Below are 119,274 nucleotides of genomic sequence, written 5' to 3'. Positions count from 1 at the left end.
GGCAGGAAGAGAGGGAAAGAAACATCAATGTGTGGTTGCCTCTCTCTTATCCCCCAGTGGGGACTGGGCCGCAACCCAGGTGTGTGCCCTGACTGGGGCTTGAACCAGCGACCCTTTGGTTCACAGGCCAGCACTCAATCCACTACCACACCAGCCAGGGCAGAAACAGTTATTTTAATTTAAAGATAAATTTAGAACATCAGAACACTTTAAAATATTTCAGAAACTAATTACTTTCCAGTTTTCCGGGGAAGAGAGCTGTTGTTGTTACTGTCTATTTGCTTTTCCTGTGGATAAAGAATCTTTTAATTTCAGCAAGAAATGTTTCCCATTTTTTCATCCAGTAATTTCTTGGGTGCCCACTATGTGCATCTTCTAAATGAGCAAGACCAAGTTCCTGTCCTCATAGAAACTGAGTAATTATGTTAGTTTTAAGGTCGATAAATGTTAGGAAGAAGAATAAAACCAGCCAAGGTATGGAATGGAGATGGAAGGGAAGGGGCGCTATTTTAGATGGAGCGAACAGGGAAAGCCTCTCTGAGGAAATGACATTAGCAGTTTTCTTCAAAAGAAACAAAAACAAACACACACTTCTTTGCTACTTCTGGGGAGCCAGTTTACCAGAATCTATTTCATAGTGTTATTATCCAGTGTTTCACGTATTCTAGAACTTGGTTCTTTATTATTCCATTTTATCAACTTCCCCTCCTTGGGGCAGCTTTAAGCTCTAACCCTGTTTGAGACAACCACCTTCTCCTCCATCCTCGGCTCTTCATTCTCGTTTTTGCCAGCTAATCTCTGAACTATCTTTGTTTCTCTTTATTCTCCTATACTGAGCATGGTTAGTTTTTTTTTGTTTCCCTGACTTAATTTACAGCTGAAACATATGCCAACTGTCTCAGGCTGTATTAATACAGGTACTTTATCCAGCTCAAAATAGGTCCATACTTAGTGGTGTTCAGGTTGTCATTTTAAAGGTGAGATAAACTAGAAGTGTTCGGTCTTTGGAGGCTGATGAGCTCACCAAACTCAAAAGAGACTGAAGGATGAACAGTAGTAGCAGTTTATCTGTTTATAATGAGAATAATAATTGCCATGAGGATTAGCCTTCCAAGTCTTATGCTCATTCATTCGTCAACAAATACTTATTGAACATCTAATCATGTGCCAGGCACTGTTCCAGACATTGGGGTCACGGGACAGAAATTTCTGCCCTCAAGGAGTTTGTATTGTAGTACTGGAGACAGGTAATAAACGAAGTGAGTAGGTTAGTGGGACAGTATGTTAGGAGGTCATAATGTGCTGCAGGCGGTGTGGTGGGACAAGGCCTCGCTGAGAAGGTGAAGCAGTAACTCGGTAACAGCAGGAAGAGCATCCATGGGGAGGAACGGCAGGTTCAGTGGCACTGTGGCACCCAGAGTGTCTGGGCAGCAGCAGAGGTCAGAAGTGGTGGAACAGTGAGGAAAACAGGAAGAGGAGAGAATAGGAAGGAGATGAGGACAGAGAAGGTGTCAGGGGCAGATTCACATAAGGCTTATAGATACTGAAAGGACTTTGGCTTTCATCCTGAATATGGTGCAAAGCCATTGGTGGGGGTTTGGCGGAGGAAAAATTCCATCTGCCATATTTTAACAGAATCACTCAGGTTCCCTGTTGATATTGGACTACAGCTGGAGGTGGGATGGGGCGGGGAAACCGAAAGAGGGAGAGTAGTTCAGAGGCTATGGCGATAATCCTGGGTGGCTGGGAGCAGGGTGGTGGCAGTGGAGGTGGTATGTCAGTGGTTTCTATTTTACAGGAGGAGAGATATTTCTAAAGTACCTTTCAGCATTTAAGGATGATGATAATGTCGTCTTTCCCATTGTTACTGCACCATTGGTGCTACCTGGGAGAGTATAACTGGAGTAACGCAGTTCACCAGGTTTATTCGACTTTTTTCTTTAGCTGGCAAAGGAGTATATTTGGGAAATGATTGGCTGGAGTCTGGGCTAGAATGTGTAGTCCTGTAAGGTCTTATACTAGTATAAAGCTTTTACGTGAAGGTAGAGAAGAACCTTATCTGCAGCTTTGCTTTCTGCCATTTCAGTTTCCCTCAAACTGTGTGTGAAAATATTAGTGGAAAATTCCAGAAATAAACAATTCACAGGTTTTCGATTGCACGCCATTCTGAACACCTTCCTTCGTCTCATCACGTAGGCACTGACCATCTTACTCGTCATACAGAAGGGTGGGTGCAGCCCAGCATGGTGTTTTGAGAGGCCACATTCACACAATTTTTATTACAGCATGTTGTGATAAGTGTCCTGCTTTATTGTTACCTATTGTTAACCTCTTACTGGTGTAATTTAGAAATTAAACGTTAACATAGTATGTATGGACAGGGAAAAAATCGTAGCGTATATAGGATTCAGTATTATCTGTAGATTCAGGCAGCCGCAGGATAAGGCCTCCTGTAATTAAATGATCATTAAGTGACCATGTCCTTAGCTTTAGGCTCCAGCGTAGTAACTGGTTAGTTAATTATTATTGAGATTTGTGTGAGATGGAGCATTGGCTAAAGGATAGGAAGATACAGTTCTTGTCTTACAGGTTTTAATTTAAAAATGTGTTAGAATGTACAGGAAAATAGGATGGATTTCTTTCATATGTGTGGACCCAATCTGGCATGTGACCTCTGAAATCTCCAGAAGTCCAGAATAAGCTTTTGTATGTTTTACATGGTGTAGGTTTACAAATATAATTACATTTTATGAACCACCACTATACATTTTATGAGCCATCACAAATGTGTATATATATATTTATACTTATTTCACTAAAAGAAATAAATATAGTAAGGTAGACAAATTAGCCTTCTTAATGCTCATTAGAATAAAGACATACTCACTTATGTTAGCATCCAAATATTAAGTATTTCCAAGGCTAGTCTAGGACATTGTAGACCTTTTTGCGTCTGTATTTTCTACCCTATTTGAAAATTAATGCTGATACCATTTATATTTTATAGGATCTAAGCCTTTCCCACGTTACGGTTTTAAACCCTCCCCGCCGAATGGATGTGGCTCTCCACTGTTTGGTGTTCATGTAAATATTATTTTTTATTTGATAAGTTCTACAGTTGTTAGGTTATGTAATACTGTTGATAATGCAAAACTATCAATGTGTTCTTAGGCTCATAAATAATTTTACTTGTTGTAATAGTGATAAGGTTTATTATATTCTTTTATAGCTAAAAAAACAAGTCCTAACAAAACTAAATGTAGTAAAAGTCGTGTTTTATTTTTTAATCTTGTAGATGTTAATACCATTTAAGTGATATTTCCTTGTGCCACAAATATGATTTATTATATGAGAAATACTACTTAGGATGAAAAGTATAGATAAGGCACAATATTTCCTATATTAAAACTAGTCTAAGCGGTGTGTTTGTGGTAGGGGAAGCTGGATCTGAGCCAAACGTTATGGGGAAAATGTGTGAGAGTGATTCTTAGACACAAGGGTTTTACATATAAAGTAATTTAAATTAGTCAAAGATATGAATTATAGATTCAAGGGAACAGTATCTTTAGGGACTAGAGGAACACTTATAAAGATTAAACCTCAAAACAACAAACAAAATTTGAGTTGTAGGAGATTAAACATTTTTAGTGATGTTTCATATGAAGTACGTTCTGTTGGGGGGATGAGGTACAAAATACTTTGGAATATCCAAAAATCCTCCTCACCCAGCTCCTGGAGAGCTCCTTAAATGCTCTCAGACTTACCTTTCTGTTTTTAAAAGTAAGTTTTGTGCTTTGGGCAATTGGAAGTTGTGTTCGTTACCGGCGGGTAGCTGTAAAGATTCTACCATTGCCCACGAGGGAGTTCTAAGGCGTGGCCGAGAGGCAGACCACAGAGTTACATGGGTGCGTGTGGTGGCGGTCATGGAGGGAAATGTAAGATGGAAAACATTCGCGGGCAGGAATGGATTTTAGAGACTATACAGCAGTCATTGTCATTGATTTCTCATTGATATTTCAGTGCAGAACTTCAGCAGTGGAGTTTTGAGTCTCATCAACAGTAATCCATCCAAATGCCTCTTTCAGCTTAATATTGGCATCCCTTCCCTGACAAAGTGCTGCAACCACCACGACAGGTGCTATGAGACCTGTGGCAAAAGCAAGAACGACTGCGACGAGGACTTCCAGTACTGCCTGTCCAAGATCTGCCGGGAGGTGCAGAAGACGCTCGGATTAGCCCAGCACGTTCAGGGTGAGGGTGATCCGGCGGCGTGGGGATGAGCGCAGGTCATCAAGGTTTATGGAGTGCTCTGTGTTTCGGTGCAGGGCTTGCCAACAGAAGTCTTTCACTGTCTTACACTATCTGTTGGAACACAGCCGCTTCGATTTTCTGAGATGAGGACTCGATGATTTTGTAACCTGAAATGATTTATAGCCATGGAAGCTAAGAGTGTTAGGAAACCGTGAGAGAAGGTTTTGTGAGGCAGAGAGAATTCATGCAAGTTCTTGGAAACCCTGCTCCAGTGAGTTAAGAGTAGAGCACATTGGATTTAGAGTAGGAAGTTCTAGAAGATTTGAGTCTTAACTCTTTCTCTCCATACGTATGTGTCAGGAGGGTCCCCCAGCGCACCCCCAGGTTCAGTGGTTGGCTAGGAGGGTTCGGGACTTAGCCTGTAGTCATATTCACAGTAATGATTATCACAGTGAAGGCATGCAAGGCAAAAGGGAAAAGGCACTTTGCTGTCCCATTTGTAAGTGAGGATGATGGCCCCCATCTCGGAGTCGTTGGGGACAATGAGATATTTGTGGGCTTACACATCACTGCCCAGTTGCTATCAGTTACAAGATTTCTTTACTGTCAAGCCAAAAAATGTACCACATACTGAAAACAGAAGAGGAAAGGCAATTAGAAGGGGCACAAAAGGAAACTAACATTTTAAAGTACTTTGCATAAGAGACTATACTTTAGATATATTTTTATTGAGGTTTACAAAAGTCCAAGAAGTAGGTGCTGTTATACCCATTTTTCTAGGAAGAAAACTGAGGTTCGGAAAGAAATAACTTGCTCGAACTGACATACTTCTGACTCTGAAACGTGTGTTCTGTCTACTACAGTATTCCCCAAACAGGCGCATAGGTCTGACTCTGAAACCCTACCAATAACTGTCAGAGAAGGAATCTCTTCTCTAGGTGGAACTTGAACACACCTCCTTTGAGTCCCCCCCATGCTTTCGGCTCAGGTAAACTTGCACAGCTGAAGCGCAGGGGCAGGTGTTTCCTGTTTTCTTATCTGAGGTCATACCAACGCAGCTCAATGGTGACACCAAATTCCTTTCAATCTTTCATTTAATGATAACAGCCTTCACACTTCTGTGATCGGTTGTGTTCCTTAATGGCACAGTCTTTGGGGGAACTTTGATAATGTGATGATTTTATAATGAAAACTTTCTTAACATGAATATTTGAAACTGGATGTATTTGGACAACTGGAAGCCCCTCTGTGCAGTCTCTCTACAAGTATAGTGTATTAAGATAATCTCACCTGGGTGTTCCAAAGTAAATCCATTTTCTTTTTTATAGTCTTAAAAAAAAATTGTTAAATCCTACCAGTTGAAAACCACTTTGATTCTTACCTCCCATCCCAAGCTAAATTTGGATATTGGTCAAAGAAACACACTTGGTGCATTTGCTTCGAGCATCTTAAATGATGTGTGGTCAGTTCTTAGAAGCCATTGGCCAGATTAAATGTTTTGATGTTTCTCCGTTTTTGACCTTTATTTTTTCTGCACCTAAAAATCTTCCCTTGAAATGCAAATGTAAGTGTTATTAGGCACCTCTAACAATGATATTTTTCAGATGAGAGGAAAATTAACAGTGATGAGCTGGTTGATCAGTGCTATTGAGAGAGACTCATTTGTCTAATACAGAAAATTGGGTCAAACAGTTGCATGCAAAGAAACAGTAGACACATGGTCACGAGGCTGAAACGAAGTCTTTGTACACGTGGATATATGTTTCTGGTTTGCGAAGACTTTGTCCACATACACCTAAGTGCCCACGGAGGAGGTGCTTGACGCTGTACTGGAACATGTGACGTGTGAAGAGAGCGCGGTGCTTTGACATTTCCCCACAGTAATGGCACTTTGCTTACTTTGCAGCGTGTGAAGCAGCAGTGGAGCTCTTGTTTGACAGTGTTATACATTTAGGCTGTAAACCGTACCTGGACAGCCAACGAGCCGCCTGTTGGTGTCGCCACGAAGAAAAAACTGATCTTTGAAGAAGATGCTGACAGGCGGTGACAGCTGATGAGGATGAAAGAACATAACCTTTGGCAAAGAACTAGTGGTTTTTACAGCATAAAGCTGCCTTATTCTTATTGTAAGACCTTATTTTGACATTAAAACCTCAAACTAAAAACAAAGAAAACCCCCTAAAACAGCCCTGTCTGGTGTGGCTCAGTGGATTAAGTCCCAGCCTGTGAACCAAAGGGTTGCAGGTTTGACTCCCAGTCAGGGCACATGCCTGGGCTGTGGGCCAGGTCCCTGGTGGGGGACACGTGACAGGCAACTCTCACATTGATGTTTCTCTCCTTCTCTCTCCCTCCCTTCTCTTCTCTCTAAAAATAAATAAGTAAAATCTTTAAAAACGCACACACACACACACACACACACACAAAACTTCAAACTAAAGAAAAAGGCGGGGAGGTTTTGTTCCTGGGTACGTTGCTGCCTTACTGTGCCAGGTTGTCTGGGCCAGTGTCGGGAAGAGGTGCGTGTTACCATATTTGCAGAACAAAAAAAATGAAGTCAAATGTGAAATTCATTATAATGTATGTTCAGCATTACCTTATTTGGACATATGGGGAGACCATCACTCAGAAGTATTATTTGTGTACTAAAAAATTTGAAATACACATTTATGCCTGAAGGACCTGACTTTATTTTTTCTCTATTTTAATTAATACAAAATATGCTGTTTTTCTGTAGCCCATTGAACACATAAGGAAGTCACACTTCTATTAATGCGAGGACTAATTACAAGGACAGGGTCTCCATGTCTGCTTCTCCTATAAAATTGGACCATTCGCTGGTGACCTCTTAGGGAGCAAAACCAAGACATGTAGGTATTACGTAACATAGCTAGGAAGTGATGTGAATAAAATTCAGAAGCACAGCCTCCCATTTTATGAGCCACTCCTCTGACAAATGTCATATTTTATAATCTTTGCCTAAATTGGAGAAAAGACGGATTTAATGAGACAAGTGAAAAGTTTAATATGCACATCATAGCGTTATATTCTGTTACGCTTTGGTCTTTAGTCCCTAACTTGCTCGTCATGGTATATTCTGGGGTATTTTTATTAAGTGCACTTAACAAGAATTGTTCTTGATATTGTTGGGGGGCTGATTAAGTCTTCTTAATGTGGGGTCAAAAGGGATGGCAAAGCAAGATACAAAGAACTGTCTTTTATAAATCTCTCACTTCCACGAAAAATTAACATGTTTAAGAGCAAATCCCACAACCTCAACTGCCTCTGAAAATGTGAGTGTGGAGAGCTTTTCAGCCCCTTAGAAAGCTCAGTTGTGGTCCTCATCTACTCTTTGCACGCTGCTGGCTGTCAGCTTTCCTGAGCCCAGAATCCCAAGCCATATGTATCTTTTGAGTAACCTGTGATCAACGTTATTAAGGCAAACTACTTGGAAATTCAGAGAAATACACCACCAGGAGAAGTGGTTCTTTTTAAGTCATTACAGGCAGAATTCGGAAGAAAGAAAAATATGTTCTGGAAAAAAGACCACATTCCTAACTAAATACAGCAGGTCCTCAACATCACTGATGAGATGATACAGAAACTTAACTCTTGTTTATATCAGTTAGTCTGTGGTAAAACTGGCTTTGTTTTACGAAGTTGCACTTAAAGTCGCACAACCCATTGACAGTGTAAAGTCATACTTACTGTATACGTCATCGCCGAGAACCCGACATTTACCCAGACTGAGATGGCGGCAGCTCTTCTGCCAAGAGCTGTGTCCTCCAGTGGACAAGGCAAGTGTGTCCCCTCACGGCCAAGTGAGCAGACTGGGAACTTAATGTTTGGAACTCTTAACTGATACTTCTCAGACTTTTTTAAAGGTACAGTTTTATAAGTCATTATCAATATTTAATCTTTATCAATATTTACTATTAAAATACTTGACTGAGGAACTTGAAACATAATAAAGTCATGGACTTTCTTAGCAGCATTGGCTTTCTCAAGAAGACAAACCCAGAATATCTTTTTAAATATTTAATTCACGGTCATATACAAAACTCAGTAGAAGCTGTTTTTATATGTTCAGGTTTTTAAAAACTTACTATCTTGGAATAATTTTAGATTTACCAAAAAAGTTGCAAAAAATAATGTAAAGGCTTCCTCTATATTTCCTACCCCTAATGTTAACATTTTAACATAACCATGAAACAGTTGTTAAGAAGCCGATATTGGTAATTACTATTAATCAAATTCAACTTTACTTGGATTGCACTAACTGTTCCACTAATGTCACTTTTCCTTTTCAGGATCCAATCCAGAACACACTGCATTTAGTCATGTCTGTTCAACCTCTGGTCTATGGTGGTTCCTCAGTCTTCCCTTGTTTTTCATAAACTTGATAGTTTTAAAAATTACCGGTCAGATGTTTTGTAGAATGTCCCTCAATTTGGGTTTGTCTGATGTTTTCCTCATGATTGGACTGTGGTTATGGAGTTTTAGGAGGAAAATCACAGACGTGAAGGGTTCTCATCAAGTCATATGAGTTGAATACTATCAAGTTGATGTGATAACTTTAGATACTTGGTTAAAGTAGTGTCTGTTAGCTATCCCCACTGTAAAGGTACTATTTTCCCTTTCCGTACTTGTGTTCTTTGGAAGCCAGTCATCAAGTCCAGTCTTTGGGAAGTGGAGGGTGGGCAAGATTATGTTCTCCCCCCTGGAAGGGGGCATATCTATGTGTAGTGCTTGAAAATCGTGACAAAGATTTGCGCCCCCCCCCATTTATTTATTTAGTTATTTATATCAATATGGACTCATGTATACTTCTTTTATACTCTGGATAATGTTTATTTTGTTGCTTAAATCATTCTAGCTTGGCTATTGGGAGTCAAGTCAGGTTGGCCCCTGGGTCTCTGATATGCCCATCCTTTGGAGTTTTGAGCACTCCCGTAGTTTCTGGAAAGAAAGTACGAAAGTTGCTCCAGGTTCATGTATATTCCCAGCCCTAACGTCAACATCTTCGGTTCCGTTTACTGGATATTGGTTTCTGATGGAACTTAGAAACCAAGATCTGGACACTGCATGTGCTTGTGGCTACCGAGTATCACTGCTTCTGGACCCTCCCAGCAAAGAGAACTATGCAGTATATACAGGTTCAGAAGTAAGTTTACGGTTCACATGGAAAATAATGTAGTAATTAATAAATAGTAATACAAGAGTAAACTCTTTTTCATGTACTCTCAACTGTAAACCTACTTTTGCCCCTTCCTGTATGTATGTCAACATGTACATACCAAAAATTATCTGTGTACATAAATATACATGTATTTGAGTTTATGTTGATGTTTTCACTTGAATCCTGTACCATGGGGCATATATTTAGATTTTAAAGATGGTATTTTCCCTATCCACAGAGTAAATTCATTTTAAAAAAGCAAAAAATAATTTTTTAAAGATTTTAATTATTTTCAGAAAGAGGGGAAGGGAGGGAGAGAAATACGGGTGTGTGAGAGAAACATCAATCGGTTGCCTCTGGCATCGCCCTAATCGGTGGGTGACCTGGCCCACAACGCAGGCATGTGTCCTGACCAGGAGTCGAACTGGCAACCTTTTGTTTCGTAGGCCAGTGCTCAATCCACTGAGCCACACCAGCCAGGACAAAAACCCAAAAAGTTTTTAAACCAACCCCTAAAACTAGTTTTAGTAGCTCTTTGCAAGAAATATGATATTGATATTTTAAAATAATAAAACTACATTGCTTTCAAATAACGCACGTCTCTCTAAAATCTTTTGACACACTTCTTCCAGGAACAGACATGGCTGTATTCATTTCCTTATGAGGTCAAAAGCAAACTAGGCACATCTTAGGGAGCAGTCTCCTTCACTGAAGCCCTAACTAGACTGGTAACACTAGTTTAAAAGTTTTAGTAACATAACTACTTCTCCCTAATTAAGCACAGAGTTATTTCTTTCAGTATTTATAGAAGTGCAAGATTACAGGGTCATTATTTTATCCTGGTACAAAACAAGAACAACATTTAATAAAATGAAGACAATGGAGTCTTTCTGTAAAAACAATAGACTGACTTCAGTAGACTGACTTCAGTAACTTCGGGGAGTAGAATGAAATCTATCAGGTAAGAGCATTCCACATGTACTATATTGCATTGTTCAGAATTTGCAGAAATTACCTGCTGTGTATTTATTCAAGCTTGTGTAATGGCTGGCTGTACCTGAAGTAGTCCCTTCAATTTGCTGGTTTTTGTCTCTGCTTAACCTTACAAAAACAGCCACCTGCTCAAATCATAAATGAAAGTGCAAGAATGGACTAGTGCTATAAGCATATGAAAAATAATTTTTAATAAAACTAACTAAAACTGGATCAATAGTATCATCTTTGCAGACAAGCCACAGTAAGTTTGTCTGCCTCAGCCTTATTAGGTTTCCCCAAACTTTTTCAAAGCCTCCTTGTGACAACTTTTCAAACATTTGTTGGCTCTCAAGTTTTAAATGTAGGAATCAGAATCAGAAATTTAATATTTCTATAATTTATATAGGAAAAAGTTGAAGGTATAGTGAGGTAGCATTGAAAAAAAGACCAAAATTTGAAGTTTTTAAATTATCTCTGAATTTAATTTTGGCCTATAGATTTCATTCGCAGGATAGGTGACAGTATCAGTACAGTCCCTAAAATTGATTGTTCATCCTATGGGAAGAATCAAACCATCCAGGTAACGTTTGTGAACCCAGAGGAAGGAGATACCTACTAGGAATGGCTCCTGGCATTTAACTGGGCTCAAAAAAAAAAAAAAACAACAAAAAAAAAACAGTCTAGCAGCCTTTCTACACAGGGGTCTTTCAGGCAAACTGCAGTCCAGGGAGAAGCCCGCCCTGAACGGCAGGCCTGCACTGTGCCTGCCATCTGAGCCAGTCCTTATAAAGGAGTTTCTGGAATCCTATTTCACCCAATAGGATTGAGGCTTTCCCCATCCAATTAGAGTTTTGTGGCTATATCCGTCCTCCTTCCCCTTTTAAGCATCTTCACTGACCTGTAAAACTAGCTCCATTGTAACAAATCAGGACAGTGCCTTTTGGGTCAAACTGAGTGAGAGGATTTGGAGTCTCATTTGTATGAAGATGGACAAATCAGGGACCAGAGGCCAGGATGTCTGTCCAATAGCTCCCCTCTGGCTGTGAGAGTGCACTTTCCCTTCCCACCGGGATCTGAAGACTGTTGTCTCCTTGGCTGAGATAAAATGTGGAGGATGTCTTGCCAGCATAGAGTGGAACAGACCAGCACTGCGCAAAGCAGACCTGCACAGGGCAGCACAGGGCGCACCTTGGAGAAGCGGAGGTGCCTAGCCAGAGAGGGGCCTCGCCCCATGGCTGCCTCACAGCCACGCTGTTTTCATAGCTGTGCTGTATGTATCACAGTTGAGCTGTTTTGCACTGAATAAAGTTTCCTTCTTCACTGCACCCCAATTGGGCATTTTGTTGGCATTGAATTGGCACAACAACCGTCGGTTGACACTTTGAATCTCCAGCAGATCTTAATTATTTGAATACTACGATTTTGGAGGGAGGGGGGTTTCTTTTTTTAGAAGGAAGGGATCTTGGTAGGATTCTAATTAGTCTATTTCGGTGGTTCTCAAACATGAGCATGCAGCAGAATCACTGGAGGGTTTGTTAAAATGTGCTGCTGGACCCTCCACACCTAATTTCTCATTCAATAGGTCTGATTCCATAAGTTTCCAGAGTCTCTAATAAGTTCCCAGATGATGTTGATACTATGGGCTCAGAGACCATAGTTTGAGAACTGGTCTAGGTAATCTTCAGTAGCTAAAAACACACTGCAAAGCTTACTGTGAGCTGGGTAGGTTCTAGGAGTTTTGCAGTTACTGGCTCAAGAATTAGGTAAGGCTGCTCTCTGTTTTACAGAGAAGAATCTGAAGCTGGGAATGGTTAAATTGCACTGCTTGTCCAGTGTCTCACAGCTAATAAGCTGGTGGAGCCAGGATTAGAATTCAGGCAGCCTGTTTCCCAGTTCCAGGCACTCACTAATTTTACCGGCAGGATAGCTATTGCTTTAAAAGGCTAACACTACATTTATAATTCTGAAAAAGTACCCCAAAATGCTTTGTATGTATATGTCTTAAGGTAGACAAAATAAAATCTTACTTTAAAATTTACAGGGGTGGGCAAATGTAGGTTTACAGTTGTTCCTATGGAAAATAATACAATAATTAATAAACAATAATACACGAATAAACTCTGTTTTGTGTACTTAAAACTGTAAGCCTACTTTTGCCCACCTCCTTATAACCACTTATGCTACAAAAGCAATATAACAAGGTAACAAGATACCTAGGGTAAGAAAATAAATTCCTTTCATCTGCTCCTTCCAGCTAAGTGGAAGGTCAGCCACTTGGGGTTCCGCTCCTATAGAGGGGGTGTTTTCAGGACTCAAGCAGAGGAGACTCTGAAGATTAGGCAACAGGACGGGAAGCTCTGGTGGTCAGACAACACATTCAAACTGAATAAAGTCCTATGTGTGAATGCTGAAAGCTTGAATCTCCTACAGTGGATAAGTATTTTTTGAACACCTCCTATATGCTAGGGAACTGGGCTTGGTAATAGGGAAAACGAAAGAAGGCAAATTCTGCTTTCAATTATAGTAAGATGGTAATAAAAATAATTTATTGAGCCCTCCACAAGCCAGGCACTGTTCTGAGTACAGTCATTTAACTCAATTGTCACCACAACTGTATGAGGGAGATACTGCTCTTCTATGCCTTAACTGAACAATTAGTAGCTAAGATAATGATTTCTGGAAAAAAAGTTTAAATCCTCACATGAGGACATGTTTATTGATTTTACAGGGAGAGGAAGAGGGGGAGAGAGAGAAACATCAATGTAAGAAACATCGATCAGTTGCCTCCCATATGTGCCTGGACCGGGGATCAAACTTGCAACCTAGGTATGTGCCCTGACCAGGGATGGAACCTGCAACCTTTTTTTGGTGTACAGGACAACACCCCAACCCACTTAACCACCCAGCCTGAGCAATTGCTGGAAATCTTTTATGCTTTCAATGAAATGAACAGTGAATAGCATGGGGTGAGTAAAATCCTTCTCCTTTGATTTCATATTCCATGTACTGAGCAAGCATGATTTTTGAACCACAAGCACATGTGATTATCAAGTTACATTTTTTTTTCTCCCCAATAATGGGGTAACATTTATAGAGGACAGACTGACCCCTTCCTTGTTTCTTAAATATCCCTTATAGCTATTTTAATGTATTAGAAATTGTGCCTTAACACATTTTTTCCCACTGTGAAGTTGGTTACTTTTTAAATGACAAGGCCCAAAAGACTTAACAAAAGATAAGGCCACCTTTTCGTTCAGTCTTAAAGAGTTGTAACTGAAGCAAATTCACACAATAGCCAATCACTCAAGGAGGTGCTCAGTTGAAGGCAACATTGAGTGCTTCATCACACCGATTTGCGCACTGAGCAGCATTTTATGTGTGAGGACAACATGCTTTGACTCGAGACAATCCATAATCTATAGAACCCCAGAGTCCTGGCTCCCAGTTTCTGCATGATTCCTTCCCCAAATTAGCTTTGATAAAGATTATGACAGAGACCTAACCAGACAGTCAATCATAAGGGTTTGTGTGAGGAGCTAGGGCTTACGGGTGAAGTTGTGTACTCTGTTATCTCATAACCCCACAGGAAGAACTCTGTTCATAACAGAGCTCTATGGATGTAACAGCCCCTCTCCTTAACTTTCTCTTCCCTTTCAAAGTTCCTTCTCCGTCTTGGTCCAGTTAAGTGCGTGCCTGTGGCTCACCATGCCTGCATGCAGCAGACTGAAATTCTTTATTTTTCCCAAATAAATTATTTTGGTGATAGGATAGTCAACAGCTTGTTCACTTAAAAATAATAAGCCAAAGTGAGAGGCAACAAGCATTTATTTGAGATCGTAGAATTGTAATCGGGAGCATAGATTCAGGCGGAAGCCCAAATTGTGTTCCAATTTCAGGGCAAAGGCAATGGTGTTTTTATGAGAAAAGGAAGAAAAATAATTATATGAATAGAAGGAAGGACTTTTCTATTGGTGTTACCAAGCTGTATTACTTGTTAGCTACATAGGCAGTCTTCATTTTATTGCACTTTGTGTTACTGTGCTTTGCAGACAGTGTTTCCATCAACATCAGCAAGACACTCCACGAGCAAAAAGATTATGACTCACCATTTCTCTGGTTATGGATTTTAAGGAATGTCCGTAACCATTAGTCTTCATGGTCAGGATACCTGCTTTCCTGTTAGCTTTATAGTTGTTTGTAAGACAGTATTATTTTGCCTAGTTCAAACTTTGCAAAGGTTGTAGGAGCAAGACATGCAAACCGCTCCTCTGGAATGGTTGCTCTGTTCTATTTTAAAATACTTCACTTAAATATGTCAGCTTTTCACTAGCTCTACCTACAAGAGCCAGATGTGAAAATCCTGCAGTGGCCTCTAGTTTACTTTGGCCCACATCCCATATGCACACAACATTTAAAATAAATTACTATAAATCCTATAAAGTAACTTGCACTGGTGAAAGCCCTACACGTTGTCAGCGCATGGTCAGTGCCAATTCAAATGCCAACAAGGTCAGTGTGGTGAAGAAGCAATCTTTAGTGCTGTTCCACAGCACGTGGCCCTGCTGTGGAACAGCTCAATAGTGCAAGAGCACCTCTGCGAAAACAGAAGGGCTGCGAGGAGTCTGAGGTCTGTACCGCCCCACTCCATCACTGCCTTCTGTTTCAGCCCAGGGAACACAGACTCAGGTCTTTGGTGTCATGCCAAGCATCGGGACCAGCTAGGAGATGGTTTATATAGACAGAAGTCCCCGCCTCTAGCCCCTGATTGGTCAAACCTGTGAGCTTCAATTGGATGAGCAAAGCCTCAGTCCTATTGGTTTAAACAGGACTCCTGCTGGCTCCCGCTGCACAGCGTTAGACTGGCAGGTTACTTAGCGGGAGTGTACAACCTGAGGCATAGGGAGGGGGTGGGGAGCGCCATGCAACCCAAGGGGCCTATGAATGTGGCCCAACACAAAATCGTAAATTTACTTAAAACTTTTTTTTTTTGCTTATCAGTTTTCATTAGTGTTTGTGTATTTAATGTGTGACCGAAGACAACTCTTCCAGTGTGGCCCAGAGATGCCAAAATGTTGGACACCCCTGGGGGGACCTCTGCAGAAATGGCTGCTGGGCTCTATTGTTTGGGCCCAGTTAACCTCCAGGAGCTCTTCTTAGTCCTAAGGGTTCACAATCTGAAACACGAAGACACACTTCCTTCACCTTTACGCGAGTCAGGAAGAGCAAATGTTTGGGGTGGGCTTGAGGGAGCCTCAGCTCTTCGCAGGTGATCTTCGCCTGGGGCTTTCTACTTGGGCCGCCCTACGGCCTCTGGGTGGGGGCCGGACTTGCCCGAAAGCCAGTCGGTCTCTAAGGCCCGGCAGCCCAGACTGCGCTCCCCGCCCCGCCCCGCAGCGCTCTAGGCCCTGCGGGCTCCAGAGGGAGGGAAGGAGCCCTAACTGTGCGGAGGCACTGGCCGGGGTGGGGAGGGTGGAGGAAGAGGCGGTGCCGCGGTCTGGCTCTAGGAAGCAGAGCCCTCCCGGGAGTGGACGCTGCGTTCGGGCCGCGATGAGCTTCGTACCGGGGCCCCGAGAGGCTGGCCTGGCAGGTAGGGGTTCTCTGGGGCGCGGGGTTTCCCGGCTTTGCTGGGCAGCCGGAGGAAGTTGCGGGTCCTGCAGGGAAGCGCTCAGGTCCGATCGGGGCAGTGTAGCTTTTTGTTAAGGAAAACAACGCAGGCACCTCGCTGCCGCCTCTTTCCTGGGCGGGCCCCGCCTCTTTTTGTCCTCCGGAGGGGAGCGCTTTCAGGGCGCCGGGCCACGTAAACGGTAACAGGCTGCTCCCGCGGTCCCGGCTTCCCCCGTGCCTGGCCAACAAAAGTTAACTTTTGGAGGTTGGATCCGGTTTTGTTTTCTCAGTTCTAAGGAAAGTTACAGAAGAGGTTGCCTGCAGTAGTAGTGGAAGCCTGCCCGACCGGCCGGCCCCTGTTGTGGCTGGGCTAACCTGGAGACAAAGCCAGGCCTTGACGGGTACTGAGCCGAGAATCGGAACCCTCTCCTGCATCCAGAAAACCTGCAACTGTGGGTCTGAGTTAAAACCACAGCAGCTTGTCTCTACAAAATAATCAACTGCTGAACGTGTACTTTAGAACGTTCTTCAATGTCGCTTATTAATTAAATTACTGATAAGGTTTATTTTTTTTTAAGTTGATGTGCTGCTATTTCATTCAGGGTGCCTTTATTTCAGAGCTTTTTATTCTTTGCTGCACAGAACAAGCCTTGCCCCAAAGGCAAGTTGTAGAAAGTCATAATAAGGTTACTCAGGGAGTGCCCTAGGCAGGCAGTGCAGGGTCCAGTGGCCATTTCCATTTTGGAACCTGTGGTGGAGGGTGGAAAACCAGGGCAGGGATCCCGGATGCCCGACTATTAGGCAGAGCACCTCCTCATCCATTCTTTTGATCACATTCTTTCTTCTACCTTCTCCCTATTGCCCCCCTCTTTTTTTTGTCCACCCCATCCTTTTCCAGTTTGTTCTAGGCTGACAGGGGTTACTCATTATAGGATTATTTGTTCATAGAGGGTGTGGGTAAAATTCCTTAAGTACCGCAGTAAATAAAGGCTATGACAATAGATGATGAAGAAGTTTGGAGAAATGAACGCTCAGTTTAGAAAGGTAGAGATGGTCTCTCTGGTGGGAGAGGGTGTAGTGAGGTGACAGAGTGCAGAGACTGGAATCCACAGGCAGCCTGGCTTTCAATCCCAACTCCGCTGCACTTTCTCAGGCTTCAGGGGGCCGTGGAGCCCAAGGAGAGAAAGCATGGAAAGGCCAGGTCATCAACAGGTGGAAGGCAGTAGGATTATGTGGAAAGATATCAAATAAAGGTGAAGAGAAAGAAGGAGTGACTTGTAAAAATTAAATTAGTTTAAGGAGCAAGAAAGTGTGAAGAGTCCGGTTTAAACAGGTTGCAAATGAATAGGAAGCTATAAATGTAGGTTATCTTCCTTATTAAAATTTATTTTCTCGCCCTGGCTGGTGTGGCTCAGTGGATTGAATGCCAGCCTTTGAACCAAAGGGTCACCAGTTCGATTCCTTATCAGGGCACATGCCTGAGGTTTCTAGCTAGGTCCCTAGTAGGGGGCGCTCAAGAGGCAACCACACATTGATGTTTTTCTCCCTTTCTCCCTCTCTTTCCCTCTTTCTAAAAATAAATAAATTTTTAAATAAAATTTTCTCTATGTCAACAAAGCCATTTACCCTTTTGACCAATTTATTTGTGTTCGTGCAGTATAATGGTACTTGTTAACGTGCAACCTTCCCGAGAGCTTGTCCTTGTGGGACATTCGGCTTAGAGTGACTGATAGAGTCATTATGTATTATATCTCTGAAACCTGGCTAAGGTTTATCAACTCCAGGAAAGTATTGGAACTTAGGTTCTGTCTCCATGGCTTTCTGTTCTGATTCGACAGACTGTTAGACTAGACTGACAGCTGGACCTGGTTATTAATTAGTATTGCAGGATGCAGGGTGTACGTTTATATTAGAGGGAAGGTTAGAGCTGGCCAGGATCAGAACTAAAGTTTTTAGAGTCCATAGTATTAACAATAACAGCAAAACGCTTTTCAAAAATCTCTCACTGAGAATGCCTAATCTGTTAACTTTGAAAAGGAATGTCATTTTAAACAGATTATCCTGAGCTACTGAAAACTAGCTATCACTCCTGAAAAGTAGCTATCATTCCTAAATTGATAGGACTTGATTAAGCAAAGGGCAGTATTTGGTGACAACCCAAATGCACATCTGGAATTATACCTGGCTAGGAGGAACTGTGAAGCTCCTTCCTGGGACCATAAAAAAACTAAAGACCCAATGGAGTGTACGTCTCCACCAATGCTTTCATGCTCAAAGACTTGATTTAGTTTGGTGAGCGGCCATTTGTCATAGCTTCTGACAGGCTCACATCAAGCTGCCTTAGGCTTACTAGCCAGTTTGGTGCAAAAGCTAGAAGACTGAAGCTGCCGGGTCTGCTACTACATCTTCGTGCGCCACGGAAGAGACTCAGTGCTCTCCAAATTGTGCAGGCTTTTGAGGGGTGAAGGAGGTAACTGGCTCACAGACAAGGATTTCTTGTGTTTAGGTTATTCTATTTCTTTTTAATATAATTGCTTTAAAGATAAGATGATGAGGTTATTAAAAGGAGGTAGATCGTGGAATGCTTTTGAAAACGGAAAGAGAAAATCGCTCTGCTGCCTCAGCAGAGCAGTATAAGGAGTAGGAAGTATCCCCCCAGCACAGTGTGTGGGGCAGGAAGTATTCCAGGCAGGAGAGTTGATGGATTAAAGAGGTGTCCTGGATATAACAGTATGTGGTGTAGGAAGTACCTGGTAGATGGGAAGTATATATGTAGAGCAGTATTTGAGTAGGATGTGTTCTTGATAGAGCGGGAAGTGGAGCAAGAAGTATCCCATTTGACCAGTGGGCGCGGTAGGAAGAAGTATCCGTAGCAGAGCAGAGTGGGGAGCAGGATGTCTGTAGTAGAGTATGTGTGGAGTGCAAGCATCCATGAAGGGCAGAGTGTGTAGCGGGAAGTATTACTCATAGAGCAGAGTGGGGAGCAGGATGTCTGTAGTAGAGTATGTGTGGAGTACAAGCATCCATGAAGGGCAGAGTGTGTAGCGGGAAGTATTACTCATAGAGCAGAGTGGGGAGCAGGATGTCTGTAGTAGAGTATGTGTGGAGTGCAAGCATCCATGAAGGGCAGAGTGTGTAGCGGGAAGTATTACTCATAGAGCAGTGTGGGGAGCAGGATGTCTGTAGTAGAGTATGTGTGGAGTGCAAGCATCCATGAAGGGCAGAGTGTGTAGCGGGAAGTATTACTCATAGAGCAGTGTGGGGAGCAGGATGTCTGTAGTAGAGTATGTGTGGAGTGCAAGCATCCATGAAGGGCAGAGTGTGTAGCGGGAAGTATTACTCATAGAGCAGTGTGTGGAGGAGGAAGTGTCCCTGGTAAACACTATAGAACATGGAGTATCCTGGTAAGAGCAGTGAGGACAGGGATGTGTCCAGGTAGACCAATGTGTGAAGTGGGAAGTGTTCCGAGTAGAACAGTTTGTAGTGTAGGGGGGAGTAGGAAGTATATCAGTAGGAAGCATCCCAGTGGAACACTGTATGGAGTAGGAAGTATCTGCCATAGAGCAGATGGTGGATTAGAGAGCGTTCTGGTAGGGCGGTTTGTGGAGTAGGAAGTATGCTCAGTAGAGCAATGTGTGGCAAAGGAAGAATTCTGGGTAGAGCAGTTTGTGGATGGCGTAGGACAGCAGGGCGGTAGACTGTATGAGGTGAGTCATGTGGGAATTGGGAAGGATCCTGGGTATGCTGTGTACAGAGGCAGACAGAGCAGTGGGGAGAGTAGGAAGTATCCTTGGTATGGCACTGTGTGCGAAAGGAAAACATCTCCGAGTAGAGCACGGGCTAGTGGGAAGAATTCGAGCTGAGTAGTATGTGCAGTCGAGAAGTATCCTTGGGTAGAGCACTGACTAGTGTGAACTGTCTCTATAGAAGGGTATGTGCTGTACGGAAATATCTCCAGGTAGAGCATTGTCATAGAGGAAGTCTCCCAAAAGAGTAGTGTGTGGAGTAGAAAGTATTCCAGTAGAGCCAAGTACGGAGTAGGAAATGCCTCCCATAGAGTGGTGTGTGTGGAACAGGAAGTGTCCCAGTAGAGCAGGGCGGAGAGTGGGAAGTGTTTCAGTAGAACAATGTGTGGAGAACAGTGTGTGGAAACCTTGGGAGATAGAGACCATACATTAGAGAGGCTGCTGTCGACTCCCAGTCTGTGGTGTGAGTAAAAATTACCTTGTCAGAAGTGTAGATTGTCCCCTCTCCCAGGACTCTCTTTCTCTAAGTCTGGGTTAGGATCCAGGGATCTCATTTTATCACCCAGGCCAGGAATTGATGCAGAGGTGGAGAAAAACCGATTTAGAGGCTATTGGACGGGAGGACGACTTAGTGGGGTCTTGCTTGGCTCTGAGTGCTGGGTGAATTCCAGGAGGAATGGGCTGAGCGTGACTGGTCAGAGGCACTTGGGTTGGATTCCACACCTTGCCCTCACTCCCAGGGTGGATAATGTCGGTGAGGAAATAAGAGGTGAGAACAGTCAGGTGTCAGGGAGGGAGTATGGAGTGGGAGGAACACGACCCTCTTGGCTAGGAGGTAATGGTAGGAGCCTATATTGTAGGGTCCATCCTTCTTCCTGAAAGACCTCAACTGAGGTGCGTCCTGCTGTACTGTTAGCATTTTTGCTTATTCTTTCTCTCTCCCCTCTGAACTGTTGAATTTATCAAGTGAAAACAAATTATGGGCATATGGAGCCTCATTGTAGAAGATGCTAGACTCACCATGCTGCCCACCAGCCATGTGTGGTTATTTAAATTTCAATTAATTGAAGTGAAATAAAATTAAAAGTCAAGGCCCTGGCTGGTGTAGCTCAGTGGATTAAGCTCAGGCTGCAAAACAAAGGGTTGCCAGTTCGATTCCCAGTCAGAGCACATGCCTGGGTTGCAGGCTGGGTCCCCGGTGGGGCAACCACACATTGATGTTTCTCTCCCTCTCTTTCTCCCTCCCTTCCCCTTTCTCTAAAAAATAAATAAATAAAATCGTTTTAAAAAATTGAGTTTCTCAGTTGCAATAGCCACGTGTCAGGTGCTCAAGAGCCTTATGTGGCCAGTGGCTACCCTATGGGACAGCACAGTTATAGAACAATTCCACCATCACAGAAAGTCCTATTGCACAGCACTGTTCTAGGGAATGGAGAGGGATTCGATGAAAGGCTGTCCAGAGGGTGAGGAAGTCTGATCGAAAGTTGGGAGCACAGGGTCTCCGTCATGGGGCTGTAAGTGCAAAGGTGTCATTCTGGAGAGCCAGAGTCTAAGTCTTTGCCCCGCCCCTGCCCTTCCCCCACCCAGACTTCATCCTCTTCCCATAACCGCACAGTGTGTTTCAGTTCTCCTGAATGACTTAATTTCTTCTGTTTCAGAGAACATTTACAAAAACACTTCCATTTGAGTTCCATAACCAAAAAACAGTTACTCTAGGCTTATTTTACAAAGAATGCATTTGCATATATTCTCCACTTCTCTGTATAATATTCTTTGCTATTTTTGCAGGTAAGAGTTGGAGGTGAGAAGGAATTAAGCCATTACTTTTTAGTTCATTCATCTATTATTAAGCAGTTTCCCTTCCTTTTCCCTTACCCTCCTTTTTATATGCCAGAACAGAGAGTCTTAGGCATCCAGGTGGGAGTCTTTGCTGTGTTTCACGACCATACGTCAAGAAGTAAATTAATTAACACAAATCGACTTTTTTTTAATAGGTGAGGAACAAAGTATAACAGAAACAGATGCCTTCTATAAGAGGTAAAAATATGCTCTTTTCTAATAAAAATCTCTTCCTATGGAGGTCATGATCAGATTATAAAAATCAAAGCAAGAAAGGGACCGGGAACTGGAAGGTGGAACTGAGTATGTCAGGTTCTAGCATTTGGAGAGTTAATTTGAAGATGATACAGATTATTTCCTGCCCTGGCTGTGAGAGGACCCAGAGTGGTGTTCAGAATATTCAAGGGTTGGGTGGCATGGGCCCTAGCGCTAGAGGTGGGCCCCGGGCAGGCCGTTGTCCTTGGTGGCCAGATCTTGGAGACCCAGGGGAGAGATCCCCCTGTAGGTGGGCTGCGGGTGGGTGCGCACAATGGCTGCTGTTTACCAACTGGCAGAGGAATATTTCAGGGCTGTCCTTGCTAGCATGGCGAGAGGCTTCCCTGGTGCACACCGGCGCTGTGGCAGCCTGGCAGAGGAGGAGGAAGCAGCAGGCCTCCCTGGGCTGTGAGGAGCTCATCGTGTAATATGACTTAAACTGATTGTTTTTAAACTTTTCATTAACAGTGAAACGTTTGATCCAGCAGAAAAGTACAAAATGGACCACAAGAGGAGAGGACTTGCGCTAATCTTCAATCATGAGAGGTTCTTCTGGCACTTAACACTGCCGGAGAGGCGGGGCACCAGTGCGGACAGGGACAACCTCATGCGCAGGTAGTAGTTTTATCTGCAGGTCAAGGTGATGAGCTATTTAAGTGATAACTGCTTACGGAAACTTGCCCACGCTGAAGAAATAACAGAGCAAGAGTATTTGAGGTTGAGCCTCAGTTGGGCACAGACCCCACCCCTAAGAACCTGCCTGAGTTTTCTTCTTAACCCTGTTCTATTCAATGTTCACAAGCTCTGTATTGTTACAAATATACAGTTGACTTGAAAACTCAGGGGTGAGGAGCGCCGACCGCCCACACAGTAAAAAATCCACATCTAACTTTTGACTCCTCCAAACCTAAGTGGTCCCTCAGTATCCACAGGGGATCGATTAGGTTCCAGGACTCCTCTGGATACGAAAATGGACAGGTGTTCAAGTCCCTTGTATAAAATGGTGCAGGATGTAGATCAACTCATAGTCAGCCCTCTGCATCTGCGGACTCTCAACCACAAATCGAAAACAGTACAGGTAGCTATTGGAAAAAATCTGCGTATACCTGCATCCTCGAAGTTCAAACCCCTGTTGTCCAAGGGCCACCTGATTTGCACAGCAGACCCAGTATTCTACCTTGAGTCAGTCGCCATTACTAGTCAGTCCTTTCTTACTGTGGATGATCCGGGAAAACCTTCATTGTCACATTTGATTTTTCTTTCCCCCTAAAGAAAAGACAACTTATGTGGTATAAAATGCATATAAATTCCTCAGGTAGGGTATGTGACAGCTTTCAGTAACTCATAAGCTAATACACAATTTAACCTGTCACCAGGTTGTCAGATCTAGGATTTGAAGTGAAATGCTTTAATGATCTTAAAGCAGAAGAACTGTTGCTCAAAATTCATGAGGGTAAGTAGTTTTCCTGTTCATCTTCCTCTGATGGGACTGAGTATCTTAATTATCCTATGTGAAAAGACAGGTCCAAATAATTAACTGTGCTGTAAAAAGTCTTACCAATTAATGTGGTGTGGGTTAGAGGCTTCTGGTTGTGCCTGACTGCTTACATGTTACCCACCAGATTTAGAGACCCTTGCAAAGTATTATGCCTCCGAAGTGTATACTTAGCATACCATGAGTTATAGCCCATTATTCTAGAAATGAATGAAATGCCATCTTCATTTGGCAATTAAAAGTCTAAAATGCAAACACTACATATGTTGGACAGTGATTTTTTAATTGACTCCTTCCACACCCAAGGTTTTTTTACTGACTTCAAAATACTGTTGATTTATATACATTATCTCTTAATTTCTGCATCACTATGCAGGAGGTATTTTAACAATGTACGTTTATCATAATCACTGCGTGCCATGGGTTTTCAAGTCTTTTGCCGATGGACTATTATAATATTTATATAATTTAAACTTTCTTCAGAGCTCTGTTTTTAGGTATACTTGATATATAACATTATATTAGTTTCAGGTGTACAATATAATTGCGAAATGTCTAGTTCCTAATAAGTCTAGTTACCACCCTTCACCATCCATAGTTACCGCATTTTTTTCTCATGATGAAGACTTTTTTCTAAAAAATTTAATCCTGAAAGAGGATTTACTCTCTTAGCAATTTTCAGGTATGCAATACAATATTATTAACTGTCATTCCCATGCTGTACATGACATCCCCGTCATGTTTTATATCCCCGGCTTATTTTGTATCTGGAAGTTTGTACCTTTTGACCCCTTCACCCCTCTTGCCCATTCCCACCCTCCTGTTTCCTCCGGCAACTTCCAATCTGTGCTTCATGTCTGTGAGCTTGGTTTTATGTTTAGTTGGTTGATTGGATTTTTTAGATTTCAAATATAAGTGAAATCATACAGTATTTGTCTTTCTCTGATTTATTTCACTTAGCATAATACCCTGTAGCTCCATATATGTTGTTGCAGTAGCAAGATTTTATTCTTTTTTTATGATTGAATAACATATATATACACCACACTTTCTTTGTCCATCCAGTCATCAATGGCTGCTTACATTGTTTACAAATGTAAGTTGTTATAAGTAATGCTGCATGAACGTAGAGGTGCATATATATCTTTTCAAATTTGTGTTTTCATTCTCTTTGGATAAATACCCAAGTATGGAATTACTAGATCACATGGTAGTTCTATTTTTAACTTTTTGAGGAACCTCCACACCAGCACTCTTTTTTAATGTTTATCATTTTAATTTTAACTGGTTGCTCACCGAGTTTTCTATTTTGCTTGCTCATGAGCTTTGGAGGACATCAGTCTCGCGTCTCAACACTCTTTGGAAGCTCTAACTGCTATGAAAGGCGCTGCATTCATTGCAGGTGCAGCAACACACAGGGAATGTTAAGAAGCAGTTTCTGGGTCTCTCCAGGCTGCTCGGAGCAGCTCTCTGCTGATTCAGAAAACTTTTACTGCCACAATGACTTGGATGTTGAAGGGGCTTCCTCACAATATCTCTTTATGTTTTACATGTCATTTTTTTGTGTGCTTTAGAAAAACTAATGAAATCTGTTCAAATTCTCTTACTTTGAGATTTAACAGTTTTGAGTTAAAAAACATCAGATACAGTATGGTATAAATTATTTGACTAAAATAAGTCATGTTTCATTACAGATATTTTACATTTACTATAAGAATAACCGATTTTCTCCCTCCCTCGATAATATGCGTATAACTTTATCCTACTGTTAGTCAACTGGATTTGAATATGCAGATAATAAGCCTCTTATTTTCATTTCTGTATGAATTTTGGGGGCCTTTATAGCATCAACCTCGAGCCATCTAGATGCCGATTGCTTTTTGTGTGTTTTCCTGAGTCACGGCGAAGGCAACCACATTTACGCCTATGACGCCAAAATTGAAATTCAGACACTGACTGGCTTGTTCAAAGGAGACAAGTGTCAGAGCCTGGTTGGAAAGCCCAAGATATTCATCATTCAGGTAAGACTGATGATGTTATAATCTGAATTATAAAGCCCAGGGTCTGTACATGTGATCATTAACAACTAAATCTAATTTCAAAAGTGACTTTCTCTAGTACTAGAAAGGCCTTTTTAGATTTCTAGCAATTGGAATTATTAGTAGTAATTCTTTCTTAACATAGAGAATAAAGATTCTTGGTTTCTTTATTGCCAGAGTTGACATTTGAAATGACTCAAAATAATTGTACCAGTGCGCTGCTGCATGGCCCAGCATGGTGTCAAGGTGGAGCCACCAGAGAAAGTGCCTGCTGAGTGGAGATGCGGTGCAGGGCAGCCGGCCCAGGCTGGGGAGGGTTCTCTGGGAGCTGGGGAGCGTGTAAGCCAGTGGGAAGGATGCAGCATGGAGAGTGCTAGTCCTAACTTGCTTCATCCTTTCACATCCTCCCTTAAACAAAGATGCTCTTTCCCCCTGCCAAATTGGTATTGTGATAAAAACAGCTTTAGGTCTAAATAACCTCACCTAGTACATCATAAGAATTTTGAACAAAAAAGAAAATTCTTGATCTTCCAGTGTTGGAGCTCTGTATTTTCATGAATGGCATAGAGCACCATGACCATATTCCACTTCTTGCTGTAGAGCATTAAGGGGAGGGATTAGGGAGTCTACAAGAAAAGTATGGATATTTCCGTGGTTTCTTGTTCGGACAACTACACTGGGCTGTCTGTGGGACATGCTGTGGAGGGATAGGTCAGGGACCTAAGAGGGGCAGCCTGGGTTGGAGAAGGAAATTTGAGAGTAATGAGGAGAGGGATGGTAATGGAGCCATGGGAGCGAATGGGTTTTCCCACAGCAAGTGGAGCCTGAACAATGAGTGTAAAACAGAACTAAGGGACACCAGTGAGGAATGAGCAGAGAAAAGATGCAGAGGAGGGTGGCCCAGAGAAGTAGAAAAATGTCATGACATGACATTTTTGTGCATATATATGCACAAAATGATTGTGTCATGACAAAGGGAGGGGCCAACACTGTCAAAGACAGAAGATTGGAAATTACTATGAGCCCCTCTGGAGGATCGCCACAGGGGAGGAAGTTGTTTTGCTAAGTTGTTTCTCTACCTCAGTCTCTTCATCTTTGAGATATGGGGATAAGATAGCACCACCCCATGGAGTGGTTCTGAGGATAAATGAGCTGGCCTACAAATGAAAAACACTAAGAACAGTGCTTAGCACATGGCAAGCCCTCAGGGGCTGTCTGTTATTCTACTGCAGTTGATCTGGTAAATGACAGCATCAGGTTCCAGGTGCTGTACATTATATTTAGGAAGACAGTAGAAAGTAAAGTCTGAAAATAAGGCTGTTAATTTCTTTTTTTTACAAAATATATTTTATTGATTATGCTATTACATTTGTCCCAATTTTCCCCCCTTTGCTCCCCTCTGCCCGGTAACCCCCTTCCCTCTGGCAGTCCTGCCCGCTTTGTTCAGGTCCATGGGTCATGCATTGGGTGACCCGTGCATTTGGCTTCTCCATTTCCTATACTATTCTTAACCTCCCTTGTCTATTTTGTACCTACCATCTATGCTTCTTACTCCCTGTACCTTTCCCCCCATTCTCTCCTTTCCCCATCCCAGCTGATAACCCTGCAAATGATCTCCATATCTATGATTCTGTTCCTGTTCTGATTGTTTGCTTAGTTTGTTTTTTGAGAATCAGTTGTTGATAGTTGTGAGTTTCTTGTCATTTTACTGTTCATAGTTTTTGATCTTTTTCTTAGATAAGTCCTGTTAACATTTCATGTAATAATGGCTTGGTGATTACGAACCGTTAGCTTCTTTAGCTTTACTTTGTCTGGGAAGCATTTTATCTGCCCTTCCATTCTAAACGATAGCTTTGCTGGACTGAGTAATCTAGGTTGTAGGTCATTGTTTTTTACCACTTTGAATACTTCTTGCCAGTCCCTGTAGCCTGCAAAGTTTCTTTTGAGAAATCAGCTGACAGTCTTATGGGAACTCCCTTGTAGATAATTCTGCTTTTCTCTTGCTACTTTTAAGATTCTCTCTTTATCTTTAACCTTTGACATTTTAATTATGATGTGTCTTGTTGTGGTCCTCTTTGGGTCCAACTTGTTTAAGACTGTCTGTGCTTCCTGGGCTTGTATGTCTATTTCCACTGTCAAATTAGGAAAGTTTTCTTCCATTATTTTTTTCTTTTTTTTTAAGGCTTTATTCATTTTTAGAGAGGAAAAGGGAGGGAGAAAGAGAGGGAGGGAAATATCAATGTGTAGTTGCCTCTCACCCACTCCCTACTGGAGACCTGGCCCACAACCCAGGCATCTGTCTTAGACTGGGACTCGAACCCATGGCCCTTTGGTTTGCAGGCTGGCGCTCAATCTACAGAGCCACACAAGCCAGGGTTCTTTATTTTTTTCAAATAAGTTTTTAATTTCTTGCTCAGCCTTTGCTTGTTCTGGCACCCCTATGATTTAGATGTTAGTACATTTGGAGATGGCCCTGAGGCTTCTTATCCTACCCTCGTTTTTTTGAATGTTTGTTTCTTCTTGCTGCTCTGGTTGAATGCTTATTTCTTCCTTATGTTCAAAATCATTGATTTGAATCCCAGCTTCCTCCCCTTCACTGTTGGTTACCTGTAGATTTTTCTTCATTTCATTTAGTGTAACCTTCATTTCTCCCTTTGTGTTGTTGCCGTACTCAGAGAGTTCTCTGAGCATCCTGATCACCAGTGTTTTGAACTCTGCCTCTGATAGGTTGGTTATCTCTATTTTGTTTAGTTCTTTTTCTGGAGTTTTGTTCTGTTCTTTCAGTTAGGCCGTATTTCTTTGTCTCCTCAATTTGGCAGCCTCCCTGTGTTTGTTTCTGTGTTTTAGGTAGAGCTGCTTTGACTGCCTGCATTAGTAGCACGGCCTATTGTAGGAAACAACTGTAAATTGTGTGGGGCAGAGCGTTAGGTAAATGCCAGGGTGGGGCAACCTGCTTCACCACTTTGTGGCTCTGTGTGGGGGGCAGGGCTTGGAGAGGGGACAGTGCTACTGCCTGGCTTCTGGAGGTTTGCCCAGCACTCACCCCATTTCCAGTTACTTCGCCCCCTCCCTATATGCAACTCGTGCCCTTCCAGCTGTTGCCCTGGTGCTGAATCCCAGAGGGGGTGGGTTTCTGTACACTCTAAGGCCATGGGAGCCCTTTAAGCAGAGTCTCCTGAAAAGCAGGCAGTTTTTTCCACCACCCCAACCCCCACTGGTTTTTACAGCCAGATGTTATGGGGATTTATCTTCCCAGCGCTGGAACCCTGGGCTGTGCCGACTGGCCTGGATCTGGGATTCTTTTCTCCCAAGGTACCCTTCCCGATTTTTATTCACATGTGAATTTGGGACCACCCATCTCCAAGTCTCCACCCCCCTATCTGTCTGAGTGAATGTGGCTTCTTTAAGTCCTTGTCGTCAGACTTCCATACAGTTCGATTTTCTGACAGTTCTGGGTATTGATTGTTTTGAGGTTTAGTTGTAACTCTCTCTGTGGTTGCTGAGAGGAGGCAAAGTGGGTCTACCTACACCTCCACTTGATGAGAAGTCTGATCATTTTAAATGGGATTAAAATATCCATATAAAAATAGGATAGTAGTGGCCTTGTGTTTATCTGATAACTTTGAAATCATTCAGGACTTCTATGTTCCTTTTAAAGCTTATAATTCTTTAATCATTTCATAATTGATGGATGTGCTTATAATACTAAGCAGTCTGTGAGGTCACCATGTTAATTTACTATGGCTGCCAGAACAAAGTGTGCAGACTGGGTGGCTTGAACAACAGCAATTTATTTTCTTACAAGTTTTGGAGAAGTCTGAGGTTGTGGTGTTAACAGGGTTGATTTCTCCTGTGGCCTCTCCCGTTGGCTCTAGTAGACTGACTGTCTTATCCTTTTATCTTCTCCTGCTCTTTCCTGGGTGTCTGTCCTAATCTCTTCTTCTAAGGACACCGGTCAGAGTGGATTAGGGGCCACCCTGATGCCCTCGTTTTACCTTAATTATGTCTTTAAACACCCAAATCTCCCAATACAGTCATGTTTGAGGTACTGGGGGTTAGGACTTCATCATACACACTTTGGAAAGGGAGGGACAAAATCGACATTAGCCTTTGTGTGAGTCAGAACTAGCGGCTAAGAATGAGACCTCACGTTCAAGTAGGAGCAAAAGGAAGAAGGTGCGTTGCTGTTTGTCCTCTCAGGTCAGGTGTTGTCATTCTGAGCAGTGTGTGGCAGCAGGTAGGCAAGGAAAACTCGATCTGGGAACATCTCTGACTAAATGGAAACATTTAGGCAAATACTCTAGCTTTTTAAAAGAAAGGGTGACTCTTGGTGCTGTGATATCGTTTACCTGTAAGGAATTTTTAAACCACAGAAGCTTTGTCCTCTATGGTGTACCTTACAAACAACAGAATTTAGTGTAGCCATGAGGATGCTGGTATTTTTAAAACATTGAAAGAAAATGTAAGTAGGAAAAAACTGTCCGCTTTAGTCTGCTCTTAACCTGAGTGCTTTGTTTTTGAAGTGCCTATAACCTGGCTTCCGTTGATGTTAACACAAAGGTGTACTGAATTATACATCCGCTGTAAGCGTTAAGCGTCAGGAAGAAAAGAGTAGGTAAGTAAAGGAGGTGGCTTTTCTCCCCGTCTCGTAGGCTTGTCGGGGGAACCAGCACGACGTGCCAGTCATTCCTTTGGATGTGGTGGATCATCGCACAAACAAACCGGAAGTCAACGTCACCGAGGTGGATGCGGCCTCCGTGTACACCCTGCCTGCTGGAGCAGACTTCCTCATGTGTTACTCTGTTGCAGAAGGTGTGTGGTGTCCGATACAAACCTGGAATTGGCTTTCCTGGCCCAATTCCTGTAGGTGTCACCTGGGCTTGATTTGGAGCAGGTCTTTCTATTAGGACATGGTGATTTGGTCCAGAAGCTCACAGGCCTAGAATAGATTCCTTTGATCACACGGCAGAGAGAGAGACATGAAGATGTGAAAATACCTTATAGAGAAATCACCCCTGAGAACTAAAAGTCTAAAAACGACAAGTCTAGTTGTACTGAATATTAGCCGCCTGCTAGAAATTACTGGTGGTGATGGTGTCATCGTTGTCACACTCACGGGGACCTTTGTTGAAAACTATTTGATGATGATTGTTCTTTGTTTTTTGTTTGCAGTAAGTAATTTTATGTTTTCGTTCTTTCTAATCTCTTCGCAAAATCATTACTTGGCTACTATTATCTTGGAAATGTTTAGGTAATGGAGAAAACTAAGTAAAATTAACCCCATTTTTATTGAACTATATAGAATTAATCCCTTTTCCCACGAGAACAGTCGACAGAGGAAAATGTAAAAACTGTATCATGCATACACTTTAGTCTTCTCCAAGGTTTTATGAGAATTTATACTTCTGTAACAGTGAGTTATACAGGTGTTTCTAGTCACAGTAACTGAAAGCCAGAAAACTTCACTGTCCGTTTTCCTCCTGTCTTTTTTAGGTTATTATTCTCATCGGGAAACTGTGAATGGCTCTTGGTACATTCAAGACTTGTGTGAGATGCTGAGAAAATTCGGCTCCTCCTTAGAGTTCACAGAACTCCTCACACTGGTGAATAGGAAAGTTTCTCAGCGCCGAGTGGACTTTTGCAAAGACCTAAGTGCAATTGGAAAGAAGCAGGTCCCCTGCTTTGCCTCCATGCTAACTAAAAAGCTGCATTTCTTTCCGAAATCATAATAAGGCTATTTTGTTACATGTATTTGTATTCAAAATAGATTTCCCTGTTTTTGAAAACAATATAAGTATCACTAGATTAAAGCTTAATGTATAGCAATTTAAAATGTTTTAAGGTTTAATGAGAGAACTTTTTTAAAAAATAGTTCATATTGGACACGGTGAAAGGGTTTGATAGACATAGAAACAAAATCCTCAGGGAATTTCTATAAAAAAAAATCCATAAGCATTTTAATACTTGATTTTTGTAAGTTGTGAGGTTACGTTAAATATCTGGCTGATTTAACTTGTATTTTGTACAATTTTTAATAAACATTTTTTAAACGCAAGAATTAGTTTTCACTTTATAATTAATATTTTATCAATTTTTTCTAATTCACATCTCTATTCATTTATGTGATTTACAGACTTGTTTTTGTCATACATTCTACATATGAAATGTCATTTTCATATGACTTTAACTCTCACTTAAAATAATCAGCCTTCAAGAACTATTACATGGCATTCGAGGAAGAAACATAAACAGTTAATTCTTCATGGGCTAAACACTGGCAAAATTTCATTCTGCCAGGATCTTCCATGTCAGGTCGCTGCTCAGCGCCCAGCGGTCATCAGGCCCACTCTCAAGACTCTCCTGTTCGTGAAAAAGTAGGTGCTACTTGCAAGGCCACGAAAGGGGCTCCGCTGCCGGTTGGACACTTTACCTTCCTTTAACTCTCCACAGGTCTCGCCGTTGCCATGCCTCTACCTTCAAGAACTAATGATGACGAAAACGCTCCCGTTCAACTTCAGAACACTGGCCTCGCCTTGTAGGCAAAGGTTACACAGTTCTGGTGAACTGAGAGAAATTAGCTGATATAGTTAAAAAGCTCTTAAAAAAAGTTTTTTCTTCCTTGAATATGGTCAGTCAAAGGGTTTATTTGAATGCAGTCCTCTTGTTCAGATGTAGTGACCTTGCTATCTACAAATCTGGGCACCAAAATGCCATCCTATCTGAGACTGTGGAAGCAATGGGGACACGACTGAATCCTGTATAAAGCAGCTGTCTCAGAATAATACAGTCCTTTTGTGATGAAATTAACATGGAATGTGTTTGGATTCCTTTAACTTTGTTTTCAGTCCATTTGGACTAACAGCTTGCAACATGAGTAGAAAGATCATATGCTGTTTCTTTTAAAATAACTGATCTCTAAAGTTTCACCTAAATGACATGTGCCATGTGAAGAAACTACATTTTAAATCTTAAAAAGGTCACAGTGTCCTGCCTGTTATCGCCAAGCTGTTGTCCCCTCAGTCGTCAGAAATCAGTTTGTCACAAAGTACAGTGTGACGCACAGCTCCTTCTCTGAAGACTAAGAATTAAACTTTTTATTTTACTTTGTAAAGTAGGAAGATTCAAATCAAAGGAAGCTATCTTTACTAAGAATTTTCTTTTCACATGACTAATTTTCTGAAGCCCTAAAAACATAGGAGTATTCTTTGATAATTGTCTCGTTCAGGGGTCAGCAAAATTCTTCTGCAGAGCCAGATGGTAAAATATGTTAGGCTTGGCGGGCTACACTGTTTCTATTACCACCAGTCGGCTCTGCTGCTATAGTGCGAAAACAGCCATAGTCAATACATAAATGAGCATAGCTGTGTTTCAATAACATTTTTTTTTACAAAAATAAGCACAGGTTTGCCAGCTCCTGCTCTACTTTAGCCCATCTTCCCAGGTTCTCCTTTATTTTTTAAAATTATATCTTATTGTTTATGCTATTACAGTTGTCCTGATTTTTCTCCCTTAGCCCCCTGCCACCAGGCACCCCCGCTCCCTCAGGCAATTCCTCCACCTTTGGTCATGTCCATGGCTCATGCGTAAAGTTCTTTGGCTGCTCCATTTCCTATGCTGTACTTCACATTCCCATGGCTATTCTGTAACCACCTATTTGTCCTTCATAATACCCTCACCTCTTCACAAGCCCCTCCCATCTGGTAATCATCAAAATGCTCTCCATATCCATGATTCTGTCTCTGTTCTTGTTTGCTAAGTTTGTTTTTTAGATTCAATTTTTGATAGATATGTATTTATTACCATTTTATTGTTCATAGTTTTGATCTTTTTCTTAAATGAGTCCCTTTAACATTTCATATAATAATGGTTTGGTGATGCTGAGCTCCTTTAGTTTTTTTCTTGTCTGGGAAGCTCTTTATCAGCCCTTTGACCCTAGTGACAGCTTTGCTGGGTAGAGCAATCTTGACTGTAGGTCCCTGCTTTTTATGCCTTTGAATATTTCTTGCCATTCCCTTCTAGCCTGCAAGTTTCTTTTGAGAAATCAGCTGACGGTCTTATGGGAACTCCCCTGTAGATAACTAACTGCTTTTCTCTTGCTGCTTTTAAGATTCTCTCTTTATCTTTAACTTTGGCATTTTAATAATGACGTGTCTTGGAGTGGGGCTCTTTGCATCCATCATAATTGGGACTCTGCTTCCTCGACTTGCATGTCTATTTCCTTCACTAAATTGGGGAAGTTTTCCATCATTATTTTTTCGAATAGATTTCTAATTTCTTCTTCTTTCTCTTCTCCTGGTACCCCTGTGGCGCGAATGTCCGACTGCTTAAAGTTCTCCCAGAGGCTACTTATACTATCCTCATTTTTGGGGATTGTCTTCTTCTTGTTCTTCTGATTGCTTGTTTTTTTTTTTTTCTTTTTCCCCTTATGTTCTAAGTCACTGATTTAGTTCTTGGTTTCATCCAATCTACTGTTGTTTCCCTGTAAAATGTCATTTCAATTAGTGTATCCTTTGTTTCTGACTGGGACTGTTTTATGCTTTTGAGGTCCTCACTAAGTTCCTTAAGCATCTTTGTAACCAACGTTTTCAGCTCTGCATCTGATAGATTCCTTACCTCCATTTCATTTAGCTTTTTTTCTGGAGTTATGATTTGTTCTTTCATTCAGGCCATGTTTCTTTGTCTCCTCATTTTGGCAGCCTCCTGTGTTTGTTTCTGTGTATTAGGTAGAGCTGCTTTGACTCCTTGTCTTGCTAGTGTGGCTTAATGTAGTAGGGGTCCTGTAGGGTCCACTTTCCCCTATCACTCAAGCTGGGTATTCAGGGAGTGCCCTTCATGTTGCCTGTGTACATCCTCCTCTCGTAGTTGAGCCTTGCTTGCTGTTGGCAGGTCAATGAGAGTGATTTGTCCAGGCCAGTCAGTTGCAAAGACTGGCTGTGACCACTGACCACCAACCTCCACCCTTTCATATAGGATCAGCTGTGCAGAGGCAGGATGGTGGTGCTCTGATGTGGTCTGTAGCTGTCCACTGGGTGTGCAGGCTATGGAATTGCCCAGGCAGTGCAGGGTAAGTTCAGCCCTCACCTATGTTTTGCCGGAGGTCACCCTGCCTGAGCTATAAAGTAAGCTGAGATGGCTGCCACTGTGCTGGGCTTGGAGATTCCCAGATAAAGACAAGCTGTGCACCTAGGCTGGCTGCTACTAGTGCCAGGCGTGGGCTTACTGAGGCCAGTTGCTGCTTGTTTGAGAGAATTTAGGAAGTTGTGAAGCAGGAGCCCAGATCAGCCCTTCATATGGGAAAACAGCTTGTGCGGGCCTATAATTTGGGCGGGGCAGAGTCTCTGGGGATCTCCAAGACAGGTCGAACACTTTTAGCCAGGTTGATGGAGGTACGGCACTAGCTTGCAGGCTCTGTGGGGGGAGAGTTTAGAAAAGGGACAATGGCCTCTGCTTGCCTTAATGCCGGACACTTCAGTTTCTCCTTGTATACCACTGGTGCCCTTCAAGCTGCCTCCTCGGTGCTGGAGCCCAGAGGGAGTGAGTCTGAGTAGGTGAGTCCCTGTGTGGGTTCTTTAAGAGGAACTGCTTGCAGCAGTTTCTTCCACTGACTCAATCCCCGCTGGTTTTTGCAGCTAGATGTTGTGGGGACTTATCTTCCTGATACTGGGATCCTGGGCTGGGGAGCCTGGTGTGCGGTGGCAACTCCTTGTTCCCAAGATATCCCTCCTGAATCTTTATCCACCACAGGTGGGTGAGGGACCAGCCCGTTCCGTGTCTGCACCCCTCCTACCAGTCTGGATGGATGCAGTATGCAGTTTCTTTAATTCCGTAGTTGTCAGACTTTCACTCACCTTGATTTCTGACGGTTCTGAGTGATGGTGGTTCTATTTTTTACTTGTAATTTTGATGTGGTTGTGTGAAGAGGTGAGCCATGTCTGCTTACGCTGCCATCTTAACTGGAAATTCCCAGATTTTCCTTTAGACCGTGTGCAAGAATCCAGTAGCCACATGCTTTCTGCAACTAGACTATCCCCAGCGCTGCCCCTGAAAGTGCCATAGGCCTTCCCCCTATGTTTGTTGGGTACCTAGTACGAGCCAGGTGTTATTCTTGGCATTGTGACAGGTGCATCACTTTATTCTCATTAAAGTCAATGGTATTATAATTATTTTGATGAGGGCAGGTTATTTGGCTAGTATCTTCAGCGAGTAAATTTCAGAACCTGCCTGACCCCAAACCACACACTTTCTATCCCACACTTGATTTACTTTGAAGTCTTCATGTTAAGTCCAGAATCCCACCTCCATTTTCTGACCCCAACTCCCCAGTTCAACCTTCAAGAAATCTTTTCATTGTATGTGCTCAGTTCTGGTTAGAGACGTATCCCACCAAAACACAGCCAAGAGCCGCTTCTGGCCTCCTCCCACCACTTGTTATATTTTGCCTGAGAAGCCCTTCTTCATTCCAAATTCCACCCAAGAGGCAAGGCCCACCTTTCTAACTGGTTTCTCTTCACTTGCACTGTACGATGGTTTTGTCTCTTCCTGGGAATAGAGTTCCTTAAAGGCAGAACATGTCAGAAGGGCCTGTCGCAATATTGTGATTATATTCGTCTTCATTCTCACAGCTCCCAGAACCTTTGGAATTTCCTAAGTGTAGAAAGTGATAAAGGTGTTTTGTTATGTAAATGAATGACTTTTGGATCCACCCCAAGGGTGGGGTTGGTTGCTGGAAGAGCCTCCATAAAAACCCAGCGGACAAGTTATTTGGCCTTTTAGGGGGAGGCCTTTCACACTGGAGAAGCAGAAGGCTTCTAGGTGCCACTTTCACTGGAAAGCGAACAAGCCCAGAGCGCGTCTGCCTCGGGCCCACTGGTAGTGTGTGGGTTCTTGGCTTTGTGCAGGAAAGATTTCACAACCCAACCCGAGGTGACTGAGAGTGCATTTATTACAGCTGGGACAGTGAAACAAAGGAGGGCTTAGGGAGAAGCAACAAGAGCCTAGGCGGCGCTCTGTTTTTGCCCTCTAGGAACGTTACAGCAAAGGAGTGAGCCAAGGTGGGGCTGCTGCTCTTCGCTCACAGTAAAGTCAGGGAAAAGGGGTCACTGGAGACAGGTTCCAGGGCTAGGACCAGGACGAGCTGCCGCTGCCCACTGCTCCCCTGGTTATAAGTGGGGTCCTTTAGCATGCCTGAGAGGGGAGAAAGTCACGGGCAGGCTCCCAAAATTCATAGTGCTTGAGGGTTCTTATCTGTTTTCTAAAGTTTAGAGGACAATCTCAATAGAGTATCAGATTTATTCTCCAGATTTCAACCACCCTTGGGCATGATTGGCACAAATGGCACTAATTGGATTTCTGGTATCCATCTCCCTAAGTGGGGCGATCTAAGCTATTTACCCTCTGGGTGGGAAGAAGTGTAAACCATCTCCCAAGTGTCTTTGTTTAGGGAAGATAGGATTTTGCTGTTTACTATCTGGCTGTCAGCTGCTGGGCTGTTTAACTGTCTCAGTCTCCCTACTCCACTTGTCGTGGCTTACTAACCTGTCTCATCGCCACGTTGGGCCCCAAACTCCGTGCGGACAGAGCTCCTTGGTGTGCATGTCAACCCATTTACCTCTTCATCTGGCTGTTGATGTGTATCCTTTAATATCCTTTTTAATAAGTTGATAATTTAGTGAGTAATTGGGTTTTCCTGAGTTGTGTGAGCTGCTCTAGCAAATTAGTCTAACCAGAGGAGGCGTCTGCCAAACTTCTGATGTACAGCTACGTGGTCAGAAGCACAGGTGATCATCTGGGCTTGCAACTGGCATATGAAGCACAGGGAAGTCTGTGGCACTCCGCCCCTTGTAGCTCATGGAGTCGCATTCCATCTCCAGGCAGACAGTGTCAGAATTGAGCTGAATTCTCAGAAACCCTGCTTTTGTTCGAGAATTGTTATGTAGGAAAGCGTGTGCACATGCACTAAAATTGGGGTCTGGAAACCCCAATTTCAAGTTCTTGTAATACTTAACCTGGTGATATTCATTATAAAAGCGTATAAGTGCATACTCTTAGCTTAGTAATAAAACACTAATATATGGCTAATTCAGAATCTCCGTGTTACGGAGATACTGATACAAATAGCAAGTGATCACTGTGTTGTAGTTACGGTGTAAGGATGTCTGAATCTGACTTGACTCAAGATACACTCTGAAAACACTGGGGGCCTTCTGTTTGTTTTAAGCACCCTTGTCAAATGCTGAATTGGTGAAATCTTAGATAATAGATCAAATACCATTAGTTGAAAATTTACAAAGATTTGTGACCTGTTATGAGTTGATGGTTAAATCTTCCAACTATGTGCACTTGGGCAAATTAACCTCTGTGTGCCTCATTTCCTTATTATTAAATTGGAAAGCTACCAAAAAAATAGCTACCTCTGCCCCGACTGGTGTGGCTCAGTTGGCTGGGTGTTGTTACACAAGGCAAAAGGTCATGGGTTCAATTCCTGGTCAGGGCACACACCTGGGTTGTGGGTTTGGTCCCCAGTCTGGGTTGTGTATGAGAAGCAACTGAGCCGTTTCTCTCTCCCATTGATGTTTCTCTCCTTCCCTTTCTCCTTCCCTTCCCCTCTTTTTAAATATAGATAAATGAAATCTTTTTAAAATATAGCTACCTCATAGGATTACAGGTAATACATATGTAAAGCACCTAAGTCCAGTATCTGACAACATATGATAAATAGTATCTATTTCCAGAAACACTAGCTAAGATGAAACATTTCAAATGACATTTTATAACAATTTTAGCTATACTTAATGATAAAAATCTTCCAACTACTATGTATTTAAAATGAATATACAGTGACAGATGGTTATTAGACTTATTGTGATCACTTCATGAGGTACAAAAACATTGAAATACTATGCTGTACACCTGAAACTAGTATATTATACTGTAACTAAAATAAAAACAATTTTTTAAAAAGAAATTAGTGACAAGATGATTTGAAGTGAAGGCTAGAACGATGACTGCGAAGCACACCGACCATTTCCCGTCCTCACAGGCAACTGACACTGGACAGGCTGACGAGGATTCCTAGCCTGAGCGCCAAACTGCACCAGCAGCCGCTTTGATTTGGGTGGAGGCAACGAAGCTCCTTCCAGCATTAAACCTCAAGAAGTAGTGAAAATCCACAAACCAAACATCTCCAATGAGAACTCCCAAGAATATGTGTGTTTGACAAGCATTTTTTTATTAACAAAAGATACTAAAACAGTCAAATTCAAATGCTATGAGACTCAAAAAGTTCCAGTTTCTAAGTTGCAAAATCAACACATAATGGAAAAATTCAGTGACACTTAAAAATGTAAGATTAGTTCTTTTCATTGAGTTCCTCTACTTGTGTTGGCAAATACAGAGAGCGACGCAGCCGGTGCAGGGACTCTTTAGCCTGTCAATGAGAAGAAGAAAACGTCCCTGGTCAGAGGGCAGAGGAAACGTCAGCACGCCTGCTGGAGAGGAAACGTCTCCTTAGGTCAGTCCGGACTCCAAACTTCCAGGGACCAATGCCGGGATGTCTCGATTTAGTGGATCCTTTCTTAAAAGGTGAATGTAAGGTTTCTAATAGATCCTTATAGTTCTTGCTATGTTAGTTTCCCGCTTTATAATGGTTTTTCCAGTTCAAATGAAAACAAAACAAAACAAAACCCACTCCATAACCTGTCAGCTTCTCTTTTCTCAACTTTATTACCTTAAAAAAATAATACCTCACAGAGTACTGCTTTAAGTCTTAAATGCCCAGTGCTATACACTAGTTGGAAACATCCCTTAGCCCTCCTGGGTTGGATCATTCAATAGAAGACTATCCCCGAAATTTAAAAAAAAAATGCATGATTGTATTTCTCCTTTAAAACCCATCAGTGTATTTCTCCTAAGTACTGAGTATATGAAATTAAAAGAAATCTTTTAAATCTCTTCAACTCCAATTTTGGGTTACAAATTTAATTTTAGTAATTTCTTTTTTAATTGAGGAATGGGTAGTTGAGAAGGTGCAGATATCAAAATATATGATCATTACTGTCTATTAAATGAGTATACATTGAGCAATGGAAGATATTTTTACCTGAACATTTTTTCTTATAAAATTACTAAGAGAAATTTAAAATCTAGTTACACATGGAGAAGTCACTATTTGAACAAGCTAATGAGTCCGCTGGGAGGCCAGAGATAAAAGCTGCCTAAGAAACAGGCCCCAGAGACAAACTTGGTTTCAGACCCCGGTTTCCCCACTTTCTAATGGCATATAATAGGCAAGTGACATTAAGCACCTCCAACTTCTCATGTGACAGACAGGAAAGATTAAAGGAGGAAAACCATATTGATTTTTCTATTTTTAAGGAGAAAAACTTGCAAATGCCTTTAGAGAGCTTAAGATGATCAGTGTCTACCTTCCTAAAATTCTTTATGTTTTTAATAGGTTACAAATCTGCAAATGAGCTTGACATTGGATTGTTTTCCTTAAAAACAAATACTCACCTAGAAATAGATTGCTACTGAAAACTATTACTTTACTATCTCAAAGTCATTTAAGACTTTTTCACATACACATTTAAAGCTATCACCACTTCAAACACAGAAGACAATAAAACTGTAGGATATGGAATGACTATCAGACAAGTCAACTATTTTACTGAACAAACCACAATACATGGAAAATTTAACCTGTGAGGATAAGCCACCAATTGTATTTCCCTGACACTAAGTTTGGCTCCCAAACAAAACCAGCTATAAGATGCTGTGTTTACAGTAAGTACCTTAGCAAGATCTTCTTTTAACTTGTTGTATTGCACCACATCGAAATGCTGTTGCTTTGAATTCCTATGAAAGACGTGAAGAAACTGCCTACTCTTAATAGCTGAGTAAGTATAATCCTAAAAAAAAAGAGAACATGTTTTAAATGAATCTAACGCCTCCGCAAGACAGATATTTGCCTTAGCAACACCAAAGCAAAGGCAGATGAGTAAAATACTTGCAGCAGCTACCAGAGCCAGCATAAGGCAACACAAGTAAAACATTTAGTCTGGTCTGAGATCAGCTGCTCCTTTCAAAAGCAAACAAGCTGGGAAGAGAAATCACATACTGGGATAAAAGGAAGAAAGGGGGAAATGGAGATTTTTGGCAAAATAATCACAAGATGAAGCAAAAGTTACTGGGTGTTTTTCAATACAAATTCAATTTTTTTTATAAATGAGGGAACAAAGAATGTAAATTTGATGTGTTGATCTCAGTGGAGGAATCTGTGAGTTGTAATATTTATTTCTCTATAGAAGTTACTTATTGTTTCTCTGGGCTGCATATACATCTCCATCCTCATGAAAAACAACAATGAAATTTATTGGCATACAGAAACCAGAGAGCAGTAATTCAGTAACTAAAAAGGATTTATTGCTTATTAGTTGACTTGGATAAGGAAATATTTGCAGATGTTCTGACTTACTTTTTCCTAACAAACTACTCACCTGTCGAGTGACTATAAAGTATGCAAAAAAGACCATGGAATTTGCAAATGTGATGAAGTATGTGACTGGTTCCATGATGTCCCAGGAGTACACCCACCAGGTGAGCCAGGCCAGCGCCCCGCCCTGAGTGGACAGCAGCGCTAATCCAGCCCACAGGAGTCTTCTGGTTTTGGCTTCTGAGCGAGCTTCTATTCTAGCTTTCACCTGAGGGGAAAACAAAGGGCTGTTAGTTCAGTTTACAAGAAGAAAAGGAACAACGATAATGGACATCTGCATTACTTTAAAGAGGTTGATTTATGAAGAAGCAATTTAAAAAACATCCATTAATGAGTGATCACCTATTTCCAAATCAGTTAATTAATAAATCAATTTTTTTATATTATAAAGGCAATACCTTCTCATGAAAAAAAAATTTAAGTAGAATAGATGGGTACACAACGAAAAACTCAGAAGCCATCCTCTGAGACCTACTTGAAGTCACAGGCTGATTTTCTTCAACACAGCAATTTCACTTCTGGGAATCCATCCTACAGGTGCTCTTGCTCACATACGATTCACGACAGATTCAGTTTTAAGAGTAAAACACCAAAAACTGTCCATATATCCATGAAGCTACCATGCAGCTGTAATGAAAAGGCTCTCTATGCACCCCTTTGGTGACCTTTCCAGGATACGGGCATACCTCGGCATACTGCAGGTTCGGTTGCACACCACCCCAATGAAGTGAATACTGCAATCAAGTGAGTCACACAAGTTTTGGGGGCCCCAGTGCATGTGAAAGTTATGTTCACACTATACTGTGAATTTATTAAGTGTGTAATAGCATGGTGCCTAAAAAGCAACATATGTACCCTAATTTTAAAATACTGCTCATGCCCTGGCTGGTGTGGCTCAGTGGACTGAGTGCCAGCCTGCGAACCAAAGGGTTGCCAGTTCAATTCCCAGTCAGGGCACATGCCTAGGCTGCAGGCCAGGTCCCCAGTTGGGGGCCTTGTGAGCGGCAACCAATCCACGTATCTCTTGCGCATAGATCCTTCTCTCCCTCTCTCCTTCCCTTCCCCTCTCTCTAAAAATAAATAAAATCTTAAAAAAAAAGAAAAATACTGCTCAAAATGCTAACCATCATCTGAGCCTTCAGTGAATTGTTATTTTTTTGTTGGCAGAAGGTCTTGCCTTCAATTTGGAAAAAATGCAGTATCTATAAAGCACAATAAAGTGGACAGATATAAAATGAAGTAGGCCTGTGCAATGTTAGTGAGAAAAGGTGAGAGTAGTGGGTAATAGCCCACGCCCTTTTCTGAAAAAGGGAGGAAATAATGATATATTTGTATTTGTACATAAAATCTGAAATGGTTCACAGTTTAGGGCCATGGTACTAGGAGGGTAGTAGGAGAAAAACTTTCCATTGGCCACTTTTTAATTTTTTTATTCATAATGTAAGTAAATATACCACCAACTTTTTAAAAAGTAAAGAAAAAAATGTAGGTACATAATCCAACAAATAATATAAAAACGTCCCTCTCTCTGCCATCCCCTAAATATTCTGAGTTAATCACTATTAAAAGTTTCTTTTCTCTCCAGAAACTTTCTATTCATGTACAAAGTTAAGAGTTATCCACCTATACTTAAAAATCACACGTGGAATCACAGGTTTAAAAAATGCAGTTTTTTTCCTTAAATTAAAAAAGACTCTACCACCTTCTCCCCAGCCCAAAGTTATTTTTTTCTCTGTCACTGATTAACTTTGGATGTTTGGAAGCCCGTCACTAACTCTCAGCTCCAATTCTGTGAAGCAGAGCTGGGGCCGTGGCCTACTCTATAAAAGAGAAACAGTGGTGAAGTGCAGCCAGGGCATCCCCGCGCAGACCACCCGTATTCACAGAGGCACTTCGGCCGTCCTCGGAGAGGAAGCAGAGCACAGAGTATAAGACGGCGGCTCTCAGTCAGACCACCAGAGTCAAGTTCTGGCTCTACCACATACTAGCTTTGTGCCTTTGGTGTCTCAGTTTCCTCATCTAATGAATGAGAAAGATAACGGCAGCAAACTCGTGGCTCACTGTGAGGATTGAAGGAGAAAATGAGTATGGGTAAAACATTCAGAAAATGCTCACATGGACAGTGCTCCATAAAATGTGGGTATTATTTTCAGACTCAACTGTGATGCTTCCTAACCTGTTCGAGGGGCTGCAGCTGTCCCTTCAGGTGGTCGATTTTCTCCAGTAAATGGTGCTCTCTCTTTTTATGAATCTCTTCTAAATGCAAGGCTGTAAACAGTCTGTGAACCAAGGATTTCATGTTTTCCACTTCAGTAGTGTGCTCATTACTCCGTTTTTCTGGGGAAAGACGGAAGGGAAACATAAGGCAGTCACCACACTTTTTCCTCCAGGGTCTGTAAGCCCAGGGAACCAAATCTGATCCCCCTGGCTGGTTAGCCCTCCCTGCTCCTCGGGGCGCATTTAGTGTGAGCATTTCTTCCCGCCTCAGGTGACTGCACTAGTACCTCTCATACAAAGACAATCTGCAATGACAAATTATCAGACAGTAGGTTTAAAATTATGTTTTTGTTTTTTCTTTGTAATATGACTTTTGCTTTTTCTTTAAAATTTTTCATACAGAAAGAGTAAGGAGAATATCCATTTACCAGAACCTAACTGAATACCTCACCTTAGTTTGTAACATATAGTTTATGGTCTCGCTTTTATACTCGAGTTCTCTTCCCCACCCACCAACCATTTATCCAAAAATTACTTAAGGATCCACAGGGGAGGAAGCTGGTGTGCAAACGTGTAAACAAAAGTCTAGTATACATTTGAAAAGCAATTCAAATGCAAGTTCTTTACAAGGTACAGATCTGAAAGGAGGTTCAGATTGACAAGAAAGGGGGTCACCACTTCTGGGTCTTTCAAATAGAGTTCTTTTGATTATGGGTTTCTCTCATCCTTTCACCTCTGTGGATCTATGAATTCACATGATATTGGGCTGTCATGATACCTTCCTGAGGGTCATACCTGTTCCCCACCCGTGGAACAGAACTTGAGGGAAGGGGACAGGTGAGAGGAAGGGAAGATGGACCTTCCGGCCTAGCAGCAGCAAACCATGCAGACAGAGATTTGTGATCCTGCAGTCAGTATCAGCCCAGTGATCTTCCAGGTTTTGCCAGCAGTTCTGAAGTTATTTCTCTTCCATTTCTACCCACTTCTTCGAGACTTTATTGTGGTCTTTAATCCTTCCCACATTCTAAGTTAAAGCTGCCTCAAAGAGGTAAAAACCACAAGTTCCCTTCCCAGCTTTTGAGATTTGCAAAGAGGTTTGGATGGAATATGTATTGACATTTAAAAGGTGTCCACACAGAAGAGAGGTATAGATGGGGCACAATTTTGTCAAAAGCTGTGGAATGTATCCAAGATAAACAAAGCCAGACACTAGTCAAAATGGTAAAGACAGATTTTATTCAGTAAGTGTTGCAACAGGGAAGGGGATCCAGCAGGGGCTGAACTCAATTTTAATTTGTCCACAGGTGGCTGGGCATTTGAAGGGAGGGAGGGGAACATGAGGGACTTAGGCAAAGTCAGGGAAGTGGAAATTTAAAAAAAGTGAGAATGGGTTTTGGTTACCGAGATAGGCCATGTGGACTTGTGAACTGGCCTTACCCAGAAAGGAAACAAACAGAACTGCAATGGTGCAAGTCAGAGCGAGGGGCCCCCGCCAGGCCGGCGGTGAGGGCTACAGTGGCCTCCGTGCGTGTCCACATTGCGGAGAGGAGCCAGCTCTGGGTGGTAGGAGGCTGACACTCCAAGGGAGTAAAGAAAGGATTTACAATCACAAGCTTTCTAAAGTGACTGCTCTGAGAGGGGGCTCAGACCTATCTGCCTATCGCCAGGTTTTTACTAGAACAGCCAGTAAATTCCCCTGTCAGGCAAGCGTTTTAAGGGGCCAGGAGTCAGCATCCTAGGGACATGGCCTTGAGCTGTTAGAAACTCTGCTGGTGTCATGTAGTGTGGGTGGTGGGGCGTGGCATAAACAAAATCGATTGTGCTGAGAGCCCACAGTTTTCACAGGCCAAGGTGAGGCCTAGTTAGGAAGAGGGCTCAGACAAGCCTGACTGAAAATACACCCAAGGACATGGTCTTTGTTAAGTGACACAAAACGTTCGTCCGAGTTCAGTGACAGAAACTGTGCCTGTACTCTCTCAGAAATGTGGGCACTGCAGAATTCCTGTGTTGTATTACCAATTTAAACATTTGTCCCTGGTATCTCCTAACAAAAGCCAAAATGGGAAAGAATTGTTTTCTTTTTCTTTAGAAGCTGTTTATTCCTTTTATATGTGCCTTCAATGTGGATTGTATTTTCATATCCTGAATTTTCAAATCCAGATTTCACAATGCTTTAGGAAAGAAATGGAATTTAAGTGCATTTTTTTAAAACTGAAAATTTATCATTTTATAAACTTCACTTTCCATTAACCTAGTAGGATTCCTGTCATTTTCCCTCCAACTGGGCCCACTGCGCACCGCTAATCTAATTTACATCGTGGGGCTGGGCAAGCCTGAGCCAGGGTTCAGTGAAGCACCCCTGGGGCAGTGGGGCTGTGCTCTCCACTGCCTGTCTGCAGGGCAGGCCTCACTCCCATCCACTAAAAACTTACCTGCATCAGCTCCTATTGCCCAGTGCCTCATGCACAGATTTCAACAACAGAACCACAAGGCAAGGCAAAAGGCAAGAAAAAAAGTGTGAAGAAACAAAACAAATCAGAACCAGAATCTGATATGGCAGAGATTTTGGAATTGTCAGACCATGAAATTAAGATAAATATAATTAATATGGTAATGGCTGTGATGAAAAAAGTGGACAACATGTAAGAACAGATGAGTAATATAAACAGATGGAAATTCTAATAACAAATAAGAAAGCAGCCCTGCCTGGTGGCTCAGTCGGAGCATTGTCCTGTACGTCAAAAGGCTGTATGTAGGCTGCATCCCCAGTCAGAGTGCCCACGGAAGGCAATGCGGGCCAGCGTTTCTCTCTCACTGATGTTCTTCTATCTCACTCCCCTCACCCACCCCTGCCACCTTCTTCTCTCTCTAAAATCAATATAAATATCCTTGTGTGAGGATTTTCTAACAAATCAAAAACAACTGCCAGAAACCAAAAACATACAAGAATTGGGGAATGCCTTTGATGGGCTCAACAGTAAGTAAAGTAGACAAAGGGGAGGGAAGAGTCAGTGAGCTTGCGGATAGGTCCGTGGCCCTTCCCAAGTGGAAAGACAATGAAAAGGAGAATGGGAAAAAAGGAACAGAATATCCAAGAGCTGTGATACAATTACAAAAGGTAATTATAACATGCAAAATGGCAGTACCAGATGGAGGATAGAGAAGGGAACAGGAGACCAGCAACTGAGAATGACTGCAATTAACATGATAAGGATTCTACTAAAAAAGTAGATAACATGCAAGAGATAAAACTTACATCTGACTTCTCCCAAGAAATTATAGAAGCAAGAAGGGAATAGAGTGAAATATTTACAGTGTTTAGAGAAAAAACTCACCAACACAGTATTCTGTATCCTTCAAAAGTGAAGGAGAAATGAAGACTCTCAAATGAACAGAAATAGAGGGAATTCATTGCTAGCACATCTGCTTTGCGAGATGAGTAATAAAAGTAGAGAAATATAAACTGTAAGAAAGAATCAATATGAAATCTTAGAGGTCAAAAACACTATCAGAAATGAAGAGTGCCCCTGACAGGCTTATTAAGTAGATGGGACACAGCTAAGGAAAGAATTTCTAAGCTTGAGGATGTGAATAGAAATTTCCCAAACTGAAAGAGAGAGAGAGAGAGAGAGAGAGAGAGAGAGAGAGAACACTGAACAAAACAGCAGGATATCAAAGAACTCTGGTGCACTACAAAAGGTGTAATATACATGTAATGGGACTACCAGAAGAAAGAAGAGAAAGGAGGGAAAGAAGGAAACATATTTGGAGCAATAATGACTAAAAATTTCCCATAGTAATGCCAGACACCAAACCATAAACAGATCCAGGAAGTTCGGAGAATATCAAGAGGATAAATGCCCCCAACTTCCCTAACCTAGGCATATCATATTAAGTTGAAAAACATCAAACATAAAGAAAAAATCTTGAAAGAAGACAGAGGGAAAAACACCTTACCTATACATGAGCAAAGATAAAACTTACATCTGACTTCTCCCAAGAAATTATAGAAGCAAGAAGGGAATAGAGTGAAATATTTACAGTGTTTAGACACAAAACTCACCAACATAGTATTCTGTATCCTTCAAAAGTGAAGGAGAAATGACTCTCAAACGAACAGAAATAGAGGGAATTCACTGCTAGCACACCTGCTTTACGAGAAATGTTAAAAGATCTTAAGGGAAGGAAAATGATATAGGTTAGAAACTCAAATCTACATAAAGAAAGAAATTCTACATTACAGAAAGAGTGAGGGAGGACAAATCAAAACTTATTTTTCTTTTTCCTTATTCTTAATTGATAGAATGGTTTTTCAAAATAATGATAGTAAAAATGTATTCAACAATTATAGCTTATATATAAGGGAAATGAATGACAAGAAATGGGAGAGAAAGATCTACCCTAACTGTATTTGAAAATTTAAAAAAAAAAAATATATATATATTTACCAAAAAAAGGAAAAATAAAATTGTCTTTGCAGATGATTGCTTACATAGAAAATCTGAAAAAATCAACAATAAGAAACCCTCCAGGAACTAATAAGCAATTATTACAAGGCTGTAGAATACAAGCTTAATAAATAAAAGTCAATCACTTTATTATATGCCAGCAGTAAACAAGTGGAATTTGAAATTAAAAACAAATGACCATTCATATTTTCACCTAAAAATTGAAAATAGTTAGGTGTAAACCTAACAAAATATGTACCAGTTCTATACGACAAAAGTCTGACAAAAGATATCAAAGAACTAAATAAATGAAGAGAGATTTCATGTTCATGCACAGAATTAATATTGCCAAGAAATCAGTTCTTTGCAAATGTATCTATAATTCAACACAACCCCAATCAGTATCCTAGCAAGTTATTTTGTGGACATCAATAAGCTTATTCCAAAGTTGACACGAATAGTCAAAAGACCCAGCGCAGCCAGCTCAGTACTGAAGAAGAATAAAGTCAGACGATGGACGTTACCCAGCTTTACGGCTTCCTGTAAAGCTGCCGCAGTCAAGAGAGTGTGTATTGGTGAGAAACAAAAACAGGTCAATGGAACAGGAGACAGAGCCCAGAAATAGACCCTCATAAATAGAGTCAACTGATCTTTGACAAAAGGGCAAGAACAAAAAGGAACAAAGACAGTTTCTCAACAAATGATGCTGGAGAATTGTACCTCCACATGCAAAAACATGAATCTAGACTCAGACCGTACACACTTCACAAAAATTAATTTAAAATAAATCATAGACTTAAATGCATTGCATTGGCCAAAAAGCTTGTTTGTTTTTTTCTGTAAGATGGTTCTAGTAGCACTTAGCTGTCTTTAACTTCACTCAAAACAATTTTGTTAGATTGTATTGTGACAGCTGTCATATCAGTGTGCATTTTTAAAATTAACATCAAAATTGGTGAATTTTTGTGTAGCCATTTTAATATTGAAGATGGAAGGAAATATGCAACACTTTCAGCATATTATGCTTTATGATTTCAAGAAAGGTAAAAATGCAATTGAAAGACAAAAAAAGATTTGTGCAATGTACAGAGAAGGTGCTGTGACTGATCGAACGTGTCAAAAGTGGTTTGCAAAGTTTCACGGTGCAGATTTCTCATTGGACAATGCTTCATGGTCAGGCAGACCAGTTGAAGTTGATAGTGATCAAATCAAGACATTAACTGAGAATGATCAACATTATACCATGTGGGAGATAGCCGACATACTCAAAATATCCAAATCAACAAAATCATTTGTAAAAATGAAAAATGTGTCTTTTATTTTATGGAAAAAATGATACAGACGTTTTGGCCAGTCCAATAAAATTCAAAACTATACAACTCCTAGGAATCACACAAGAGAAAACCTAGATGAGTTTTAGATACAACACCAAAGGCACAATCCACAAGAGAAATAACTGAGAAGCTGGACTTCATTAAAATTAAAAACCTGTGCTCTCAGAGACAATGCTAAGAGGATGAGAAGACAAGCCACACATTGGGAGAAAATAAAGAGATATATGAAAATGAATTGTAATCCAAAATATACAAAGAAGTCTTAAATCAACAATAAGATAATAGACAACATGCTTAAAAACAGGCCAAAGACTTGGACACCCCACTAAAGAAGATATACGAATGGCAAACAAGCATTTGAAATCATGTCAATAGGCAATTGCCAATGAAAACAACAGTGAAATATCACTGTGCTACCTATTAGAATGGCCAACCCCCAAAACACTGACAACACTAAATGCTGATGAGAATTTACAGCAACAGTAACTCTATTCACTGTTTATATGAATGCAAAATGGTACTGTCACTTCGGAAGAAAGTTTGTCAGTTTCTCACAAAACTGAACACACTCTTACGATCCAGCACTCATGCTCCTTGGTATTTACCCAAATGAACTGAAAACTTATGTCCACACAGAAACCTGTACACAGATGTCTACAGCCATCTTAATCATCAAAACTTTGAAACATCCAAGATGTCCTTCAGTAGGAGAATGGATAAATAAACTGTGATACAGACAATGGAATATTACTCAGCACCAAATAAAAATAAGCTATCAAGCCATGAAAATACATGGAGAAAACTTATAGGTATGGTACCAGTTTAGGAAGACCAATCTGAAAAGGCTACATATTGTATGGTTCCAACCATATTAACATTCTGGAAAAGGCAAAACTATGGAGACAGTAAAAAAATCAATGGCAAAAAGATCAATGATTGCCATTGGTTGGGGGCTAGGGGAGGGACAAACAGTCAGAGCACAGAAGATATTTTGGGCAGTGAAAGTATTCTGTATGATACTACAATAGAGGATACATGTCATTACACATTTTTCAAAGCCCAATAAATGTACATCAAAAGTGAGCCCTAGCCCTGGCCTGTGTAGCTCAGCTGGTTAGAGCGTCGTCCTATAAACTGAAAGGTCACGGGTTCAGTTCTGGATTGGGGCACAAGCCTAGGTTGCAGGTTCGGTCCCTAGTCAGCGTGCATTTGAGACAATCGATCAATGTTTCTCTTTCACACTGATGTTCTCTCCTTCTCTCTCTCCTTCCCTTGTCCCCTCTCTAAGATTAATAGGCATGTCCGCGGGTGAGGAAAAATAATTGAGCCATAATGTCAAATATGGAATTTGCGTGACGACGATGTGCCAGCGCAGGTTCATGGACTGTAACGAATGTACCACCGAGGTGCTTGACAGCAGCGAAGGCTGTGGGGGAGGCGGGCAGAGTGTACACAGGAACTCTGCTATCTGCTCAAACTTGCTATGAACCTCAAGCTGCTCTAAAAAACAAAATCTATTTTTAAAGAAAGAGTTAAGAGCTCTATAACGATACACACTTGAGTTCATGATTTTCAGGCCTACTTCTTAATCTAACGATGTCAGATTAAGGTTCCTACAGTGAAGTTTTAAAAGTCTAAAGAGTATACGAGACTAAAAGTCCTGCTAGGCAACTTCTACTGATCATTTATACTATTGCTAAAAAAACCTTACATATGGTCATTTGGTTATTTTAAACGATTCATCAGGCCTGCTTGCTCCCTGTACAAGTGAGCTGAAGGGAAATGTGAAGACAGTCGCAGAGCTGTGTTTCTTACCTTTCCTGGGGCACTGTACATCATAGGTTACTGTATTAATGACAAGTTTGAAGTCATTCATCAGCAAAATTTCCATCAAGGTTGAAGCTGCAATCTTACTGCCATCTGAAAGAGGAAATATAATGCAAAAGTAAGTCCTTGCTTTAGAACAGTAAGAATCTCTTTCCATGTACACAAATACTCTTCCATTATAGATGGAACCCCAGGTCTTTATAGTACAGTAGCAGGCACCTGCCTTTTGGGGGGCTCTCTAGCCCAACACTGTTCCCATTGGGAGGGATCCTCGCTTGTTGCTCTACCGTCCATTCCACTGGACCAAGTAGAGCAAGCGGTGCTTCCTCTCACACACTGTCTGAGCTGGGCTGGTGTCCAGACTGATGTCCCTGGCAAGGCTGTATCTGTAGACAGTCATGCAAAGATTCAGGGGAGGTGGGAACTCTTCACAGCAAGGCCAGAGCAGTTGAGATGGCAGTTGTGAGGTGAGGATGTGACAGCAGAGCCCATCAAGCTGGTCCTGGGCTAACCTGGTCTCTGCTGTGTCCTCCCTCGGTTCCTGTCTTCTTCTAAACCTGGCTTTCTGGCAACCCCCCAGTCTCAGAGTCTGCTGATGCACTCCTCGCCAGAGTCCATTTGCGCTGCTTACAGCCAAGCCCAAGCGGTATGTGTAGCTCGGCTGCCTCCTGCAGGAGCCCCAACTGGGGATCGAGTCCAAAACCTGAGCCATGCAGGCCAGGGCCAGGTAGCACCATTTTATAAAGCCTGCCTTTGTGCCCTGGCCCAGTTGCTCAGTTGGTTGGAGCGTCATCCCGATTAACCAAGGTGGCAGGTTGGATCTCCAGTCAGGGCACATACAAAAAGTACATAATGAATGCATAAATAAATGGAACAACAAATTGGATGTTTATCTCTCTCCCTTCCTTCCCCCCTCTATTTTTTAAAAAAGCCTGCCTTTCTCTCATTTTTAATTACTATAGGTGATTGATTTGTGTTGGTTAAAACTTGGTGGGCGAACAGTACCACAAACCGCCACGCGCAGGGCTCTCTCCCTGTCTAGCTCGGCAAAGATGGATAGAGGCAAAGCTGAGAAAGATGGAAAGCTGGGCATGGCAGGGATAATAATAAACGTAATTGAACCTTAGGAGTAAATTGCATTTCTGTGGTTTATTTTATGGATGTGGACAGGGGCAGGAGATTCTAACAGTAATTACAAATATCCTAGGAACATTTCAGGAAGAAAATCTCTTGGAAAATTTTAACCTCAGTGTGCTTTGTACAGCTTCTCATATGGCCTAGTTTATGTCATTGTATTTCTGAACTAAACTTTAATGTAACCCAGATAAGAAGAAAGCAAACTCATTGAACAGTAAACGAAAGGCTGGCACTGTGTAGGAGTTTCTCCTTCTATCATCACTCCTTCAGAAGGGGACACTTATAATTACGTGATATAAAGTGCAGGATGAGTATTTTCTCCTGGCCACTTGCTTGGTGACATCCAACTGGAGCTATTTCAGCTCTGTGACTGTGTGAGACGGCAGTAGTGCTGTCAGTGAAATCAGGAAGACCCTGCTTGCCTGCCTCCTGTCTGGGTCTCTGTAGTTCTTCTGTCAAGTCTGCACCTGGGTCTGTTCCTACAATTTGGCTGTTTGGGTTCCTGTTCATCAGTTGGGGTGAGATCATCTTCTAAGGAACTGCCAAATAATTCAACCCACACCATGGGCAAAACCGTGACAAGCTTAGAACACTCTTTTCATGCCCAAATTAAAGTGCAGGCAAATTCCACCCACAGAGCCTCTTTTAAAAAGATCAACAACACACCAATAGTTTTATCTGGCTTTGCAAGTGTCATTTAAAATTTACACTTAAATGACTTCAAACCAACTCCTTAAAACATTGCTATGAAAAGGAATTCAACTGTGTATGATCCTCAGCTGAAGTACTGCATTATCCTTTATACTATGTAGGAACAGCAAAAGGCTGAAGTAGAACACTTTGAAGGAGCTAATGATTAAGTGTTGAAATTTTTCACTTATTCTTGAGCAAATATTAATTTAAACTCCAATGAAGTGTTTTACTCAGTCCCAAAGCTCCCTTTCTCTAAGATTTCTAGTCTTTTTCTGTGTGCTTTATGTTTCAAAGCCACTCAAATTATTTTTTAGAAAAAAGCAGGGTACACATTCATCAATGCTTTTAACCTCTCTTATTTCATTCATTTAACAAGCACTTACTGAGTGCCCACTACCTACCAGGCAAGCACTGTGCTCAAGGGTTTGCATCTGCCTGCCCTTAGAAGCTTAGGAAGGCAGGCCCTGGCCCTGTGTGGAAGGCCCACGGGTGCTCAGTGCTCCTGCGGCTGGGGGTTGGGGGGGATATCTGTCTAGTCCAGGGATGCAGTATTAGGCCATTGTGGCCATCAGACTAAAACCCTATTCTCTGATTCTGGTTTTACCAGTAAAAAAGCTCCCCTTCCAGTTAAACCCAAAGTCCTCACAATAACCTACAATGAGGCTTTCCCCATTCTGCCCTTCGACTCCTACCTCCACCCAGCTCCCTCCTTTGCAGCCACAGAGGAGCCGGATCCCACCTCAGGGCCTCTGCCTGGGGAGCTCTCTCCCCTCTGCCAAGCACTTCCCCCACCAACACACAGGCTCCCCCCACCCTACTCTGCTCTATATTTCCTCCAAAGCACTTATTATCGAATAATTTATATATTTTATTTCTTTACCTTGTTTCTTTCTCCATTTAAAATGTAAGCTCTACAAGAGCAGGAGCTTTTCTTTGCTCTGCTTCCAATCTAGAACAGTGCCTGGTATATGTTAGGTACACAGTAAATATTTGTTGAGTAAATAAATTCTTTAATCTCCATTTTTTCTAACTTCTATATCTATCCTTCATTAGTTCTGAACTTGGATAGGAAAGAATGTTTATTTCCTTTTCAAAACTGCAATAGTATTCAACTTATAATAAGCTTATTCTAATCAACTAATACTACCATTAAATAAAAATGCAAATTTATCCATTTATTCATATGCGTAACCTCTGTACATTGGGCTGGGGTAAACGCTTCTTCGTCTATTTTAGGGACAGTAGGTCTAAGGCCATGTCAGACCATAAGAACATAAAAGCTGTATTTTAAATATAAAATGTCTAAATGATTAACCACCTCTGCTGGTATTAAAAAATATGTATATTCTTCCTGAGAAACAATTCTGTCATAAAACATACTATACAGAAATTGCTTTATAACACAGATAAATGAACTGCTTGTATATTTTAATTATTCACTGGATATTTTAATCATTGGAACTACATTTTGTTTTTTAATTATTTGAATATTGCTGAAAATTACACGCTGATGACCATGTCATTAAAATTTTCTCAGGGCCCTGCCCAGCATGGCTCAGTTGGTTGAGCATAGTCCCACAAAGCAGAAGGGCCAGGGCACATGCCTGTGTTGCGGGTTCGGTCCCCTGTTGGGGCGTGTGCAAGAGGCAAACAATTGATGTTTCTCTCTCACATTGATGTTTCTCTCCCTCCCTTCCCCTCTTCTAAAAAGAAATAAATATAAAAAAAAATTATTTTTCCTCAGGGCTAAGTTTATGAAATAAGTAACTGAAACTTGCACTGAATTTACTCCATTAATTTGTTTTCAATGGAGTTAATATTTTTAATATTATTGAGTATAAAAATTAAGGTCTCAATGAAGACCAACCATTTAGTATATAAAGAATTAAAAAAATCAACCTCTTTCTTAAAAGTTAGAAGCAAAACAGAGGTTCAGGAAAAAAGAAAAAGACGAACTTGAAAAGATATATATATATTTACCTGCTGTGAAGATGGCTGCATTTTTGACACCTTTATCTTCATTTTGTATGTCCTGAAGAAATGAACCAACTGTCGTTAACATTGGTTTGACCACAAATTGACAGCGTTCTTTTCTGGATGGCAAAGTGAGTGTTATCAAGGGAAGGCCATGTCTATAATTAACTGTTATTTCTGTTAAGACAAAAAAAGACAATACAGAAATATAATTTACTTTTTATAAATATAACTTGAAAATACATAAATTCTAAAAGGAATGCGTAAGCATGTATTCATAAGCCCCTGAATTCCTGTGCTCATTTGCGTGGCTCCCATGGTGCCTTCATCGAACTACAGTTTACGGATTTCCCTACCACGCTATGCATTTTATCATGGCTTATATCGCACTTTGTTACAATCACCTTAGAGTCTTCCTAGGTAAAGAGTAAGTTCCTGAGGGCAGAAACTGCTTCGCATTCATCTGTGATCGCTCTGATGGCTGGAATGGGCGTTTGCCAGAAGACATCAGAGATATTAGGGGAACAGAAAAGGAAGGAACTGAATGGATGGCAGGTGTAGGGTGGCATGGGGTAAGGGCAGGCAAGAAAAGTCTGTTTTGCTCAAAACTCACACGTCTCACTTTATTTGGAAGAATGGAAATAAATTAGCATAGGAATCGAGGAAGGGCTAAGAAAGCTTACCATCTGGTGGCACCACTGTACTGTAAAGATGCGACTGACAGTACTTCAGATTTCCACACAGCTTCACACACAAAACCTGTAAGGAAGATAATTTTGTCTTTTAGAAAAAGCGTGAAAGACTGAAATAGGTGTCTTTACCAGAAGATTCCTTTTGACTGTACATGGAACGCATGACGAAAACTCCGGCTCCCCACAGGTCCCTGGGCAAGCCCCGAGGGAAGCTCACTAAACCTTTCTGGCTGCACGTCGGGGTGTGAGAACACCTGAAAATCCTAGAGTTCTGTGAGGATTTCTTTTCTGTGAGAATTTTAAAATTTGCTTCTTCCTTTTAGGAGATCATGTAAAATAAATGGATATAGTATATTCTAGATATCGGCTTCTCAAAGTATGGTCCCTGGGCGGGAAGCCTGAGCGCGTCCTAGGAGCTGATGAGAAATGCAGAGTCACAGAACCAGCCCCGGCTGCCTGGATTCGAATCTGCATTTTAACCAGATCCCCAGGTGTTTCTCCTGCACTTCCGACTTCGATAAACACTGATCTAGGTAGGTCTGCATTGTCCGATGTGGTGGTCACTAGTCGCATGTGGCCACTTAAATTAATTAAAATTAAGTAACACTAAAAATTCAGTTTCTCAGGCATCTTGGCCACATTTCAAATGCTCCATAGCTCTTTGTGCAGACTGGCTGCCATACTGGACAGCACAGGAAGAGAACGCTGCCATCATCAGAGAAAGTTCTGCTGGACAGTTTTCTGGTTTCCATTCTTTCTTCTTTTCTACCACTTTACAAACCACAAACTGAGTGGTTTCCTTAACATGTTTAAAATATTCAACATGCACACACTTAATTACAACTTTTCTAACAGTCGTGAGTTTTTCATTATCTTTGCCCTCCTCCTGGGCATAACAAGGAACGCCACCTGCTCCAGGATCCACAGCTGTGTCTGCAGCATCGGAACGGCTACCTCACTATGGAACACGCTAGGGTTTACAATGGGGTTTGTGTTTAAACTGGTGCTTAACAAAGGCAAATGACGTCATAGTGCAGTACGGAACAATGACAGTACTTGGGCGGCAGATGGAAACAGCACTGAGGAGCTGGTTTATAGGCATTTCAAACTCAAAGTATCGGTGCCGAAGGAATTAGCTCCACGGTCGTGATAGGGGAACTCCAGAGTTAAAGATTTTAGCTTTTGCCATATTTGATGGGCTTAAGTGGCTCATGAAGTGGAACGCTGTCGCTCCAGGAACTGCAATGCATGACCATGTGATTCCAGGAGGCTGACAGCAACTCAGCCTTTGTGCCCCAGGGGGTCTGCAAGGCCTGGGACCATTGTGTTCCAGGGAGGAAGTGCAGGGAATGCAGATAAAGAATTGTTGATCAACAGATAAAAAAAGGAAAATATCACTGCCAGACTGCAACTCTTATTCAGTTAACCTTTTTCCCAAAGCCCTTACCCATCCTTTCTTCTCCTTATGAAAAAGTCAGCTTGAAATGAGATGTTAAGATGGTTTTTGAGGGTACATAACCCATCGTCTTCTCAGATCACAGGTCATCTAAATAAAACGCCCACAAAGATTCCACCTTTGTCTCTGCTTATTGGTTCTGGTAGTGACAGGCAGCACAAACGCCAACCCTTCTGGTGTCAGTCACAACATGGGAGCTGTGTTCACTGCTATAAAAATGAAATAGTGATGCTGACTCAAATAACGCTCCATTACGCTCAGCATCAAAACAATCCCATCAATAAGTAAAAGAAAACATTCAGATCCATACTTCTACTACTAAACCTACCTAGGCAACTAGTTTCAACAAAACAACATCTGTCACATTAAGGCTAATCATTTGAATTTTAGTTCTAAAAATATAACTCAATACTAGATAAGAAAAAAAGCCTCTTACTTAAAATAGATGCAACTCTCAATAAATAATTTGTAGAAGTTCTCCAAGTTTGATAATGGATATTACAATATTATTTATTACTTTTAGTAAAACTACATGAAACTGAGAAAAAATGTATCCATTTGAAAACATGTCAGCATTCTCTACTAAAATACACTTTTGAAAATGAATGATATAAATGATTCTCTATGTATAAAGGACAAATATAAAAATGTAGGGGGAAAAGTTAAAGGCCCTCTCTTTACTTCTCCACAGTCCCATAACTCGCCCCAAAGCACGCACTGTTTGTTGTGACAGAGACTCTTCTTCACCAAACTTTAGTCAGGCTCCTGTAAGCTTCACCAAGCCCCATCCTTGGGCATGTTCTACAAGAGCCCAGTTTTAGCAAGGATCCTGTGTCCAGTTGGTTTAGCCAAAATCCCCCACCCTCGATAATTGATCAAATCCGTCATCCTTCATCATCTGCCAAGTATTATCTGATCACCTTAGTCGGCCTTCAACAAGAATCCTGTTAGGTCAGTTTAGCACGGAATTACCCTACCTCCTTAATAATTTTCTATCCACCAACCCCCGCTCTGTTGCACAGATAGGATCCCTCACTGTTCCTTGTTGTATATGGAGTTGGGCCCAATCTCTCTTTCTCCTTGCAAAATTCCAATGCTGTGGTCCCCCTGAATGAAGTCTACACCCTATATTCATTTGTCATGAATAACTTTTTCTTTTAAATTTTATCTATTGATTTTAGAGAGAAGAAGAGAGAAACATGGATTTGTTGTTGTACTTACTTATGCATTCTTTGGTTGCTTCTTGTATGTGTCCTGACCAGGGACTGAACCTGTAACCTTGGCACATCAGGATGACTAAGCTGCCTGGCCCTGGCTGAATAACCTTTTCTTTAACAATGGCTTGATGTGTATCCTTCCAGACCTTTTTCTATCTACTATCATCTTTATATATGAGTTGAAGTCTATGCCAGAGTCTGTATAATGCTAAAGACAGTTAATGAGTCAGGTTCCTAGACATCAAGAACGATAATTCCTCACCATAAAGTACTTATCACTTAATGCGCAGATGAAGTTCTGGTCTACTAATAAGGAAATCATTTTGAGATGCACCCTCTTGACAACCAGGAAATGCTGGAAGAAGACTGAGTGGCCAGAGAAAATTATCGGGGCTTCCTCAAGTATTCGTGTGACCAACAGTCATCTGGAGGGCTTACCTAAATACAGACTCCTGGGCTCCACCTTAGAGATTTTTGTGCTAGTGTGTGTGAGGTAGGGGTGTGAGAATTTGCATTTTTAATGAACCTCAGGGGTATACTGAAGTTGCAGGTGTGAGGACCACATAATGAGTAGCTGACCCTTGATGGCTTTTAAGGCACTTAAATCTCTGCATAGAAACATTTTTAATTCCAAACTTTAGTGCTGGATTAAGGGTTACAGCCTTCAAGTGATACTCAGTATGGGTCAAAAAGATGACTTAGGCTACTCTTTTATCATTGTCTTTCCTAAATAAATTCTAATCACTTCACACCCTTGCTTAAAGCCCCTTATGAAGTAGAAAGAACAGAGACCCTAGAGTCGGAAAACAGGGAATTCTAAATTTAATATAGCCAATTAGCAGCTGAGAGACCCCAGATAAGTCCTAGCAGGGACCACTTCAGTTTTCTCAAGGGTGAGGTGGGGATAACAACACCTATCTTGTAGAGCTCACGTGAAGATTAAAACAAAGCATTAAGCAAGTGTAAGGCAGGACACTCGCCTATGGGCTGACTCAGCTCCACAGCTTTCTCACTTTCTGTTCCCTGCAGTAGGAACTTGGGCCTCAGGCAAAGGAGCTTCGTGTCAGTAAAGTGCTTTCTTTACCCATTTCTGCCTCACAAATTCTGTCATTCCCTCAAGGTTCAGCTCCAATGCCATTTCCTTTTCCCGAGGGTCATGATGGTCTAGTGGAAGGAGCACAGGCTTGGCAGTCAGAACCAAGTTGGAATCCCGGCTGCAAACTACACCAGCTACTGTGCTCCCTGCCAGCAGAAGGCTCAGAAGAAATGGGTTGTGAGAAAAAGAAGGGAATGTGTTTGGTGGGGCTGGGAGCAAGGGGCAAGGAGCCAGGACAACAGTTAGAAGACTACAAGAGGGAAAATATCAACATGGAAAGATCTGTTTGAATATCAAAGTAAAACGAAGGCAGCCATCAGTAAAAAGGAGATGTATGAGGTCTGTCTGGAAACAGTCCAGCCATTGTTAATATAACGAGAACAGTTTACATGACATGATGTAACTTGGCAGCCAAGGGGAGTGGACTGGAATGCACATGCGTGAACAATGACGACTTCACTGTACTAGTCAGTGGGGGCAGTAGATGTCATTGAGTGAGCATGTATGTGTACTGTGTGGTCATTGCATTCAAAATGACTGAGTGACCAGAACAACAAATCTGCATCATATTTTGCATTAAGCTTGAACATTCCTCTGTGGAAACCATTCTGATGACTCAGAAGACCGCAGCTGTGGGCAACTGGTGACTGGCAGTTTCATCATGACAACGCGCCCACTCGTGCATCGCATCTTGTGCAGAGGTTTTTGGTGAAACATCAAATCACCCAGGTGACTCAGCCCCGCTAGAGCCCAGATTTGGCGCCCTACAACTTCTGGCTTTCTCCAAAACTAAAATCACCTTTGAAAGGGAAGAGATTTCAGACCATTGATGAGATTCAGGAAAATACCATGGGGCAGCTGATGGCAATTGGGAGAACTGGGAGGTCCCAAGGTGCCTACTTTGAAGAAGACTGAGGTGTCCTATATATAATGTTTTTTGTATCTTGTATCTTCTTCAATAAATGTCTCTATTTTTCAGATTACATGGCTGGACACCTTCTGGACAGACCTCATATAATGATCACACACTGAGGCCAATTAACAAGATCAGGCTGCCTCTAAAGCTACGTTATAATTTAGATTAAATACCTTTACTATTATTTTCCATTCAAGATTAAAGAACCCCCGGGCTCCATGCTCCACAACAATGCATGTCTTTCCATGCACCGAAAACGAAAGAGTGCGCACTGTGATAAGCAGGCTCAGTGGACCATCAAGGGGGGTCTGCGTCCTGCAGGAAAAACCTGTTTCAGTGGAAACTTATGTTTGTCCACAGCACACTTTCTTCCAAGTGATCACTGTTTAGCCTTGTTCATTGGTTTGGAGGCATTTTGCAACTATTTGTAAATTGTAGGTAACTCATATATATGTAAATTCTATCCAACTTGGTAGTAATCTAGGTGACCTTCCCACTTAGTGACTTCCCACTGTGGAATACCAGTTTTATCTCTCTGCATTTCATCTTAATATTCTTTTCTCCATATAAATCTGTACGTTTATATTTTTCCTTTTAACTGGATATAACATGTGCTTGGTTCCTTCCTATCAAAAGATTGTGAATGAAAAAGGAGTTCTGTAAACAAAAACCTAACAAAAGTAACCTGAAAGGGTGATCTGATCATAACTTCCTACCTGGGCAGGTCATGGTGGGTAGTCCTGCCCCAGGTCTGTAACTTCCCTAGCAAAAGAGAGTTATCTTTGCCTTACTCAAGCCCTGTCCATTGTTCTTGTGCATCTGGTTTAATACACTTGGAAATGCCTCTTTTTTAGACCACCCTCCAAAGAGAGCACAATCCCGTTAACTCTCCTGTAGTCCAATCACAGAGATTTCCCAGTTTTGCATTCTCCCACTCATGTAATCTCCCTTACCTTCCCTCCTTAATGCCAAGTGCATAAAGGAAACTGCAAACTTCCTTCCTGGCATGTCCTCTGTTTAGCTCAAATAAACTCTAATAAACACTTATAAATATTTTCTACAGGTTTGAACATTCTTACCTCAACAAGACTAAATACATTGGAAATTCTAAAATATTGGGTTGGCCAAAAAGTTCATTTGTTTTTTCCATAAGACAGTTCCAGTAGCACTTAGTTGTGTTTAACTTCATTTGATACAATTTTGATAGATTGTATTGTGACAGCTGTCATATCAGTGTGCATTTAAAACAACTTATCAAAATTGGTGAATTTTTGTGTAGCCAAGTTAATACTAAAGATAGAAGAAAATAAGTGACATTTTTGGCATATTATGCTTTAGTACTTCAAAAAAGGTAAATAGGCAACTGGAACAAGCAAAAAAAAAAAGATTTGTGCAGTGTGTGCAGAAAGTGCTGTGACTGATCAAACATGTCAAAAGTGGTTTGCCAAGTTTTGTGCTGGAGATTTCTGGAAGGACATTGCTACATGGCCATGTAGACCAGTTGAAATTGATAGCGATGAAATCGAGACATTAATTGAGAACCATCAATATTATACCATGTGGGAGATAGCCGACATATTCAAAATATCCAAATCGATAAAGTTATTGGTGAAAATGAAAAATGTGTCTTTTATTTTATAGAAAAAACCACACAAACTTTTTGGCCAAACCAATAAAATATTTAATACATGTTCATTATTATAACTGCCTGGGAGTCATGATTTTAACTTTTTCTGAAAATTATCTTTTAGGAGTCGAGAACAGAAGAAGTAAATGACAGTTTGACTCTTTTGGGTAGGAGAGACTAGAAGCTGCCCAGGACAGGATCAAGCCAAGCCCTCCAGTGATTTGATGACTCGATTTGGGGTATCTCCGATATCACTGTGAGATGGCCAGTAAACCAGGACAAGTGGACTAGGGAAACTGAGAGAGCTGAGCAAACTGGCTGAGATGTACAGCCACATACAGAAGGTCACCTTCCTAGTGATAACATCAAGGCCTCAGCTGCATTTCAGCTCCAGGCCCAGAAACGGAGCAGGACGAGCTGCAGTGACGGATGACCCCCTGCCCTGGCACTGACCGGTCAGTGGAGTCCAGGACTCTGAAGGGCACACGTGGAAAACTGATGAATATTTTGCTGAAACCTCCCCTGAGACCTCCCCTAAGGTTGCCACCTGAAAGAGAGGTAAAAACCTCAAGACAAAGGACCCAGCGAGGACTCTCCCTCTGGGGAGCTGTCCGTGCCATTCACTTTCCCCTCTTCTTCCCCCCCAGTCACGCATCTCTTAAACTCTAAGGGGCCCCAGGAGACTCGCAACTGGGGGGGCAATGGGCAGTCATAGCTCGTCCCAGGCTAATCCCCCAAACCTGTCCCCAAGCACCCCTTTTCTCTGACTTCCCAGTGAGCTAAGGCAGCCCAGCCTAGGCTCTCCTGTTGCCTCTTCTACTCTAGGCCCTTCCTTGTTCCACTGTCCCCAGTTTCAATAAACGTGCCATCATAGTCACCCGGACTCATCCTGTGAAATCTTTCCTGCATGAAGCCAAGAACTCGCACACTAGGCAGACCTACCTGCTCAGGGCCAGGTACTGTCTGCTGCAACTTCCCAGGACAAGGACCCTAAGGTGTCGATTTAAGAACCAATGCTGGGCTTGGGCCACAGGAGCCCAGCTGAAGACAATAGAAAATTACCAGCTAAAGGAGTACATATAGAATGAAATGGGGTACTTACAGTCTGCATTTAAAATTCGAATATACAAGAAGTTAAGTGCTAAGAAGAAACCAACACATGCATTTTGAAGATTAATTCTGTTTAGGGAAGATAAAAATAAGAGACACCCAAAACTGAATTTAACATAGATTATATTTAGGGTCTTCAAAGAGATCAAAGGGAGAATATGTTTCTCGGAAATGTAAACAAGATATTATGAAACTAAAATTAATAGAAATGAGACAAAAATGAGTTACTATGTTCAGCTAATTACCATTCCTAGAAATGAAAAAAGATCTATGTACACATAAAAACCCGGCTTAGATAAATTCCTGACCGGATGAAGTAAACAGAAAACGAATTTAATTAGAGAATATTTCACCCAGGGACAGCAGAGAAAGATACAGAAACTTTCAGGATCCAGAAAAGCAGTCACTGCTCGTACATTTCTGGCAAGGACGTAGAGGGTACAACACAACCCTCAGGGAACGCCTGGCAGTTCCACACAGAGTCAAGCGAGCACTGCGTGTGGCCCAGCAACCCTCCTCCTGGGCGCCTACCCTAGGGCAGCGAGTTTCAACCTCTCACCTAATGGCACACACGAACCACTATTTAAAATTCTGAAACACGCCTTTATAGTAGCTCCTGTAATCCCCTCTCCCCACTGGCCCCTCCCCACTCCCCTCTGGTTATTGTTACATTGTTCTTAACTTGGACACATGGACAAAATCAAGGGGGAGGGTGGAGGTGGGGAGGGAGGTGGGTGCGGCTGGAGTCAGGTGGAGGGATGGGGAGAAAAGGCAGACAACTGTAATTGAATAACAAAAAATTTTTTAAAAATATAGAGGATTTGATTGTGAAAAAAAAAATGCTGAAACATACCAAAAAGTACATTTTTCCCTGACAAAAAATAGGTATAATTTTGATTGATTTACAAAAAAATGATATTAATAGTAATTACATACTCTCTTTGCTCCAAAGTGACTTTTTCAAAAATCAGGTGCCTATACTTGTACATAAGAATTTCTGGTATTACCCCTGGCTGGCGTGGCTCACTGGGTTGAACACCAGCCTATGAACCAAAGGGTCACCAGTTCAATTCCCAGTCAGGGCACATGCCTGGGTTGCAGGCCAGGTCCCCAGTTGGGGGTGTGTGAGAGGCAACCACACACTGATGTTTCTCTCCCTCCCTCCCCCTCTCTCTAGAAATAAATAAATAAAATTAATTTTAAAAAAACTAAACAGAGAGAAAACACAAGATTATTAAAAAAAAAAAAAGAATTTCTGGTATCAAGAATTAACCAATCAGTCGCAACCTTATTATGCAGTGTGAGCGACAAGACGCAGCTCTACTGCAGGACCTATATATCTATGGGTGAAGACAGGCATTCACACCCATAACTATTTTGTTTTGACTGTTGTCATTTTTTATTTGTTTTAAAAATTCTTGCAGTATACCAGTTGAAAATGGCTGCCCTAGAGAATTGAAAACACACTCACAAAACCTGTACAAATGTTATTTCATTCCTCCCATAGGAGTCACACTCCCTGGGGCGGTGGGGGGGGGGTGCAGTGTACTCGGGCTTGGTCACTGCTGCTGTCCTCTGCAGCACCTGGGGTCGTACCTGGCACATAGTACAGGGGCTCAGAATTTCAGGGGAGTTAAATGAATGTATGAATATCTTCAAGGTGCTAAGGGAAAACAACTACCAACCTAGAACACTACACTCCAGAAAATTACTTTAGGTTGAAGGAAATTACTTTAGGTTTAAGGAAATAAAGAGATTTTCAGATATACAGAGGTCATAGCTTCTTTCCTACATACTTATCTTTGTTAAGGAACTTTTTTAGGAAGAAAGGAAACTAAACTCAAATGGAAGCAGAATGCAAGAGAACACTGTTATGGGCTGAATTGTGTTCCCCCTCCAAATTTATATGTTGAAGTCCTAACTCCCAGTATCTCAGAACTTGACTGTATTTTAAAGAGGTAATTAAGTTAAATGAGATCATATAAGTGGACCCTAATCCAAAATGGCTGGTGACCTTGTAAGAAGAGGAGATCTGGACACAGACAGGTGCACACACAGAGCAAAAAACACCTGAGAACACAAAGAGAAAATGACCATCTGCAAGCCAAGGAGAGAGGCCTTAGAAGAAACCAACACTGCCGACACCTTCACCTCAGACCACTGGCTTTACCTCAGACTTCTTTCTTTCTTTCTTTGGAAAAAGAATTTAATGATTTATTTTTAGAGAGAGGGGAAGGGAAGGAGAAAGGGAGAGAAACAACGTGTGGTTGGCTCTCCCACGCCCCTTACTGGGGGCCTGGCCCACAACGCAGGCATGTGCCCTGACTGGGAATTAAACCATTGACCCTTTGGTTCACAGCTCGGCATCCAATCCACTGAGCCACCCCAGCCAGGGCGGACTCCTTTCACAGAACTGTGAGAAAATAAAATCTGTGTCAGCCACCCAGTTTGGGCACTTTGTTAATGGAAGCCCTAGGAAACTAACGCAAACACCAAAGCTGTAAAACACGTGGGTAAATGAGCTACTATTGTTAAGAAATTTTAAACCAGTTTATGTGTTAAAAATGAGTAGAAAGATGCCAAACAATATTTGGTATTTTATATTCAGTGAATTCCTACAACATGTGAAATCATGTTCAGAGGGAGGCAAAAGATAATGAAAACCTTGAGACTCTGTTAGAAAAGCTATAATTAAATACATGTTTATGTTAAACACTTAAAGGAAACCACTCAGTCTGCAGTTTCCAAAGTGGTAGAAAAGAAGAAAGAGTAAATCAAACCATTTCATGGAAAGTAGAAAAAAGAAGCAAAAAGCCCTGTAGAAACGAAAAAGTGAAGAAAAGAAATGTAGTGAAAGTCGTTGTGGAAATCTGGAGAATAGAGAAAATAAACATCCATAATTCCACCAATCTGAACTCTTTCGTGCCAGCCTTTATTATACATTCACATACTCATACAATCCATTGAGATGATCACTAATATTTTATAAGATTTACCTACCTGATTAAAAACCTGATCGTTTTAAATTATTTTATTTAAATAGCTCTATAACCACATATCCTATGGGTGCAGAATTAACTACCTATTGGTGGACATTTCCATTTTATATACTACTTCTACATTATTGTCCTGGTCAGAAAGAAATGCACAATCATTTAAGAAAACCCATATATCACATACACTCAAAATAAAAAATAAAAGTCATCAATAACGCCATCATTTAAAATTATTACAGTTAACAGTGATGTATACTATCCAGTTTACTTTTTAAAAATTTTTTAAAATAAATTTTTAAATTTATTTATTTTTAGATATAAAGGAAAGGAGAGAGAAAGAGAGGGAGAGAAACTTCGACATGTGAGAGGAACATCGATCAGTTGCTTCTTGCATGCGTCCCAATGGGGACAGGCCCACAACCCAGGCATGTGTCCTGACCAGGAATCAAACCAGCAACCTTTTGCTTTGTGGGATGATGCTCAACCAACTCAACCACACCAGTCAGGGCTAAATTATTATTTATTGATTTGAGAGAGAGAGAGAAACATTGATTTGCTGCTCCACCAGTTTATGCATTCATTGGTTGTTTCTTGGATGTGCCCTGACCAGGGATCAAACACAGAACCTTCATTTATTGGGACAACATTCTAACCAACTAGGCTGCCTGGTGAGGGCCTCCTTCCACTGCATATCCTACGTACTGTACTCAACTTTTTACCATCACAGTTAAACTGATTCTGAACACCTTTGCACACAAATCGTTATTTGCATTTTTTCTTTTAGAGTCCACTGCAGAATGATTGGATCATAAAGTAATAATTTTAGGATCTGGAAAATGTATCTTCAAACTTCTTTTGGGGAGTATTTTTTTGCTTCACATTGCTTTACTCAATACAACCCCAGACAGGTACTAGTCTGAACCCAAACGAACAGATCTTCATAAGGTTCGGAATCAAACAATAAGGCACATCTGGGCACTGCTGGAGAAGCAGGCTTCCTGCTGGAGGCTCACCCCAGACAGACCACAGGTCTATGAGCTCACCACCTCTTGAGCTGAGATTTCTTGTTCCTGCGTACACCTGAGCCTCTCCTTTGCTCCTTACCTTGATGAACTGGTAGACCAGTAGATACAACTGAACTGTCCCCCTGAGGCCTGCTGATTCTAATATCCCACAAAGACCTCTCATATCCAACCTCTGTCCTCCAGCTCCACCTCGACCGCGCTAGCTCAGACCCTTACCACCGCACCTGAATCACTGTAACAGCTTCCTCACTGGCTTCTCCACCTATCAATTCCAGATTGAGATTTTAAAATCACATAAAGCAAAGTATCTCAAGGTTTGAAGACCTCTATTGGTTCTCTCTTGCGAAGAGAACCAGTTCTAAATAAAACTTTTCATGAGTTGATTCTGTCTACTTCTCCAGCCTCACCTTATCCCTAGCACAACCTACCTGCCAGTCCTGTATTCATTCCAGAGATGTGAAACGTACGGCAGTTTCCTGAAAACGACACATTGTTGCTTCCTCAGCTTTGTGGTGATTCCCACCTTGCTGAAAAGGCCCGCCCAGTGTACCTATGTTGCATGGGCAACTCTTTCTCTTAACTCTCTCATCTCCCCACCATAAAACCCATAGAACTCTATGTGCTAGTTCCCTTTTGGTGAGCTCTTCTGACTTCTAGATTTATATTTTAAATCTGCCCAACAGAATTGTATTTTGTAGCACACACTAGGAGGTTATCTTAATACTTCAGTCTCTCTCAGGCACTACATGAATCATCACTGTTAAAATAAATCTTTTTGAAAACTAAAGATGGGATTACCTTTCGATCCAGTGATCCCATTGCTGGGACTATACCCTAAGAATCCTGAAACACAAATTCAAAAGAACCTATCACCCCAATGTTCATAGCAGCACAATTTACAATAGCCAAGTGCTGGAAGCAGCCTAAGTGCCCATCAGTAAATGAGTGGATCAAAAAACTGTGGTACATTTACCCAATGGAATACTATGCAGCAGAAAGAAAGAAGGAATTCCTACCCTTCCTGACAGCATGGATGGAACTGGAGAGCATAATGCTAAGTGAAATAAGCCAGGTGGTGAAAGACAAATACCATACGGTCTCTCCTATAAGTGGAACCTAATAAACAAAGCAAACAAAAATGCAAAATAGAACCAACGACATGGAAATAAAGAACAAACTAACAGTGACCAGAGGGGAGGAGAGAGGGGGTAATAAGGGAAAGAAGGGGAGGGGGTAAGTCAAGGAACATGAATAGAGGACTCATGGGCATGGACGATGGGTGGGGACTGACTATGGGCGCAGGGGAGGTATGGGTGGTGGGGCAGGGGAGAGCAACGGGGGAAAAGGTGGGACAACTGTAACTGAACAACAATAAAAAAAAATCTTTTTCAGATCATCTAAGGCTGGGGTGTTCAACCTTTTGATGTCTCTGGGCCACACTAGAAGAAAAAGAGGTGTCTTGGGCTACACAGTAAATACATTGCAATATGTAATCAATCACAAAACATCTTAATGTTTTAAGTAAATTTAGGATTTTGTGTTGGACCATGTTCACAGCCATCCTGGGCCGAGTGTGGCCCACCCGCCGCGGTTGGACACCCCTGATGTAGGCAGTTCAAGAAGCATAGTCAATCCACAACATGATCAAAACAGAACAGAAGCAGAAGTAGTGCACACAGCATCGGGCCAGTGACCAACACTAACCTCCACAATGAGTGCCGTGCCTCAGCCAGGCCACGTTTCCATGTCTTCTAACTCCGCATTTAAGCCAGCCATTCCCTCACTCTCTGGAGACCAAGCTCAGCAGGACCCCTGAAATCATAGTCTTGTAATATTTCTTTCATTCTGCTTTTCCTCCTTTTTTTCATTTCAACAAAGAAATGCTTTTGAGAGCAAATAATGAAAGGTCACAATCCAGACCAATTTGCTTGTTACAAAACACTGAATATTAGAGTATGTTGGCTTAAAAAATACCTTATTTATAATTAATAAATGGGAAGTCAGAAAAGTTCATCAAAGAGAACTACTACAGAGTGGTTTGGGTTTTTTTTTTTTTTTTAACAGAGAAGCAAAATAAATTATAAAAGCTTGAAGCTCAGTGTGAGGTTCCACAAAAGCTCACGACACACCACAGGGTGGAAGACTAATGAACCCAGGAACGAGCCTCAAAGCAAGACAATGAGCTAACCACGCGGCTTACTTGCTTGGTTCACACGTTCCACAGGAGAACTCCACATTAGGTGGGACATAAAACAGGGTCTAAAATGATTAAGTTTTTATTCACTTTTAGGTTTATATTTTACCCATTTCCTTCTTCAACATTTCTTCTGCTCTCATTCCTTCCTTCCGTGTTACATTTTGCTCACTGTGGCTTTGAATAGTGCTTTCGATGACAGCCTATGTATGGGGAGTAAACCCTCAATCTATGTTGATAAAACTCAACAATTTCTGTCCTTTGCACAGTTGAGTTTAATCTGTTTACATTTATTATTTCAGATAAATTTTGATATCTGCCATTTTGTGTTTTCTATTTATCCTGACTCTTCTTTGCTTCTTTCTTCCTTTTTGTCTTCTGGTAATTTAACTGTTTTTTAATACTCTTTTACCTGCCTTATTAATTTGGAAGGACATGTGTATTTATCCTTTCAATGTTTGCCTTGTACATTCGGAGCCATTCTTACTTGGCTTAGAGTGTAGAGCTAATTTCTCCACCCCGCTACTGAGCAATGATAAGGATCTTAGACTGCATCAGTCACAATTAAGAAGGAATTATTTCTACCTTATTTTTTTAGAACACCCCAAACTGCCTTCATGACTACCATTTTATATAGTTATTGTTTCTTAGATTCATCTGTAGGATTTCTATTTTGCTTTCCATTTCTTCTTACATCCTACTTTCTATGTGTTCTTTATTCTTCCAGAGAAGAACCCTCAATAAGACTCTCTCTTAGGCTTCATTTTGTTGAAATGATAGGTTACTGGATATACAGTTCCAGACTGATTGTTATTTCCACTCAGAACCCTGAAGACATTCCTATGCCTTTTGGCCTCTCTTAACACATCTTCTGTAAATTTAAAGATTTTCTCCCATCTTTCTGTTTCTGGGGTTCTACAGTTTTCACTACAGTCAGGTAGAGATTTAATTTTGTTTTCTTCTTAGAACTCATAAAACCTCTTCATTCTAAGGATTCATTCTGAAAGGGCACTGGTGGCCCTGACCCACGTGTCTCAGTTGGTTGAATGTGTTCCGCACAGTGAAAGGTCCCCAGTGTGACTAGGTCAGGGCGCACACCTGGGTTGCAGTTCTGGCATCAGGTCAGGGCTGGTCAGGGTGCGTATGAGAGGCAGTGCATCAGTGTTTCTGTCTCAGATGTTTTCTGAGCTCTCCCCATTTCCACCCCATCGAAACAGTGAGCGCTAATGAATTTTTATTGTTGGTTTAAGCCACTAAGGTTTTCCGCTGTTATGAAAGAATTCAGACTTCTTGCTGTTTCAGGTTAGACTTCAAGAATTTACTTTATTCATACTCTAAATCTAGGGGTCAGCAAACTACGACCCATGAGCTAAGAATGTTTTTCTTTCACATTTTTAAAAGGTTGTTGAAAGTGTGCTGACCTCTGTTCTAAACAAACTCCAATAATGGAGGGAGGTGTTGTTTCAAGTTTGTCCTTTGATAATATTTATCTAGGCTAAGGAAGAGTGGAGGACTTAGGAAAGGCTCTCTCCAAAAAATGAGATTCAGGCACCTTGGTGGAGGTCGTGGCTATTGGTTACACGAAAAACATGCAGTGGTGCAGGAACTAGCACGGGAGCCCCAGCCAGAGCTGGGCTCCAGAAAGGGCCTGCTGTTTGTCAAGGCTGGAGCAATCTGGAGAACAGCTCTCTCCTGAAGAATGCAGACGAGGCCACAGCTGAAGCCCTTTCGGAAGGAGCCAACAGGTGCAGAGAGGAAGGCCTGAGAGCATTCAGATGGTGTGTGAGGACCACAGGGTTCTGGAGAAAGAAGAACCAGAAGTGGGAAAGGAATTCCTTCCTGCTGCTATCACCTGGCAGTGCCTCCCCAGTTCCTCTACGACAACAACGAACAGTGCACCAGCTGGCAAAAGGGAAATGTTTACAGGGTCCAATTCCAATATCACAGAGCAAAGAAGGGTAGAGTTGGAGCTGAGAGATAATACATTTGTAACTGACACTATACTTCCTCTTTCTTTCTCATCCATTTTGTCCTGCATTTTTTAAAGGAAAAACATGTAAGCCTGTGTTGTGTCCAAAGTATATGATGATACTCAACATTTATCACTATATATTTAGTAAACATGCCATAGGCGCTCAACTTCATTCTATTCTGTAACATTTTCTGAGTAAAAGGGGACCTATAGTGAGTTGGAGTTTCACATTCCTGTCTAGTTACCCAATGTTGGAAAAACAACAAAGAGGAAGTGTGGTGGGTGAAAAACAAATTCCTAAGTCCCGAAGCATAAGAGAGTGGGTCATACAAACCCGAAATGTGTTATTCATCATCAAAAGCCACAAATCGCGTGCCTAACTATGTGTAGTGTGGTGATACACATTATACCAACACGGTCACATGGACTGGGGGTGCTTTCAGTTGCTCACTCAGCAGAAACGATTTATACAGCATGCGTGCTCTGAAAGGGTATCCTCTGTGGGACATTATGCCAGCTTGGTCCCATCTGTGAGGCCACCAACCTCTACCCAGAGACTGAATATTCAAGCAGAAAGGATAAAGAAGAGAACAAATTACTATAAAAAGAATTAAAAGAAATTCTATGTGCTCTAAAATCTGTGAAATGGTGAAGCTTAGTAATTCTCCAAGAAACAAGTTAGCTCATTTAACAGAAGAACCCACGGAAGGCAGTTCATATCATGCAGAGAAGGAGGGAACAAAGTTGGCAGCTGAAAATTATATGTTCTAACTGAAAATAGCCTTTAAGGAGAAAGTTTCTAGAAGATTCTTTTTTAATTTGTTAAAGGAAAAAAAAAAGCTATGTTGCCCAAATCAAGTTACTAGTAAACAATCTGGGCTGTAGAAAAGCTCTAACTTAAGCTCTTTATAGTTCTCAAGCCCTGACCGGATGCTGAGTTGGTGGAGCGTCGTCCCATACACCAAAAAGGTTTTGGTCCAATTCCAGGTCAGGGCGTATACCGAGGTTGCAGATTCAATGCCCAGTCAGGTCATGTATGGGAGGCAACTGATTGACGTTTCTCTCTTTGTCTCCCTCCTCCCCTTTCCTCTCTCTCTAAAATCAATTATAAAAAATATCCTTGGGTGAGTATTTTTAAAAAAGTTCTCAAGAGGGTGAATTTTAATTTAGGGGGATCAAGACAAAAACTGGATCTCAGTTTCTCTGACACCGTCCCAAACAGAACCCGCAAATAATCCTCCAGCAACAAGGCCCAAACTGGTGCTCCAAGTGTTGCACACTTCATTGGCTCTATGCCTTTGCCCTCCGTGTGCTTTGCCTCCAACGCCCTCTTCCTAGACTCTATCCTATTAAAATTCTAGACACAAAGCCCAGCAAGGGTGCAGCAGTTGGAGCCAGAATGCCCGAGTGTGAGTCCTGCTTCTGTCTGCAGGACCCCTGTGGAGGTTCTTAGCCCCACTGAAAGCAAACAATTTAGCAGAAGAGCAGAGATTGTTTCCCCCTCCACACCGGCCTCTCCTCACTCCTCCCCATCTCAGTAAATGGTCCTGCTACCCACTCAGCCACTCAAGTCAAAACCGAGAAGTCCCTCTTCATTACTCCTGCTTTTCATGCAGGGGTGAGCAAAGAGGTTTACAGTTGTTTGTATGGAAAATAAGACAATAATTAATAAATGAGAATACAAGAATAAACTCTGTTTCATGTACTCACAACAGTAAACCTACTTTTGCCCACCCCTGTACATACACTCCCTCAGCAAGTGCTATCAGCTTTACCTTCAAACTGACCAAACTCTCTTTCCACTGTCACTACCCTTCTCAAGCCATGAGCATCTCTCCCTGGCTGCTCTTAGTACCTCCTAAACTTTTTCCTGGCTTCTACTCCTGCCTTCTATAACCTATTCTCCATAATAGCAAAGTGGTCTTCTAAAAGCATAAAGCAGACCTTGTTACCCCCTCGCTAAAACTTTGCAGCCTACCATTACACTTAGAATAAATTCCTTCCCTGTCTGGCCTCTTCCGACCTCTCGGATTTCATCCTCTATTTTTCTTTCCTTCACTCTGTCTTCCATAGGCACATGGGCCTCCTCTCTGTCCTGAAAAAGTGTACCAATCTCATTCCTGCCCAGGGACTCTGCACATGCTGTAGCCCCTTCCATGGACTTTGCACACTGCTGGCTCATCGTCAGATGCTGCCTCCTCATGCAGGCCTTCCCATCACCATAGCCAACACTGTTCCTGCCACACGACTATCCCATGTTCCTGAGTTTTGACTTCTTCCTAGTTATCTTAATCTGCAATTAAGTCAGTTACTTGCATATTCACTTTTTTATGAGAAAGCTTATTTAGAATGTTACAGAGGTGGTAAAAGTGAGCCAGCGCAGGAAACAAGTTACAGAAGCAAAAGAAGGGCCCTTGCAGCTTGGGAGAGAGAAAGGCATAGGTAAGGCACCTGGGGAGAGGGAGGGGGGAAGGAAAAGGCCCGGTGGTGTTCCTGGGAGGGAGAGCGCACCATGTATTCACTTCTTTGCTGGCCTCTCACCACTAAAGTGTCGAGAGAGGAGGGATCTTCACTCTGTGTTCCCTTGTGTTCACCACTTTATCTCCAGCACCAGCGACCATGCCTAGTACATGGCTGGCACTCTTAAAAATATCTGTTGAATTTATGAACAAGTACCATACAATGTAATGGCTGTTCTCACCAAGTTATGAAGAAATGCTAGGAGAGCACAGGAAGAAAGCACACAGGAGGAAAAGGCTTTCCTTAACCCACTTAGGGCTGGCCCCTGGATGGGTCTTAATATTAAATTGACAAAGATTAACGAGAGAAAAGCATACAAATTTTATTTAATTTTTACATGTGCTTAGGAGCCTTCACAGAGAATGAAGACCCAAAGAAGTGATCAGAGTGGGAAACTTTTATATCTTTTAGACAAAGAAACAAAAATGTATGAAGAATTGACAGACAAAGGGGTTTGGGATGAGGGTGAAGAAGAAACTAGGAAGATAAGGGATAGTTTAGAAAGTTTTGTTTGTATAGATTTCTTGCCTCCAGATTCCCAGTCTATGCTGTACAGGGAAGGTACCTTTCATATGGGAGTTTTATGACCCATTTCAGAGAAAAAGGAGGAAGGGGGGAAGTAAGCATGACCTTCCTGCTTCTGCCATTAAAAAAATAATTCCTTCATTTTAAGATGTTTAATATGGTAAGGTGCCATACCTTGGGGATAGTGTGTCCTAAATCTGTCAACCAGAGGTTGTGAAAGCCAACTGAATGCCAACAGGAGTCCCTAGTTTTGGGTGCAATGAACAGAAAGAGACTTTATTCAGTGCGAACAGAACAACGGTGAGACAACGTGGCTGTTGAACAGCCCAGTCAAAGCAGACAAGGGTGAGGCAGCTCTCTGTCTGCTCCAGAGAGACAGCTTCAGTGTTACAGCTCCAGCTGTGGTAATGCAGTCTCCATAGAAAGGGGAAGTGCACTCTGATGAGGCAGAAGAAAAGCTGGCTTATATATAGAAAAGTGCCCAGCCCCAGATCCTGGTTGGTCCATGCTCATGCAAATAGGGACTCCAGATCCTCAGTTTGATTGATACAAAAAGCAATGTCTTGATTGGTCAGGAGGAGCCACTCTGATTGATAGGTGCAGATGCTAATGAGAACATAGCTGCACAACTCCAACTGGATGAAGAGAGTCTCAGTTCTGTTGGTTGAAATACAGTTCTAAGGATTGGCTCAGAGAGCAGGTGCACAGTGCACAGGCTGACAGCTCAGCCTGTGGCTTTTCCCTGATAGACAATGTGCATGAAAGGCTTCTGCAAACAATGGCTGCTGGACTCCACTTATGAATTTGGGCCTAATTAACCACAAGGAGTCCTTTTTCGCAGGTATTTTCTTTCTCGGGGTCAATTCCAACATCCAAATCATAGGGGTGCCAGGAGAAGAGGAAGAACAAGAAATTGAAAACTTATTTGAAAAAGTAATGAAGGAGAACTTCCCCAATCTGGAAAAGGAAATAGACTTCCAGGAAGTCCAGGAAGCTCAGAGAGTCCCAAAGAAATTGGACCCAAGGAAGAACATATCAAGGCATCGTCATCATTAAGTTATGTAAGATTAAAGTTAAGGAGAGAATCTTGAAAGCAGCAAAATGAATGGAGATAGTCACCTACAAAGGAGTTCCCATAAGACTATCAGCTGACTTCTCAAAAGAAACCTTGCAGGCAAGAAGGGGCTGGAAAGAAACATTGGAAGTAATGAAAGGCCAGGACCTACAACCAAGATTACTCTATCCATCAAAGCTATCATTTAGAAGGACAGATAAGGTCAAGTTAAAGGAGTTCATCACCAAGCCCTTATTATATGCAATGTTAAAGGGACTTAATTAAGAAATAGAAGAAGATAAAAACTATGAACAGTAAGATGACAACAAACTCAGAACTACCAACAACTGAATCTAAAAAACAAAAACAAACTAAGTAAACAACTAGAACAGGAATAGAATCATAGATATGGAGACCATTTGGAGGTTATCCTCTGGGAGGGGGAGGGGGAGAATGAGGGAAAAGGCATAGGGATTTAAAAGCATAATTGGGCAGGTATAGAATAGACAGGGGGATGTTAAGAACAGTATAGGTAATGGAGAAGCCAAAAAACTTATATGCATAACCCATGGACATGAACTAAGGCAATGTAATTGCTGAAGGGAAGGCGGGGAACCAGGCAGAGGGGAGCAAAAGGGGAAGAACTGGGACAACTGTAATACCATAATCAATAAAATATACTTTAAAATAAAAATAAATATTTTAAATAAAACAATGAATGGGTCAACGACAAGATCAAAAAAGAAATCAAAAGATACCTTGACACAAGTGAAAATGAGGACACAGCAATCCAAAACCTGTGGGACACTGGGAAAGCAATCCTGAGAGGGAAATCATAGCATTACAGGACCATCTCAAAAAACAAGGAAAAGCACAAGTAAACAATCTAACCTCACACTTAAAGGAACTTGCAAAAGAACAACAAACAAAGCCCAAACTGAATAGAAGGAAATAATAAGATCAGACCAGAAATAAACAAAATAGAGTCTAAAAACAGAAACAAAAGATTAATGAATCCAGTAGTTGATTCTTTGAAAACAAACAAGACAAACCTTTAACCAGACTCATCATGAAAAAAAGAAATACGGTCCAAATAAATAAAATCAGAAATGAAAGAGGAGAAATAACAACTAACACCAAAGAACTAGTAAAGGTTGTAAGAAAATATTATGAACAACTATATGCCAACAAACTGGACAGCCTGGATGAAATGGATAAATTCCTAGAAACATACAATCTTCCAAAACTAAATCAGGAAGAATAAGAGAATCTGAACAGACAGATGACACCTAGTGAAATGGAAGCAGTGATCAAAAATCACCCAACAAACAAAAGCCTTGGACCAGATGGCTTCATAGGTAAAGTTTACCAAACACTCCAAGAAGAACTAACACCTCTGCTTCTCAAACTATTTCATAAAATTCAAGAGGAGGGAAGCCTCCCAAACTCATTGAGGCCAGCATTATCTTAATTCCAAAACCAGATAAAGACAGTACAAAGAACGAAAATTATAAGCCAATATCCCTGATGAACATAGATACTAAAATCCTCAACAAACTGAATAAAGCAATGCATCAAAAAGATCATACACCATGATCAAGTGGGATTTATTCTGGGAATGCCATGTTGGTACATTTGCAAATGAATAAATGTGATTCACCACATAAACAAAATAAAGGGTAAAAACTCCATGATCATACCAATACATGCAGAAAAAGTATTTGATAAAATCTAGCATTCATTTATGATGAAAACTCTCAGCAAAGTGGGATTAGAGGGAACATACCTAAACATAATAAAGGTCATGTATGACAAGCCCATTGCCAGAATCATACTCAATGCACAAATGAGATGACATTAGTGTACTTGTATTGTACCTCTGCAGTTGATTCATAGAAAACATGAACATAAAAAGTGTGGATTATATGACATTATTAATACATATGTTTCTCAATACAAAAGGAATAGGTGCTTATTGTAAACAAATTAAAGAAGTGGAGGAAAAAATCCATTTTCCATGTTTTCCCACAACCAATGGTAACATAATAATAAAAAAAGTAATAAGAAATATACAAGCTAACATTTCTAAAATTTGGAATGAAATGTGTAAAATAGCCAAATTGTTTATTGGCAAACAGTGAATGGATGAAAATAAAAAGTTAAGGAAAACTTACTAGGAGTAAAGATCTTAGAGGAACTTTAGGATTTTTGAAAAGCAATTTGTGACTTCAAGGATGTTCTTTTTAAAAAATTTACTTATTTCTTTTTAGAGAGAAGGGAAAAGAGGGAGAAAGAGAGGGAGAGAAACATCGATGTGAGAGAGAAACATCGTTGCCTCTTACATGTGCCCCAACCAGAGGTGGAACCTACAACCCAGGCATGTGCCCTGACTGGGAATTGAACCAGTGACTTTTTGCTTGAGGGACAATGCCCAACCAAGCCACACCCGTTAGGGCAAGGATGTTTCATTTTTAATAGATGTCAGTATGAATTAAAATTGAGAATTATCTGAGGCATTTTAAAAACCAGTTATTTTGTTAAAATGTGCTTCAATCACTTCTGGCTTAAGTCCTGTATGTGTCTCTAGGGATAGACTCAGAGCATCCTAAACTTAATTCCGCATAGGCCTTATTACCCACTGTTGCAATCATTTATTTACCTATCTGTCTCACAGAGTCAGGGTTGTATCTTGTTTACCAATATACTTCCAGGGTCTGATATATTATTATACAGCAAATGTAATCAATGCTCAGTAAATGGTTTTGGGAGAAATTGAGAGAGGACACAGTGAGATATTGCCCTCATTCTGAGTGGAATGTGATTTTTCCATCGGGTAATAGAAAAAAAAAAAACCTTCATTTAGGTTCTGCTCTAGCCTTTTTCTTCATGAATTTTTCAGGATGCTTTAGTCCTCAGAAGCTCAGAAGGGATTGAGTTTTAACCTTTTTCTATTGTTTCAGTTACAAATGAATGTCCTAAATTAGAATTCCTATTGGCCAGTGTCTTACATTTTGAAGTAACACCCCAAATGAAATTTAGATGTTTGAGACCATGCCAGTCCTGACTCGTCACACTGTTTACACTTAGCACTAGATTATATCCTACATCACTTCCTTCTTGACTGACTGTACAGCTCACACTCATTGCAAATTCCTTCTAGAGATTTCTTAGAGAAAATGTACAAGAAAAAAATTCTTATCACAATTTTCTTCTCTAGTAATAAGCTATCAGTTTTAAAAAGAGCACAAAGGCTTTATAGAAGAGATTTAGTAAACTTAAGATTCAGAAATCATGGCCGTATTACATGGGATATATCAATTGCAATACAGATAAGTAATTAAAATTCTGAACACTCAGACATATGATAAGTCCTTTGAAAGCCAGAAGTTTTCCTCTGTTCTTTATTTTCTTTCCCTTTTTCTTCTTCAAGCAAGCCCTTTAACATTTGTTGCAGTACTGGTTTGGTGTTAACAATCTCCTTTAGGATTTTCTTATCTGGGAAGCTCCTTATTTCTCCTTTGATTTTAAATGTAGCTTTGCTGGATAAAGTAGCCTTGGTTGCACGTCCTTGCTTTCCATCACCTTGAATATTTCACTCTACCCCCTTCTGGCCTGAAATGTTTCCGTTGAGAAATCAGATGACAATGTAATTGGTGCTCCCTTGTAATGTAACTACCTGTTTTTCTCTTGCCGCTTTTAGGATTCTCTCTTTGTCTTTAATCATGATGTCATTTTAATTGTGATGTGTTTCAGTGTAGGCCTCTTTGGGTCCAACTATTTTGGGACTCTGAACTTCCTGGACTTGTGTGTCTTTTTCCTTCACCAGAGTAGGGAAGTCTTCAGTCATTATTTATTCAAATAGGTTATGGAATTCGTGGTCAGCTACCAGCTACCATTCGTGGTTTGCTCTCTTCTCCTTCTGGTATTCTCACAATGTGGGTGTTGTTATATTTCATGTTGTCCAAAATGTTTCTTAAGCTCTCCCCATTTTTTTAAATTCTTTTTTCTTTTTGCTACTCTGCCTGGGTGTTTTCTTCCACCTTGTCCTCCAAATCACTGATGTGATCCTCTGCTTCATCTGACCTCTTTATTACTTCCCTTGTATTCTTTACTTCATTTATTGCATTTTTATGGTTTCTAAGTCTTTCGTCATGTTATTTAGGATCTTTATAATCATTACTCTAAACTTTCTGATAAATTGCTTGTCTCCATTTCAGCTAGTTCTTCTTCTGGAGAATTATCTTGTTCTTCATTTGTGGTTTGTTTCTTTGTCTTCCCATTTTGTCTGCTTCTTTGTGTTTGTTTCTATGTATTAGGTAGATCTACAAAGACTCTGGTATAAGCCTGTGTCAGACATCACTTGTGACTGGCCCTGGTCAACCTGTTTGGAGCTACCAGCAACCCACAGCTTGTCGCTTCCTTGGCTTGGCCTGTTTGTGTGCAGAAAGATGCCATTGGTGTTCTGATAGAGATTGCATTGAATCTCTAGGCTGTTTTGTGTAGCATGGACATTTTAAGATTTTAATTCTTCCTGTCCATGAGCACAATATACATTTTCATTTATTTATATCTTCAATTATTTTCTTTAGTGTTTTATATTTTTCCAAGTACAGGTCTTTGACCTTCTCAGTCAAACTTATTCCTCGTTTATTTATTTTTGGATGCAATTGTAAATGAGATTGTTTTTGTAGTTTTTCTCTCTGATAGTTAATTATTGGTTTATAAAAATGCATCCAGCCCTGGCTGGTGTGCTCAGTTGATTAGAGTGTTTTCCTGTACTCTAAAAATGTTGCAGGTTCAATCCCTGGTCTCTGTATCTCTCCCTCCCTCCCTGCTTCCTTTTTCCATAAAAGCAATGAAAAAATATCCCTGGGTAAGGATAAAAAAATGCAACCAAGTCCTGAAAATTTGTTTTCTATCCTGCTAACTTAACTAAATTCATTTACCAGTTATGATGGTTTTTTGGTGGAATCTTTAGGGTTCTTTCTGTATAGTATCATGGCATCTTCAAACAATGACGGTTTTACTTCTTTCCATTTTGAATGCCTTTTATTTCATTTTCTTGTCTGATTGCTGTGGCTAGGACTCCAATACTATTTTGGATAAAAGTGGTGACAGTGGACATCCTTGTCTTGTTTCTAATCTTAAGGAAAATGTTTTTAGCATTTTTGAGTATAATGTTAGCTGTGGGTTTGTCATAAATGGACTTTATTATATTGAGGTGTGTTCCCTCTATTCCCACTTTGCTGCTATTTTTTAACATAAATAGATGCTGGGTTTTTAAAAATGCTCTTTCTTCACCTACTGACATGATCATATGATTTTTATCTTTCATCTTATTTATGTGGTATATCACATTAATTGATTTGCAGATATTTGACCAGTCTTGCATCCCAGGAATAAATTCCACTTGATCATAGTGTATTATCTTTTTAAAGTATTGTTGAATTTGGTTTGCTAATATTTTGTTGATAAGTTTTGGCATCTATTAATCAAGGATATTGGCTTGGGCAAGCCTTATTCTTGACCTGTTACTGGGGTTGATGAACCAGAAGGAATCGCTCTGTAAACCTCTGCTATGGGGTTCTAGAATTTAAATTCATATTGGTGTTAGAGGTAATCAAGGCATCTGTCTGGCACTTGAAGGACCTATACAGAAAAGTAAAGGAACAGCCCTGGCTGGTGTGGCTCAGTTGGTAGGAGCATCCTCCCATAACCAAAAGGTTATGGGTTCATATCCTGGTCAGGGTATGTTCCCCCCTGGTTTGGGCATATACCAGAGGCAATCAATTGATGTTTCTCTCTCTCTCCCCCTTCTTCTTTCCCTCTAAAATCAATAATAGTTTTTAAAAGGAACTGAATGCTTGGTAGCTGACCACGAATTTACCCAGCAGTGCCTCTAACACTGACCTCAGAGACATCGTGTCCTTCCTAAAGGACTTGGAAACTATCTGATGAGAAACAAAGTATGAAGCACTTAAAGGCAAAGCTAACTTAGGCAGGCAGGAATGGGCATCCAAACTTCACTCAATACCTATGTGATCTAGGTATATTAACTTTTCACAACCTCAAGTGTCCTCTTCTGTACACTGAAGATAAACTCACAGGAGAGTACCCAACTCACAGGCTGACATAAGCATTAAAGATGATTCGGCATGTAAGTACCTTAGCACTCAGTAAGTGCAACAGCATCACTATTACTCTATCATTATGATTATTGTAACTTCTCAGGCAGAAGCAACATGACCCCAAAACACAATCAGAGACTAACTCCAGTGATAACCTAAGAGCTTTGATAATTTCAGGAAGAACAACACAACACAGAAAGAGACCCAGTTTTCAATAATGGATTTGATAACAGTTGGGATTGCTGGTGTATCTGAAGTCAGTTTGAGAAGGGTAATAAGTGGGTCATGTAAGAAGCTTATTATTACGTTGGCAATTTTCTTTGCTGCATTTAAGCCATCAGCAAGAAAGAGTGTATGGTAAAATACCATTATTTTAAGTACACTTTAAAACAATGCAATTATTTAAAGACTAATAGTGTTTACTAGAAAAATCAAACCCTTAGGCAGGTCATGTGACATTTTATTTCTGCTATAGTTCCTACTTAACTTTGGCCCAGTGGATCTGTATATCTGCTAATCATAATTTGTCACCAGGCTATTTTCTAACTTGCTATTTATTTAGGTAAAAGTGAGTATGAATTTAATAAAAAACATAGTAACCAAAAAATCAGTTATTACATGAGTCTTGGTTTGGGTTTCTTAGAAAGTACAGCTGAGGAAAAGGATCTGGGTGCAGTAACTTACTTTGGAGGTGATCCTATGGAGAGAGAGAATGGGAGGCACAAGATGGGAAGGAAGAAAAGCTAATCTGAGAGTTTACTGAGTTCACTGCTATATACAACAGCACCTATGAGAAGCATTCAGAATACTTCCCAGAAATGCCCATATGAAAGACAGGAGGCTACAGCATTTATTCAGCCTGGCTGGGAGTTACCCCTGGGGGTAGGGGGAGGTACATTAGCTTCATTGCCCTCCTTGCCAGGCTGCACCTGGTGCACAGGCTCAGCAAATTCCCCAGCTCCTGTGCTGCTGAGAACGTATTTGAGCAGAATGCAGAAAGATTGGGCATAAATGAGTTTGAGATAGACCACCAGCAGTGGAAGGTGAGTCTAAATTTGCAAGATACTATCCACCACAGCTACAGCTGAAATGAGAGGTGGGCAAAGTGGGCGTGCAAGGACCAGAGGCATCTGCTACATATATAATACGAAGAAGTTACATGTACAAACAAGTCTTCCCAGGCTTCTCCAAGGAATAAAGTGAAGTTACCCTTATCTTGACATTCCCTAAATAGTTTTGAGGGCATCTTTACCTAAAATAGGCATAAAATAGATCAAAAGTAAAATAAAATCTTTGCATATACCTTACTATGGGCTCAATAGTATCTAATTATATTCTGTCTCCACAGAGAGGTTAATGCAACATTACACCAGCAAGAGACTGGAAACAACCCAACTACACAACAATAATGGAAGGGTTAAATAAATTACAAATCTGTAAAATATAATTATTATGCATCCCTTAAAATTGTTTTCAAGAAAGTATTAATGACACAAAGACCTGTGATAATGATACTTTGAAGTTAGATCCAAAACTACATATAGCGTTACTGCATTTGTGTAAAAGTATAGATAAGCAGTCTTCAAATTTATTACATTTCAAAGCCAGTACTTTCATAACTATACATTTTCATTTCTAAAGTATCTTTACACCAAATTTGGACTCCAAAGCATAGTTAACTCCCAGCGATTTGCTTCACCACCTCCCACATCCACATGGAAATGTGGGAAAGCCTTTTCTGGTTGTCGTATTAGCTTGTGGGTTCTGTAAACACATGGCGGACAAGGCCAGAGATGCTAACCATGCTGCTATGCACAAAACACAGCAACGAAATTTGCCCCACCAAAATGCCAACGGCAAAAATAACAAGCTAAGGGATAAACACACAGAATGATCTAATGCCAAACAACAGCTCAGTTTTGAAGCATCTGTACCAGAAACTTGAGGTAGATTTGGAATAGTAATTTGCATATGTCACTATTATTTTATAAAATTGAATTGAGTTGCGTACATCTTAATGGTAATCACTAGTGTTACAAAGCAGAAAGATTGCAATAATATCACTGGGACAAAGAAGGAAATCAACAGAAGTGCAAAGAAGGGTGAAATTTTAATATGAAACTGTATTTGTACAATTGAATATGTATGTCTTTACCAACTGAATAGTATATATTCAGCTATGAATCAAAAGAAGAAAATTAAAGACCATATCCCAAATACTGGAAAAGCATAATCACAAATTATGTCTAAAAAATAAAGTATAATTTGCAAGTTTATAACATGTTCTTACTTTCTTGGAAGGGAACAAATCTCCATAAAGTATACTGCACATGTTTGTATTTTTGACTTTGGTACATGTTTTTAAGAACTATTATGTGCAAACATGATTTTGCAGAGAGAAAAGACTGGAAGAAAAATATCAAAATATTACTATGGTTATTTCTTAGTGATGGAATTATCAGAGGTTTTCCTTTTGTCCTTTACTGAAATTTTGGTGGCTTCAATGACAGATAAGTCTGCACCTCCCTCAAGAAAATCTGAAAGTCAGCAATAGACACTAGGTCATGTATATTCAAGGTAAGTGTTGGGTCCAAATGAAAGCAAAATAAAGCTGGGCTTGATGAAAGGAAGCACAATAACACTTAGAGCTGTGTTATTTCCTCCAAGTGGGCTATTCTTTTGGGTAATAAGTGGCTCAGCAGTGAACTGGCCCCTTTGTGTACTGTACTAGAGGTAAGGTATTAGGAAAAACTTAACTGCAAGACTTTCAAGAAGCACAGAAACAAAAGGTACATTAGTTAGGAGAGCATACATAATAAAAGGTTAAAAGTTTATCCCACTCCTATTTCTTAACAATACAAATTTTATTTTAAAATAATACATTAAATTCTATATTCAGTATAGCCAAAAAAACCAAACACCAAATGAAAAAAAAGTGTATGTGTGTGTGTGTGTGTGTGTGTGCAAGAAACAAGTGCAAAAAAAATGCACCGTTCCACTACTAATTAAAGCAGTAAAAATAACAGGTAACATTCTCTAGCCTGAGATAGTTACAATTTAGTAAAGCTGATTACTTTCCCAGGAAATAAGTTGATTAGAAAGGCAATTTAGAAACATGCACTACAGTGGAAAAACAGGTATCAAAATATCCACTCATTTATTAATTCCACAGATGCTTGCTGAGTGAGAGCTACCAGGCATAGGATCTATCTCTTGTCATTCCATATGTATCCTCTGTGCAGTTAAATTTTTGGTCTACGCCCTCCCTGTGGACATGATGGTACCGAGGCGATGGCAACTGTGACTCCCTGATCGCCAAAATTAATGTGACTGAGAGGTGCCCCTCGTCCTCTCCCTCAGCACTACATGTTGTGAGTGACCTTTCTCAGATGTGCCCCCAGAAGACAAAGACAGCCTTTCACAAATAAAGGGAGATTATTCTTCTTTGAAGTATATACTTGTCCTAAAACCACCTTCTTTAAAGTACATCTTCGTTTTAACTTGTTTAGACTTAGCAAATAAATTGTATTTGTGACAATCATATTGTTCAGGATTTTATACAATGCCAGCATCTTCAAATCTCTTCTTTTCAGTTGGTCAAATTCCCCATAAGAGCTGCTTCTAATGTGCTTCAAGACTGTAAGCCTGGGGGCTGACAGGGTTACAATATGGATAAAGATGGCCAGAGTCTCAATTTCAGTTAGATAACTTTCACTCAATCCTACTGTTGTTTTCCATAGAATATGCCAGTTCTCCACTGCGCCTGATGTCCCCAAGGCCAAATAAATACATATCTGGGATTCCTTCCAGGTGGGGGAGAGGGCACCTGCCCAGCTGTACAGGGTGGGGGAGTTTGGGGTCTAATAGCTTTTTAAACAGATCTTCAACCGATGCTCATGTTTGCAGCCCACCGTCTCACCCCATATTTACAGAGAAACTTGTTCCATCAAATCCTAAGGTTAATGGTATAAACTAGCTGTTTCTTGGCTTTCCCCTTGACTGCCTAACAACCAGCCTTCTGACCTGCGTGTCAGCTGGAGTTCAACAGAAGAAGCAAACACTACGAGTGTGTGTCACTCCACAGGGATTCGTCACAGGGATTTGGCTCTCTGCAGCTGTGGTAACTGGCTGAGTGGTTTCTGTAAGGCTGTCGTCTTCATGTCAGATGCTGGAGATGAAGTCCACAGGGCATGCAGGCAGGGCAAAAACGACAAGCACAGCCTGGAGCCCATGAGGATAGGCTGAAATCTGGGTCACTTTCTGCTGCCTCAGATCATGATGGCATGGGGATTCTGCAGAAGCTGGAGCTCTTCCTCACTCTGTGGAACACACACATCTGGCCCAGGAGTCAGAGAAGTAGCCGCAGGCCCAGCTGCTGCTGCATGCTAACGAGGTGCCATCATATCAGCAACGAAGTGTGTTGGGGGCAGGTAATCAGTCTGTTTAGTTGTATGGGCCTACAGATGAGGCACTGTACTCAAAGGCTTGGACGTGACTCAGAGGACACAATTCTGTACTTTGAGCTGATGCTGTAATGGGATGAGACTTTTTGGGCCTTGGGTGGGGGTAAATGTATTTTTGAACATTGGAGGGACATAAATCTTTAGGTGGACTGTTGTATGTGATTTTAAATTCAGTCCTCTACCATGAGGAATCCTTGATTGTGGTGGTGAACACACAAACCCACACGTGATAAAACTGCACAAACTTGTATAGAACTAAACACACACCTACATACACACAAATGAGTATAAGTAGAAATGGGAAATATGAATTAGGCTGATGGATTATATCGATGTTAAAATCAACATCCTAGTTGTACTATTACACCAGTTTTGCAAAATATTACCTTCGGTGGAAAATGGATAATGTGTACATCAGATATCTCTGTATTATTTCTTACAAACTACCTGTGACCCTGCAATTATCTAAATATTTTAATAAAAAGGAAAAAAGATGGCCCTCTGTGGTCCTGTTCCTGGCATTTCTACCCCTTTAGAGCCTGTGAACAGGACCCAGTGACTTGCTTCTAATAAATAAAATATGGTAGAAGTGATGGGATATCACTTCCATGATTAGGTTTCAGAAGACTCTTAACTTCTGTCTGCTGGATTGGCTCTAGCAGCCTCTCAGCTAGCACGCACTGATGAAGCCACTTGCCATGGCAGAAGCAGCCCACATGGCAAGGAACGAAGGGTATCCTCTGGCCATTAGCCAGGGAGAGATGAAGTCCAAAGGCTGCGAGAAACTGAATTCTGCTTTAAAAAAAAAAAAATCTACCACTCAAACAAATGTTGGAGAGGATGTGGAGAAAAGGGAACCCTAGTACATTGTTGGTGGGAATGCAGACTGGTGCAGCCACTGTGGAAAACAGTATGGAATTTCCTCAGAAAACTAAAAATGGAACTGCCTTTTGACCCAGCAATTCTGCTGCTGGGATTATATCCTAAGAACCCTGAAACACCAATCCAAAAGAACCTATGCACCCCAATGTTCATAGCAGCACAATTTAAAATAGCCAAGTACTGGAAGCAACCTAAGTGCCCATCAGCAAATGAGTGGATCAAAAAACTATGGTACGTTTACACAATGGAATTCTACGCAGCAGAGAGAAAGAAGGAGCTTATACCCTTCACAACAACATGTATGGAACTGGAGAGCATTATGCTAAGTGAAATAAGCCAGGTGGTGAGGGACAAATATGATATGACCTCACCTTTAACTGGAACATAAGCAATAGAAGAAAAAAGCAAACAAAATATAACCAGAGACATTGAAGTTAAGAACAATCTAACAATAGCCAGAGGGGAGTAGGGAGGGGACAGTGGGGAGAGAGGCTTACAGGAACTACTATAAAGGACACATGGACAAAATCAAGGGGGAGGGTGGAGATGGGGGAGGGAGGTGGGTTTGGCTGGGGTGAGGCAGAGGGATGGGGAGAAAATGCAGACAACTGTAACTGAATAACAATAAAATTTTTAAAAAAAATCCACCACTAAGTGAGCTTGGAAGCCTTGAGACATGACTACAGCTCCACCCAACAACCATGCCTTCAGCCTGGAAAAACTCTGAAGCATGCCTGGATTCCTGACCCATGGAAACTGTGGTTTTAAGCCACTAAAGTGTTGGTGAATTTTGTTATGCAACGATATAGGCTATTTATCCCTCTTTTCTAGATTCAGTATTTTGTTGCTGGTGTCTCTTTTCCTAGTTTCTTTATTTTCTTTTAAAGATTTTGTTTACTTATTTTTTGAAAGAGGGGAAGGGAGAGAGAAAGAGAGGGACAGAAACATCAATGTGTGGTTGCCTCTTGCATGCCCCCTACTGGGGACCTGGCCTGCAACCCAGGCATGTGCCCTGACTGGGAATTGAACCAGCAACACTGGTTTGCAGGCCAGCACTCAATCCACTGAGCCACACCAGCCCAGGCTGATTTCTTTATTCTTATGGGCTTATCTCTCTTTTTATTCCTTTATTCTTATTTTGTTAAGACTTCAGGAGGACAATCAAATGCATTTCTTGAACCTACTATCTTTTACTGGAAGTCAGCCTCAAATCTTCAGCCTCAAATCTGTAAGAGACTGAATGTTTGTGCTCCACCTCCAATCCATACACTGAAGCCTTAACCCCCAATGTGATGCTATTGGGAGGCAGGGCCCTTGGGAGGCCATGATGATGGAGCCCCCCAAATGGGATTAGTGCCCTTATAAGTATAGGAAGAGATACGAGAGCTTTCTCTCTCCCTGCCCCGTGAGGACAGGGACAGAAGGCAGCTGTCTGAAAGCCCAGAAGCAGGCTCCCACCAGGAACCAAATCTGCAGCTCCTTGATCTTGGACTTCCCAGCTTACAGAAGTGTGAGAAATAAATGTCTGTTGTTTAAGCCGCTCAGTCTATTGTATTTTGTTTTAGCAACCAGAAAAGACTTACATAGCACAAGGCCAACAAATTAATGAGAAAAAAGATTAATGAGCAGTCTGTCTTAAAGGACAGTAGTTCTATTCTAAAAATTTCATGTCACGAGTCTAGTCAAAGAGATCAAGAGAAAGTCGGCTGCAAAATGCATCCTTTTCATTTTAATCACTTGATCAATGCAGCACAATCAGAGGACTTTTTTTCTTATAGTTTTAGCTAGCAGCGGAATTGAAAATGCCCCAGTTTGCCATCTGCTTCATTTTCACCAGCATGAGCAATGCCACTAAAAAGAAGTAGCCTTCAAAGCATCAGCCCTTTTTTAACAGAGAAAAAAATTAATAAATGCCTAGACTGTGAGTTCTATTTGAGTCACAGTGAGGGTTAGCCCTAATTTCAAGAAATTCTCACTCATAGGATATATAAGCAACTAAATTACCTCCTTTGCTTCTCTATTAAGTCACTACTTAAAAAAAAGTGAGAGATAATGTCAGAATGATGTCAGCATCTTTGGATGGGGAGCTAAAACTGTCTTGAATTTCTCCGTGCTCCTGTAAAAATCCCTAGCCTCCTGAGACACGGACATAAATAAGATATAACTATAAAGTTTGCTTTCAATTCCCTTAGATGTCCTTTCCTCTTCTCGTACCCTGAGGATCAGAACAACAGCCATTTGTCTAGCTTATTGGTCTGATCGGGAAAGGATGATAAAGTTTCTCTTGGGCCTCTGCACTAACCTCATAAAGAGCCAGGGAGATTGAAGAGCCATCTCCACATCCCTACGGCTACCTCCCTAGGAAGTCACACTGTAAGTCCAGAGCTTGGAGACATCTCCCAGGCATAAAAACCCAACGACAAGGATGTTTATCTGGTCTCAGAAAGATGCATTTGCATTCCAAAAGGCTGGGTAGGAACCCAGGATCCCTTCCATCCTATCTCAAAAGAGCAAGGGTTTTTCTCCCTCCTTCGGGAGGAGATGGGAGCAATGGACTCTCTTCTGCATAAAAAAGGAGAAAATACCCTGTCCTTTGTCTCTTGTCCACGGGGTAAAACTCCATGAGCTCTCTTCACATTGCCTGTGGGTCCTGTCACAGGGACCGAAGCTGTAGGGGCACTCCAGCTGTTGGTCTGCCTGTCATCAACAAGCACTCTTTTCCCTTACCCAGATGCCCCTCGTTCTACAACTCTCATCTACACACACAGGCATACCTCATTTTACCACGCTTCACTTTACTGTGCTTCACAGATGTTGTGTTTTGAGGGCTTTTTCCCTACAAATTGCAGGTGAGACCCTCCACCAGCAAAAAGATCACAACTCACTTTACTGCAGAACCAAACCCACACTACTGCCAACATATGCCTGTAGGCACATAACAGTACACGTAGGTGAACATCTCAGACACTTCACAGTCCTTGACAAATAGCAGAGAACTTCAGACATAGCGCAAACAAACAAGTCAGAAAAAGAACATCCACTAGGGAGCAAACCAGACCTCAATGTATTTAGTCTTATAGGAAAAAATCTCCTCAGAGGTGAGAGACGCATATGGGATCATGAGATTAAAAGATACAATGAAAACATGTCTCAAAACTCCCAGAGTTCCCCTATGGAAAGACCACGGGCCCTCAATTCCAGCCCATCCTAATTAGATCTTGTTCTCAAAGCTAAGATCAGGAATCCGAGTGTGTCTCAGGCCCCCTCAGACCTGCTCCTACCACTAGGTGATAGGGACCCAGGGATGTCCGAGGACTTAACACAGTATTTCAGCCCCAAAGAGCTGATCACTTTTCATTCAGTTGGGCTCCCCCAAACATCAGATAGATGACTATGCGAGACCATCTCTAAAATAGCTTTTAACCCATGAACTACATTTTACTGCAATAGCACAGAAATGTAGAAAGTGAGAAATGGAGGCTACATGGCATCTGAGTGAGGGCTGTGGTTTATCACGGGCGCTACGCACTAGCAAGGGGAGAAAACGGCTGCAGGAGGTACGAAGCCGTTGCATCGTACCTCACTAAGACTCTAAGTCACCTAATTGCATCCCCACTTTTTCGGGTGAGGGCACCAGGGCCCCAAAAGGTGAAAGAACTACCAAGGTGACACCAGCAAGTGGCAGAACTAGATCTAGAATCCAGATCTCTTAAATAGCAATACAGTATCGTTGCTATTTAGTCACCAAAAATCTGCATTTCCTGTAGTGGAGATGGGTTGTTCATCGCAGCCTAGACACTCCATCCCTAAGCCCTGTCCCCATGTGCATCTTCAGACCAGGAAAACACTGCTCTGGGTATGACATACATTTCCAACTGTGAATTAACGTTACCATGGTTTTAATAAGAGGTGTAAGTTAGGCCACAACAGCTCAGGTCTCCCTAGGGCCAGCCCAGCCCAGTGAGCTGACAAAACTAAGATTTTTAATCCTTGAGACCACTCCCAGGATTCACCAGAGAAGAACATGCTAAGGTTCCCCCAACACTAAAGCCATCCTAGACAGCATTCCCTCAACACAACTATACTGTAAGACCTTAGATATTCTAAAAACATATATTTTGGGGCTAAATATACTTCAAAGAAAAAGAGTAAAGTCTACAAAGTTGTTTTCTATAGTTCAGGTGTTTTCCATAACTCCCAAGATTTTCCTAACACATACGACATAGAGCCAAAGAGGTTTTGCCCCACTGTGTGTGTGTGTGTGTGTGTGTGTGTGTGTGTGTTTTCCTTCTTCTTACTAGGTTGGGCTTCTGAGAATGCTACAACTGGTAGTAAGAAGCACACCTGGCCACTAGATCTTGGTTTCTAAATACTATTATCTACTAAAAGAAATCTGGGCTCTTTGAAGAAAAAGCAAATTCAAAGGTTAGGGCAGGAAAAATACAGAATAAGCCTGGAATACCTTGTACATAAAATAAAGAAATGCTCAAAGAATGGTAGAGAAGGCATCAAAACAAGGCAAAAGTCACACCAAAGGGGCTCCCACTGGACAGATCCAGGGCAAATTTAGCATTACAATAAATAATGACAGTAGGAAATTATAACCCATTTAATAAATAAGAACCAGTGGGCTCTGTCTGGATGGTTCATTTGGTTGGAGCATCATCCATACACCAAAAAGGTTGTGGGTTTGATTCCCAGTCTGGGCATGTGCCTGGGTTGCGGGTTCCAACTCCGGTTGGGGTTTGTACTGGAGGCGGCTGTGGATGTTTCTCTCTCACATAAATCTCTCTCTCTCTCTCTCTCTCTCTCTCTCTGTCCCTCTCCCTCCCTCCTTCACTCCCCTAAATCTGTGGACTTATCTTCCAGTTAGGATTAAAAAAAAAAAAAAGAATCTATGACTTCTCACTGGTACTGCACTCACAACTTTCTACGATTTTGGAATTGCAGATAAGGGATAGTGCACCTATATAGAAAAAGAAAGTAAACCATATTAGATAAACTCCACCTAATCACAACGAATTTCCAGTAGGCCATTTCAGTACCACACATCTATTAAAAAAGAGGAAGCAACGAGAACAACAAAAGCAATCTGAAGTAAACAAGGGTAAGTCAAGAAGAAAATAACCAACCCTCTCATTAGTATCTTCAGACATATGAGAAGACATTACATCAGCAAAGCAGAACAGGGTGCTATACTTTTTAAGGAAGGAAATTCAGCAAATAAAAGAGAGCTCTTGGGAAATAAAAAATTAAATAGGAGAAAAGGAAAACTTCAAATGAACACTTAAAAGATCAAGAAAATCTTCCAGAAAGTAAAAACAAAAGGCCAAGAAATAAAAATTAAGAGAGAAAAAGCCCTGGCCTGGTAGCTCAGTTGGTCAGAGCATCATCCTGACATAACAAGGTCGCGTGCGGGTTTGATCCCCCGTCAGAGCGCATATAGGAAGCACCCAGTGGATGCATAAATGAGTGAAACACCAAATCAGTCTCTCTCTCTCTCTCTCTCTCTATCTATCTATCTATCTATCTCTTTCTCTCCCTCCCCCTTCCTCTCTCTCAAAATCAATAACTAATATTTTTTTAAAAATTGAGAAAGAAAAAACCAGAACAGCAAAATAAAGGATCAATTCTCAAGTTCCAATATCTAAAGAAATAGGAGTTCTAAAAAGCTCAATCACAGAAAAAAGAATGGAGAAAATCAATTAAACAAAAAAATTCCCAGAGCTAAAAGCTGCTGTATCAAGTAGCCAACATCACGATGAAGACATCTTTATGAAAATTTTGAACACAAAATTTCTTTGTGGGGCAAAGAAAAGGTCCTACAAACTTCCAAAAATACTAAAAATACAAAACAGATTTCATACCAAGGGTCAAGAATCAAAATGGCACTGGACTTAACAATGGAAGCTAAAATACAATAGAGAAATGCCTCTGAAATCGCAAGGAAAATAATACTCTCTGATCTAGACTCCAACCTGCAGCCAATGTAACCAAACTACTCAATGCAATGCATTTAAAATGTATATCGTTCACATATGTAATACCCTTCCTCTCAATCTACTGGAACAGGTGCTCTACTGAACTGAGTGAATAAAGCAAGAAAGTTTTCCAGGTACCAGGATCCAACAGGAGAGAGATGACAAGGTGACAGCTATGCAGCAGACAGGGCAGGAAGAGGCCCCAGGAAAGACTTCCTCAAGATGATGCAACTGAAAGGATTTGTGATGAGTTTCAATGCACTAAGAGATTTATACAACTGGGCCCTGGCTGGTAAAGCTCAGTGGATTGAGCACGGACCTGCAAACCAAAGGGTCACCGGTTCAATTCCCAATCAGGGCACATGCCTGGGTTGCGGACCAGGTCCCCAGTAGGGGGCATGTGAGTGGCAGCTACACATTGATGTTTCTCTCCCTCTCTTTCTACCCCCTTCCCCTCTGTCTATAAAAGTAAATAAAATCTTTAAAAAAGAGAGAGAGATTTATATAACTGAAGGAAGACTGAACTATTCAGTGGTACAAAGAAATGAAGTGCAAGCTTGTGCACGCACACTTGTACACGGACCAACAATGTTTAACTTTAGGCAAGATAAATCTTAGAAAATGAGAAGTAACCATGGTTTTCTAGCGTTCATGTAGTCCCAAAAAGGTAAACCCTGTATACTGAGCTAAGATTGTAACTTTATAGAGAGAATAGGGAGGAGACAAGTATGGGGCAGGAGTGAAGAAATCTAATTCCTCATCTTTCATAGAGGTCAACACAAAAAAACTATTGATAAATAATGTATGTACATACTAATCCAATAAAAATAAAAACTAAATTTTAAAAACTCATTTGGTTGACGCGGATCCCGGCCCGCAGGATCCGGTGTTGTGGCTGTAATACACAAATACACACAGACTACAGGAATCCTGTGGAGGAAAAGGGACGGCATGGCCACTCTCTAAGTGAGAGAGGGCGAGAGGGCTAGAGAGAGCCGGAGAGAGAGAGCCGATCCCCGCCTGGACAGGCTTTTATTGCTTTTCTGGGAATATTACATCGAGGATGGTCCTCATTTACTATGCACAGGTTCATCACAGGTGATTACCTTTTAAGGACAACAAAGGACAGAATACTGCTAATTACTTCAAAGACAAGGATGTTACAGCTCAAGGGGGAAACTGGTCACACTCCATACTTGGGTGGTTTAGCACAGACTTTAGGAAGTTAAAGATACTCAGTAAACATCTGCTGCCTCAATTCAGGGTGAGGGAGTTTTAGCAAGAGCAAGTCTCATAGCAGTCTGGGTACAATGCAGGCCTGATTTCCCACTGGAGAACCTATCCGTGGGCGTGGGTCCTGCCTGCCCACCTCGCTCCCCACCGGCTTTTCCGAGTGGGGGCTGAGTCACATTTCCCACGTGTGGAACGGTTCCCCACATTTGGTTTCTTTCTTTACTCTTTTTATTTGGCCTTTCCTATTAAAAAAAGGAAAGCTCAATTTTTAAATCCAATAAAATAACTAGATAAGATGGAAACTGTTGGGAACCATCCTGCCTGGTTTCAGAAGCTGTAACCCCATGACAGGCAAAAAGGCCCCACATCTAGGGGACCTTGGGACCATAAGCCACTAAGGAGACAAAACTTATCCTATTCTTGCCCGTTCAGCCACAATTCCACACTGCCCTATAGTTAAGACATTAAGGTGAAGAGGCCGTCACAAAATTGTGATTTGGCTTCTACAACTGTAAAGGTGAAGGTTACTGCTAACCTAAATAGTTTTTAAAAACCAACTCCTTAAATGGCAAGCAAATGAACTTTTGGGATCTGCCCCTCAGGGGGACTCTTTGCAACTCGCTACAAGTTTCTATACTTGAGATCATTTTACAGCCACTAACCACTTAGGATTTTTCTTCTAATTATTTCAAATCTACAAACTGAAATAGGTACAAGTACAAGTTTTCATTTCTACTGGGATAATTTTTTCAGTACAAATTTTAAAAAGCAAAATTACTACTTATAACATCTAAGAAATACTTCAGAATTTAATTCACTTACAAAGCTTCCAGCACAGGCTTGTATCTATTATTTTTATATGTACTCATTTCTTAGAAAAACTTAGAGTATGATCTCTAATTATACAACACTCAAAACATGGCTTTATAAATTAGTCATTTAATCACTGATTCTTATTAAAATCTAGAATATACCTTTTAAGAGAATACTCTCTTTTCCCATAAACTTTGGTTTCAACCTGTTATAAAAGTAATTTTTAAAAAACTGATGTGTCTTTACAGGACTTAGTTCATTATTTCTTCTCTGATTTTCCATTTTCAGTCAGTGTTCAATTATTATTTTTATTTTGATTTAATTTCTGAATAAGTTAAAGTGGAATATAATACATAAATCTCTTCTCTGAGGCTATGGTCTGGAATTTTGCACTGACCGTCGCTGCCTTTGAGTGAATTTACAAGGCAGCTCCCCGCCCTCAGACTCATGAATTTACCTGTCCACAATGTCTCCAATGTAAATGCCCCCTCTTAGATGTAGCGCCCTTTAGTAAGTACACAGCTCACAAAACTCTACGTGGTGATCCTGCTTTGCTTTAAATGTAAGGTTTAACCAGAGTTCCGACTAAAATATGCTTATGGAGGGAAAGTAGAAATCAATCAACTGCTTACTCATGTTTCTAATCCAGAACTATGCGTTTCAAAGTACAAAAGGGTCACACATGGTCCCTGACCTCCGAGACTGTCCAGTTTAAGTGAACTGTCAACCAATGGCTGTTGGGGCTAATTCAACGCCAACAGGAATGGCCAGTCTGGTGCAGTGAAGAAGGAAACTTGATTCCGTGCAAGCAGCTCAGCTGTGATATAGCAGGGCCGTGTGACCAGCGGGGCTGGGGGACAGCTCCGTAGGGCCCCAGCTCAGTCATGAAGCAACGCGGCTGCGGAGCAGCATGGCCATGAGGTGGCTCTGGGGCGAGGCCCCTCTCCGGCTGGACAGCTCTGCTCTGCTCCTCACTTCTCAACTTTCAAGAACTATATTAAAATGGGCTATTTTATGAGTACTTAAAAGAACAGCTTTAAAATTTAAGACACCGGACTATTTTCTTTGGTGGGGGACGGGAGCCATGTACTAGTTTAACTATAACTTTGCCATAACCTGCCTCTAAAATATCATGTTGACACAAATTGTCTTTTGAAGTTCCTTGACCAATATCTCGGGATTATCTGAAATCACTGACTGACTCTGCAAAACAATTAAAGTCTCCTTTAACTAACTGATGTTAATTTACTGAATTTCCTCTTTGAAAGTCCACTACATCTTTTGAAGGAAAAAAATAAGGCAGTTAATTTGGACCTTTATTCAGCTATTTATTTATTTGAAAAAAAATTTTAAGGGTTTTAGGAAACTACACTTTAACATCATAAAAAAGTTTCCACATGAAACTAGTATGCTAGGTCATCTTTGTGGTGCATTAAAATTTAATCTCACAGCTCTTAACAGAATTCAAGTATCCATTTCAATGACTATGAAACAATCAAGTGTGTCCAAAGGTCTTTTTCAACTGAACCAGCATAATCAAAGCCTGAAAATATATTGTTTTATATTTTCTTTTCAAAGAGAGAAGACACATGGACAGTAAAGCAGAGCTGTTGGGAGCGCAGGCCTGGTTTGAGGCTTTGCTGCTTCATCAGGTGCTCAGCAATGGCTAACGTGGGTGCCCATCTCCCAGGGCTTCGGTGAGGGGCTATAAGATAATAGAAAAAATACGTATGTACACATAACGTCCCTGCCTCTGGTTCCTGCAGAGCCCATAAACCCTTGGAATTCCTAAGTGATAAGAGCTCCAGCAGCATCTCTTGTTCTAGTGTGGCAACTCTGGGTGGGCTCCAGGATGGGGGTGGTCCCAGAAAGACCAAGCCATGGTTAGAAGCCTGGAATTTTCAGTCTTACCTGCCCCCATCCTCCAGAGAGGGAAAAGGGGAAGAAAGCTGAGTTAATAATTGATTGTACCTATGCGAGGGGAAGCCTCTATAAAACCCCAGAAGTTCAGGGTTCAGAGAGCTTCCAGGCTGGTGAACACAGCCACACCACAAGGGTGACACACTGAACTCCACAGGGACAGAAACTCCTGCACTTGGGACCTTCCCAGTGTCTCTCTTCACCTGGCTGTTCATCTGTATCGTTTATCATAGACTTTAATAAACTGGTAAATGTAAGTAGATGTTTTCCTGAGTCTATGAGCAGCTCTAGCAAATTAATCAGACGTGCAGTGGGTGTCCTTGAACTCTCTGATCTATAGCCAGTTGGTCAGAAGCACAGGTGATAACCTGGGCTTGCATTTGGCATCTAAATGTATGTGGGGAGGAGGGCGGCAGTCTTGTGGGACTTGGCCCTTAACCTGTGAGATCTGGCCCTGCCTCCAGGCAGAGTGTGTCAGAACTGAGTTAAATGATGCCCAGCTGGTACTGGAGACTTGACTGTTGTTGTGGGAAACCCCCCCACACATTTGGTGACTGGAAGGATCAGAAGTGAGTGTGAGTAGTAGTACAGAGACTCACAGTGAAGCAACACACAGAAGGGAAGAACTGAGTATCTCCCTACAGAGGAAGGTGGAAATTGAGTTCTTCCTTATTACAGAGACTGAGTGAGGTAACTGAGCGTCCAGCATAGGCTGTGTATTAGCTATCATTACGTATAGTAAACGAAAGGAGGGCTGACTTCAACAGCTGCTCGTATACAAAGGAAAACAACACTGAGAAATTTGACTTTGAAAAAATTAGCTTCTTCATTAAAAATGATTTAATAAAGTACCTGAAGTCTTAGCCTGGATCAGTAAGACAGAGAATTCTGCAATTTTAGTTTTAAGGAATGTGAATGTTTAAAGGAACAATAGGACCTGGTTTCTGAGTGACTATCTAGCCGGGCCCTCCCCTCAAGGTGGCCTTTGGCCCATTAGCCCCCCACTTTCTCCCCAACTCAGCCCAGTGTCCCTGCACCATCCCTGTGCTTCCCCCGCACCCCCACCTCTGTGAACACTCCTTTACATACAAACTCTCCTCTAATTATCCTTATCTGAGTGACCCACCTGTTTCCTGCCAGGACTCTTGAATTATACAATCACTTTGACTCTCACTAGCAGCCCGGAAGAGTTCTCACATCATGACATGCTTTACGCTTTGGATACTTATTACCTGTTTTTCCTTGCAAATTTGATAGGTTAAAAATGGTAGTGATATCCATTGCACTGTCGTTTTTGCACTTCTCTATCAGTGATACTATTTTTCATATATTTATTAGGAATTTTTAGTTTCCTTTTCTAAGAATCATTTATGTTCTTTGCCCATTTTTCTACCAAGATCTTAGTGTTTTTCTTAGAAGTTTGAATGACCTTCACATATATTTGTCATATGGATGAAAGCAACAAGCTTCTACTTGACTTAGTTTAATTAAGCAACAATGAGATTCACTGGAAGGAAAGGAATGTCTCTCATGGAGCCTGAAGGGAAGGATCGGCGAAGCCTCGGGAATGGGTTAGAGCTCGGGAATGAAGAGTCAGGTTGAGGCTGCAAAGTCCTCCTGATCCATATTTCATTTCCCCTTTCTTGACATGTTAGTATCATTCTGCTTTATCACTACGAAACAATGTTCATTGCTTCCTGGTCCGCATGGTAGAAAACGAGAATTACCAATCAGCTCCAACTACACAGCTCCACTCTTCAGAAGAGCCTCCAAGAGAGATGGCTATCCTAGACCCAATTCCAAATTCTTAGGTCAGGGACAGTTGATGAAAGTCATGTCCCACTAAGACAGCCAACTTTGCTGTAACTGTATATTTAAAAGTAAAGCTACCAAAAAAAGCAAGATGACTAACAGAGACCACAAAGGTGTTTTCTAAAGTTCTAAAACCAAGAACATCACTATGCTGAAATATAATAGTAGTAGTTGTAATGGCTACTCTTGTGCCTATGAAAGACCTTTTCTACTGTCTAATAGCTTTAAATAAGCAGGGTAATTATAAATATTAAGATATTTCATCCTGAAGCAGTTCCAAAGGTCCATTAAAGTAATGGACCTTTTCTGTCCAAGAGAGTTCACACTTTGCTATTTCCACATTAACTGCAAGCACAGCAACAACTGATCACAGTGCCTAGTCACGGGCACAATCTTAGACTTCACTAATTAAATGGTGGCAGTCCCGCTAAACTGAATAAACAAATGAGACCTGGATTCATTACACACGTGGAACACCTGTGCTTACGCTCAAATGAAGAACAGTTACAAGGAGCACACCTGTGCCACTTCCAGGCGAAGCCTCACAGCAAACACTCTAATCCCAAACCTTTACAGAAAGAATAAAATCACATAAATAATACTACAACAAAACCTTTTGCCATCTCTGGGCCACGCTGGAAGAAGAAGAGTTGTCTTGGGTCACACATTAAATACATTGTGACACATAATCACAAACAAATCTCATAATGTTTTAAGTAAATTTACGATTTTGTGTTGGGCTGCACACATAGCCATCCTGAGCCGCATGTGGCCCGCGGCCGCAGGGTGGACCCCCGAAGCAACCCAAAGTTTTTTCCTGGTGGGGGAGGCAGAGTAAGGAGTGGGAAGAAAGGGATGCACACCAGTGGACTAACTTTTAGCCAGCCAATCTGCGTTCATCCGTCTCCACACTTCAGCAGTGTCTGACTGTGGCAGACCGGAGACTGCGTACCTAGGAGACCTCACAGAACGTTAAGTGATGAAAGGGACCTTAGGTCACCCCAGCTGACCTCCCATTTTTGATCTGGACCTGACCAAGGTCCCTACAACTCTACTTCTTGGTTTCTCAGTAATCCACCCCTGATCTTCCTATCTATTCACTCTAACTTCCTCATGTAAGTCTCATATCTTTTCTTTTTTTTCAGATCTCTCTGACCTAGCTCTTTCCCTTTGCATTGTATTCTCTCTTCCTGGAACATTCAAGTGCTGTTTCCCTGATTTCTGGTCTAGACTACAGCACTGTATCAAAGTGACCACTCCTCCATCAGTGCCCCCGCCACGGTGTGACCTCTGTCTCCCACCCCATTGTGGCCGCCCCAGGCAGGCCATGCTTCTGAGCGCAGCCGCCACTTCCAAGTACTGCACAGGTGCTGCCTCAGCCTTCCTGTGATGGTTACCAATTTACTGCTCGAAAGCTCCAAATTCACCCTTCCTGACTTTTCTGTGAAAGTGGGTCTGGGCCCTTCGAATACTTTTCCTTTTCTGGTCGGCACTCAAGTTTTGTTAGTAGAGGGCACTGGAGAGACACTGAGGGAGGGAACAGTTTTGCTTTCTGGTTCTGGCGTGTTCACTGAGCAAGCTCCTGCAGCACCGAGCCTTCCCCAGTGCTCTTCTAGTTCCTGCCTGAGTTCCACTAGCAACTTAAGAGCCCTGTATTTTAAGCAGTAGTCTACCCATTGGTGAATGGTCGGTATATATACAAATAGTTTAAGTAGAGCAGTGTGTCAGGAGCCACACTCGTGTTCTGGAAGTCCAATGTTCATAGGTGGTGGCTTGTGGATCAACTGGAACTGCTAGATTCTCTGCACATGACTAACTTTCAAGCTACAATTTATGCATCCTACTTTTTTTCTTCATTAAGGGAAACTTTGGCCCTGGCTGGGTGGCTAAGTTGGATGGAGTGTCATCCTGTGCACCGAAAGGTTGTGGGTTTGATTCCCAGTCAGGACACACATGTAGGTTTCAGGTTTGATACCAGGTCAGGGTACATACAGGAGGCAATCAATCAAAGTTTCTCTCTCTCTCTCAAATCAATAAACATATCCTCAGGGGAGGATTAAAAGAACAGAGAGAGACAACCTCTGCCTTCTGTAGCAATGCTCGATTGGTTTTCTTTTACTGCTCTTACAGCAATGGTGACACATGCTCGCCAAGGCCAGGCTAACCAGCCACAGTATGGAATAGGCATAATAAGCCTCCAGAAAAAGATGACAGTTCTATAGGACCTAGCATGACTTTATTTGTTTTGACCTTGCCAGACCACGCACAGACACAGTTCATAATGTCATACTACATTCTTATTAGTGATAATATTATATATTTCTAATTATATATATTTCCTATTACAGTGGTACCTTGGTACTCATTATTAATCTGTTCCAGAACTCGTGAAAAATGTCAAAACCGACAAGTACCAAAAGATGAAGCATGTTCTCTTCCAGGGTAGCATCGTGACTCATACAAGTTCTAGCAAGTGTGACAAGTCCTGAGCAAGCTCCAAGTGCTGAAACATTTTTTTCTTGTCAAAATGTGACAAGTACAGGGTTTGACGAGTTCTGAAGCCAATGAGCACTGAGGTATGACTACATGTACTTTTATATATTACTATATATAAAAAATAGCCCTTTGGACAACTCTTTCATTAAAGTGTTATTTATGTTTCACAGACAATTATATATAGTGTCCAAGTTCAAGGAATGTATTTATGGCAATCTAATCATTCCATTATATAAAACAATAATTATATTGAAGTACATGAAAAGCATTGGAGAGGAAAAAAGTTCTAATATCTCAAAGTCAATCAAAGTTGTGCATTTAAGACTGATCAACAGTGATATCCAAGCCTGGCAAATTAAAATTTAAAAGCCTGTATATAAGCCAAAAGGATTTAAGGCACATTTTTTTCCTAAAGCAGAGTTAGCACACTAGCATCTTTTAAGCACCCTAAGTATCAATTTAAGATTGCATTTTAAGACTGTATTTATAACAGGCTAGCCTACAAAATGCCACTAAATTCATACACTAGAGATGCATGATACTTTTTTAACTTCTACTTTGTTCCGTTAGCTATTAATCACTACAATTTCTCTAAAGGAAGTCCTTTCCTAGAACCATATCATCAGCATCTTCTCTCAATAATACCGTATTTTTTGGGCTATAAGACGCCCCCCCAATTTGGGAGGAAAATGGGGGTGCGTCTTATTGTCCAAATGTAGCTTACCTGGCTTGCTGTGGGCGGAGGGGTTAGTTATTAAATATTTTACCATATTTTTTCCCTCAAAAATTTTTTTCCCTATTTTCCTCCTCTAAACCCTAGGTGCATCTTATGGCCCGAAAAATACGGTACTTCTTTTCCTCCTGGCCAGGTGTCATTGCATAAACTTGAGTTCTGGCTTCAAACTCTAATTGAACCATCAGAATTTATTTCTTCCTCCCACAGCTTAGAGTGTACGAGTGAGACTACACCCCTTCCTATTAAGTTACAGCCTGGAGGGCAGCTCATAATGAGCCCAACGAGGTGTCAAATATTCCTGTTCCAGCCCAAATTAAAAATGCCACATTTTCACCATTTCCTTTTTAAATTTTCCAGAAAGAAATTAAGTTTCCCTGTTTTCCAATATCTACTGGTATGGAACACATATAAATGAAGCTCACCAGAGCCTTGGACATTAAGTGCCCGCAAAAGAGCAAAACTGTCCTGTTTCTGGCCAAAGGGACAGAGGCAGAAACAGCTGAAGTCCACTAAAATCCATTCTCCCCTCTTCCACAGTAATTGGGTTTTAGCTGGAATGTGGCTCCCAACCAGGATAACATCTGTCGGTCCCCTTGTAGCTAAATGTGGCCATCTGACACATTCAAAGAAAGAGGCAATGGAACATTAGCACACATCATGCGACATGTAATAGGACTTCCAGGCCTAGCCTAAACACACATTCTAGGCTCTTTGGACTTTGGGAGCCATATGTTGGAGATGACAGAAGAGCTGGTCAGCATGGGTCCTTCAATGACTGTGCAGAGCAGAGTTGCTGCTGACCTGAAAAGGTCACCTCAGAACACTTCCCGAGAGAAAAAATACTGGCTTTAAAGAATGTGGAAGTGTAATTATTGTTGAGTCTTTTGTTTCAGAGACATAGCTTACTCTAGCCAACAGAAATAGCAGAAAATTCTTTAAAAAAAAAAAAGGTTTGGGAAAGGAAAAGGGAGGAAAAACATATATACACTAAGTTCTAATGCTGGGTTCAGATGAAAGACAACATGTACCACGGTCTAATGATAATTCCAAAGAGAAACAAACCTACTGAAGCAAATGCCTGTGCCAGGGCACTGCCTCTCGAACACTCCCTCCCCAGTCTTCACCATTACCCCCACTGTGTCACTTGTCCCATGGTGATTAGAACTCACCGCAGGCTTCTGATTGCTTCTCTGACTTCGGGCAGCAACTCATTACCTTAGTCTCAGCCTTCCCACTCTCTTCCTTCTTTCATACCTGCCAGGCACTGTGGCCCCGTAGTTATGCCCTAATCTGCTGTAGCCCTGAAACATCTTTATATCTTCCTCTTGTATTTCCATTGTACCAGCTGTTGTTATTCCAGCTTCATACACAGTAACCATGACTTTGTGATTGGTCCTCATTAAAGCACTCACTTCTCTACATACACTGCATTGCCGGTTCCAGATTCATCTTCTAAAGCAGAATCCATTACTACTGCCCAAATCCTGGTCCAGAGTCTACAGACTGGAGGCTGGCAAACTAGGGCCTATGACCCAAATCTGGCCTACTGACATTTCTGCATATCAAGTTCCTTGGAACACACACATGCCCATTCATTTCCATTCTCTATAATTGCTTCTGGACCTTTATGGGAGATGTTTACCAGCACCTGGGCTAGACCAACATCATTGTTCATAAAGATGGTGGCAGCTACCTTCTTAGGCCTCATCATTTAGCACCACTATAAGCATCTGTATGGGCAGAATAAGAAACTCAAAGAACACTTCCACTCAAGACAGTAGCATAGGTAAATATGGCTCGCCTCCTTGGACAACCACATCAAAATTACAACTAAACTATAGAACTATCACTCAGAGCCATCAATAATTGAGTTAACTGGAAATCTGACAACTACAGAATTAAAGAAACCACATCCATCCATACTGGTAGGAGGGTGGAGACACAGAACAGGCTGTTCCCATATCCACATACGGTGGATAAAAATTCGGGAGGGATATCTCCAGGGCAAGGAGTCCCAGTCCCACACCAGGCCCCTTAACCCAGGGTTCCAGTGCCAGGAAGGTAAGTCCCCCAAACTTCTGGCTACAAAAACCAGCAGGGATTGAGTCAGTGGAAGAAACTGTTGCAGTCCCAAGCAGTTCCTCTTAAAGAACCCACACATGGACTTACTCGGACTCATTCCCTCTGAACTCCAGCACCAGGGTAGAGGCTTCAAAGGCACCAGTGGCATATGGGGAGAAACTGAAGTGTCTGGCATCAAGGCAAGAGCTGGGGGACAGCTTTCTCCCAGACAGAAAGGCAGGCAGAGGCCACTGTCCCTTTTCTGAACCCTCCCCCCATGAAGCCACAGAGACAGCAGGTAGGTGCCATAACTGAGACCCCGTCAACCTGGCTAACACTGCTTGCCCAACCCTGGAGATTTCTGAGGCTCTGTCCCACCCAACTTATGGGCACACTCAAGCTATGAAAGTTGTCTTTTCCATATGAATGGCTGGTCTTGGCTCATGCTTCACAACTTCCTAAATCCTCTCAAAAAAGCAACAAACAGCTTCAGCAAGGCACTAGCTCCCATACCTCTTGCTAAGTGGCCCCAGTGCCAGCACTAGCAGCAGCCAGTCTAGATTCATAGTTTGGCTTGCCTGGGAATCTCAAAGCCCAGCACAAGAGCCCATAAGCAACCACCTCAGATTGCTTTATTGCTCAGGCAGGGTGGTCCCAGGCAGAACACAGTGGGGACTGACCTTGGCCTGCACCACCCCGGAAACCCGAGAGCCCGTCACCCAGTGCACAGCTACAGATCACATCAGAGCACAACCACCCTGACCCTGCACAGCTGATCCTCCATGGAAGGCCTCTGCAATTGGTATAAGCGGTCACAGCCAGTCCTTGCAGCTGACTGGACTGGGTAAATCCCTCCCATTGACCTGCCAACAGCAATCAAGGCTCAACTACAAGAGGAGGGTGTACTCAGCCCACTTGAAGGGCGTACCTTGAGTACCCAGCTTGGGTGATAGTGGAGGAGGCAGTGCCACTGGACCATATAGGACACCTACTATATTAGGCCACACTACCAAGTCTGGGAGTCATAGCAGCTCTACCTAATACATAGAAACAAACACAGGGAGGCTGCCAAAATGAGGAGACAAGGAAACATGGCCCAAACGAAACAGAATAAAACTCCAGAAAAAGAACTAAACAAAATGGTGATAAGCAATCTATCAGAGTTCCAAACACTGTTATAAGAACGCTCAATGAACTTAGTGAGGATCTCAACACTATAAAAAGGATCCAGTCAGAAACGAAGGATACACTAATTGAAGTAAAGAACAATTTACAGGGAAACAACAGTAGAGTGGATAAAGCTGAGAATCAAATCGATTTGGAACATAAGGAAGCAAAAAAACAACCATCATCAGAACAATAAGAAAAAAGAATCCATAAGAACAAGGATAGTATAAGCAGCCTGTGGGACAACTTCAAGCTTTCCAAAATTCATATCACAACAGTGCCAGAAAGAGAAGAAAAAGAGCAAGAAATTGGAAATCCATTTGAAAAAATAATGAAAGAAAATTCCCCTAACTTGGTGAAGGAAATAGACATGCAAGTCCAGGAAGCATAGAGAGTCCCAAATGAGATGGATGCAAAGAGGCCCACTCCAAGACACCTACCTCATAATTAAAGTGCCAAAGGTTAAAGATAGAGAATCTTAAAATCAGCAAGAAAAAAGCAGTTAGTTACATACAGGGGACTTCCCATAAAACTGTCAGCTGATTTCTCAAAAGAACCTTTGCAGGCTAGAAAGGTTTAGCAAGAAATATTCAAAGTCATGAAAAGCAGAAACCTACAGCCAAGATTGCTCTACCCAGCAAAGATATTATTTAGAATCAAAGGCCAGATTAAAAGCTTCCCAGACAAGAAAAAAACTAAAGGAGTTCATCATCACCAAATTATTATTATATAAAATGTTAAAGGGAGTTATTTAAGAAAAAGAAGATCAAAACTATGAACAACAAAATGGCTTATAAATACATGTCCATCAACAATCAAATCTAAAAAACAGACTAAGCAACAAGAAGAACAGAAACAGAATCTTGGATATACAAAGTATTTTTTTTTTTTTTTTTTTTTTTTGGGCTTTATTTTTTTTTTATTTTTTTTTAAATATATTTATTGATTATGCTATTACAGTTGTCCCATTTCCCCCCCCACTCCACTCCATCCTGCCCACCCCCCTCCCTCCCACATTCCCCCCCCATAGTTCATGTCCATGGGTCATACTTATAAGTTCTTTGGCTTCTACATTTCCTACACTATTTTTACCCTCCCCCTGTCTATTTTCCACCTATCATCTATGCTACTTATTCTCTGTACCTTTACCCCCCTCTCCCCCTCCCACTCCCTTATTGACAACCCTCATGTTCTAGTTGTTTGCCTAGTTTGCTCTCGTTTTTGTTTTATGTGTGGTCGTTAATAACTGTGAGTTTGGTGTCATTTTTACTGTTCCTATTTTTGATCTTTTTCTTAGGTAACTCCCTTTAACATTTCATATAATAAGGGCTTGGTGATGATGAGCCTCTTCAACTTGACCTTATCTGAGAAGCACTTTATCCTCCCTTCCATTCTAAATGATAGCTTTGCTGGATATAGTAATCTTGGACGTAGGTCCTTGCGTTTAATCTTGGGTAATGTAATTATGATGTGTCTTGTTGTGTTCCTCCTTGGGTCCAGCTTCTTTGGGACTCTCTGAGCTTCCTGGACTTCCCGGAAGTCTATTTCCTTTGCCAGATCGGGGAAGTTCTCCATTATTTGTTCAAATAAGTTTTCAATTTTTTGTTCTTCCTCTTCTCCTTCTGGCACCCCTATAATTCGGATGTTGGAACGTTTCAAGGTGTCCTGGAGGTTCCTAAGCCTCTCCTCATTTTTCCAAGTTCTTGTTTCTTCATTCTTTTCTGGTTGAATGTTTGTTTCTTCCTTCTGGTCCATACCATTGATTTGAGTCCCAGTTTCCTTCTCATCACTATTGGTTCCCTGTACATTTTCCTTTGTTTCTGTTAGCATAGGCTTCATTTTTTCATCTGTTTTTCGAATAGATTCAACCAAGTCTGTGAGCATATTGATAACCAGTGCTTTGAACTGTGCATCCGATAGGCTGGCTATCTCTTCGTCGCTTAGTTGTATTTTTTCTGGAGCTTTGAAGTGTTCTGTCATTTGGGCCATTTTTTTTGTTTGTTTGTCTTGGCGCGTCTGTTACTTTAAGGGGCGGAGCCTTAGGTGTTCACCAGGGCGGGGTAATGCTGGTCGCTGCGCTGTGATGCTGTACGTGGGGGTGGGGTCGAGAGGGAGCAATGGCGCCCGCTTCACTCTCCTCCGGATTTCAGTCTTTCACTCCGCTACCCACAATCAAACTGGGCCCCTCTGGTGCTGGTTCCCGAGTAAGTGGGCCTGTGCACACTCTAGGCCCCTGTGGGTCTCTCCAACAACCTCTCCTGTGAGGCTGGGAGTCTCTCCTGCCGCCCCAACCCCCAGGGGCGCTTTCAATCAGAGGTTTGAGGCTTTATTTCCCCGAGCTGGAGCCCTGGGTTGCGCAGCGGTCTGCTTCTCTGCCCGCCGTTCGTCCGGTTTATCTGTGGGCGAATGTGGTGCCGCAATGTGCTATCCGCCACTCTGCCTGCCCCACTCTCCGCCACTCTGAGTCCGGCCCTCTGGGTTTATCTGTGCAAATGTGTGACCGCAGGGTCTGCTAGTGCTCGGACTGCCTGCGCCATTTGTCCCACACTCCGCCAGTCTCAGTCCCGCCACAGCCACGTGAGTCCTCTCCACCCCGGTGCCCGTCTCCGCCCCTCCTACCAGTCTGGATGAATGATTATTTTCTGTTTCCTTGGTGTTGGTCCCCCTTGCTGTTCGATTCTCTGTCAGTTCTGGTTGTGCGAGGAGGCGCAGTGTGTCTACCTACGCCGCCATCTTGGTTCTCCGGATATACAAAGTATTTTGATGGTTCCCAGATGGGTGGGGGTGGGGATGTGAGGGAAATGTGTGAAGAGGTGAGGGGATTAGTAAATACAAATAGGTAGTTATGGAATATCCATGGGGATGTAAAGTACAGTATAGGAAATGGAGTAGCCAAAGAACTTATTCCCATGACCCATGGACCTGAACAATGGTGTGGGGATTGCCCAAGGGAGTAGGTGGTACTGGGTGGAAGGGGGCACAGGGGGAATAACTGGGACAACTGTAATAGCATAATCAATAAACTACAATTAAAAAAAGAAACACAAACACATAAAATGCCTGAAAATATAAAAGATATAAGACACCTGCACTTCAGAAGTTAGGAGAATAAATGGGGGAGGCTGGCCTGTTGGTGAGATTGAAACACAAAGCCCTGACACAAGGGAGAGTATACCAGCACCAAGTGAGGAGTAAAATGAGTGAAGTACACACAGATGTAGGGAGGAAATACAATTTCTATCTAGTAATCGGGAAACCATTTATTTGTGGAAGTGGTCAACTAAAAGCTAGCCTTTAACTGGACATAGAATCGGTGGGTGACAGGTAGAGGCGGCACGAGGGAAACTGTTAAGCTCTATAAAGCACATTACATCCATGTATTGGCTGTTGTTCTATTTCGTGCCTGTGGCTTCTGTAGCATTGTTTTCTGAGAGCCCCCCAGAGCATCCATGTCATCATGTCTCTGCTCTTCTGCTTTAACCTCTCCAGTCAGAGACTTTTGGCTGGGCTGGTCCTCCACTTGACATAATAAGGCACAAGCCAAGCTGCGTTTAAAAAGAGACCTAAAGCCCTAACTAGTGTGACTCCACTGGTTGGGCGTCGTCCTGCAGAGCCAGAAGTCACCAGTGTGATTCTCTGTGAGAGCACATGCCTGGGTTACGGGTTCAGTCCTTGGTTGGGGCACACCCCAAAGGCAACAGATCAACATTTCTCTCTCACATCTATGTTTCTCGCCTTCTCTCTCTCCCTTCCCCTCTCTCTAAAAATAAAGAAGTAAAATCTAAAAAAAGAGAGACCTAAAAATACATGGGACTCAAATAAGAGATATGTTTGCTTTTCTAACAGGTAGGCAGTTGAGGTAAGACAACAGTAAGGTTATCCAGGGATCCGGGGCCCTTCTATCTAGTTGTTCCACCCTCGCCTAGAGGGTTGTATGCCCCTGCAGGGTCCAGCTGGCTCATTTCTTCTACATATGTATTCTAGCCCATGGCAGGGAGAAAAGGGTGGAAGGGAGAAATTACATTCCTAAATAAGGATGTAAACTAAAAGTTGCACTTCTGTACCGTGGAGGTTATTATCCAGGACTTGGTCACATGCTGGCTACAAAGAAGGCTGAAGAATGTAGCATGTAGGATTGGTCCAATACACCAGAGCTGGAATATTAGTTATGCCTCAGAAAGTAAGGCTAGGACCTAACAGGATTGCATGTGTCTTTCAACATAACCCATCCCCAATCTAATGTGTTAATGTAATGTCTCCCAAATTGTATCCCATGGGCCACTTTTCTGGGTGAAGTTACTAGGAAGGTTTTAGAATAAAAAAGGTCCGTGATCAACTTCTTTCTTACTCTCAGATTGTGCCAATGCCCATTAGCAAAGTAAAGTCCTGGAAGTCTGTAGTAAAGAAATCTACTTAATTTGGTGTGGCTTTGCCCAGAATTATTCAAACTAATAAGAACAGAGATTTTGTTTTTTCTAGAAATAATTCTTTACAGGATAATAGTTTGTGACAGTTTAATGCAATAAACATAAGTCCTGTAAGATTTTAAGACACTGTCTTTCAAAAATTCTCATCCTAGTCAGACCGAAGAGCGCCCTCCACAGGGAATACTTCCTTCAGCCTGCTCAGACTGATCGGAGTTCTTACTGGACCCCCAAACCCACTTCGGGCTCCACTCTGTGTGCTGATGCCCAATCTTCCCACTCAAATATGTCTGCTAAACCTTGAGCCTGCTCTCAGAGCTTGGTTGAAGTCTCACCTCTTCTCAACTCTTCAATGTTCTTTCCCTGAATCCTTTTAGTATTTATTGTCTCTGATGTTTATTTGATCCTCATGAGCCAACTGGAAACAAGCTTTCAGCAGGTACTTACATGAGCCACCACAATTCCTCCACTGGAATCTCAGGGCTTAGATAAAAGGCAAAACCCCAGCTCCAGGCCCAGCAAAGCAGCAAAACCAGACAAGAGATACCATGGCTGGCATTAGGACCAGCTGCACTGACTAACGACCCCCTGCCCTGGCGCTGACCAATCAGTACAGACCACAACCCAGAAAGGACACACTGGAAAGCTGATGAATATTCTACTGGGATCCTCCCCTGAGACCTCCAAATAAATACCCCCAAAATGGAGGACCCAGCCTGACTCTCCTTGGAGCATATCTGCTTTCCTTCCCCTTCCCCCAGGTGCATTTTCCTTGCCTCTCTTTCCTAAGCTCCAGGAGCCCTTCTTTTGCCTCTGTAACTTGTTTCCTAAGCCCGTTTCTTCTATGGCTCACTTCTCTGTGACTTTCTAAATAAACTCTCATTAAAAAAAAAAAAAAAGGCAAAACCCACCCTTGGGGAAAGAAAACTGTGGGCAATTAAAATGTCACAGACTAGGACTTAGCTATGAAGAACCCAAAGCATGAGAAGTGGCATCCCCATGTGAAAGCAGACCACCCTCACCAGGATGGGGAAAGAGAAGCCAAACTTCCCATCAGACCATTTTTAGGAATCAAGCTGGAACCAGCTCTTGGAGTTGGTGAGGGTGGCAGCAGCACATGTAATAGCAAAGGCTCAGGTAGCACCTGGAACCTCCGTTACCATCCTGCTTATCCATTTTGCCCCCAAAACCTGAAATATTGGCACAACGGCCACAGTCCCTGCGTGAGCCTTACAGATTTTTAAGAAGTCCCTATTTACATTCAAAAGCCTCAGATTTTAGGCTGTAAAAGTAAAACAAATAAATGACAAACTCTATATGGGGTTGTTATCCAGTATGTGAACATTCAACCGTATTCAACAAATTTTGCTGTACATCCTCCTTAAGGGCCACCCCTGACCCATTCCCAGGCACTGGGGGACCAGTAGGTGATAATTTCACTGACAGTCACTCCATCCTCCAAAGGAGAGTATGCTCTGCTTCTGGATAGTAATGGAAGCATTACTGCAGGAGAAGACCTGCTGTTTCCTAATCAAAATTTATATTCCTTTGGGGGGGGAGGTTATTTTACAAAAGGTTAACTTTATATTTTGCCCAGAAGTTGTATCTTACAAATAGTCTTTTTATAATTGATTTTTTAAATGTTCTGAATTATTTAAGTTTTAATGATTAAGCATTTAGTACTAACAAATAATTTTTGGCAATCACAAAACAGCACTTCACAAATGTAAAACCAGTATGATCTAATACTCTGAGCCCCATTTAGCGAGCCCTTGTCTGTGGAGACAAGTGTCACCTTCCTGAGTAACCATCCTGAATCAACACCACACTTCAGAACAGGTGAGAAGGTACTCATCCGACAGGCTGTCCTTACAGAATTTGTTGTATTACATTATGTTAATTGTGTCTTTCAAAAATCCTCATGCAGAAATATAGCAATTAACGAAAATATGGTTTAAGACTACTGCTTTCTTTTCATGAAAAATACAGTATGTATACAGTTGATTTTGGTTAACTTTTTAAAAATCTCCAATTATTCAAGGCTTATATCATAAAAAGTAGATTAAAAGGCTTTAGGTGACCCCCTGGCTAGATTAAGTGGAAAAGAGGAAACTGAGAAGGTAAGACCTGAAGAGAACACACCATTGAGGAAGTCTATATAATATTTGAGTCTTCACCATCCATTCACTCATTTCTGTACCCGACAAGCTTTTCTTACGCACCTGCTGTGGCAGGGCAGAGGCCATCAGAGAAGAGGAGAAATAGTGCTGGGAGAATCCGGGGGCGGGCAGGACATCACAGAAGCACAGCTAACTATAATGCATGGTAAAACGAGGTGAGTGCTGAAGTGCTGTGGGAGTGAAAAAGAACGTGTAACTCCTGCTGGCCGAAACCTACAGAAACCTCATCAAAACTGGGGTAGGGCGGGATGAGGGTGCGTGGGCACTGGGACTCAGCCTTGGAGCAAGAACAGAATTCAAGAGGGTGACCGAAGGAGACAACGCTGCCTAGGAACACCATAAACACTAAGCGCAAGGGGTGAAAACACACGACCAGCCATGGGAGGAGGCGTCAGTCCAGCAGGGCTGACTGTGGGCTGCGAAGGCATGGAACACGAAGTGAGCCTGGAGGGCTGAGGCCAGAACCGGATTTCTGAATCGACCGCAGCGTGTTCACTGTGGCTTCACTAATAGCGAAGCTGTGACGGGACATGCACAAGGTCCTAAGAAGCCATGCCTTTTCCTGAAAAGTATAAATTGCTTTATTATACATTATCTGAAACTTTCTGAAAGCAGAGTTACAGAAAGGAGTTATCAGACTATAAAATGTTACAAGAATATCCTCTAGCAAGGCCTTAGTCAGCCAATGCCATGTTGATCTGTTTGTGAAATGTTTTCTAAAAGTAATTTTTTTCCAGGTAGTATGGTCACATTACTGTCAGTCTCTCTAATAAAAATGCTTATATTCCAGCTGCATTACCAGCAGAAAGAGCAGTTAATTTATCAACACCCTTTAAAATCCCCTCTTTAAGTATCCTACGCAGACTAAGAGGAAAACGCTATACCAAAGACAAACAAAATATTTAGCAAAAAAGACAGCCAAAAGTGAACATGAACACACAAACATACATACACACTACGAGTCAGGAAAACAACAGGGATTTGTCAAAAGGAGTGTCACCTTCTTCCTTCCCCCAGTCACGTTCACGGCATTCATTATTCACTGTTAAGCCTACGAGGCTGAAAAGAAGCTAATTCATCTTTAGGTCCCAGAACTGTGATGTGAGCAATGCATTCATTATAAAAATATTCCTACCACATCTCTCAACAATAGCTAGAGTTCTCAGTGGAGCTGAATATAATAGGATTACCACCTGCGTCTATGGCAGGTGTACAAACCAAATCACCTACTCAATCTTAATATCTTAAAACTCATAGTGTGGGCTCATCCTTGTCAATATTGAAGACTTCGCTCCCTAAAATTTGACACAATATGTTTTGCACATCTGTCAGTTTCTTGATATGAGATTTAATGTTTTATTTCACTTTTTGTTTCTGCTCACAGGCTACAGATATTTCAACTCTAGTTCCATCTCTTTCTTGCCTTTCTTTCCACTGTTCCCTATTTCGTGCCCTCAAATCTATTCAGAGAAATTCTCTTCAGTGGGCGGTGTTTACAGTGCAGATTTCATACATCATCTCTCAGCAATATTCTAAATCCCAGACAAAAATCTAATTAACCTCAAAAGAGCTGCCAAACAAAAGCTCAGACCTGTAACTAAGGTAAAAATAATTTAAAATCAAATAACACCATTTTTCAGTTAACAAAATATATAGGAAACTCTCCGAATAAAGAGATTTACAGGCCTTGGCAGTTGTCCCAAACGATATTTTAATTCAGGTGGGGATCGTAGAAACAGGAAGATTTAGGGCAGATGAGGGTAGTAAGAGGAAAAAAGGCGGGTGAGAGGGGAGTGAACAACTTCAGCACAATCACATTTCCTTTAAGAGAGCCAGCATCAAAATTAAATTCTTACAGCAATTCGATTCAATGCAATCGATACGGGGCACTTTCTATGGGCAAAACACCAAGGAAACTACTTGGACAAGAAAGAGATTGGTTTTCCACACTTTGACCTGCAACTACTTAGAATATATTTGTTCAAACATCAAAGCACTGATTTTTAAAATGTCTTAAAATCTTATTCATGTATCACTTTTTCCCATTAAAATGCTATTACAGAAAAATGGACGATGGCACAAATGGAGGGAAAAATGAGGGCAGAGTAGATGAAACCAGGAGTATGGCAAACACATTAAATGCATACCACAAGGTCTCTCACATTTTTTAGAAGGTGCGTCTAAAATTTGACCCCTGATCTTCCTGGCAGCAAGTGCAGAGAGAGAACGCCCCTGGCTACGTACTTCACTGTCTGGACCAGAGAGCCCACATCCGCTCAGGAGAAAGTCAGCGATTCTGATACTAGACAGCAATTTGTCCCTTGAGTCCTTTTAAAGGGCACCTTTTATCTGTCCCGTTTCACAGGGATGTTTCTTAGGAGGGATGACGATGTGGAAAATTCAGTGAAAACATTTGGGCTGGGGTCCAATACTACACAGTCTAAATAGCTCAGAGAACAGGGAGCTGGAATGTTTTGAAACCCAGGAAAATTAATACTGTGGTAAATTAAACAGGATCAAGAAAGAAGACAGCTCTAGAATACGTCTTATATAATGCTGTTTTATTATACATTGGTATACAGCCTGTAGGTTAGCTGAAAGTGCCTATTATGTCATGGTTTTAGGGTTCTAATGCTAGACACTCTTGGATCAGCAACATTTCACACACAGACACACTGATAATAACAGGAGGGAGTATTAGAGCGAAACTTACGACCTGCTCACCCAATCGAATACATTTTGATTTCTTTTAAAAGGGAAAAGTTATTACAATCACTAGGTAAAACTACCACTCTACTGACCATCTAAAATCATAAAAGAGAGGATTTTTCAGCCATTAAGAGAACCAATCTGACACGGACAATACTGTATTCAACAGCATACTTATATCCCCTGGTAAAGTAACAAAACGGAAATTTTATACATAGAAAAGACTTTTGAGACCAATTAGACAAGTGCCTTTCTTTTCTTTTTTTAAATCATTTTTTATTGTTCAATTACAGTTGACTTAAACAATACTGTATTAATGCCAGTGATCAGACATTACATAACATATGAAGTGGTCATCCCAATAAATCTTGAGCCCATCAGACGCCGTACATAGTTACGGAATATTACTGACTACATTCCCTGTGCTGTACTTTACAGCCCCATGACTGTTCTGTTACTACCCATGTGTACTTCTCAATCCCTTCTCCTTTTCACCCATCCCCCCGAACCCCTCCCATCTGGCAACCATCAAAATGTTCTCTGAATCTGAGTCTGTTTCTGTTCTGTTTGTTCATTTATTTTGTTTTTAGATTCAATTGTTGATAGATATATATATTTACTGCCATTTTTATTGTTCATATTTTAGATCTTTTAAAAATTTTCTTCTTCTTAAAGAAGACCCTTTAACATTTCGCATAACACTGGTTTGGTGGTGATGAACTCCTTTAACTTTTTCTTATCTGGGAAGCTCTTTACCTGTCCTCTAAGTCTAAATGACAGTTTTGCTGGATACAGTAATCTTGGTTGTACGTTCTTGCTTTTCATCTCATTGAATATTTCATGCTGGGTTTGGCGGTGCCCAAGTGAGGCCAAGCTAAGAACCAAGGCCAGCTGCTGCTAGTACCAGGCCTGGAGCCATTTAAGGAGAGGTATGGGGCAAGCCGATGCCAGATGCTGCTTGTTTGAGCAATTTTAGGGCACAGGTGGCAAACACAAGGCCCACGGGCCAAATCCGGCCCTCCACCTTGTTTTACCCTGGCCGGCGCCTTGTTTCTACCCGGCAGCAGCACCAGGCTCCTTGCCCCTAGTTAAGGAGTAGTTACATTTATACAGTCCTAACGTTACATTCAGCCCTTTGAAGGCAACCACAAGGCTGATGTGGCCCCCAGTGAGAATGAGTTTGACACCCCTGTTTTAGGGAAGTATGAAGTGTGAGCCAAGATAAGCCATTTGTATGGAAAAACTATTTGAAACATCTTGGGTGGACCTGCAAGTTGGTGGAGTGGGGTCTCAGGGAATCACCAGCTCAGAGCAAAGAGTCATAGTCAAGTTGATGTAGACTCAGATATGGTGCCCACCTGCCAGCTCTGTGGGGCAAGGTCTGAGAAAAGGAACAATGGCCTCTGCTAGCACTCCTGTCTGGGAGAAAGCTGCCCTTCCAGACTCTTACCCTCATGACAGACATTTCATTTCTTCCCCGTTGTGTCCCTGATGCTTTTTTTGAGCTGCTACCCTAGTACTGATGCTCGAAGAGAGGGACTCTGAGTAAGTCTATGCATGGGCCCTTTAAGATAAACTGCCTGGGACTCCAGCCCTCCATCTCACTCAGCCACAATCCCCGCTGGTTTTTATGGCCTGAAGTTATGGGGACTTTTCTTCCTGGCACTGGAACCCTGGGCGGGGAGGCTGTTGTGAGGCTGGAACCCCTCCCTGCTCAAGGGGGGCCTCCAGAGCCGAGATATCCCTCCCAATTTTTATTTACCAAGCATGGGTGTGGGGCCAGCCATTCTGCATCTCTGCCCCTCCGACCAGTCTTAATGTGGCTTCTCCTTCACACCCTTAGAGTTGGAGGACTTCTGTTCAGCTAGATTTCAGGGAGTTCTGAATGACAGATGACCTATAGTTTAGTCATAATTTTGACCAGGTCCCTTTGTTTTCAAATCAGGCCCAAATAGACTGAATGACTTGACTGGGTGCACAGGGCTAAGTGGTGGCAGGGCCAGTCTGAAACTCGGTGTTCCAATCAGATTAACACCAACTAACTTAGACGCTCATTTCTCTTCTGTGATGTAAACGCATTTAGTTTATACAGCTATTAAATCAACTAATGTTAGCTTCAGGTTTTCTACCTTAAGTCCCATAAGTACCTCATTCAACAAATACTTATTACCAAGATACCGAATGGTTTCCTAGCTTAGTTTGCTGCAAAATAGCACAAATACTGTTAAACTGCAATAAACAGTAAAACCAAAATAAAACAACCCAAAACAAAAAACCTAGTACTCATACCGAAGTGTCAGGAGGATGGTAATGTTTAATATTTAATGCACAAGCCTGTCTAGAATGACTGTGAGACCGCAGCATCAAATGTCTTTTCTATTAGTGTAAGTACAATCACCAACATGCAACCAATCACTCCCCTCAAGAGAGAGAATACAATGTGCCAGTTACAAGCGCTAGACAGAATGGTAGGAAAGTGTCACAGTGACATGTCTATGAAATTCAAAAGATGAAAACAATTTGTGAATGAACATTTGGTGGTGGGACCTAAAACAAGACATGTTTTGTTTCTCGAAGTTTAAAAAGGCACACTTCACACTTAAACTTCTCTGCAAAGTATACTTGACTGTTTTTTAAGTTTTTAACATAGCTTATGTAGGGACTCAAATGCTATATGGGGTTCTTGAAATCATATTAGGGAGTTTCTCGAACTAAACAGCAAAAAACTGAAATTAAGAAAGGTACTGTCAGACCAGGGCTTTCTATCGGAGAGCCAGGTGCCATAACCATTCAGAGCGGAGTCCTGCAGGATGGGAAGGCCAACAGGAGCCACAAATTACACTGACAGCCGTGCTGACACGCACAGGTGCTTCCACCAAATCGTGACCATGGGCACTAGGCCAGCCTTGGACAAATGTAATGCAACATGTTCCTGCTCTCTTGTGCTCCAGATGTAATGTGTGCTCTTTAAAATGCAATTTTGCTACACAAATCAATTTCAAACTTTCCCCACAAAAACACTGGCGTACCTACCATATGAAGAATGAAAACTGTGTATTTTTCAAAGTTACTAAATTCCTATAAGGCACACTCATAATTTCAGAAAAGGCCAATTATAATCAGGAGCACTCACTTGAGATACTATTAATGACAACTCATTGCAAGCTGTCAGGTTGCAAACATCACTGGGCTTTTTCCCTGCGCTGCAGTGTGCTATGTATGGCACTACCCTAGATGCAGCATCAGGTGGGAAATCCGGGGGTGGGGTGGGTGGGGAACGGCTTAGACTGATCATTTGAGGGTGGGCGGTTTTGGGTTCCATAAAAATTCTACTCAAAAATGTTGGATGTAATAAAAAACCGAATCATTCATTTATGTTTAAACAGTGTATGGTGAAGGGTATTCCTTGTATTGTGTTGTTTTACTGCTTGGTATATGTTTGACTGTAAAGTACTACACTTATAAAACTACAATTTACAACGTGGGAAAGCCTATCTCTCCAATTACCCTATTAAATGTACCATTTTACATTGCAAGGAGTTAGCCCCTTTTCCTAGGTATTAGTTATATAATACGTTTCCCCCATTCTTTCAAACATAGGGAAGGCATTTTTAAAATGCAATTAAATATTTCCTGCATCAATCTAATCTCTGAAGCCCTGAGATAGTTGCAGGAAAAAAATAAACAGGAAGTGAAAGTGAAAAGACTATGGCATTGCTTTCTGCTTTTCTTTCAAACTGCACAGCTAAAAGATAAAAAATATTTTTCCCTTCGACAACTGAAACTAATCTGGGGTGGGGGGCGGGGGTGCTTACAAACTACAACTCAGAAACTACGTCCTTCGGAACCACACACGTGGAAGGCTCTTATTGAAAGGCTGTTTTTACTTAGTGGGCTGAGGTCGGGCTCCTTCTCACAGCCCCAGTAACACGCGGCACCGTCCCCTGCTTCCTGTGTCTTTTTCAGTGCGTATCCACTCTCCTCCCTCCTCCAAGCAAATGGTCCACGCAGTCCGTGGGGCCATTGTGTCGGGCCAACTGTTACTCACAGCGCACGCTCATGATTCACCCCGCTCTGCTCTCGGAGCAAAACGCGAGTTATTTTTCCCTCTCCCAGGGAGGGGAGGGGCTCGCGGCTCTCAGGATGGAAACGTCACTCCGACCACGGTCCCCACTGGAGCAGTCAGACCTCTGGGCCTCATCGTTAGCCCCCTCGTTAGCCCCCTCGGGCATCGACCACCCAGCTAGGGCACAGCGGGCTCTGAAACTTCACTCCGGATCACGGTCCGGACGCGGAGAAACCTCCTCCCGGGGCATTTTGCTTTCCCAGGGCCGCAGCCCCAGGGTCCCCGCATCCCAACCGGGCCGAGGTGATGACCCGCGCGCCTCCTCCCCCCTGACCTTTCCTGACTTCGGCCCCTGGCGTGACCCCGGCCTCGCATCTCCTGCCCCGCGACCACTGTCGGGTCCTCCAGCGCGCGAAAACGAAGTGAACTTCCCGGCCACTCGGCTTCCATTCCACAGCAGTGGCCCCCCAACAAACTTTTCCAGCCGCCGCCCCTGCCCCCGAGACCACCGCGCGGAGCCGGCTGCCTTACCTGGGGCGTCAGCGGCCGCCGCCCCGATCGGCCCGGGGTGCTGAGAGCCGGCGGCCGCCGCGGGCGCCAAGACCCGGAGACCCTCAGGAGCATCATCCTGCCTGCGCGGGGCTCCCTCCAGGTCCGCGGGCCTTGTTGGCGTGGGGCTGCAGCGCGCTCGCCGTGGGCGCCCCGCCTCGTCCCGCGCCGCCCCCCTCCCCCTCCCCGCCCGGGGCTGGCTGGGCGGGCTGGAGGAGGGTGTGCCGCTCTTCCACTTCTCGTCTGTGCTCACACCCCAGCGCGAGACTGTTTTCTCTCCTCCGACCAAAAAAAAAAAAAAAAAAAAAAAAAAGTGGGGAGGGGGAAGAGGAAGAGCGCGAGAGCTGAGCGCCTTACGCGCCCGGGGTTTCGAGGGCGGCGCGCCGCCAGGCAGTCCCCGCTCCTCCCGCGGGAGCCCCTGCAGCAGTCAAGGACAGCGGCCGCCCGCACCTGGCGACCCGGAGAGCTCGGGGTCGGAGCCCGCTGGCAACTTCGTGCTCCGACAGCAGCCCTCCAGCCCTGGCCACTTAGCTAGTTGGTTAGAGCGTCCTCCGTCGGGATACGCCGACGGTGAGTGTTGATCCCGGGTCAGGGCATATACAAGAGTCAAACAGGGGGAAACAACAAATCGAGGTTTCTCTCTGCCGCTGTCTCTGGCTGGCTGTCTCTGTCTCTCTCTCAAATCAAGTACTAAATATATATATATGTATGTATGTATGTATGTATGTATTTAAATATATATTTTTAAGAGCAA

At 41.8% G+C, this 119,274-nt stretch overlaps 3 protein-coding genes across 6 annotated transcripts in view; 2 read left to right on the top strand and 1 right to left on the bottom strand.

Annotated features, from left to right (window-relative positions):
* PLA2G12A (phospholipase A2 group XIIA) overlaps window positions 1-6,613 on the top strand; it is a 10,511-nt gene extending 3,898 nt beyond the window's left edge. The window contains exons 2-4 of the mRNA XM_024578822.4: window positions 3,008-3,084; window positions 4,086-4,251; window positions 6,158-6,613. Coding sequence (XP_024434590.2) covers window positions 3,008-3,084; window positions 4,086-4,251; window positions 6,158-6,276 — 362 coding nt within the window. The 3' untranslated portion in view covers window positions 6,277-6,613. The remainder of the gene's footprint in view (window positions 1-3,007; window positions 3,085-4,085; window positions 4,252-6,157) is intronic.
* A 9,196-nt stretch (window positions 6,614-15,809) lies between these two features.
* On the top strand, window positions 15,810-31,455 carry CASP6 (caspase 6). The gene is made up of 7 exons (XM_024551132.4): window positions 15,810-15,989; window positions 21,747-21,789; window positions 22,315-22,461; window positions 23,223-23,299; window positions 25,187-25,362; window positions 30,033-30,192; window positions 30,874-31,455. The coding sequence occupies exons 1-7, from the start codon at window positions 15,950-15,952 to the stop codon at window positions 31,107-31,109; spliced, it is 879 nt and encodes a 292-aa protein (XP_024406900.1). The 5' UTR covers window positions 15,810-15,949; the 3' UTR covers window positions 31,110-31,455.
* Window positions 31,456-38,589: 7,134 nt separating this feature from the next.
* On the bottom strand, window positions 38,590-118,773 carry MCUB (mitochondrial calcium uniporter dominant negative subunit beta). Of its 4 annotated transcripts, none has more exons than XM_053923353.1 (8): window positions 118,503-118,769; window positions 55,184-55,259; window positions 54,507-54,677; window positions 50,685-50,789; window positions 43,047-43,207; window positions 40,875-41,078; window positions 40,170-40,286; window positions 38,590-38,806 (listed from the first exon to the last, which is right to left on the bottom strand). In XM_053923353.1, exons 1-8 carry the CDS (start codon window positions 118,596-118,598, stop codon window positions 38,729-38,731), a joined length of 1,008 nt encoding a protein of 335 aa, XP_053779328.1. In that variant the 5' UTR covers window positions 118,599-118,769; the 3' UTR covers window positions 38,590-38,728. The 4 variants fall into 4 exon arrangements, with proteins under 4 accessions (XP_053779328.1, XP_053779329.1, XP_053779330.1 ...); XM_053923354.1 differs by having other exon boundaries at window positions 38,745-38,867; window positions 118,503-118,771; XM_053923355.2 differs by having other exon boundaries at window positions 38,754-38,864; window positions 118,503-118,771.
* Window positions 118,774-119,274: the final 501 nt, after the last annotated feature.

Source organism: Desmodus rotundus, chromosome 4 (genome assembly GCF_022682495.2).
Source record: "Desmodus rotundus isolate HL8 chromosome 4, HLdesRot8A.1, whole genome shotgun sequence".
Lineage (NCBI taxonomy): Eukaryota > Metazoa > Chordata > Mammalia > Chiroptera > Phyllostomidae > Desmodus > Desmodus rotundus.
The sequence above is the reverse complement of the archived record's forward strand: the minus strand, read 5'-3'. Positions and strand labels throughout refer to the sequence as shown.

Bases quoted from the DNA above. Each gene is read 5' to 3' on its own strand.
- CASP6 (XM_024551132.4), top strand. From the start codon at position 15,950: ATGAGCTTCGTACCGGGGCCCCGAGAGGCTGGCCTGGCAG. The intron at 15,990-21,746 runs GTAGGGGTTCTC...TTTTTTTAATAG, and splicing joins CCGAGAGGCTGGCCTGGCAG to GTGAGGAACAAAGTATAACA. The intron at 30,193-30,873 runs GTGTGTGGTGTC...TGTCTTTTTTAG, and splicing joins GTGTTACTCTGTTGCAGAAG to GTTATTATTCTCATCGGGAA.
- MCUB (XM_053923352.2), bottom strand. From the start codon at position 118,598: ATGATGCTCCTGAGGGTCTCCGGGTCTTGGCGCCCGCGGCGGCCGCCG. The intron at 43,208-50,684 runs GTAAGAAACACA...GTCTTTCCCCAG, and splicing joins TGTACAGTGCCCCAGGAAAG to AAAAACGGAGTAATGAGCAC. The intron at 40,287-40,874 runs GTGAGTAGTTTG...CTTTTTTTTTAG, and splicing joins ACTTTATAGTCACTCGACAG to GATTATACTTACTCAGCTAT.